Here is a 132,500-nt window from a genome sequence, read left to right as displayed (position 1 = left end):
AGGCACCGTGGAGGAATCAAACTCCATTAGCCCTGGGCCTGCACCACCTGCAGGGCTAATGTTCTGGGGATTTTACTGTATTTTCCCAAGTATTCCTTTAATATGAAAGTACTAGTAGTTCAGGAGGACTATGAATTTTAAATGGACATTTGCTGATTGGAAGAGGGCTTTATTTTAGCATGCCACTCTCATTGCGTTCTACATGGATCAAAGGGGATTGATACATTTTCAATCTGGATAATGCAGTGTAAAACAAATTACTAAAGCAAATCAACGATTAAAATAAATAACTAAACTAACAAAGATGCATGGTGATCCACGCAAACAGGGAAATGTATGAGGTAAGTGAGAAGAGTAGATAGATTTTGAGGATGTTTTTCAGAACACTTGGATTTAAAATTATTAAATTAACTGAAAATGCTCATTAACTTATTATTTATGTAATTATGTACAAGAAATGTATGTGTGGCATGTGTTTCCACACCTTTTTCATAGCACATAAAATGGTAAACAAATGCACAGCTCTTTTTGCTACAGTGTGTATACACCACTGAGTTTTCATTACAACTTCTCCCAATTAAAGTAAACATGTTTTCTGCCTTTTCTTCTCTCCATCCCTCTCATGATGCTAAATCAGCTATACAGAGTAAACTCCTCAGTATTAATTTATCCATTTGTAACTCTCAGTGTACAAATGTAACCAATTGAACCTGAAATAACATGGATGATTTCATTATATACTATAATAGGTTTAATGTGTCAAATTATCGATTGCATTTTTTGGTGTGAATCCTAAGATCATCATTTGGCAGATGTTAGTATGCATTTTTTACAGTGATCCCAGAAATAGAGTGTTGTTCCATATCGCCACAATACAGATTCTAAAGAGCAGCTTCCCATTCCTCCTTCAGGCACTGATTTACAACACAATGCAGCTGCTCTTTTGTTAACACAAAAAAGTGATGCCAGTTTAGGACAGCATATTCACCAAAAGTGCTGAGTCATGGGGTCTAAGGCACATTTTGAGATAGCCTGAAAGCCAATGGCAATGTTAAATCACCATAAAATCTATACTAGCTACTTTACGAATTGAAATGCATGCGAGATTGGAGCTTTAACCTCATATCAAGCCAAGACATAAAGTAAATGCATTGGGAAAAATCCTAATGCTGTACTATTACTTGGCACATACTGTATATGCACATACATGCCATTCTACAGATTGCTCATCTATGACATGGGTGTTAATATACAGTATATACATATATACATATTCATATTTTAAACACATTCACAATCAAATCAATAGCTGTAAAAATGTTATGGATTGGCAGATCTTCATGAAACTTTGAGGAAATTATCAGTTCGCTACAGTAAAAAAAAGTCAAAGGCCAAGGTCACAATCAAGGTCACGGTCTGACTGTTAATAAAACAGACACATTTCCCACATTTCATGAAACTTGGTGGGCATCAGCACTATCAGTAAGCTGCCCCGAAGAGACGAGTTGAGTTTTGGGTCAAAAGGGTCAAAGGTCAAGGTTACAATCGAGAGACCATAACAAGAGATGTCGGTGAGGGTCTGCATTTGTTTAATTTTTGGAATGTCACGGTCATGCCAAACGTGGTTGGGAAGTGCTGCTAGAAGACTGTCTGTCTTTCATTAACCTGACTCACTTGATTCCCAGGTGAATAGCCTCTTCTGGTACCCCACAGTGCTGGTGGATGATCACATCTCATTTCAACAATTTCATACAATTTAGATTGTCTCTTTAGTAAACTCACAATGTTTTATGGAGTTAATGTAGTGTCAAAACTATGCAAATGTGTAAATAGATTTGCTAACTCGTATATCGAATTGCAAGTGGATGGAATGCATGCTATATCCAAAAGATCAAGCTTTAACCTCCTGTCAAACCAAGTCATAAAGGAAAGAGCCACATCTAAAATTGATTGAATTGCCCTAATATCATAGGCTAACTTGTAGATCAATTTGCAGATGTGTACATTGCTTCGTCTTCTTTCTTTTTTTTATCTCATTAGAAATATAGCAGGTATATATCTAAAAGTGTATTCCAGAAAATTCTGCATTATTTAAATTGCTTCTTAAATTTACTACAAGAAAAAAAGGTAACCACTAACCAATAACATTAGCACCTCCTGTAACAAGGCACTTTGACAACGCAATGTCGGTTATCCCATTCACAGAAGTGATAGAAAAAACCTGAGTAGGTTTTCAAATTATGCCTGAAGGATTTTATTTTTCAACTAAGCACAAGTGGATATAATCCAAGTCTTCATTAAAAATTTCAGACGAGGACACACACGGTTTCTCTGTTGTGCTATTGAATATATTTGTCTATTATACTGTATGTGTATATAAGTATGGAGGCGAATACGTGCCATAATTAAAATGAAATTGCAAATTCGAAAATTCAATTGAAATAAGAGAAATGCTTTTTAATCTTCAGGAAATTAATGCATTTCTTGAGACAAAAATAAATGTAAAATGCAATAGCATTTGCATTTAATCTACAGGTGTGCTCATTCTATGACAGAATTAAAATGATGAATAAAAGATCATTTCATTTTTTTTAAATTCCCCGCTAAATAGTGGACAATATTCGCTTCCATATATAATTGCAGTACGTTGATGACTGGCGAGTCTCTACAAAGGCATGTCTGACTGGAGCCAGTCATGGCTGAATGCCTCACTACCACATTCTGACAACATAGCACTGAGCATTGAGGGATAAACCAGTAATGCACAAGCCACTGTGATGAACCATCTGGTGTTTCAATCACACCTTACAGACAGAAACAGACCAATCAGGGCATAGACAGAGAGGGAGAGATAATGTAAATGATTACAGATGGGACAAAAAGGTCATTGAAGGGCGTGTACAGGGAAAGGGGTGGGGTTGGGGGTAGGGATGTAATGGTATACCAGTATGGTGTCAAGCAACAATGGTTTTGAACCATATAAGCCTCTCCTTGCAATATCGTGCCCACTGTAGAAATTAACACTTGCGTTAAACATTTTATGTAAATGTTACAATGCTAATGCATGAGAGTTTCACTTAGCTTAGCATGAAATGTTATTTTGTCAAATATGTATGGTACAGATTGGACACAATATAACAATAATATCAAGATAACTTATACAATTGGGGTGGTTGTATTTGGTCGCTTTGTTCTTCTATTGAGTTGGACACGACCTTAGACACAATCCTGTTTCTGGTTTTACACAAATTTTGACCTGAAAGTTACAGTGCAGCTTTAAAGACATACGTACATGCCCAGGCACACTCACATTTTAGTTTAATTAAGCAATATCTTTTATTCAAAACAAAATACTTTTGATTTTTCAAAGTAACTTTGAATTAAAAGGGGGACGTATTTTTTACAGTAAAATACTGTATAATATGGTATTTTGGAAGATACCGTACCATACTGTGACATTTCAAAATGTCATATATTTAAATTTAGGGATGAAATATCAAAGGATGTAATTTACATCATCCTGCTTCCATACTATCTTCTGAGATAGTCTCTGACACCGCAGTGGTTGGATCAATTGAACTTTGACCCTAATGCTGTCCCTATTGGTTATGCATATACTGTAGATATATAGCACATTTTATTGCTTGGGTGGATGTGGGCGTACTTGGATCAGTATTGTGTCAAGTTGTACATGAATTAGTGTAATATGTGAGAAATACATACTGTTGCTATGCGAGTGAGGCCACCTTGTACCAAGAAAATCACTGAGAAGGCATTTCAATAAATGTTCTGTTCTGGAATGGTATTGACCCAAATTCTAAGTAGTTAAAGCTACATTCCGGGACTTATTTTAATGAATAAAACATCTGTATGGTAGGGTATGTCAATACAATATAAATAGCACAGTGGGAGGTGGTCTGACATTGTCAACAAAGTTATTGGAAGCAGAACCGGATTGGACTCGAGCTGTATACGCCGCCATCTTTATGGTAGTTCGGACATTGTTGCAAATACCTCTCTCCATCAGGAGAGGGAGACAGTGGAATTAAAACGTACTGTAAGGATTGCAGGTTTAATAGTGAGATATCCTCTCTAACTCACAGCAACTAGTGTGGTAGCAAAGTTTGCCCTGCAATTATTGAAGATACAGCCAACATTACATTTCCTCCATGTTGGGAACAGATTGCTGCAGTCAAATGAAGCAATCCGAAATATACTGAGATAATCAGATTACATTATTCGTTACTGATTACAATTATGTGTAGAAAATGTGTAATCTGTTACTGACTACATTTTGAATATAATCTTCCCAACCCTGGCTGTGTAAAACATATAATGTAAATGTAACATATACAAGCTGACTAATTTGTACTAATGTGAAGTAATTCCAAAAACACACATACATATATAATGCATGATTAGATGCTCAAATGAAAAATGAATGCTATTAGAGCAGATTGTTAGTATGCATGATTGTCAGTGAATGGGTGTGTTTGTCTGTGCATGTAGATTAAATTAGCTTCCATGTGTTTGACTGCCAGAGACATTTGTCCGCTTACTGTTAATACGGTTGAGCAGTAGCCATAGTGGGAGTGTACATTTTGTGTAAATTAGAGTGACAGTGTGCACCATCGCAGTAATAAGCCATCTCTGTCAGCAGTACAATGGACTAGAGTAGGACAAGAGTTTGATTCATCTCTAAGCCATTTCCACAGATACTACATGTCCAACTCACTGAAATCCAAGACAGTTATGCCAAAGAACCCTCCAGTAGATTCCAATCATTAGTTTTATTTAGAAAACAAATTGGATTATGACGATTCTTCTGCAGAATGCAGGAATTGGTACAAAAATACAGTAAATACTGAAATGGTCTGCATTGTTTTATAACGCCTTTGTGCATTACAGTCACCAACTCATTCACACAGTTAGGGGCTCAGTCAATGATACTTAGATACTACAGCCACTCTACCTCCTAGGTCAGTGACGCCCTTAATAAATAAATGTGCGTGCGTGCGTGCGTGCGTGCGTGCGTGCACAGATATAGTCACGCAGAAGCTGACTATATATATATATACACATACATATATATATATAATGTTATACAGGCTACATGCACACAGACCCATAGAGAGAGAGTTCCATCACGCTTTGATCTCGCCGCAAAGGTCTGCTATGGGCTGTAGATCCAAACATTGGAACTTTCTCATTGAGATAGACAAAGCATTTCCACATTCCATTCTTACAATGGGAGTCAACACTAGTGTCGTCACTCTCATACTAGATCACGCTGCACACATGATCTATAGCATGCCATATAGCTGTGGTTTCTATCAAATACGAGCACTACACTAGGGCCCGTAACAGACAGACAGTGATGGAGCATGAATGCACATTCACATAAAGTGACTACATAAGATCATTTGGCTTTGCAGAGTGGAGGTGGTTGTTAAAAACACTTTCAAACTGGCATCCCTTTTTTGGGCATTCTAGGTGAAAATTGACAAAAATTGTCAAATAGCCAAAGTACATAGGGCTTAAGTGGTTTAAAAGCCAAGCTCACAAGATTAAATTGTGCTGTCACTTTGATGAAAGTTCAGTGGGTATAGGCAAGTCCCAAGGTGCAAGTGAGTGAGTGAGTTCTCCCTCTCCTCGGAGAGTGATTAAGGTGCCTCCCAGAAAACAGTTTTGAATGACAAAAACAACCCACCCGCAGTAATGATATCACCTGAGACCAGCGCTGTTGATATGTCCCTCCTGATGATGCAACAGTACGCCCTTCTTCAGTGACAATGTGAAACAACATGTGAAACAAACACACACAAATACCATGTTCAATATAGCAAACTTCCAAACTCAGGTCAGAGTTGTTACTGTGGCTATGTCAATGTGAGCTATATCGCCCAATTAGGTTGATTTGCTCACATGTCCACCATGAGTTAAAGAAATGTCATAACACACACACACACACACACACACACACACACACACACACACACACACACACACACACACACACACACACACACACACACACACACACACACACACACACACACACACACACACACACACACACACACACACAGAATGCTGACAGTGTGTTCCTGGAACATGGACCTGCATCTCAACACCGCACTGCTTTTTCAAATCTCTTGGTGGCATTGCACAGTAGTACAAAACATACATGACACACAGCTCTTTACCATTACCACGGGTAATGAAGTGGAAAAATATGAACATATATTACAAACATGTATTTCAAGCATATTTTTGTTTGTTTTTCTGCCCAATTTTAGTCACTGCCAATTCAACTCTATACGTCCCTGTCAATGACTTGGTCTGGGGGGACCTCCATATATGGGCATATCAGCATGGCCATGTATGGGCATATAGCATTTACTGATGACATCAGGGATCTCCATATTTGGGCATAAAAGGGACAAGAACTGACACATACAGAGATCTCCAAATGGGCCTAAAAGGGACAAGCTTGACAGATACAGAGATTTCCATAGCCTGGGACCAGACGAATCTGCGAGTGCAAAAAAAAATTGCACTCTGGGATTTGGGTCTGGCACCGCTCCATAGAGAATCCATTTCCTGCTGCAGAAGACGTGGGGCACCAATCAGGGCCCAGCATTCGAATATGGGAGACTGTAATTGGTAGTTGGTTGTAGGTCTAACCAATTGCGTCGAGGGCCATTGTTTTGATCCCGCCCCTTGAGAAAAAAATCACACCCTGTGTGAAGGAAGCGGTGCCTTTGGGGCGGGGCTTAACTCATTTCAGTTCGTCCCTATTGGTCGTCTGAGTCCACTTACCAAATTTGTACTTGGTAGCATGCTGCAAACTGGAATAATGGATGTTTAAAGCCCAGCCAATGGGCAGACAGAGGGGGCGGGGCTTAAGTAATTACAGTTCGTCCCTATTGGTGGTTTTAGTCCATGTACAAAATCGGTTGGCACCGCTAAAAAACGTCCTCATGGAAGCACCAGACTCATATCCACGCAGTGATATAGTCGGCTACGCCAGGCTAAGATTTCCATACATGGGCATACTGTATCAGTCGGATCGGCGGTGAGACGTAGGTGTGAGGGCCGCATAGCGGCCCGAACCACTAGTATATAAAAACGGCCTTCTCGATTATTTGATAAATCAACAAACTAATCGATAGAATGATAGCTAAGAAAATAATTGATTGTTGCATCCCTAAATCATAGCAGGGTGACAAGCTTGTGTGCATGCAGCCACGCACAGCACAGCCCCTCCCCAAAACACACATACACATACAGTACAGCACACACCCTGCAGCCCTGTCATCAGTGTAATTAGGCTTCAGTGAGATGAGAGTGGGAGGGGTAGGGGTGGAATGGTTCTAAGTAATTCATTATATTGAATCAACTCAATTTGCTGGGTGGACAGAGAGGTCTATTGCTGTGCTTTCAAGCAGAGAGAGGGGGAAAGAGAGAGAGAGAGAGAGAGAGAGAGAGAGGGGGGGGAGAGAGAGAGCACTGGCAATGGTTGGAGGAAAACTATCAGCCATTGATTCTGGTAATTTATTTGCTCACGTTAAAGGGGAGACTGCAGTGGTGGTCAATCACACCTCTCACCAGTCAGCATAAGTATCGGGACAAAGTACTCTAGGGTGATATCTGGTCATACTCCTCATACAAAGATGCTGTGAATTGAGTGACTATGTAGTCACTCAATCCACATGTATGAGGAGTATGACTCTACAAGCATGACCCTTTCCTCTGAGCTCCACACAATTAAGGCAGTAATATATTTGACGTTATGGCTTATTTACTTGTTCCTTTTAAAGTGAATTAAAGGGCAAATACCCTGGTATCTTATGCTAATGTACCCTTTCGAAGCTTCTCTAAGCATTTCATAAGCCCAATAATGGAATTAAGTGCATGATGATTTCACATACACTCTTCTATGGTGATGATGATGATGATGATGATGATGGTGATGATAATGGTGATGGTGGTGATGATGATGATGTGTTGTTGCATGTGATGCCTGTATTTCAAGTCCACAAAATGAACCAATCAGACAGCATCCTGTAAAAGAAATACTATGGGATAACTTGCTTACTGGAATCTCTCACCCCCACCACATTGATCATTTGCCTGTTGCAAAAGCAAGTTGTAAAAGCTTTAGAGGAAATTATACTAAGAGAGCCAAGAGTCATGAATTCTATTCACATCCTGTACACCATCAAGTTTATTCAGAATAAAATGACATGCATCATCATCATCATTATTTCATTTATTTAGGCATTGAGGTAGAAACCAAAAACAATGACATGAGTTACAGTAAATAAACTTAATAGCATATAAACTCAACGGCATTAATGAGGTCAACTTATAGTTCTTTTGTTAAAGTATTCTAATTGAAATGAAGTATTGCCATGAATGGTTCTGATCAGCTTCTATGGTCTGTTCACAACTGATGATTGCCTTAAGACCCCATGGGTCTGTACTCTGTACTAGGTCTGCTACTTTTTTCCATCTAGACTACACAAAATCTCTTCTTCAAAAATAGCCAATCTATCTACAAGCTCACAACGTGTCGCAATGCGACGTGTTGTCAGCTTGTAGATCGGTTATTTTCGCAGAATATTCACCCCCAGAATAAGGATGCTAGGGTCCATGTGGCTTTAAGTTAAAAACTAAAAATCTACAGTGACAAACTGGTTAACCACTGCCACAATGATTTATAGTTTACCTTGGTCACTCTTCAGAAAAACAATGGTCTTCTAGATAGGGAACTCTGCGGATAATCAGATTAAGCTGCAGCCCACGTACTCTATACAATCTTGTGGGTTCAAGCCCAGCTCATGACCTATATGTCATGTTATCCTCTTTCTCCTTCCACAGATAACTGTTTACAGGGGTATGTAAGGTTATAGGGACCATTGTGTAACTGAAAAGACCCTCAATTGATTCTTGCAGTAGCCAATGTGTCCATCAACAGTCATGTGCCCTGTTTAAGTGTGTTGGTGCAAGATACTAAACCTGTATCTCTAGGGTGGGCTGGTTGAAGGAATCTTCAGTGACATAATGTGTACAAGAGATATTCAACACTGATTAGCATTTCAAGAAGACAAAGTCTGAGACCATATTGAGTCAGCAATAAATATGACACTATTCAGCATGATTTATGTTCAGAATCCATAAAACTAACCATTAGAACAGGAACCAAACTGCAATATTTCCAAGAAGTGACTAAGATTGACATTCCAATTCAGGCTAAGTGTTAGAGGTTAATTTGTTGCTGGTGTTTATTGATGTAATGTACCTGCCATGAAGAAAGATTTGTGGCCTACAATCCTCCATGGTGAGGTTTTAATGTTTTCTCTATAGTCTATCTCATGGTCAAGAGTCTATTCATGATAGATTCCCATAAAATGGAAAAAAAACGTCTTTCAGCATTTTACCAGGTGTTCTTATTTAAGCATTCATTCATTAATTCTACTAAACAAAACTCAATGATAAGATTTACCCCCCCCCCCCTCCCCATTGAAAGGCTTTGCTAGTAGGTAGAATTAATGATAATGGCCACCAGCCTCATTTTATTTCTCACTTTGAAGAGAGTATTAGCTCAAGAGATTTGTCTTTCCTCTAACATGCTGTTTCCAGAGATGGTGGACTAGAAGCTAGATGAATAGCTACTGTCTATAAAGCCTATTTATAGCATAATGATATTTCCTTGCTATCTTCTAAATGCCTATATGTGCGCCATCGCACAATGGCATTGTGCGCCAAAAATAGCAGACCTACAAGCTAATATCTGCAACGCAGTGAGCTTGTAGGTTGGCTATTTTGGGCACAGGAGACCATTGTGCATCGAAGTATGAACCGGGTTTAAGCCAGAGGTAATAAGACACTAATATCTACTTTACTCACTGTTCTCATTCCTCTGAGCTTGGAGCCACTGTCTTTCTGTCTTCCCTCTGTGGTTGGGATATGGGTTTGCTGACAGACAACTGCTGCATGAGGAGAATAGGACATCTTGTTTCACATTCCTCTGTTGTTAGTCTGTGACAGAGAGCAGATGTTTCGTGTGACAATGTGTCCCAGTGGTGTATTTATCGCAACCGTGGATCTCCCAGAGAAGTTTCAGGGTGCTGGAATAGAGCTGTCACAGCACAGGAAAGTTGAATCCTTGACAAGCGCTTCACACGCACACATCATGTTTAAATGTTGATGTTTTAGGGCTACTGACAGAGATGCAAAATGTGATGCCTTGGGATTGAGAATGAGTTGTACTCCTCCAGTTGCACGTGTGTGAACACACATATGCGCACGCACGCACGCACGCACGCACGCACACACGCACACACACACACACACACACACACACACACACACACACACACACACACACACACACACACACACACACACACACACACACACACACACACACACACACACACACACACACACTCTGCATAACAGCTGCCAATTAGATATAATTTCACATTTCTGCATGTATCTTCTAAATATTCTGGTGGTAATACAGTAGCATCGTCTTAAACCTACAGGCCAAACATTTTTACCAAAGCAGCAATTCATCTACCCATTTCTGTGCCTGTAAATTGCAGCACCAGCAACTTATTGTAGCTGTATCAGGCTGAGTGCATTGGCTGCCCCCTGGCTGGGTGTTATTGCTTCTTAATGCAGTGACAGAGTGAATACTTGTCTCCTTGAAAACCATCCAAATGTAGGGTATATGTTCATAAATATTCGCTCAGTTTGTAACCTCAGAGCAGAATTGCAGTTTGTATTATTCAGTGTCACACTTTCAGGGTTGAAAGCACACTGTTTGCAGGCTGAAAACACGATGCAACAGAGCATTTGAATGGTCACAACTGTAAGCAAATGATATCAACTTTTGTGAGCTTTGAGGCTCACATATCAAAGTTGCTGGCAAGATAGTTTACACTGCACAAGGCAAAAATCACTATTCTTTAGATTACAATGCATCATTACCTTTTAGTTTACTGATAGCTTGGGGGTTTGTTAGTGTAAATATTTGCATCTTCCCCGCTTTCTAATGGAACATCTCAACATGTTTATAAAGCCATCCTCTTTGTTTTGTGAGGAGACAGCTCTATGTAGTTATGATAAATGTATGTACAACATATCAAGCAAGAATTAAGTGGACATTGCTATGCTAGAAACCTACTTTCTTACTTCAATATAATTATAGTTAGACAGAAACCATATCAATCCCCCCAATGTGGGGATTTTTATTCCCCACATTTACATTTGCTCTCCTTTAGATGCCATGAAAATGTATTATAATAAATAATACATATAATAAAATTGTATTCACGTTCCAATTAATCCATGATCCAACACGGACATGTGGCTATATATTGCAGCCAGCAATACATCTACAGCACTAGGTGATAACAGAAAAAAAGCCTACTTCTTTATTGTATTGTGTGTAAACAGATTTGAAATGGACAGAGCACTGACAGAAAAATAAATTGCAGCGAAGACGGACTGCATTCCCCTCGCACTATATGGCCCAATCACTTGACCCAATCCTTGACCTCATACTGTAGAACAAAGTGCACAGATTGCTTTTAAATCTCACTCTCATTCTCTACATTGCCTTTTTTTTTTCCCTCTACACCAAATCTATTCACCAAAAATAGCCTACTGTAACTGTGTCCCTGAGCAAGACTCTTAACCCCTAATTGCTCACAGGTTCTCATTGGAAACAAGACCGCAAGGACTTTCATGAACGACCTGTTAAAAGGAATTATCCTTAACCTACAAGCTCACAATGCTGCAATGTGTTCTGAGTTTATAGGTCTGCTTTTTTCACTGAATGTTTTGTCCCCAGAATAGGGATGCTATAGGGTTCATGTGGTTAAAATGCTTATTTGTCAAATAATTGCAACAGTCTATGATATGGAAAAAGAGAAACAGGGATTCTTTAATGATCGGTTGTAAGTATATAATTATGTTCCAATCATGTGCTTCTCTGTGGACTCATGTGCTTGTAATAAATACATCAGTTCTATGTTTTTATCTGACTGTCATTTATTTATTACACTATTTAGTATATTTTTAATCTCCAAGAGAATGTGGGAACCAAAGTGGCAGTATGCTATTAACCAGTAGGGAATTTGATGGGGGATGCGGGGGGATCACGGCATAAAATGTAAAGGTATACAGCATGTACTCATTACCTTAAACAGATCATTATAAAAATAAAAATATAATAGGGAAAGATGTTAAGGTAACTAGATCAAATTGAAATTGTAGAATTTGCAATGTCAGGTGTGTTTAAATGTCTTACAACAATGTCCTTTGGGAGGTGTACATGTTAGTGTATTGCACCAGTAGGGTTGTACCATCCCCACTGTTGCAAAATAATACATTCCCTACTGACTATAACCCTGAGCTGTGTGAAACCTCTGGTGAATGTTGTTTTGATGAGCTTTGTTTGAGGCCATATAAAGAACACATGATGTTGCACATCTCTCTTCAGATCACTCGTCATCCACTTATCTCCTGAATTCCATTACACAGCCACACAGTGCTGCGCTGCCTTAATGTGATCAGTGAACCTAGAGCAGTGAGCAGCCTTGGCATCTGATCTCTAGTCTTCATTAGAGTATTGGTTGCCACAATGAAATATGTTCACATATTTATCCCACTGACTGGGCCACAGTAAATCCAATTCCATCTTGATCTTCTTATTCACAGATGGTTAGAATTCAGATTAATCAAAGCGAAAGTGTCGGCTTTATCTGCAGACATTCTTCTTGAGAACATTGTAGTTGTTCTGTTACAGACGCATTAGATAACTTCCAATGAAGCCTGAATTGCGCAAATATGGGAATCATATGGGATGAGTTTCTGATTGAGATTAAATAAAAGTAATGACCATAAAAAGGGGAGTAATGGCTAACAAGTAGGGAGGTCTGTCTTTCATAACAGTGACTGACCTATCTGAAGATCCCATATTCTCCCAGCTCCTTTACTATTATGATAACATCTTGTTCTGGATGTCTGACTTAGGGTAATGAAACAAAAAGCTTTATGCCAGTTCAAAGATAAATGTTTTACTTATTTTAATGAAAACTTCAAACGTATAGTATTACAAATATAAAAAGATAAAGTGAAAAAATATAATACATCAAAGCATATTTGCTTTATGGGATGTCAATATTTTGAGTTCCCAGATTGATATTGTATAAAACACATGCTCACGCACATTTCCATCCACAGCGAGTGACTACTATCTAGCATGCAGTAGCAGTTGACAAATTAAACACAGGCCCAACTTTCATTTCCTAAGGAAAGATGCTCCATAGTGGTGGACAAAACAAAGGGAAGTAAGAGGATTATCCATCACCAAGGAGATCCCGAGACTTTAGCCGATCCACACAGGGAAATCTGATCACAGAATCACACGTCAAAGTCCTTAGTGTAGGGACTCTAGTGGTGAAATCCAAAGTAAAGTCTGCAGCACATAAATACTATGTAAGGCCTGGCCAGGACAAACATTTCAACACTAATGCGTCTTCACTCCGATGATGCAGTAGCATCGAAACATGCTCCAGATTCATCTTTGAGTTTCATCTCCCAGAGCCCAAAAACGGCATGAATAGCAGTTAAGAGTAGACTACTATATCCTACACAATGTCTATAAGGTAGCTAGAATTGAGAAAAGCCCGTCTACTACATCTTGAGATGAACAAAAGTTATTCTGTGGTAATTTTTTGTGGCCTGTGGAGCCTTAAAAAAAAGGGTCCTGATCTATTGCACCTGTTCCAAAAACCTTCTAAACCATTCTGTAACTTTGGCTTACGTGAACATGGTCTTCAAAAGGTAAACACACATCAGGTATGGTATCCACTACAAGTATCATTTAAGTTTATATTATGAGTGACACAATTTTGCTATTTGGAAAGTGTCTAAGAGGTTGAAAGTTAGGGGCATCCCGATGGCTCACAGAGTGAGGGCCCTATCTTGCCTTACCCCTTATGCCTAAACCTTTTAGACATTTTTTACCATTTTGAAAAACCTTTTAAAATTGTTCAAATAACCGATCTACAAGCTTACAATGTATCAATGTAGATGGGCTATTCTCACTATTTTAAATTTTAATGTTTTTAAAAAAAAGGAAAACATTACTAAAAAGGTTTAGGCAAGGGGTAAGGTGGCAAGATAGGGCCCTTTAAGGCTATAGTGCTTCCTGTAGCCTCTCTCCTGCTTTTCTTGTCTCTGTCTGCTATCCTATTGAATGAAATAAAGCAAAGAAGAGTGAAAGTTCGCTTGTTTGTTCTCATCCACCCACAGACTGTTGTTTCATTGCTCCACATACATCATTACAGCAACTCCCCGAAGAACCCATTAGGAACCATAATCAATGCATGATCGCATACGGTAAACAAATTCTAGGTTAGATACTGAAGGAAGCATTGCAAACACAGTAAAGTCTCTTTGGAATACAGCGTTAACCTTAAATAAACACCACCAAACACCACCATGAGATATACTGTATAAAGAATTATGCAGTCATTTTCAGCATAACTTTGAAACAAATTAAGCCGACAGATGAATATTTCGCCTGTCATAATTCAACAATGTCTCACAAGCACTACACAAGGCATAAAATGAATCCCCAAGGCACAATTTGACCTACTGCTCTATGTTTGCATCAGCAAATGCAGCTTATATCGGACAATAGCCGAGTTCATGGTGCACAGGAACTCTGTAAGTCTCAGGAGTTCCTCCATGGGAACAAACTGCAGGACCTGCCTCTGACACTCAGACGATTTATTGTCTGCGTCCTCCTCTCTTGCCAATCGACCCATGCAGTCATGGAGGTCAGTGAGCCAGGGGAGGAGTTGGACAGCAACTTCAGGACAGAAGCCCACACACACTAGCACTGTCCCAACCACTCCAACCGGGGGCGGACAGCTGAATGTGACTGTGCGGAAAGACAGATGCAGACATAGGACAATTGCTGCAGTGACACGGGTGAGGGCGGAGAACACAGGCAGGAGGAGGGCATCCCCAGGGTTAAGGTTCTGCATGGAATACAGAACACAACTCAGCAGCTCTTTCTGGTATTGTGGATCGCCATCATGCAGTGTGATTCGGCTAGTCACAGAAAAGGAGGGCTCTGCAGAAATCTTTATAAATAAATCTCCCATTTGACCCCCACATGCCCCCCACACGGACCCACTTCCAAAGATCAGACACTGTCTCTTTACATTCTTATCATCAGGGCTGGATGCTGATAAATCACAGAGTCCTGCCACCTCTGCCAGGATAGAAGTGGCACAAACTACTTTGCAAGAGTCACAGGGAGGCATAAGAGTCGATAAGACTTCAGAACTTTGAGCTGTCTGCAACAGCGCTTCGTTTAGGTGGCTCAACAGACCTCCTTCGCAGAACGGAGAGTTCCTGATCGTGGTTAGGCCAGGCCCCATGATAATGTACCAGGAGTGCACGTGGCAATTTGCCAGTGGTCCTTCCAGTACACAGCCTTTCCGAATGTCCTCAGTGCAGTGTCCCTGTATCCAGGAAGCAAGGCAACCCCTCTCAATGCGTTCCCTCCAGCTCAGGGTAAGCAATTCCCTCCGCTCATTGAAGGTGCCAAGTCGCTTCCTCTGGTCCAGTGGTCGCCCTCCTGTGACACTGCAGCAGGCTGGATTTACAGTGTTACGAGACAGCCAGCGGGCTCGTGGAAGGCAACTCACCTAAAAATGGAGAAGGAGACCTGATCACTCACATCAATTAACAGAGTTATAATATCTGATACAGATCATAAATAGTGCATTCATTTTCTCACTAAAATTATATAGAATATGAATTAGGAAGGTGTGCTCAGTAGAGGCATGCCCCAAAAATAACACTTGCACTTTCTGTCGCAGTAACAATTCACTTCCCTTCCCCCTCTGTCTCTCACTTTCTCTGTCCATTTCTTTGTCTCTGTAGGGCAAATTGTAAAAAGCCGAACATACAGTAGGACTGTGATGTGGCATCTGTTGGATATATACGGTATACACAGTTTACAGTCTACAGCACTTTCCACCAGGAAAGTGGTAATTGAATACATTATGTCAGATATTCAGTGGGGAAACCTGGATGGCACAAGAATTAGAAAGTATTCAAAATAAGCCACAACTTAAGTATGCGTGTGCTCGCAAACTCGCATGCACGCATGATAGATGCAAAAGATGTTATGTTGTCACAGTTAAAAGGTATGTTGGTGTTAATCAGAAGGGGGCTTGCGGGTCTCCTTTTCTCTGTCGCTCTCCCTCCCTCTTTATCTGTGTGTGCACCAGTCTAAGCACTGAGTGGAGGAACAATGAAAGAATTATGCTGTGTAAGGGTTGGATGTTCAATCACTGTATAAGAAATGAAGATTGAGTAATGAATCACTTGGATCCCTACCTGATGGCGCTGCAGATATTCCTGTGCAGTGTGATCCCTGATGATGTCAAGCCGCTGCCTCTGCTGCACACTCATAGCTTCAAACAGCCGCAGGTTCTCGTTAATTGTTTCCACTTGCAGCCTGTGGAAATAGGAGCACACCTGCTCATGTTGCTCCAGAAACGATGCTGGGAGGTGGGCATTTGGGAAGAGCGCTTCGCGGTTAGCCAGACACGGTCCGTAGTTCCGAATCAGCTTGGAGAGCAATGGCCTCACAGCTTCTTTGCCATCATAGTGCAAGCACACAACATAGACTTCAGAGTTCCCAGCCTTGCTTGTGGCAGGCTTGAAGATGTTGACAGTGCGGAAACAACAGTTCAACAGGTAGATTAAGCAAGTGGAGGAATGCTCATACAGGGTGAACATCTTAAGTACAAAGGAGCCACCAGGGCTTAGAAGCAGTAGTGCCGCTGTAGCCTCACAGTAGAGCAGAGAGGCCACTAGAGCCTCCTGCTCATCAGGAGTCTCCTGACAGTCAAAACTCCCATCTGCCGTCACAACATCAACACTGTGCATATTACTGACAAATGTCTGCAGCTCAAGCAAATGCTTTTGGTTCATGATGTCACCAGTGTTATCTGAGCCAAAGAACCACCACGGCAGCGTGTTGGCGATGAGCCGATCATCTGCAATGGTCGTGTTGCCACCATTGCTCTCGTGGTAAGGGTTAAGAGTATTGGCGGCCCAACTCCAGTCACAGTAACGTGTGCGCTCACTAGTTTTGATGTAGTGGTTTAGAGCAGTGATGAAGGCCCCGGGAGCTTCACACAGATGCACCGTGTTCAGCTCTCCATTCCGTAGCGCCGCCTCTGGAAGGAGGTCAAAGGCGCCCAGGATCTCATAGAACTTACACCAGGCCTGAGTGCAAATCTCAGCATTGGCAGCAGAACGTACAGCAGCGATGACCTTTCCTGCACGATTGGTGGAGTTGGTATGCTGGTGCCAGATCTCGAGATTCTTGTCACTAAGCTGGTTCTTCACAGCATTAAGTGATTCTTTTAGGGCCTGCAGACAAGAGCTTTCCTGTGGCAGACATCTGAGACAATCATTTGGATCGGGGATAGACCATTCCCCAGTTGATGGTTTGGCATAGGTTTTAACCTTATTGAAAAGTTCTCCAACCTCAGACACAATTTCAGGGTCACAGGCCAGTCTATCACTAGACTGCTGCTGCCTGCCTCCTTTCCTTCTTTTTCCATGGCTTCTACTCATCTTCCCCACTGGAGAACCAACAAACAACAGGAAGAGGATAAACAGAATTAATAATAAAACATGAGTGTAAGACAGACAGAACAACATTATTAGAGTTGTGTTCTGTAATATATTGGGTCCTGACTGCATGGCCAACAAACATTGTGGGTCCAAGTGTGAAACCAGTTGATGAGACCCTCAGACCCACTGTACTGTACTATGCTTTACAGTTAATATCAACTGTCAGGCCTGCTTATGTGGGATGTGATATATTATGGTGGAGGGGCAAATTTACACTAATACTTACAGACTCTTGCAAGGCCTGGCCCCATACATTGCATTTCCCCTACATGCATGAGTGGTGGTGGATTTCCATTGAAGCTCATTGTTGTGAGTGCCTTGGGGCAAGCTCTAAAGACTACCAATAAAAATGTCCAAGCCAGTTGAGTGGTATTAACCATCTTAACCCAAGCATCCCTATTCTGGGGAGAAAAAAATGCCAAAAATAGCTACAAGATCACAATGCATCATAAGCTTGACAATGACAAATATGGTCTACATATAGGGAGGTTACAATTTCTTACACCACGGCCTCTTGCAATTATTCAAAACAACATAATATAACCAAATCCATGACAAAACAATATTCTGCAATGTTATAGCCAATCGCATCTATCTGGACATGGGTTTAAAGCAGTGGTTCTCAACCTTTTCAGGCTGTGACCCCCCCAAAAAAAATCACATTTGAACTAGTGGGGACCCCCCCACCCTGATAAGCACTTGGAATTGTAGGAATTACATTTAGTTTGACTCGGTTCCACAGATAAATATTGTGAAAATAGCCGATCTACAAGCTCACAACGCCGTTGTGAGCTTATAGATCAGTTATTTAAAAAAAATGTTGCCTCTTTCTCATATCATTTGACAATTTGGCCAATGTTTGAAATTATGTAATTATATTTGAAGTGAAAAGAAGTGAACAGGAAATATTCTACTTAGATGACAATATTGGGGGATGTAATGCACAATGCACAACATAGAAAATAGCTTATCTACAAGCTCACAATGCCGTTGTGAGCTTGTAGATAAGATATTTTCAAAATGTTTGCGAATGTTTGACCAGTTTTTATTATATAGCTTGTTGATTACTTTTGATGCAGTAATTGTCTTGTTTTCATTTAATTGGTCTTAAAAGTCCTTAAATTGTCACTTCACTGTCATCTGGGACTTATTCTGTGCAGAAAAGTACTAGTACTAATATTTGTGGTTTTACACAGTGGTGTAAAGTAAGTACATGTACTCAAGTACTGTACTTAACTACAATTTTGAGGTATTTGTACTTTACTTGAGTATTTCCAATACTTTTACTTCTACTACACTACATCTCAGAGGCAAATATTGTACTTTTACTCCACTACAATTATTTAAAACTTTAGTTACTAGTTACTTTGCAGATATAAAGTATTACATTATAAAACATACATTATATGTTTACATATATACCTAAGATATTTGAAAATAGCAGGTCTACAAGCTCACAACGTGTCTCGGTGTGACGCATTGTGAGTTTGTAGAGCTGCTATTTTCAAACATTTTAGTACTTTTACTTTAAGTACATTTTGATACCAGTACTTTTGTACTTTTACTCAAGTACATTTTTAATTCCGGACTTTTACTTATAACAGAGTATTTCTACATTGTAGTATTGATACTCTTACTTAAATAAAACATTTGAGTACTTTTCCCACAAAATTGAAGAACACCCAGTCCCTCGAGTGGCGAGTTCTCGGTCACGAGAAATGTCCATCTCCTATCGGTCCGGGGACCCCCAGGGTTACTTGAGGGGGTTCCAGGGGGTCCCCAGCTAAATGATGGATAGGAACCAAATGGACCCTTATGGGTCTGTAACTCTGAGAGCGTACAAATGGAACCAAATTTGGTTTCCATTTGGTTCCATTTGTACACTCTCAGAGTTAAGTTAACATTGATTTTACAACATGAATTGGGGTCCCAGAGATAGAAATGCCATTAAATAGGGGTCCGTAGCCCTAATGCATGTCAATGAGGGTCCTTAAAATGTATCTTTTCAAATGGGGGTCCGCGGGCTAATAAGTGTCCATTTGGAGGTCCTTGACATGAAAAAGTTTGAGAACCGTGTTCGATAGGACTCCTATCGATCCATCTTTAGCCTATTTAGCTAAGCATGCTACTGCTAGCAGCCTGATGGTCATACGGAGGAGAACCCTATTGTCTTTCCAGTATCATACTATGACATGTCGTTCAACGCGTGTCCATTACAATTACATTCATAACGTTCTGAACGTACAGCGGTTACATGTATTGATTATTTTAGCGCTATAGCGTCCTTTCGCCATACAAACTACACACCTAACTTTAAACAACTTTTAGCAACAGTTCTATGATGTGGAGGAACTAGAACTCACCGAGGGACGAGGAACCATGCTGTCATGTGAGCCATACCCGGTCTGCGCGTGCGCGTGCTCGTGGTGTGATTTTTAAAGGAACCCCCTCTTTGTTTGGGTTAGTAGCACTAGGGAGAGAGACTACATGGTTGTTAGTAGTGCTACTGCTTAGTGTTTATTATGTGCTTTTGAAATAGCCTAATGCAGCCTGTATGATCTACATCTGATAAATTGCCTAAAGCCACAAAAAAGCCACAAAACAGACTGCTCCATACATAGACGAATGAAAAGTGACACACACACACACACACACACACACACACACACACACACACACACACACACACACACACACACACACACACACACACACACACCACACACACACACACACACACACAAACAAATGTATTGTGGAAAGCCTGGTGACGCGAGGTTAGTAGTGTGTATACAGTCCTTGTCCATTTTATGCCCATATGGAGATCCCTGATGTCATCACTATATGCCCATATATGGGCATGCCCCTATTGCATTTTGTGCCCATATACGGAGCTGACTGATTTGTTTGTGCCTGATGCCATGGCGACACATCAATGTTAGACAACACACTCCATATTTGGGCATAGCGGCATTGGGAACTCCTTAGCCTATCTGGTTATGGCTGTGTCATGGTAGCATGAGCATGATGTCAGAGGTCCGCCCGCCCTCCTGTTACATGTGCCCTCTCTCTGCCGTGGCTTTCCTGTCTCTCTTCATTCTCCTATCTCCTATGTAAATAAAGTGTAAAATTCCAAACTTGATTCTAAAACAACAATAAAACGATGTATTTCAAGTTACAGGGTTTTAGTGCTTAACACACCCTAAAAAACCCTCCCAAGAACATCACCTCCCATTGCCCATGAGGAGACCAAAACTGCAACCCTCCCCACAAGCATGCCCTATACAGCCAACGCCAGACACAGCCCTATAGAAGCCATGAAGCATGCGTGCATGTAAGACATGTGAATCTGTATGACCTTGTTTTTCCTGCAGCGGCAGTATTATCATCAGGCTGTGAACGTCATTACGGAGATGAATAACCTCCATCATCAGGGTGCAGAACCATTATTGAAATGGTGACAGGAGATCTTGACCCCGTGGCTGAATTGGGCCTGGTAATTGTCACAGTGGCAGTTAGCTCAGGTGAAGGACAGGCCTCGGTCAGCTTGAATGTGTGTAGCCCCTCTGTGTGTGCGCGCATGCGTGCTGGTATTTAGATTTTTTTTTAAATCTCATGTTAAAAAAAAGATTTAGTAAATATTTTAAACCACAATCTTTTATAATTATAAACGTTTGTGGATTGTGCATTACATCCCCCCAATATTGTCATCTAAGTAGAATATTTGCTGCTCACTTCTTTTCACATTTCAAATATAATTAAACTTAATTTCACTATTTCAGATGTTTCTTAAGGCATTTCTAATAGTGAAGAGAGAGACAAGAAAGTAAAAGCAAGTGGGGATGATAGTTTCTTGGTTGGATTTGAACCCAGTGCAATACGATCATACTGTACTTTTAGCCTCCAGGAGATCTGTCCTGTTTGATATTACTGATGAGATTTTTCTTTTGTGAACCTATTATTATGATATCATAATGTGTTGAATATCATGATCCTTCACTAATGTTCAAAATGGGTTTCAGAGGCAGTTTAAAAAAATCCCCCAGGCCCTCATACTGTAGAGATTTACACACTACTGGACAGCAGCATTTACACATGCCCTTTCATAACAATCAAATTAACGTTGAGTATGTTCTTGAATGTGCCTGAAGCTAACATAGCCTTCATTCATAACCGTGATGATAGTCTTGCGTGGTCAGCGCTCCAATCTCGCTGCACTCTTAATGGAAAAAATAAGCCTGTGATCCGAGGTTATACCTACCATGATGAAGATTATCTTCAACCTGTTGTATACTCCAACAGTCGTTTATGGTATAAACTAGTTATTATCAGCAAAATCACCTCATAATTCAAACACTATTGTGTGATATACAGTATTTGTGATTATCTCTCAACAAATTGAAATTCCCAATTTGATATTCCATACATTGTTTTCCAGGGGGGAAAAGTAGCATGCTATATTGAAATTCAGTGTTTTGTCCCCTAATCTTTCTCTTGTCTCCTTACATAAACCTCCTCTTTAGTCATTTATGAGTATTTATGCTGGGTTTGCTTAGCTTGCAGTTCCCCCGGATTGCAATACAGTTCTTGGTCAAGTCTCGAGTTTGCATGTGCATTCAAACTCCACGATCGCAAAATGTATGAGCATAAGAATGACCAAACACTGCTGTGTTTACAGGGGAACATCTGAAATTATCATCAGCCTTTTTACCAAATGTAGTTTCCTGCAAAAATGCCAATGTATAATTAACCTAAGAGTGGAAGCATTGCTGTCAAAGTAACAGGTGAAAAGTTGGCTCTAGAAATGTTCTAGTAGCAAATAATTTAAGTGCACCTTTGGATCAATAGGTGCTATAATCTATGACAATCCCAACTCAGCTTTTATTGCAACATGGTCCTCCTTAATCCTTTGTGGACACTTAGCTGAATTTAAGTCATAATTCCCTTCACACTGAAAGAACTCTGTGACAACTAATGACCCATCATCTCCTCACTCAGTGGTGGACTCAGGCTGTTTGAGGGGCAGAGATGTAAAAAGAAAACAGCACCAGCTGCATTCAGTGGGGCATCAGCACGTTAAACGTTTTAATGCATTTATGGTGAAACAGTTACAGTTCCCTATACCTAATGTTCACGCTCTTTCGAAACCAATATACACATCCAGACAATTTTCTATTTCTAAAATGCTAAAGATTCTAAACACTCTCAAGATTAGTTTATTGGCTCCAAATAGGAATAACAATCCTGCCACAAAAATATTTTAAAAAGGGTACATATTACATTTAAAAATGTTTTAAAAAGGGTACATATTACTTAATAAATACATATTATTTAAAAATCAACAACAGGAAAACCAGGAGGGCATTTATCACTACTGAGGCATCCCATGAAGGCACATTGTTTCGCATGTAGGAGCATGTAGAGGCCAACACATTATATAGCATATATAGGGCATTAGTATACTGTATATCTCCACTGGCAGGGCACCCTAGAGCAGTGTTTCTCAACTGTGGGTTTTTTAAATACTGAATGGGCACCCTACCGTACCATGTTTTCTACACTGCAAGGGCACTGTAGAGGGCACTTCATGTTTTCTACATTGGAAGGGCATGCTAGAGGGCACTTCATGTTTTTTACATTGGAAGGGCACACTAGAGGGAAGTTCATGTTGTCTTGCACGCTGGGCCACCATAGAGGGCATTTATCTACAGTGCCATAGGGACATGATTATTATGACATCAGTAGAGCAATTACTTTCCTGACTCATCTGTGTTTTTAATCATTGAGCTTCAATTATATATCATTGTGGGACTTAAACAAACTTTCAATCTCCTGTAACCATCCCTAAATCTTCCTGCCCCAGGGTTTATTTGTACATTCAACAGAAAATACAGAAATTGAGCAGGAAAAGGAAGGAAGCCTAGCTTATTCAAAATCCTCTCCTTATTAGACAAATAATACAAAATAACAAATATCTAACCATATGTTTCCAGATGAAAAGTTATTTTAATTGCGTCTTAATTGCTGGAAAGGAAGATAATGACTTCAGCATCAGTGATTTCCATAACTGTGAATCTCTAAATTTGATAGAAAATTCATGTTTTGATGTACAATAAAATAAAATAAAAACTTGCAAAAAGGTGCGGATGGATTGTCTGTTGAAATTTGACTGTGAAATCATCCTAAAAACCTAATTTGTTATGTATAACATCATATATAAACAATATAGCAGTAGTTCATATGGGGGGGGGGGGGTCTCTAAGAGTTCAATGGGAAGTGAGTTTCATATCCCCTGAAAAATATCTGTCCAAGATGCTGTTGTGTAAAACATTAACCAACCTTGTCCTATACATATTCAGTGTACATTTCCATTGAGAATTCAAAGCACAGTAAATTTCAACTATTCACCTTTGTGCAACATGACTTCTTCACTGCTTCACCACAACAGGATTCAATAAAACGCTGACAACATTCTCCTCCAGTCTTTATTCCCACTGGATATGACATGTATTCATAGAAATTCTAGTATTTCTTTTATCTTTCTTAGTGTTTCCATACAATTTATATTCTTAATTTACATCATTTTCAAACTCATCTCTATAGGCTTTTTTTTAATTTTTTTTACACCTTTTGGTGGATATCCCATTTGTGCATTGTATATGAGTGAGGATGCCTTTGCAATGTTTGTAAACGGTAAAACCAAATAGTCACAAATCTTCTTCATTCGCACCACATGTACAACAATCAAGTTGTGGTTGCCATTGTTTATATATAAATGGTCTGTGAGGAGCATATCACTGCTTATCTAAATTGAACATGGCTTCATAAGAATCAAGAACGTGCGTGTGTGTACGTCCCTGCTTGCATGTGCGTGTATGTTGGGTGTATGAGAGAGATAAAGACAGTGCAAGTATGTAGGCTTCTATTTCTGTGATGTCAGCATGGCTGATATGCTGTTTGTGTAGGTCTCTCTATGCATAGAAATATCCCTCATTTTCGAGATCCATGTCATAACTCATTCTTACATTACCACACACTCACATGCATGCACACACAATTGTGCCATAACTCCTTCAAGGCTGATGTCAGTGAATGATAAAACAGTGGTACCCAGCATGCCGCAGCTGTCGCTCTGTGCAGCAATATCAAGCCAACAGATTTACAGGCTTATCATTCATAGTATTGGTTAAAGATCTGGGACATGTGGAGGTCAGTGGAAAAGCGAAGGGTAAAAAAGAGGCTGAGAAAATATGAGTGCACTGTATAATATCAGCGGGAAATGGTGACTGTGTGTGTGTGTGTGTGTGTGTGTGTGTGTGTGTGTGTGTGTGTGTGTGTATATATATATATATATATATATATATATATATATATATATATATATATATATATAGAGAGAGAGAGAGAGAGAGAGAGAGAGAGAGAGAGAGAGAGAGAGAGAGAGAGTTTGTTTATTCAGACCAATGTACCCCCTATAAGATGGTATAGCACTATCCGTTTTATAGTGCTGTCAGGCAGAAACCTTGTATCTCCATATTTCTTTTTAAGTTTTTCATAAATGAATGCCCTTCTTCCTCATATGACGTGTGTCACGTAAACGTATACAAAATAGCCAATCTACAAGTTCACAACACGTCACAATGAGACGCGTTGTTTGTAGATAAGCTATTTTATAAACATTTTGACTATAATGACATGCTCAAAATAGGGACGCCTGGATAAAAGTGGTTAAAGTCTTTCAGTGAGTTTTATAACTATTTTAAAACAATAAAGTCTGCACACTGGATCATGCTCCAAAGCTTGAAATATATTGGTTTCCACCAGTGGACGTGACGTTTCGAGCCTCACCGGATCTTCATCAGCTGATGAGTGTGCAGACTTCATTGTTTTTGGATTCTGACCTCTGCCTGGCACCTGGTATTTTAGCGAGTGCATGTGCATGCTTTGTTTTTTTTAAATAAATATTTAACCAATGTAAAGTATTAACAAGAGCTTGTGAAAAAAATAATACACTAGCTCCATTGGAACACAGGTTATTTTTTTTCTCCATTTCCTGAATATTAATGTTTTTGACATACAAAAATTCTACCCGACAGCGACAATATTCAACATAGCTATTGGCATCACCATTATAAGAACTGTGGCCTATCTTTCAATCTTGGTGTTGCAGGTGGATTTACACTACCATGTGCTTTCATGGCACAACACTGACCTCTGGCATTGCTTTTCAGCATGACACACTAGTCAAGCGTTAAAGCACACTATAAATGAACAGTAATAGAATAACTTGCTTATCTAATATATAGATAAGACAGGGAAAATAAATTACAAAAGCATAAATATATGTAGACCTATATAGGTGTATTTATACATTATTTGTGTAAATGAGATTGTATACATGTATACATGAGCAATTCAATCGCAGTTACTCTTCTCTCGTATATACAGTATTATATGGCATTTTCTTAAGGAATGAGCTTATGGTATTTGATTCTCTGCCAAGAATCTATTTAGATCAATTGTACATCACAAACATGGAAATATTAATATCAAACATATCAAACATATTATCTTTAGAACCATACCATGAGATACTTCTTTTGCCAAGAATTGCACATCCCAAAGTTTAAAAACTAGAATATAGACTAGATTTTTTACCAAAGCAAAATCCATTTGTGCAAAAAAGATGAACGTGATAAAAATCTGCTGTGAGCGGCTTTGATGTTGACAGTGGTGAAGGAATTCAGAATTTATGGACAAGGTCCATCACAGCTATAGTTGTACTTTGTCCAAAAATGAAGACCCCAACAACAATTGTTATGACACCCCACACTGTAAACAGCAATCTGGATAGGGAGATAGATGAGGGGGAGCAAGAAACAAATCAATATGGTCATCCATGCTGTTCGTAAAAAAATGATTACAAATACTTATTTAATAGAACCTGAACCGACTTCTGCACCGTAAGTAATTAATAGTGAAGAATTAACAACACAATTAGCTAGATTAGAGTAAAAAAAAGAAAAAATAAACTCAACATTTTGAAATTTTGCGCGAGTGTGTGATTTCGGCGCCCGCTCTAGCCTCAACCCAGATTTGCGGCGCTGCTTACAGTATGTGTATGTACTGTATGTGCACCCTCACCTGACTCTTGGAGACACCGGCTCTGACTGCATTAGGAATACCAAGCAGAGACCTGTAACACAAACATCATTGCCAATGTTTATTACCTTCATATAGGCTTGTGTGTCAAATGTGAACCCACAGTAACACACACACATGTGCTGTATATAGTGCATATTTCCTTTCATACCAGGGAAGATAAAGATGAAGAAGGCACTGATTCCTCCTATCACGCTGATGACCTCACCCATGTCAGGGACAAACATGGCAATGAGGAGTGTAACTGCGATCCATATCACAGTCAGAACCACTCTGCACCGGTTCTCAAACGCATGTGTGACGACGCCCTTTCTATTGCGATGCATGCGCAGCGCCAAATTCAAGATCACAGATCTATTTCATGCATACAAACACAGAAACAAATGGAAGATATCAGGTGTAGGTGTTGGGATCACAGGCAAACACATAGACATTTTCATACTGACGTGCGCGTACACACACACACACACACACACACACACACACACACACACACACACACACACACACACACACACACACACACACACACTCCTGTCTTGCAAGCGGTACTGGAGGATCCAGTCTGCAGAGCAGCTTCTACCTTCAAGCCAACTCTTGAGCTCTTTAAAAATGAAAAACACGTTATTTCAAACAAATTGATTTGGACGAATCTATATGGTGAGTATGTTGGAGGTGGTCTCCCTGCTCTTCTATTGAGACATTTTGAACCTGTGGTTGTGTAGGACAGCTACTGCTTGACAATGGTATTGCCTGAAGCCCAAAGTGCTATATCTCCCCTGCCCAAGTGAACGTTCCAATAAACCTCAAAGGTAGAAATTATGTCTCTTGTGTGGGACTGCACTGTGTTCAAATCCAGGGAAAGGAAGGCATAAATCTTACCGATTGCAGCTTTAACTGACTAAGCTCCCCATGAACTCACTCCCACACTTGCACCTTATCATCACTGCCCTGACTGCAATACTGATACTTATATTCATATAACATCTTGTTTTTATCTAGCTACTTTTACTTAATTATACATTTTCCATTTTCTTTTACATAAATCTGCATGTATGTTCAGTTCAGTTTATTTTTCAGCACTTTTGGACAACAAAACAAGACATAATCTCAAAAAAGTCCAAGGCACAGGTTGTGAAGTCCATTTGACATAATAAAGTGTCCAAGATGCCGAAAAAAGGGGACAGGGAGAAGCGTAATGCTTATCGAGCCCTACCACTGGCTCAGTTTGCATAAATTAATTAAATTGTCAGTGTTTACAGCACACAGAATACATAATTAACATGGTGTTGTGCACACATAGATACATACAGCATATCCGCCCACACATGTGACCGTCGCTCTCTCTCACGCACACTCACAACTCTCTCTCATGTGAGAGTCAAGATAGCGAAGAGCTATACGGAGCACAAGTGTCACTGTGGAATGGGCGGCGCAGGTCTAGCAGAAAGTATATGATAATAATTACAATAGAAAATATTATTAAATGTAGTATCTATATATGTGGGTCTGTCCTTTGCATATGCCAAAAAATCTGCAATATGATGTGTTCTGAACTGCTGCGCATTCTGAACATCTACACATTCCAAACAGCAGCCCTGCCCTGAACAGGTAGGCCTACTGTACAAACACTTATAACCGATTAAGACCTGAGCTGAGGCAGATTCTCAAACTTTCAAGAATTTTCAAAAATGTAAAAAAAAATAGCAGTTGTATATCTGCTATTTTTGAATAGCCAACTTGCACAAACCATGAACCATTGGCATATGCAGGGAGATTCTTAACTTTTAAGGCAAGATAAAAAAGTAATAGAAGTCCGCACACTGTGACTTTGCAAAAGCTCCCAGTCAAAGCTTTATTATAGATTAACGTTTCGACACATAGTCTTATGTGTTGAAACGTTAATCTATAATAAAGCCTTGACTGGGAGCTTTTTCAAAGTCACAGTGTGCGGACTTCTATTTTTTTTTATCTTGCCTTAAATCCACTGTTGGTCCTGCACCTGCCGTCCAGCGGATGTGCCAGCTATATTTTTTCTTTAGATTCTTAACTTTTACCAAATGTAAGCTGTTTTATTAGGGTGACTCGTGGGAGCAGTGGCAGGGTTAATTGATCGGCAGGTACAGTTGTGTAATAGCGCTCTCCTCTTTAAAGTAGCATGCTGTAGTTTGGCTGAGGGCTATACAGACACAACACCATCGAGAATGCGATAAGACAGAGAGAGCTGGCTCAACAGTGCAACGTTATGCATGGTTTTGATTTAAAACACATGGCAAGCAGGCTACACATACTGTAGCCTATATAGAATTGGTGCGCCAATATGTGTGTGTCAATAAAGTGCATAAGCATTAATTACAAAATGGTCTCATCAACTGATACATGGCCTTTCTCCTATATTTTCTCCTGAGTGAGTTGGTATATCTTAGAATTGATTGAAGCGGATTTTAACATTTCCCAAATTTCCTGCTGATTAGCATTTTTGCCACTGGCTATTGGATCTGTAGTGCTATTTGCAGTCTCAAGTCTGCACATAGTTTTATTGTGTGCGCATACCTGGGTATGCTAACTCTGAGATGTGTTGTTTTGTATAACTAGTCACTAGTTATACAAAACAACACATCTCAGAGTTAGCTAAAATCTGCTTTGTTTTATTGAGTACATACAATGCTTATTCTGTGCAGATCAGTGCTTACCTTCCCAGTAGCAAAATGATAGGATAGATGGTTACAATTGATATTCCAAACAGTAGTCTCGCAATGATCATAACCACATCATCTCCTGGATATGACATCAGAATATCTGAGGCCACAGTGCGTCCAAATGTCAAGAAGCCATACACACCTGTCCATAAAGAGAATCAGAGTCAGCTTTATTGTAACATCACAGGTTAAGAGGTATAAACAGGTATAAACATCGAAAAAAGGGCCGATGCACACCAAAGAGGTTAAAACAACACACACTTTTGTAGGACAGAAGGAAGGTCCAAAAGCAAACAATGAAAAAGGTCCTACACACTGTCACTAACTAATTTTAACACTTTACCAAAGTCCTAGACAGTGTGCGAGACCTTTTTCATTATAAACAGGAGGGTGACCATTGTTTTCATACAAGCTTCATCATTTGTAATTTTCAGGAAAGGGAAGAAGAATAGAGGAAGAAGAGCAAGGAAAGCAGAATAGAAAACAGGTCAGATAATCCAAATGCTCCTAGAAGAGTAAAGAAAAAGATACATACAGGCGGTCAGGTATTCCAGATATTCATGGCAATGGCAACGGTATAAGGCAGTTATAAAGGATCAGCATATATAGTAATAGGTGTGTACGTGATAAGGTACATTATAAAAAGTAGCATATATGTAACAGGCATGTACCTGAGGTTACAATGTAGTAGCAAATGCAGATGTTTACATAAGGTTCAGCGATAGAAACATTATATGTATACGACATAGGTGCAGAAGTGAAGAGAGTATGTGAGAGGCAGGTTTAAGCTATTGAAGCCAACCATATTGATCATTTAGGAGTCAGCTCACCAGTAAGTGTATAGATGAGTAAACAGAAGAACATGGAAATGACAGAGATGATCACCCAGTGGGACATCTTCTGATTCTCCATGCTGCTGTAGATTGCTATACAGGCCTCATGGCACTGAAACATGCACAGACACAGACAGACACACCATTATTCTGACCTCTGTAAAGGATGGCACTGTACCCTATCAGACATACCAGCAGTATGACATGTTTCAAGAAAGCTTTTTTTTTTCTTCTTCAGTATGGCATGGAAGTCTAATTGCAGCCACTTGAAGCATGTTTGAAATAGGTAATCCGACACACAATGTTTTGGTTAATCAAAATTACATTATTGTTGTTATTGTTTAATGCATTGTAAAGAAGCATGGATTGATCTGAAAACATCCAGCTGAAAATAGTCCAGGGAGAGATTTGCGAAGGTAATTCAAAGTCCATGTTTTATTAACCGTGCTGTCTGAATTATTTAGGTAACTTCAATAATATTTAAATAACTATGGATAAAATAAACATATTAAAATTGCGTGTCACAAAATCGAACAATAAAGTAATTAACAGAAAAATGGTCTGTGTTTACATTCAATATATGGCCAAAGCTGTGAAAAGACAATGACATGTAATGACAATGGTATGGTCCTTTAAGACCTGAAACCTATATGGTATTACCTGGAAGCCAAAACAGATGGTTGGTACAACACTGAACATTGAAGCCCATGAACTTATGCTGAAAATCACAGAACACAGTCATTATTTAACAAACTGTAATAATGTTATAATAATACGGCTATAACAATAATTGCTGATAGTCACACATGTATACATTCCAAACATCGGTTACTGACCCTTGGCTGTGCTCGGGGGTTATTATGGCTGTATGATTCTCCATCAAGTAATATTTGACAATGACTGACACGCAGAGATAGGAGGCAGCCAAGGTACCTAACACACTTACAAAAGAAAATAAATTAATCAAAATGTAGCACTGAATGCAACTTTAAAGAAAATAATGTGATCTGACAATAAATGACCTACCTTGTATATTTCTGTATGCCAATCTCTTTGGGGATGGACAGAGGCAGGATGAATATGATGCACATTACGAAGAGGGCAAACCGCTGGTCAGTGTACCAGTGATATGGAATTTCTCCCTCACTGGACCCAGTCACAGTCTCATACAAAGACACACACACTGAGGAGAAGAAGAACTGTGATTCTGAGATGGAAAAAATAGCCTGTGTTCCAAACTATTTATCAAATCCACATACAGACTTAATCACTTTCAACTTGGTGCCCCATATCTTTCATAAATAACTAAATTAATCACTAATTGATTTAAATAAAATCAAGTAACACAATAATATGTTACTTGATTTAAGTAACATATTACCCCAAATTTGGGGATGTTCTCAGGCTTTGTGACATTCCATCACTGAGGTTGGTTGTGGAAGTATTCTGAGGACATCAAAGAGATTAGCCTGGAATCCAGACTGATTCGCTTCATTCAGCGTTTATTTTTTTCTCAATTCGCTGAGAAAAAAAGAAAACTACGAACGGAGCGAATCAGGCTAGGCTACAAAGAGATACCACCAAGGGATTTCTCCCCACTTTGGGGATACAAGTGACTTTTTTCATCTCATCAAACCATGAGGGTTAGGGCTAGGTTAGGGTTATTTTCCACCATTTATTATTGAGGTCATTCCTAACCTCAAAACAGACAACACATGATATGTCTACAAGTTGAATTGTAATGGCGTTTCATAAAATATTTGTACATTTATATATATAAATATATTTAGTTAAATATCACAATAATATACTTTTACAAAATGTATCCACAGTGTTTTCTCATTATTTTAACAATGGAAGATGCAGTATCACATACCTTAATGCCTTCAAAATATTTGTGACCAGAGGAAGTGACATCACATTAAACCATAAACAGAGCGGGCCATTACTATTTAATTCCTTAGCTAATCAAAAAAATAAATACCACATGTCATATCTACAAACGTGCCATGTCTGTCTTTACATTGATATTGCAGATTCACTGAAATTTCACAATAACAGATTGGAATGTCCTGTGGTTGTCCACAAAGCTTACCGGAATCTCAACAATTTTGTTTCCTGGGGGATAGCACACTTTTGCCACAAGGAGTCAGTAAAGGACAACATGCACTAATAACTGCAGGTCTGACCGATCTGACTGATATGTCTGAGTCATATGGGCCTTATCTTGCGCCCAAGTCACGCTACCCACTATTTGGGTATTTCTATTAAGCATTGCGCAGGGGCCGTTCCCGTGGCCGAGTTGCTATCTTGCGACACCAAGATCGCCGGTTCTGGACAACCGAATATCTGAACGCACTCCGCACTCCCTTGAGTCCTTGCCTATGATCGTGTCGAGTTTGAAGTCGGTCGGTCCCATATATGCACATGACCATATATGGGCATAGCGGTGCTCTGGACAACCGGTTCTTCATATATGCCTATATATGGGTGTATCGGGTTTGTTTATGGTTATGTCTGACTCAGTGATGTGGCCTGGTCCTGCCTATATATGGGCGTACCGGGTTTGTTCATGGTTATCTCTGAGTCAGAGTGACGTGGCCGTGGTCCGCCCGCCACCGGATTATTTGACAAGAAACAGCCACAAAGTCTATATGTTAAGTACTAAAACAACCTATGATACAGTACATAGATATGACATGCAAAGGATTTAATATAGTTTTTTTTTTTTTTAATAATCCAATAATCTGATAAAGTGATGCACTCTATTAAATTACTTTCATACTATTGGGTATTCTGAAGATACAGTAGGACTGGTTTATTTATACATTTTGATTTGTAACCTTTATTTAACCAAGTGAGTCCCATCGAGATTGTAATCTCTTCTCTTTTTCATGTCTAGTTTGGCATCAGAGTACAACCTCTCATTCAGAAGGCAAACATTCAGATGCATCCAATGGCAGCACTCTTTGCAAAGAGAGATGGTAAAGTACACAAAAGCATTCATTTCCAACCAGAAACTTGTTTGGAAATGCATAAATGAAATGCATATGGTTCAATATGAGAACAGTGAAAGCTGTTGTTGTTGCTTTAACCACATGAAAGCATCCCTATTCTGGGCATGTTATAATAGGCGAACATTTGGAGAAACATTCAAATAAATGATCTACAATTTTAACAATGCGTCTCAATGTGGCACGTCATGTGCTTGTTCGGCTACCATTTTCGGTGAATAGATTAGAGGGGAAAAAGGAGGGGGCCCAGTACAGAACCCTGGGGGACCCCAGTCAACCAAGTATATAGGGTTTAAGAGGTTAATAATCACTCACATTTTTCCAGTTGGTCCTGCACCACCACCAAGAAGGCCACGCATATCATGAAGAGGTTGAAGCAAAAGCAGACCTCACACAGCTGACCTATGGCCCGCCCACACACCTCGCTCACTACATCTTGATAGGTGTTCTGTCTGCTGATGGACGAGGCATAGCCAAGAATTACCAAGCCACTTATCAGGAATAGAAGCGATACCTGAGGGTACAGGAGAATAGAAAAACCCATGCACAGAGAAGACAAGATGCATGGGACAAAAATTAGGTACCTTAAACCAGGGGTGTCAATTGGGTATGGCAGGCTATGGCTGCCTGGTCAAAATTGAAATTCACTTGTTAAAATACATTTATGAAATGTGTCTGTATGTATTGTGAATTAAATGATTGTAAAGTAACTTAAAAAATGCAAATCCAAACAAAGGGAAGAACATTTCACAAGGTATTACAGTACATTTCCCTCAATACTTGTATTCCCCCTATCTTGATCAAACGGTATGTCACCTGTGGGTGTCAGTGGTGAGTCAGGTAGTAATGGTGTTCTCTCATCATGACAGTTGTTTAGTCGGATATAAAAGATTACAAATGAAAAGGAAGCAGTCCTCTTTGTTTGGATGCAGTCTAGAGACTGCAAAATAGAGACTGCATTTGAAAGCTTGTCTCACGGCGTTTTTGCACACTTTACGTTACATTGTAGCCTATCGGCTATCGCCTATGAAATTAGTGTATGCTGGCCATTATATTGATGCTGTCAGCTGACCTTGCCATACCTGAACATAGCTGAACTGACACCACTGCCTTAAACACATCAATTTAAAAATTACACACTAACACACACACAACTTTTTTTGTGACCACCATTTTCTGAAATGCTGAGGCTCCAGACCCTGACCTGTGCCCTTCATTAGAACCATCCTGTGAAAAGAGGTCTCTCTTTCACACCAAGGAGAGAGAATGGCAACAGGTCTTCTACAGTAGCCTATACTGTATGTCACTCACGCTCAAGTTAGCAATCCCCCACCTCAGCTCCAGCTCAAAGTTTGAGCCTATATTGAGGCTCAAACCTAGGCTACACACACTTGACACTTGTGATGTCTTTTTAGTTGCACAATGTGAATTGGGGCTACCAATTCACATTGTTTCATGTTCATAGCTTCGGGAGCACCGACCATTAATAAAGCAACTAAAAGACAAGAAGTCTTTATGTCTGATAATTCAGTTTGCACAAACTAATTCAGTAATAAGTTAGGCACACAACAGGTCTATCTTTGAAAAGTGCACTCACCAGCAGTGGTGGAAAGTAACTAAGTACATTTACTCAAGTGCTGTACTTATAAGTACAATTTTGAGGACTTCTTACTTTACTGGAGTATTTCCAATTTTCAGTAGCCTACTTTTACTTCTACTCCACTACATCTCAGAGGCAAATATGTTACTTTTACTCCACTACAATTATTTGACAACTTTAGCTACTAGTTACTTTGCATATATACATTATTATATCATAAAACATACATTAACCACTTTAGCCCCATTTTAGCCGATCTACAAGCTAGCTCACAATGCTATTTTCAAACATTTTGGTACTTTTACTTTTGGTACTTTAAGTATATTTTAATGGCAATACTTTTGTACTTTTACTCAAGTAACATTTTGAACACAGGCCTTTTACTTGTAACATAGTATTTTTATATTGTGGTATTGCTACTTAAGTAAAATAGCTGTGTACTTCTTCCACCACTGGGTCCTATCTTTGAAAAGTTCCCTCACCAGTTCCACGCTGATGGCAGTGTTTACCCCTCCAGCCTTCTGGAAGGCCCAGGGGAAGTTGAGCAGTCCAGCGCCCAGAGCAGACTTCAGCATGATGAACACAGCGCCGAACGAGCCCAGCCGTGGAGGGTCTGCATGGGACGCAGACCTGGCCAGCGATCTGATACTTTCACGAGCAAGTTCTTCCATGTTATAGAGTCTTTGTTGTTTCTCCTGTTAGGAGGAACTGTCAACAATATGCCTGAAGACCCGCTTAATTGAAGTTATTTCACTAATTGAAAAGTTGGCAGCTGTGTTTTCTTGTCAATTGCGAGCGTTCCTTTCAGCTTGCTATAGTTGATAGCTATGCCTGTTTCTTTGGTTCATCACATCATCAGCGTGACTCTGGAAACGAAGGTGGTCATAAAAGTTGCAAATATATAGCCTTCCTTCCTACACACACAAACGACCCAACCCAACCCCACCCGCCCCCTACACAGTACACACGAGACAAACGTTTCGCGGTATTCTAATTAGACATTTGAGTGATCAAATATATCACTGCATGGTGAAATATTTGTCACTAGCATGATTCTCATTCTCTCGCTCGCTCTCTCTCTCTCTCTCTCTCTCTCTCTCTCTCTCTCTCTTTACCTAGGTTTTAGCATTAGCCTACTCATTCATTGTTTTTTTCCTTTTTATTTCATTTATTTTTTCCCTTTGTGTTTTGTCCTTTTTCCTTTCCTTAATGTTTTTAATCTTTTTGATTTGTGAAGTGCATTGGGTTGCACTTGCTTTATGAAATGTGGTATATAAATAAAGTTTGATTTGAATTGATTTGAAAGAGTGAATACAGCCTAATAATTACACCAGCTGATTAAAGGACGGCATAGTCTACTCTTATCACATGCAGGCCTCTTCAAAAACAGATGAACGGGCACAGTTCATGGAAATGTCCTTGATTTCCTTCTTAAAAGAAAAATATTGCAAAAGTACTAATATTTGAACGTATTTTTGTGTACATTATTAAATATATAATTTTCAACTTGAATGCCTATTCTATTTCCACTATTGCCCATCAAAATGCTAATGTGTTTATTCGTGGTCATAGAAAATAGCAACTCATCTCAGTACAAAACTAGAAAAAGTGCTCCTCGGAGCACAGGTCTCCGCCAGGTCAGGTAGGCTATTGTGGCCTCCTGGTGGCGCTATAATAGGCCAACGTGAAAAGGGTGCCATTTCTTCTTAGGCCTTGCACGACAATCGGACACTGACTGCATTCATGATTTGAGAAATTTTGTTAAAAACATGTTTCGCTAAATTAGACCTGTTGGTGGCGCTATAACAGGCCAATGTTAAAAGGTTGGCATTTGTTTCTCAACATAGTGTGAATGTGCGTGCAAAGTTTGAGCGCAATTGGACGGTGCGTTCATGATTTGCAGAATTTTGTTCAAAACAAGCCAATAATGCAAACTTTAGATGTCAATCTTAGCCAATCGGTATGGAATATGAAAAATCAAACACATCCGTCGTGATCACATGACTATAGAGATCATGTGTACCGATTTGCGTGAAATTTGGATAAAATTGGAAGGAGTAGTATAAAAAAATGTGTTTTACACAAGTCGGCCTCCTGGTGGCGCTATAAAAGGCAGATGTGAAAAATGCAGGTCAAAGGTTTTTCCTTGACCTATAGGGAGTGTGCATACAAAGTTTTACACAGATCGGTGCAATTATAGGTAAAAACACGAATCGGCCTGTTATAGCGCCACCATGAGGCTGATTTGAAAATTTTCAAATGTTAGTTATTCCTCGGCCTAATGGGAATGTGCGTGCAAAATTTCAAGGAAATTGCATGCTGTGTTCATGATTTGAGGCATTTTGTTCAAAACGGTGCACTCCTGCAAACTTTGGAAGGCATTTTTAGCCAATCAGGATGGAATATGAGAAATCTGAAAGACCCGTTTCGTTTAATGACTATAGAGATACTGTGTACCGATTTGTGGGATTTTTGGACAAAATCTGTAGGAGTACTGTCAAAAAATGTGTTTTGCACAAATCGGCCTCCTGGTGGCGCTATAACAGGCCCCTGTGAAAAATTTGGGGCAGAGGTTCTGCTCTGGTATCCAGGGACTGTGTGTGCACAGTTTGGCTGCGAGCAAGCCAACAGTGCCGGAGATTAGCTGTACACAGACAGATCGAATGACGGACACACGGACGGACGGACGGACAGGGGGTAAAACATACTCTCTCGCCATGCCTTTCGGCCTGGCGGAGACAATAAACTGATTTAGAAAAACAGCAAACAGCTCTCAAGCATGCACCTGATAAGCAGTGACCAAGAAGGTGCTCTTTAGCTGAGTTGCAGATATAAGATCATTTGCCAGTTCTTCAGGTATACACATTCAAGGGGTTGCAGCTCAGTGAGTGGAGCCCCAAAAGTGTCAGTGCATCTCTGCCTGAGACCAAAATAACATTTGGTTTAGTCTGAGAGTGAACCATGACAAAACAACTACAAATCTGTCAAAATTGATATGAAATTAATATTCTGAATATTTGTTCAAAGACATGCAGTTACAGAGAACTATATAACAAGTATGTATTGTATTGTGTCATATATTTAAATTGCTGTTAGGCACATTAATAAAAGCAAGCAAAAGATGTGAAGTATATGAAACTCCAAAAGGTCCACACAAAAAAGAAAACGATTCTTCTGAGGGGTACAGATAGGACTTTAGTGGCTTTTAATACGCCAATACAAAAATATATACATAATACGCCTACATGGTTTTGTACACGTAGTCTGGCTATAGAGGCTTTTGAATCTCTATATAAAGTCCCTACAATAGTTCAGCGATCAAATGCATTGTCATAATCCATGGTTTCAATGACAGCTGCATTCATCTCTCAGACTCAGTATGCTGTAAAAGATGATGTAACCACCTGCTGTTTGTTGTTTAGCTCAGAGCATTATGATGTTGAGATGATGACAGTATGCCAGGCAAATCATATTCCACTTCCTTCCTCTTTGTAATGTACTCTTCATGGATGGGTACTACATTTGTTTTGCAGCACTCTGCTATTATGTGACTTTGCAAATACATTTTTAGATTAAACTAGCCAGGGTCCTTCTGTAATGACACAACTTAGAGATAATAGAGATTATAAACATGCAGCTTCTAGAAAAATATATGGTCCACTCAACTGTGTTAATGAACCCTCTGCGACACTTAAGGCCATTGCACACAGGATGGGATTATTCGCACGGAAAAAACGCACCCTGTCTGAGCCAACCTAATAATCGCAATAATCGCATCCTGTGTGCAATGGCCTTTACTGTTTTCAAATAGACCTATAAAAGAATGTAAGTACCTTGCTTCCACTTTTTTAAGCAAATATAATAAACCAATACAAGTAACCCAAAAACAAACCAAAAAACAATAACCCTGGTAGCAAGACAGGTCATTGTCAGAAAGTAGCTTAAACAATGATATAGGATGGCAACTCAAACAACGATTCTAGAATAAAAGATAAAGCACATACTTCATGCTTCTTTAAAAGATTGGATAATCATTGGGGAGTATTTTTACATTAAATTATAAACTGATACAATGGCTTAACATGCAGACAACCTGTAATAAGCTTCCATCAAGAACTTACTGCACAGACATACTTGAAAAAGACTGCAAGGTCGAAACGTTGTATTGCTGCTGCGAATAAAAATTGTCGCATTCAAAAGAGTTGCCTCAACTCATGTTCTTCACAGACAGACGTGAACATCTTGAATGTCTCTCATATCCATCTCGTCTCCTTGTCACTTGATAATGGTCACATAGTAATAATGATATTTTAAAAGTGCATACAGAAATAAATGCTATCTTGAAAGAAATTCCACCCTTTTGTACAAGGGTTTGCATCTTCATCTCCTTCCAAAAGCAATATTTCTCTTGAAACGCATATGGTTATGATGAATTAATTAGTCAATAATTACATTGAATCTGAGGCAGTTTGTCACCAGTCTGCTTATCAAAGGGGATGACATTTGAAAGATATCAAAAATATTGACTGCTGGATTTACACAACAGTGTTTAAATTGGCAGAATAATCTAAAATGTGTTATATACATCAAACTGTCAACATTTAATGGCATCCCAGACTATTTACCCCTTACATGGGGCAGGGGCAGTTAAATAACTTTCAGCATATAGAAACAATGATATTAATATCATATTGTCCCAAAAATCAAGTTGGAACAGACACCACTTTGTTCATGTAAAAAGTACTGTTTACTCTGTTCCCGGGTTTGCCCCTATGTTCCCCACCTATTAAACAGTTATTTATGACAATGACCAACTCGAGTACTCTCTGGGAGCCTATAGTTATAAGAGCTGGTTAGATATGGAGCCAACCAAAAACTGAAGCGCATACTGGGAAAAGTAGCATGGTGAAAGTGGGCCTGAGATTGTACATGCGCCCTTTCAGTGTTTCCTGGTTGGTTTGGTCGGAGGTGGGAGGGCTTTGCGTTGCGGGCACAGTGCTCGGTGGAAGGGTAGTGCGGCTGGCACACATGTCATAAAGATTTCCAGAAAACTGTGTCTTCCTCGATTCTTGTCTCAGAGATTCCCACACAGCCGTTGCATCTCCAGGACAACCAGCGAGTGCTGCATTAGCACAGACATGGAATGCATTCCATGACCTGCAAAAAGAAAATACACATGAATACAAATTGGTGTAACTGATGTGAGAGGAGAAAATGTGAATTAGCAGTACTAGCAAATAATTTGTGAGTAGCATCAGTGTAGTGAAGAATCTACATAGCAGGTATTTGAAGGTGATGGCCATCTTATAAAGCATCTGCTACAACCAGAATAGTAAGAATGAAAAGAGAATGTTGTAACATCAACAATGGTTTCTATGTAGTGAGAGCAGAGAACACACACCTGCAGATTGCATCAATGTCTTCTGTGCTCTGGTCTTTTTGGATGTCCACTAAACTGTCCCCAAGCGTTAACAGACACTGTGCAAAGCTCTTGTATATGGATCCACATGACACAGGGATTGCAGCTGCGAGACTTACAGGAACCATACCTGTATTCAACAGCAAAAAATATAATATATCAAACCTGTTTGTAAATGAGTGGAGATACATAAGGAATGCAGATGCTTCCATACTGGTTAACACCTGATCATGTTCTGTGGCATGTATGGAAATGAGCAGGCCCAATTGACCTTGATTTTGAATCTATAAATGTGACAAAACGTGATATTTAGATTAGTTATCCTTCATATCCTCCACATGCACTTGTGTGGCGTACCCCAAGAGAACGGTGCAGGCCTGAATAATTGAACCCGACAGTGAGGGGTGTTTTTTTTATGCTGTGAGGGGTATTTTTTTAGCATGGTTTTCCCCAGAGGCCACTGCAAATTAATATACTGTACAGTTATTCTGAGTGATCACCTATGGTGGAATATTTCTATCCTGAAGTGGTCTCTTCCAGGATGACAACGTCCCCATCCACAGGGCACAAGGGATCACTGAATGGTTTGATGAGTGTAAAAATGATGTGAATCATATGCTACTGCCACCAGATCTCAACCCAATTGAACATTGATGGGAGCTTTTGCACCAACGCTAGACAGCTCTCTCCACCAGCATCATCAAAACAATTTGAGGGAATATCCTTACTCTGACTTACTCTGCGTCTCATTGGTGGGTTATGGACAGTTCAGAAACCCTCCTTCAAATGACATAATGGATGGGGATTGGGGACTTCAATCTAATAGAAACTATAGCCTTTATCTTCCTGGAAAGTTAGTGTTTGTCTGTGAGTAGCGAGATATGGTGCCATTTTATAATGAGCATTGGTGAGGATATGAAGATAGGTTGAAACATGAAAACCAAGTATAACAAAAAGAGTCCACAAGTTTTTGCATTTGATCCTGTGGAATGAATTAGCATGTGGCATAGCAAAAACGGCGAACATAACCCCTAGACTCAAAAGGGTTAATGAAAATAGCAAATTTTGATTGTTGAGCAACCGGGGCATGAAAGCAAAAGGATGGTGGAATTCCACTGTTTTGTGATATTTAAACTTCATACATCTAACATTAGTCAACAATTATCTGTGATTCATATTTAAACCTTAAATAATGTTCAAAGAGTTTAGGGCGGCCATAGCTGAATGGTTAGAGAGCTCGCCCGGTTGTCCCAGGTTCGATTCTTCGATTCCAATGTGTGGAAGTGTCCCTGAGCATGACACTTAACCCCTAACTGCTCCCCCTCCGTGCTCCTCTGTGGGCAGTGATCAGGATCAAGAATTATTATTAAGAGTTGGTAACTTGGAAGATATGTCAGTGTTGTCTTTAACTGATATTGATAGATAGAGTTAATTCATTTGTAATGCCCTTATCAATGTCTCAGTCTTGAAGCTATAACACAATTCATGACATGGCTCCACATTGTGCAGAACCCTCCTAAAGATCATGCTAGCGATGAATGAAAACTAGATCAGTTTACTCCTGTTTTAGCTTCTCTACACATTTAGATAATTTAATCTAAATCTAAAATACTTAATAATATATATTTTTAAATTAACACTCAGAATTCTGCTGTGTACACCTGCTCCTGTTAGAGTGAATGTGTGAATTTACTGATAACTTTTAAGGCTTGGAACTCCCCCCAATTCACTTGACAGGATGATAGAATACACTTCCCACCCACGAGTATGACATAAGAGAAAAATGGCCGCCGTGTGAATATGGTCATTGCCAGTCTGAGCAGCTTTGGCGGGCATAATCAGTGTCTATCTATTAAAATCATAGAGCAAAATAAGCTTAAAACACACATTTACAGTAGGATGCTATTGTGCAATTCCAAGGTTTGCTTTTACCTATTCTTTTCTAACGATATTTGTAGTAGTTTATGTATTTTTATTTTCTTTCCATGCTGTTATTTTATTCCTATATATATGTTTCTGCTTATCCTATTGTTATTATTTCATGTGGTTTTATTATCTTCAAGGAACTTCAGTAAGTCTTTGAAATACAGATAAAGTTTATTTTATGACACACACACACACACACACACACACACACACACACACACACACACACACACACACACACACACACACACACACACACACACACACACACACACACACACACACACACACACACACACACACACACACAATGATGAACAATGATTTCATTAAGGAAAGTGCAACCGTTAAACCTCACACTCCTCAATTTCAGCACATCCTACATGTTACAGAAAATACCAGTTTGATCAAACTGTACAGAAAAAGACAAAGGAATATAGTGCTAAAAAAGAGGAAAGCAATAACACACTGCATATATTATGACAGCATGTCATTGTAGTAGTTGAAGTATTTTGTTACTCATCATATGCAAAGATTGTACTACAAAATACACAGACACGAATATGTTACACTGCAAAATCCTAAGCGTTAATTCAAATCCGAGAGTTACGGGTCAGTGCATTTTGCAGTGTACTCATGAAAACAATAGTAGAAAAAGGCTTACTTACTGAGGCAAAGAGCAAGAGGCAGCAGCATCGTCATGGTGACAGGTTGGGACCTCATACTCAGTCCACTCAGCGGAGTCCTGTGGAACTGAGTTTGACCTCAGAATAATGGCTCTGATGTGATGTTCCAACTGCCGTTATAATTCCAAAGACAACACCGTTGTTAAACTGAAGTAAATCCTGCCATTGTTTGTAAATTCATCAGATTGCATCAGTACAGCCATGCACACAGGCACAGCAACCTAGCAAGATTAACAATGAAACCCAATGTGACACAGAGATCACACATCTGCTTATGCTGGGGAGGGGCACGGGGCAAGCTGTAGAAAGCTTGGGGGCATGCAGACCAACAGACCAATGACAGCCACACATCATCACTGGATTACAGCATTTTCATTTCCGGTTTCTAGCATTACAAACATTTATTTCAGTTATGACGATTGTTAAACCACTATTGACATATTGGCACTTGCTCAGCTGTTATTTCTTCCATGTTCAAATTCATCAAACCGATTAAGCTGCCTTTATTTAATATTACTATTTACTATTGCAGTGGTTTGTCAGAATGTGTCAAATATGGAATAAACAGATGTTTCAGGACTATTTGCCAGATGGATTGTATTCCAGAGGGGATGACAACTTGCCCACCTGGGAGTAGGACCTAGACATAAAACCTTTTGGGAATAGCAGCCCCCATACACAGAGATGCATGGCTATGTGAGGCGTTATATTTAGTTACCATTAAATTATACGCCTATGTGAATCAGGGACAGAATGAGTGAGAGAGGATGATTAGGAAACAAAATGATCACATGTGATGTGATGGGAATGTGGATGGAGGAAGAGAAAGATTGAGCCCAGGACACACGCCAGGCCACACCTTCTGCCAACCTTCTATCGTGTTCCCCTCTGCCAAATAAGCCCAACCTGTGAGCTATTGATATGCTGTCCCTCCTCCTCTTCTCCATCCAAATCCTGTTCTATGCCCCCTCCCCACATGGCTCACACTGCCTGCATTAGTATAAGTACTGTTTCACATCTGTACACTGACACAGGAGGAATGATAACTCATTGTTAAGCTGAAGCTTAGAACAACCATTAACTACAGAGTAATCTGCCTGTGAACCTATACTACCTGGCGTGTCTGTCTGTCTGTCTGTCTGTCTGTCTGTCTGTCTGTCTGTCTGTCTGTCTGTCTGTCTGTCTGTCTGTCTGTCTGTCTGTCTGTCTGTCTGTCTGTCTGTCTGTCTGTCTGTCTGTCTGTCTGTCTGTCTGTCTGTCTGTCTGTCTGTCTGTCTGTCTGTCTGTCTGTCTGTCTGTCTGTCTGTCTGTCTGTCTGTCTCTCTCTCTCTCTCTCTCTCTCTCTCTCTCTCTCTCTCTCTCTCTCTCTCTCTCTCTCTCTCTCTCTCTCTCTCTCTCTCTCTCTCTCTCTCTCTCTCTCTCTCTCTCTCTCTCTCTCTCTCTCTCTCTCTCTCTCTCTCTCTCTCCTTCCTAGGCTGGGGGAGATATTAGGCTTTTGGTCTTCAGGCAGAGGCTCTGAGTGTGAGCCACTCTGCTACATACAGTATATACACACAGGATACATATATACACACACGCACGCACGCACGCATGCACGCTGTAGGATGCTGTAGGACTGTCTCTGTTTACAATACTCCAGCAAAAAAAAAGCTAAAAATGTGCTGCAATCTGAAATCTATGAGTTTGTTCACAGATGTTAAGATGGATGGCCATATAGATTTTAGCCTGATCTACAACTATATGGATCAGAGTAAACACTGCAGCAGAAAAAGCATATGTCTAGGTTCTTGCATTCTTGGATGGAATGAATGAATAAATACATCAAATAATTGATGCCATGTTAGTTCATGGAATATTATAATACATGCAAAACACATACATACAATTTGGTTGAAAAATATTGTTTCTTTCATTTGATGATTTTGGGACCATGGTCAACTGTTGTAGGACCATGCTCTACAGCTGTTTTGTAGCCTATACTCATTCATACTACATAAATATTCTCAAAGGGGGTGAGAAAATGAACTGTTGAGTATGTTAGCAGAGTGTTTAACGGAACGCTCCAGATATGTTACTGTGAAGGGATAGTATTGGGAATGGGAAAGGAACGTAGTTTGATTGACAGCACTGGATTAAGGCATTATGCAACTCTGTTGGGAGTAAAACATAAATCCACGAGATTAGGATCAGTCAGGATCCTCCCTCATTGCTCTCCATCTCATTCATCTATCCAGCCCTATTTATGTGTTTTATAAAATACATTATTCCTAAACTTAATTGTTAGATGTTCAACCTAGGCATGAAAATATAGTCAACAGTAAAAATCCTCAGTGTTAATTTAACTCGGAGTGTATAAATGTAACCATATGGACCCATAAGGGACCACTGGATACGTTTGTACATGTTGTGAGGTTTCTCTCTTAAAGCCTTTATCCCAGTGCCACTTGTTTTTTATGAATGAAAAATGTATGGTTGGTATAAGACATTTTGTCTCTAACCGCTTCATGGGGAAACGGTATAAAAAGGATAGTGAGAAAAAAAAGTTTAAAATGGACATTGAGACTAACCCTAACATATCCCTAGCCTACACAGTAATTTCATTTTCTTCTGAAAGTGTAAACATTTTTACACTATCAATCATAGTTAAAGGGCAACTTTGCTGATTTTGCACCCAACCCCCATTTTAATGAAATCGAGGACATAATAAACGATGTTGGAGTGTGTTTTGTATTTGTTCTGTGTTTTGATATTTTGAACATGATTTCGGCGACAGTGACATCATAGTACAGAATGTCAGTTCTTCTTGGACAGACTGCTCAAGTCAGACTGTCAATAATCACCTTGTTAAGACAAATACCTACTCAGACTGTACCAAGTTGTCAGGGAAGAGAGTGGTGTGACTGGAGTTTTTTTTGTTGTTGTTAGTTTGGCTTTTGTTGTGAATTTCTTTAGTTCTTTATGCATTTTTTTTACCTGTATTAGGTAAATAGACATTTGCATTGTCTGCAAATATTAATGCTGTTAGATCCTGCTTACATATATTCTAAAGTTATTGTGGGAGTGTCATGGTGGTGACCTCCGCTTTCCCACCGGATCATACAAACTTGGCGACACCCACTTCTGTGACACACGCGGAACTGCTTCGGCCCTAGTCATGCCGGTAGCACTGCCCGGCTTTCCTCCGTGGTGGAAAATAGTGCTCGGCGCTTCCACTGCCTGGAGGGGGGCAATAATTTACGATTCTGTCCCTATCGGTACATAACTCGAACGGCGCTGAGTCGGCTCTAGCAAACTTCGAGCGTAGTCTGTTCTCACCAAGTGGGCCGAGTAGTCCACCTCGTTGGGGGCGACAAAAACTATGTCTAAAACTTAATCCCAAGATAAGGTAAATAAGCAGCATCGGGAGAGGGATTCAATCCCGAGACACTAAGATTGGAAGTCTAACGCTTAACATTGCACGCCACAGGGGTTTGGGAGTTATTTAATGCGGTCCGCTCATGTGAGAGGCAGTTCCGCGTGCGTCACAGAAGGGGGTGTCACCAAGTTACTACGATCCGGTGGGAAAGGGTGGTTACAGACGGGGAGTGCAGGGATCGCGCCACGATCATTGTTGTTTTGTCCTCCTGAAAAAAAAGCTGACCGCAACCGCAATCCAGCTGTTGCCGTGCGCACAAACGAGCACTAGCGCGAATATTTCACGGGAGCGCGCCCGCTCGCCTCACCGCCCTTCAACTTCTCTGCGCGTCCCAAATAATCGCCCGCCTCTCATTGAAAATGAATTACATAGCCGTGTCAGCCGCTCCCCGTCTGAAACGACCCAAAGGCTAGTCCACGTCATGGTGCCCTTCACTGTGGAGGTGCCGGTAGACAAGGTAACTTGACAACTTAGAGCAGTTCTAACAAGGTGATTGACCTTCAGCTGGAGAGGCCTGTCGGACTGGAACTACAGGAAACATGGGGTTTAGTCCAATGTAGTCCAGGAAGAACTGACATTCTGTACTATGACGTCACAGACGCCGAAATCATATTCAAAATATCAAAACACAGAAAAAACACAAAACACACTCCAACATCATGTTTATTATGTCCTCAACTTCTACTCATACTTTTATGAGTACCCCAGACTGTTTTTAAGTTGCTTGATTCAGTATTTAGATATTTGATATTCATTTTATCAGACACGCTCCCTTCCTATTCAAACTCCATTTTAACCATTCATCGAAAACCCGTCATTGGTTCTGGTGACTCATACCGTCCTTCTAATACATGAGGGGGCCATGTTTTTCTATAACTTTTTTCATAATAACTTTTTTTCATTTTCCCTAAAAATATATAAAGGATAAATGAAAAAGTAATTGAAAAAACACAGCTCCCTCATGCATTAGAAGGACAATATCAGTCACCAGAACCAAGGATGGGTGTTTTCAATGAATCTATCATGATTAAAATTGAGTTTGAAGTTACAATGGGTTTGAAAAGGAAGGGGGCGTGTCTGATAACACAAATATCAAATATCTAAATACTGAATCAAGCAACTTAAAAACTGTCTGTGGTATACTCACAAAAGCCTGAGTAGACGTTAAAATTATCCCAAACATGTTTGAAAGTGAAATATCCCTTTAAGTTAACTCTCTCCCTTAAGGGATTTTACTGTGAACCCTCAGTACAAATATAAATGTGTCACGGAATAATTGGAAGTGCCAAACATTATTCCCATTATGAATTGGGACTCATCACTGAGGGGGGAAATGTTCTATATTATGGTTGGTTATCTATGGTGGACTAAAACACTAATTTTCATCATATTGAATTATTTGAGGTATCCTGGAATTGAAGGCATTTATCTTCTTCACCAAGTAGTACTTAAACAGGCATGAAATCTTAGGTTGAATTTGTAGTTTGTTTTCCTGTACAAGTTTAAAACTGCAGAAGGTTACACACATGGCAAGCTAGTAGCAGCAGCTGAGGCTAATAAAATGTATAATGGATTTAGGTTTGCCCAGAGCCATGCGAGTGCCAAGCATAGGCAGTAGTCAACAGTATTGTCAATGCTTGCACATTGGCATACAGAAATCCAACACACCCATTATTAATTTGATTAACTGCAGCTTCTTTGCTGCACACACATTCTATCTGATGCCTGACATGTTTTTACCTTTCTGTAAAACTGTAAACCTGTAAACTGGAAAACAAAGCAGTTCCATTCCCCTTTAATGACACTCTGTGACAATATCCACCCAAATGGCAGGGACCTCATGCTATTTCTTGGGCGCCATTCTTGGACAAAATTGCAACTGTTTTTTTTTTCCTTTGATAAACTGTACATTTCAACAACATACTTGGTATCATAAACCCAAATGGATATCTTAAGAGTACATAATCAATAATTGCATCTCAAACAATAACCATTAATTAAACTGGGTCATCCCTATGTTCCCTGGATTCTATGTTACCTGGGTTCTATGTTCCCTGCTTACGTCAGGGTTATTGTAAGCGGGGAACATAGAACCCAGGAAACCTGGAACCCGGGAACATAGAAAAGCTCCCGATTAAACTGTTGTTCCACGTTATGGCTAATCTTAGGCCTGATTGTGACTATAATCAGGTTCCTCTCATCTACAGCCTATCAATATTTGTTAATGGAATAAGAATTCATCTATTCCACTGGTCAGGGGGCCACCAGGGGTCTCCTGACCCATTGAGGATGGACCCTTATGGGTCTAGAACTCTGAAAGTGTACAATTGGAACCAACATTTACACGATTTGGTTCCATGTGTACACTCCGTGTTAAATGAAAATCTCAGAGAAAAGAAAGAAGTATCAAATGGGGGTCCATGGCCTAATGCATATCAAACTGGTGGTCCTTGAAATTCAAAAGGTTGAGAAACACTGATATAATCAAGAATAGGCCTATGTATATTACATGAGATAAATAAATAATTCAGGATGAATCAGCTATATTTCAAAAACAATTTTACTTCAAGTTAATAGTCGATGTGTTTGGAACAATCATTCATCACATGTGGGGCCTAGCCATGTCAAGCCAAGTTACAATATCAGAAATTATTGTAACTTTCATTGCATCAAGCACTCAAGGACAGGGTTCAGGTGCAGTCATTCACCTTCTGGTTGCTAAAAATATTTGACTGTATACAGGCACATCAATCACATAGAGGAAAAACAGGCCTGTGTTGTGAGTTATTACTATCTGCTATAACTAGCCAGAAAACATGTTACATTAGGCCTAGTAGACGAAAAGAAGTTGCCATCTCTGCTATTGAAAATAAATTGTCGCCGCTCATAGTTGTATAGAAAATAGGACTAGCTCTGCAGTCTTCAGATTCCGTGGTGACACATTATTATCCAGTCTGAGTCTATCATCATCGGCTAATTCCCTTTGTCAGATGTTTTTCCTAACGTTAAGATTAACGGCTGTGAAAGGCCCCGCCGCCCCGGACAGCAGACGGTCCCTCTCCCGCAGCTCCTCTTGCAATTTGGCCTCGGTCACGCGAAGCTGCCGGATGGTGGCTTTCATCTCCTTCATCTTCACCTCCATCAGCGCGATGATGTCCCTCTGTTCATTGAGCTTTCGCAGCAGCTCGGCCGAAGTGGTACCGGTGGTCAGCGAGTACGAGTGCTCCAGTGGGTTGCTGATGAGGTACTCCAGGTCTGCTGCTGTCGGTGGTTCGCTGCTTTCCACGACCACCGTGTCAGTGGAGCTGGAGACCGCAGCGGAGTAACGGGTCCTGGCCGGGGAACCCGACGAAGGGGCGGGCGGGCTCTGAGTGGCGCCTACATACTCTCCGTTCTGGTCTATTTGCACGACGATCTCGGCGGTGCCCGTGGTGTTGTTGTTTCCCTCGGCGGCGGCGGCGGCGGCAGCGTCCACTGCGGCTTCCACGGTAGCCGCGGACACGACGTTAGTGATGATGATCCCACCGGTGGGAACTGGACCCGGCGCGGACACCTTCTTGCCCCTGCCCCGACCCCTCCGACTCTTCCGTTCGTTCACTCCCCGCAGCGGGAACAGGGTCGGTACCCGAATGTTATACGTTTTTCTCCCACCGACGAAATGCACGCTGCAGACCCTGTGTCCCGTGGTGGGCTGGAAGGTGCTGAAGCAGCCGCTGACCCCGGCCCGGGAGATGTTCTTCAGCCAGATCTCCCTCTGGGTGCTATCCTTAGGAAATGTGTAGAAGCGCAGCTCCCGGTCCCGATGCGAGTTGTTGTAGCAGCCAGGAACACAGCACGTGAATCCGGGCATGATTGCGTCGGTGTGGAACCTATCGGGCTCTTATTTTTGGCCAAGTTTTTGTTATTTTATTTATGTTTCGTTCTTCTCCGCGTTGTTATCAAGCTCAGCGGCCTACAAGCGGAACTACACGTCCCACAATGCTTACGACTTCCTGTTTATATTTCACTAAAATAGCTGCTCTGTTTAACGAGGCGATTGACCCAGTTTTTTTACTCACTGAATACCAGTTACTGTTATTTGGGGTTATTGTATGTTTTTATTTTACTTTGGTTTGATCCTGATTTGTCTAGTTATTCTCTAAGCTCCATGGCCTCGAATTTGAACTACATCTCCCATAATCCTGGCTGTCTGCTTAATGTGTTTTTCTTGAGAAAGCTACCGCCACCTGTTGGTCATATCCTGAAATAATGCTAGTTCCATGCGAACGCATTTAGCAGATGCTTTTATTCAGAGCGAATCACTTGCGAGGTCGCAATATAAGCAGAGTAAGCATGACATCTAGTCAATAAACAAGGTAAATAATAGTCACAGTGCATTACAATGTAATGCCTCAAAGAAAATAAACTGTAAACAGGTAAAGTCTTAACATTTGTGGTTAAAGATATAACTCACATTAGTTCACATAATTCCATATGGTGGGGGATTGAGAGGAAACAGTGCAGAGTTGCCATATTATGTGAGAGAAATAAGCAACCAGGTCTAGGAAAACAAACCCAAAAGAAGCAATTAGGCCAACGTGACGCGTTGTGAGCTTGTAGATCTGCTATTTTCAAAAACTTTTGAAATAAAATGTGGAATATTTTGAATATTTGTTAAACGTTCTAACAACACAAATGCTCCCTGGCACAAAAGATTAATGAAAATATTTTAGAACCACTGGTTTAAAAAAGAATTACAAAAAAATTGAAGCAAGCCTAAATAAGCAAGTACGCGTTAGAAGAAACCAGCCCACAAAACCGCAACTACCAATTTTTACAAGAAAAATAAGCCCAAAGTCGCTTACGCAGTGGTTATCAACCTGTGGGTCGGGACCTAGCTCTATGGTCGGGACCCCAGGGGGGGGGGGGGGGGGGGGGGGGCAGATGACAGTAAAGTGACAATTTAAGGACTTTCAATATCTGAAAAATTATAATTAAAAAGACCATTACTGCATCAAAAGTCATCAACAAACTATACTATAAAAACTGGTGAAACATTGGCCAAATTGTCAAATAATATAACAGACATTAAAAAGAAAAAATAGCCTATCTGCTATTTTCACCATATTTATCTGTGGAACCGATAAACCTCAACTCAATTCCAACTTTCCAAGTACTTGTCAGGGTGGGGGGTCCCCAGTTCAAATATGATTATTTTGGGGGGTTGCAGCCTGAAAAGGTTGAGAACCACTTTATTGTACTACTCTGTAAACTTGTTTGGTCCATTTGGCTATAGCTCAGTGGTTCTCAAACTTTTTACTTTCAAGGACCCCTCCACTCTCTAACGCAATAGTTTAGGAAAACATCACTTTATAGCAACAGACCCGATTTATCACATAGATATCAGTCTATTTGTATGTATGGAATGCATGTTATGTAGTTCTTTACATGTGATGGTACCAGGACACCTGCTCCTTAAAAACAAATCTACCACAGCCTGCAGCTTGTGTTTTATCCGAGTCTCATTGTGCTTATAAAACACAGGTTATTGAACCAGCTCCCTTTACCTGAAGTGAAATGGTTGTTAAAGAATTATTTAAGAGTTCAGCAGATTAATAAACTGTTTACTTGTGTGTGTGGTCTTTATTTTCAATTCCTCTACTGTCAGTGCATAGAAAGAAAATCGAAGTAGTTTGATAAGCGGGGAACCAACAAAAAGCAGTTCTTGATAAAAGAGGCAACAAAATTAGTACAACAGTATTTATTTGTCAAAGAAATATCTGACAGTTAAATGAACAGCATGGTTTCCGTACTTCCTCAACTTAAATGGATCACAAGTAATGCTCACAAAGTGATATCAGTTAAAACAATGCTAAAACTAAACAAGATAAATATTACAGCTTAAACAGAAATTTTCACAGGCTGAAATAGACACAATCGCTGAATAGAACAGTGGGACATTTCACCCACATTAATAAAAACAAAACAAAATAATAAATACAATAAATCTTTCAGAAGCAGACAAATGTTCTATTCGTTTGCAGTAAGCTGGCTGGTTCAAACAGTAATATTACACTGCACATTATTAAATATGTGGTATTTTATCAGTGCAAAAAAAAAAAAAGCTACCAAGAATCGGACTCTGATAACTTGGTCGGGATGTAGATAAAGTAGTAGCTAAAATATCAAACATTCTGCAGGCATGTGCATCATAAAGACACTTAAATGTAAACCTGACTCACCTTTCTGTAAAGCACTATTGGGATAGTGTGAGGTAAGTGTGTAACATTGTAGCATGTATCCTTATCTGGCTGCTTCTGTCAAAGTGCAACAAACCATCAGTCCTAAGTGACCCTCTGTATCTACTTTCCAAGGCATTTTCATAGATCTAGGAGGACAGATAAATCTAATCCTACCAGTGCTGTATGATATTACTCAGTAAAATCCTCAGAGTTGACAAGAGCACTGAGAATTTTGTGTAGTTCAATAGATATTTTGCTTTGTACAGTACATCTGTCATCCCCCAAGAACTAAAGTACGTAGGGCCATGGCTTGCAACGGTCAATATTCATTTCATGTATTCAGCAGATCTGTGAGACACAGTGAAATTGTTTAATAACACTTCCTAGTCTCATTGCTGAGTCCCTCAAGGATGCATACATCCAGACTTACTCTCACATATACTGTACATCAAATCCAGTGGTTCTGCTTAATCAAAGGGTTAAGTTCAAGAGCAGGTCTCACCTTGTGTGAGGAGGGGAAGTGTGCCTGAGAGTTATGGGGATTGGAACATATCAGTAATAGATTCCAGAGGACAGACTCATAGGGGTGAGTTAAGCTTGTTCATTAACCATCTAATATTCTATTCAAATTATTGTAAAACATATCAGCTTACTCCAATGTTTATTAACATGTGTAAACAAATCTTACAATTTCAACACTTCATATGAAAAGCTGTAAATCAATATGAGTATAGATGTCAACAGTTCTATCAGAATCTATGTTTTTGTCAGCGTATGGAATAATACTTGGGCCTTTAAAAAATAAAAGACTATACCTCAAGCCATTTTCCCTGCCTACTAGTTCATTCCTTACATAGCTTTTTCTATTTTAAATGACCCCAGGGTAGTTTATACGATTCAGTGGAATTAATGTCACATGATGTTTACTCTACCTTCTAGTACTGACCATGTTCTAATTCCCCCAAAAAAGAAAAGGTTTATTTATATAAATTCAAAACTTATCCAAATTGGCCTCAATCTTCATGCAAATATATATAAATTCAAGATAACATGTTAATAGCACCTCTTGCATTTTTTCTTTCTTTCTAAAAAACAACTATTTGAATAGATTATTCAAAAATAAAAGACCTGGATCTCTCCAGCTACATTCATCTGAATCAAAGATTTTAAGACTAATATTTTAACATATGAATGAAATTAATTTCGTATTTTGCCTTTTAGTGTAATGTACATTAGCCATTAGGTCTAAGTGTTTTAAGTGGTCCAACCACTGAAAGTCGGTTTAACTTCACTATCAACTGCTCGTCTCAGTCAATCATGAAGATTTTGGTCAAATTGTCGACATGGGGGAGTTGCTTCCAGGTATAAAATATGACTGTCCATGTAGTGAAGAAAAAACAATGGTGAATGTGGTGGGTGTTCAGTATGATATATCATTAAGATTATTATTAAATAGATGTATGTGCTGCATTTTAAGGCATCTGTGTGTGCCATAAATGTGTCATAAACAAATCTAATATTATTCTTATTTAAAGGGATGAGATGAATAAATAAAAAGTTTCTTTAATTTCTTTAATCTCTTTAATGGAGTAATCCAGCACAACTCCAACTTTTGTCAACTAATATGGAAGAAAGAATATTGTTGCAGACAGCTAAAACTACAAAAAATGAAAACAAATAACAAATATGGAAGTGCCGTATTCAGATATCCATCCAATGTTGCTTTTCGTTATGTTGCATAGGTGTGGCACCTCACTGAAAGTTGACATGTCTCCACCGTTTTAGGAGGCAAACCTAATACGGAAGTCAGACACCCCCAGTCTTTCAAAGTTACTGAGATAGTCCAAATTTGTCCTTTTCTGTTTACAGAGTTATGTTTGTGAAATAGCTGTTGTTTGTGTAATATGACTTATTTTTAAATAATCTATAACATATAGAAGTTGCAAATAACAGCATTTTTTATTCACCTTAGTTTGAGAAAAATATTCAACAAAGTTGCAATGACATTAATAAACAGAATTTAGTTGGAGTAGCTTCTTGTTGAAAATATGAAAGAATTTGAAAGAAAATACATAAACAATCTGGGGTCATATGAATAAGAAAATAAATTAAATCAGTAGATAAGGTTAACTATCAAGAGATAAGTAGTACTTTAGCTACTAGGCCTAAAGCTTTACTGGGTGTATGAGTTTATTTAATTCTTGTTTCTTTGCAGAGCTTCACACAAGTTTTGGTTAGGATCCGGTTCTTGAGTCATAATCTCAACACATTCCCATTCTCCACTACGGCTTGACCGTTTAACTGCCTCCACAACTGTCTGCACATATAGCCCATCCTCAAATGTTGGTGCTATGGCAACTGGCCCACGTGCCCAGGACCTGCGCTCCTCATGTGCCTGAAAAGAATGTCTCAGTGCCGTTACCATGGAGCCAAGCCCCCGAAGGTGAGGCAAGGGCATCTCTTGGACCTCCGGTCCAACCCACCCACTGTCCCCCAACAACAGCTCTTCACCATTACAGCCATTGCGTTGTCCATATAGTTCTGTCCCTCTGGCAACCAATCTCCCCATGGATCCAACCACCATCACTTCATGCACAAATGACCCTGGCATGTTGAAGTTTAGAGTCACAGTGCAACACACGCCACCTGAGCCAGTCCCAGACACAGACCCGGTTCCGCCCATTAACATTTGGAAGAAACAGAAATCATCACTGGTGACGCGGCGTATCCCATGGATTGACCGGTTTTGTTGTACAAAAGTCCGCAATAGGCCATGGACACGCTGGGCTCGTGCCCCAATCAGATGACTTAAAAGGTCAATGATGGCTGAGCCAACCGTGTGCAACCCACCTCCTCCCATAAGCTCTTCACAAGTCCAACCATATGATTGGTCAAGGAGACTGGGGCCATATACTCTGACGTCACACACCTGCACTTCACCCACATATCCCTCTTCCAGCAACCGCCGCATTGCAATGAAAGCTGGAAGGAAGCGCAAGGTGTTACCCATAATGCTAAGCAGTTGGGGATAGTACCGGGCAGCAGTCACCATCTTGAAAGAATCCACAGCAGTCGCAGCTTTCTCACAGACAACATTCTTACCTATGCCTGTAAAGAGATGGTGAAAGAAGGCTTAAAAAATACAGAAGCAAAATATAGAAATATTCTACGGTGCCAATGAGGGGAAAAAGTGGCATTCACAGAGAGCATGGGCATTGACAGATATGCAGTCCTCTGACTATCTTATTGAGTTCATTATTCTCTTCCATTAATAAAAGATTAAGCAGCTTGTCCACTTCTATTTGACCATATTCACATCACATGGTAGTCCTTTCGCTCTTATATGAAGTAGTATGAAACTCAGGGTGGGGAAAAAAACACCCAATCAGGCTGCCATGTGAATCTGGTGGTAAATATGCATTTTGACTATCATTATACAGAGTTTCTGAATCAGTTAAATAAGTATTTGATTGCTGCTCAGAGCTCATTATGCTTCCTGAAAAAAGACTAACACAGCTTTTATAAATGGAAAGACAAGCTCTATCTGGAAGCTGCTGTTGTTAAAAATGGGCAAGTCTCTGTGGAGACAAACTCAGGAAGTTGGAAATAAAACAGGAAACTGAGGTCAACTCTCAGGAATTCCACTAGATAAGTTAGCCTCACAGGGCTAACAATATCTAACATTGCGGCATGCTGAGCAAATGTTGCTAACAACTGAAGAATGTTTTTTGTTTGTTTTGTTTCTAAAATGGACACTAAGTGTCAGCCAAGAAAGAGAGAGGGGAATATAATACAAAGTAAACATGGCAAAGTAGGGTATCTACTTGTTGTAGCAAACAAGCTTTTCAGAATAGTTCCTTATTATATTAAGACAATAACTGAACAAAAATAGCTGGGGGCTGAAGTAGTGGCTATGGGCTGGGGAAGATAAATTGTCCACCTTGCTACTTTCAAATGATCTGGTAAAACTTAAAAATGATTATGCTATTTATTATGCTACATTCAAAAACTAACTTTGGGTGGGCAATAGAATTCCCCAACCCCCATGTATTGAAGTGTAAATCAAATACCAAGGTACAGTAAAAAAACGTTATCTTTATGAACCATTACACCCCTTTACCTAATAAAGAATCAATCACGTACAAACCATATAGTCTGTTTTTACATGAGCTTGATAAGGATCTACATTTGCTAACTGCTACACATAATTCTTAATATCTACATAAATAGTAAAATGGCTGAATTTGTTTTCTAAGGATACTTTATATCTAGTTGACATTTATTTGCAAGATTCATGCTAAGTCTGGGCCGATACATGCCATGATACAAAAACATTTACCTAATGCTTTGACAGCAATCTGCCGTGTCATTGGTGGTGGAATGTAGATGCAGACAAGGTCAACGTCTTGGTGCAGCAGAACATCATCTGATCGACTGGTGTGAAAGGGAATTCCAAGCTCTTTTGCCAGACAGCAAGCTTCCTCTTCACTCCTCCCCCAGAGTGCGTGAACTTCAAAACCTTCTGCCTGCAACAATGGCACCAACACCCGGGCTGTGCTCCCTGTGCCAAACACACCAACTCCTGGCAACATGGCAGCGGCAATCACTCTACTTCACATGTGAACCATAGCCATCCTTTCAGCCACAGATTCACCTATCTCCCCAAGGCCTCAGTCTCTGTCAAGGATTTTACCTGCAAAAGTAAACAATGGCGTGACGAACAAAGCGGAGGAACAAGTCCTAGAGCGGCCTATACCCGTTTGTCTTCTTATCAGACATCTGTGAAAGGCTACTGAGACATTGTCCTACAACATATTTAGCATGCCATTCCCAAAAAGGTTCCCCGCCCAACACAACTCAACAACATCTCTGGCTGCTCTGCGCTCTTCAAGTGTGTTCTGCCACTCACTGGCTGATATAAAACATGCATGTGTTTTGAAATGTTTTCACCTAATTACATGCATTACTACTCGTTTAACTTATGTACAGCAGATGAGCACCTTTGGGCGTGTGACTGCTACTTATGGTGTGTCAAGTCAAGTAATCTTACCAATTGACTGATAAATATTACAATTTAGATAGTATTGTATTTCAAAACCTATGTTAAAAATGCTGCTGCAAACGCTAACTGTAAATGGGGAAAGTAATAGAGAACAGGAAACAGGCTATTATTGCCTGAGCTGTGGTTAGCAGCTATTTTAAGTGTTTGTGTTGACACTCCAGCAAAAGGTCTGGGCATTTAACCCTACCATATTTCTGAGTTATTCTATCAAATTTCTGACCATTTTCAAGCATATCAGCAAACATCTAAGAATATCAGCAGGGTACTCCCAAAATGTCCCAATGTGAGCTACTGTGGATAGATTTGGCATGTCATTGTGAATGTGTCAGGTGGTGGAAAGTTTCAGCCTTCATTGCCAACTTGCCAAGTATAGGATATAATAAAATAAATTTGCTTAAGCTCGTTTTCCAGTGACAATAGCCTAGCCCTAGAATGACAGATAGTCCATACATTTCTAATACATGCAACATATGAATTATGAAAAATCATACATTCTAAAGCTATGGCAACCCAAGATATAAATGCATGCAGAAATACTGACGGAAGTACACGGACACACATGGACTGTCGAATAGGACAAACGTACTTAGTTACTGTACATTTACTCAAGTACTGTGCTTAAGTACAATGTTTAGGTACTTCTACTTTACTGGAGTACTTCCAATTTTCAGTACTTTTACTTCTACTCCACTACATCTCAGAAGCAAATATTACACTTTTACTCAACTACAATTATTTTAAAACTTTAGTTACTGGTTACTTTGTAGATTATTATTATTATTATTATTATTATTATCAATATTATTATTATTACAAAACATACACTACCCACTTCAGCCCTATATACATTTCGGCCATTTGAAAATAGCCGAGCTTGTAGATCTGCTATTTTCAAAAGATTTTCATACATTTGAAAACTTGTGAAATGGGACATTCTGCCGAGTACTGGTATTTTGATACCAATACTTTTGCACTTTTACTCAAGCACATTTTAATTACTGGACTTTAACAGAGTATTTCTACATTGCAGTATTGATACTTGCACAAGTAAAACAACGGAGTACTTTTTCCACCACTGCAAACAAGTACATTTCAGATTAGCCTTCTGATTCTGGTAACAGAATCTATGGGCCTGGGAAGGAACGGTTCACACAAATCTGACTTATATAAAATATAAAAACATGGTTTATGTTGGTGTGTTTCGTTACACCTGGCTGCAATGTATTTCCACCGGTCATCTATTTAAAGTCACTTCTGTAATCAGGAAGAATAATAGTTCTCGTTAGCTAATACAAACGTTAGCTGGCAGCTGCTACCAGAGACATATGAACAAATATTGCCCGTGCTTTATAGTCTATCAAATATTAGTTAATTAAGACCATGTGAAACCATGAGAAAAATGGTAAATTACTTCAACGTTAATTTTAGAGAACGTTATTTCAACGTTAACTAACGTTAGCTAGCGATGCTAACGTCAATTTGATAGGCAACAACAAGCGAATGCATCTCCTCCCCGTTACCTATTATGTAACATATTAAGAACATCACCAAACGTCGTCTAGCTTAAGTTGAGGTAACAGACCGTAAACCGACACATAATAGCGTGAAGTTACCTATTTTCGCAGCCCAACATCCACGACGTCGGTAGGTGGTCAGTCAGCCGGGCGCTGCCCAGTGGAACGTAACGTTGGTAACGCCAGTAGGATGCTAACCTCGCGTCACAGCACCTGTGTAAAAAAGACAGATTCTATTTACTGCTTAGTGCTCGTGTCCTGTCTAGAGCCCGCCTACTGTATCCGTTAATAAGCAAACGCACGTGTCTGCAAGCATCGTTTCCGTATCCGCTCTTGAGCCTTAGCGGATGCGAACGGTAGGAAGACCGTTCGCCTGAAATAAGAGGTTTACTCTCCCACCACCAGAGAGCGACTCTCACTTCCGCTTCCTCTGAAAGCAAAACACCAGCGAGTGAAATGAACTCTGGTCGTTAAAGATGGCGCCGCGCAAAAGGAGTTTGGTCTGGACGTATTTTAAGATGCTAGACGACAGAACGGTACAATGTCTTCTGTGCACGGTGTGTGTGGTTCATAATGGCCCTACTACAACCAACATGATGAGGCATCTGCGCGTGAAACACCCCGCTGAGATAGCTGCTGCTGACGACGGAAAGAGTCATGGATCTGAAATGACCGAGAACAACGATCAACAACAAATCCACGTTAAGATGAACAGTGGCAACAACTTCGGCTCTGGTTGGTATTAATGGTCTTTAACGCTTCTATGGTTTTAGTTTTGTTAGTAATAACACTGTTTTGTTTCAATGCAAAAGATTAATTCCAATGTAAACAAAATAGTCTTATGTCTAGACTGAGTGAATACAGTGCGACGTGCTGCTGTAGCCTTGGTCCAGAGCGTTAGTGAGTTCTCTCTAAATAACGTCCTGCCAGGCACAGGCACTCATAGACCGCAAATTCCACCGACATGCGCGGTCTCCGTCTTTAGTAAAAAATAAACACAACTATTTCGCAACTCCGAAACAAAGGGTTTTTGTGTTGTTGAAAGTCTATTCTCCACGATGGGATGCCTCTCAGCACCCCACCTTCTTTGTATAATACACTTTTGGGCAGAAAATAAGATATGTCCGCCATACGGAAATTATTTTATTTACTCCACTGCGCCCTCTACACATCTGGTCAATATCACTAACGGTCAGCTCTGGACCACGGCTAGTGGTGCTGTTGCTTGACACACACATTACTTTTTCTGTCTAATTTATTTACAAATTGGATATCAACTACTAATATAGCTCTGAAGCTTTTAATTTGATCTCTAAATGTAGAGCAGTGGTTCTCAACCTGGGGTCCTTGAGGTGGTTCCAGGGGGTCCCAAGCTAAATGAATGCTAGTTGTTAATCTTCACCATTGTTACATGCACTAATAAATACAGTTCTACAACTAGACAACGTACAGGAATGGCTATTTTGATCAGAGTTCCACCGTTGTCTACAGCAGTGTTTATCAACCTTTTTGGTGCCAAGGCACACCTGGCATAGCCAAAATATCCCAGGGCACACCTAGAATTTAGCGGCTGGCCCTGGGTGCATCTCTTCCTTGCTGGTGGAGCTCTCATCATCTTGTAGTAATAATACTGAGTGCCAAAGCATGTACCCTGTGCCCCTTTTATACAGTACCAGGTAGGACAACATATTTGCATTCCTATGGGTGATGGTCGCTACACTGAATGGCCGTATCGATTGACGGACAATCACCGCTATTGTTCTCAAGGGGCTGGGTTCACACTTTCTTCAAACGTCGCGGCACACCTCAGCAGTACTCGCGGCCCAAAATTGGGCCCTTTGCCAGGGTTGATAAACACTGGTCTACAGTAAAGAAATTCTGGAACAGATGAATAGATTACCGTACAATTTTTACTAGATTAATGGGGTCCAAGAGAGATAAAAAGATCTTATCAAAGTGGCCCATGGCCGGCCCTAGCCCAAGCCAGAAGAAACTTTGAGGGGGTGTTGCCAGATTTTGCAAAAGAAACAATACAAGCATATATATAAAGTCTGTCTCCCGGCCTGTAAACCTCTGTATTGCATACTAGTATAATTTCCTCCTGGTGATAGGTAGGTGGCACACATTTCAGCAGCCTTGAAGTCTTCAACTTAGCCAGAACTCTTCTCCACAGTAAAATGTACCAAAAAGGCATAAAATACATTTAACATTGTCATTGTTTTTGTGTTCAGTGGAGGTGGAGATGGATGACGATGAGACCGGGCCCATCACAGCAGTGGACGACGCTGATATTACTTGTGCCATCAATGGCATCTTGGAAGCTGCCAAGTTCCAAGATGGATTTTCAATGAAAACAGAAGCAAGTAAAGCTACAGCTGATGGCCCGTCATTACACACTCGCAGACGGAGCTCGGTTTGGAAGCACTACAAACGAATGGAGAATCCGACATGTTCACTTTGCCTGCTTTGCATGGAGGAGATCAAACACTACAACAGCACAAGCAACCTAAAACGGCATCTGTCAAAGAAACACCCTGGGGCCTTTGCTGGCCTCGGTGGCATAATTAACGAACAGTCCTCTAAAATGGTACAGAACCCTGTTCAAAATAAGTCATCGACCAGTGTGGTGAAAGAAAAACGCACAGGTATGAAATTAATCATCAAACACAAGGAAAGTGGATGGATCTAGTATAGATTTCAAATGCATCATCAAATTGATAACAAGAGTGCAGTCCCTGATCCACAGTTAATCAATACTTCTTTTCTTCTTACTCCCCCTCCTTACAGATGTGTTCGATGTATCAAGAGAACGCAGAGAAGAAGACATCAGTGAACTGGAGAGAGTGCGGGAGCTGATAGAAGCTGTGAGGAATGCTCAGAAGCAGGAGGCACGGGCTCTGGAGCACCAGAGAGAGTTACTTGAAATGCTGCGTGACGCAAATGCCAGGGAATTAACCGCAGAGAGGGAGAGAATTGAATCCCTGAGGAAAGCGCAGGAGAAGGAGTCCATAGCCCTGGATAGACAGAGGGAAGAACTGCAAAAAGAGAAGGAAGAACTACAGCTAAAATGGGGGCAACTAGAGCAGAATAAAGAAGCATGTACATGCCAGCTAGAAGACTGACAGTGAAAATATATATATATTCTGTATAAGGGACTATTGGCACAAAGTTTGCTATGGCACTGGTCCTTAAACATTTTTATTCACAACAGGACTCAACAATTTTGTTTAATGATGGATTTTTTCATTTGTTTAGAAACTATTGACTCAAAATGTGAAAATGTTGAACTGGCTTTCTCCTACTAAAATGTCTTTGGTAAGCAATTTGTGGATATAGGATTGTACTTGAATTGATGGCATCAATGCCTGTGGTGATGAACATTAAGTCTGTACACGGTATAGGGGCCATACATAAAGTAACACAGACTTTGACTTATACTTGCAAGCTGAACAACTGGTTCCAAAAAAGCCTATGCCACACAATGGTGTTGACGCTGTCGTGGTACATAGTATTGATTAGGCAGTCATTCCTGTTTTGTATTAGTGCATTTATACATCAGAGGCACTTGTACTCGTCTTGATTCAAGATGTTTTATTTTACAGACTTGATCTCAGCTCTCAAATGGTGTACCAGGACAGTTTGTCAATGGAAAATAAATATTACTGGTGTCATGGGAAGGTTCTTACTGTAACTGAGGGATTTTTTTCCAAGAATCCATGCATTTGGTATTGAAAACCTTAAGTCAATGCGTATACAATGCGACCACTTAAACTTTAGATTTCAGATGCTAGAACTTTTGACACACTGATGGAGTATATTATAGTATAATGTGGGTTGTATATTGAGAAGGCAGGTATGACACTTAGAACACAAAAAAAACGCTACAGCCTCAGTAGTCATTCGTAGTAGTTATAGTGGGCGTGAAATGTGTAGTCCCATGTGTCTCAATAGACCCCTTAACAGACAACGTCACACTGATAAAAACCAGTATGCGCACAATGAAACCCATTCTGTCAGGTCTCGCTAGGACGCGCCTCACTAGCCAACACACAAGAGGGGGTTGGGGTGTGCTGAAACCAGCGCACCTCAAAACAACAGGTTGGGAATTGATTGCGTGAAACAATCACCTGTGCGTCCAGTCTCAATGTTAGTAAACAAATAATTGGTCTATAGGCAGAGAGTATGAAAAATGACCGGGCCAATCAGTGACTGCGTTTCAATGGCTGTCCGTGCAACAGTGAAAAGCAGCCCCTGATTGGCCTGGTCATTTTCTGATTTCTCATACTCTCTGCCTATGGGCCGAAGTCCAGACTGATACCGTGGAGGAATGTGTGAGTGAATCCACATCATCAGTCTGGCAATGCCAGGCTATTGATGACAAGGGCTAGTGGACTACTCGAGCAGGGTAGTTAGTTAGTTTCATTTATTGTCCACGTGTGGACATTTGTCTTCGGTCTCAACAACAGTAAAAAACAAACAGTTACAACACAATTATTTTCTCATGGCAAAAAGAAAGTGCAGGACAACAGTGGCAAATACATAGCATATAGGGTACAATCATGGATGGGTACAATTGACCTAGCTCTGGTCCATATCATTAGGAGTTCTCCTTAATTCCTAACACTATGGACCAGAGCTACAATTGACCATACTTTATGAAAGGAAAGAAGGCAATGCTGTCGCACCGTTCCTTGCGGTGGCAACATAACATTTGGGTGTTCATGAAAACAACCATACATCATAACGATCAACATGACTGAATAGGGACACATACAATGTAAGTTACCATTGCTTATTCAGCATTTTCCATGTGATGCCATAACTTGCTAAATAGCATTAAAATATGTTTTGAAGTGTCAACATGTGTACCTGATTATTGCATGGTAAACGTTTTTCAGAGCTATGTGCAGAGACTGCCGACGTCTTCTCTTTTACTGTTACTTTTTGTCAGACTGCTGCTGAAGCCTCATCCTATGGATGTTTGTGTCTCCTGCCTGGCACAGATCGCTAGGAGGAGTCCATGCCCTCCAACTGCTCCCAGCCACTGACCAAAGGGGTGGGGACTTTACTGAAGAAGCAGGCTGAGAAGGAGGAAGCAAGGCTATCTTATGAGCAACATGAACAATTCTTTGGACTTTTTGCGTATGGTGTGCTGTTGTGTTAATTGAAAGAAGTCGTATTCAAAGCTATTCAGTTACTGAATTAATGTAATAGCATTGAGCAACACATTGCTTCAATCCACAAACAAAAACCTAGCCCTCCTGTCAGAGCAGTCCTTAACCAGACAACTTCCTATCTAACTGCTGCACAGAAAGATCCACTGTAATAGATTATGACATACTGTGTGAAAGAAAAGGCAAGTTTTTGATTTATTAATGTGTAAACAAAAAGGTATCGCCTTTGAACTTATAGAATTACTGCCTGAAACCAAAATCTAAAAGTAAATGTATTCACTTTACAAAATGAAAGATGAATGACCTTGTAGGGGGAGGTTTTGGGCTGACACCCTCTTGCCTGTCTCTACATGTATTGCTGACCTGACATGTTCATCCCCTTGCACAGGAGGTGGAGGCACTGGATCCTCTTCAACTGGCTACAGGAAGTCCCCAGCAGTGATGCAGACATGTACACACTGCAATGACATTTAGGGGGGGGGGGGGTTCCCAGATTGCACAGAGAGTAAACTTTGACCTTCTGTTTGGTATGGAGGAGCTGTTGGCACTTAGCCTTTATGCAAAGCCATCTGCTGGCATGGTTGCATATGACTTGTGTATCTGTGGGTACGACTAAGATGCAAGAAAGACACATGGGAATGACATAGGTTAAAACCAGGTATATTGGGGCGCCCACTGGCCTAGTGGTGCAGGCGCATACCACATAGGCTGGTAATCCAGCCTGGCGTTGCGGGTTCGACTCTCGATCCAGACGATCTTTGCTGCATGTCACCCCCCCCCCCCCCCCCCCCCCCATCTCCCCGTTTCCTGTCAGCCTACTTTCCTAGCAATAAAGGTAGAAAAAGCCCCAAAGAATATAAAAAAAACAGGTATATTAAATGAGGTAGGTTAGACATAGATAAAAAAGGTAGTTTAAAGGTTTTAGGAAAAAGTAATACCCCCTAAATCTATGTAATATCTATTAATAAACGGTTCTTAATGTCCTATCCAATGACTTGAAATATTGGCTAGAGCAGAGGTTCTCAAACTATTGGTCGGGACACACATTGACAACTGAAAAAGAAAGGGTATTATCCTCCCCATCAAGTCTGTTGTGTTTGTTTTTGAAAAGCATTTCCTTTGTTTAGTTTTATTTATTAAGGTTCTGGCAACAGATAGGCTACACGACAGTATATACTGTATGCTTCAAAAAAACGTGTACAGAAAAACCTTTCCATAGCTTTTAAACTACGTTGATGTCAAAAAATCAGCAGGAATCACAGCTTTGTAAATGCATTTTCTAAAAATATTACTATTCAATGCTACCAATGTATGCTTTCTTTTTAAATATGCTTTATTTAAACTTTGAAATTGCACTGTAAATCAAGTGTGGGGTCGCCAAAACATTTCTCACATAAAATGGTGTAAACAAGTTTGAGAACTCCTAGCGTGTTTCTGTCAAAGATAACATTATGATGATATGATAGAAGACTGAATGTATCCATTGGAAACTACATTGTGAAATAATTTACTATTTAAATACATGTACATTTTTAGCACAATTCCGGTCCCCCGGTCTACAGTGAGCTGGCCATAAACCTAAACAACACAGCTGAGACTACTGTTAAAAACTAAAATTAAAGAATAGACAGAATAGACAACCAGCAGAGCCTATAGCGTCTATCTTACGTTAGAGTGATTACATAAGACCGTGATGAGACGTAATGCAGAAATCTGTCAAATAGCTTTAGAACATGGATATGATCAAGTATCAAATTAGATAATGATATACACTACAGGTATATCATGCAATATGATAGTATATCATCATGTGATATTAAATATATTATGATATAATGTATATCATATGACAGCAGTCAGCACTCAGCTTGAACACATGTTCATGTTATGCACTGAACAGAAGCAGTTCACAGTAAAAACATGACCCGTTATTCTTGGTATCCAACCAGGAATGATGATTAGTACACAATCACACACGCTTTAAAACTAAAACATTCCCTTTTATACTAAACATTCAAGTACAGAAGAGAGAAGTGTTACAGCATCAACTCTTCAAGTCTTATTCCCTTAAGGGAGACCTGAACACCTTTTACACTGGAGCTACACATAGTTAGTTTCTCACTTTAAAATGGCTCGTCATCATTCCTCTTTAAATAAGAAACGGTCACAAGCCACCACTCAAAAACTGACAAAAAAATAATTGGTTGGTGAGAAAAATGTCCAGCTGGCAAGCGAAAGTCTAAAACTGCAGAAATATTGGAATGTTTGATTCATTAGAAACAAGACACAGAAACCAGAACATGAAATTAGTCCCGTTTAAGATCAACCCATCCAGGAAATACAGAAAACAAAAACAAAACAGAAATTAAATAATTTATCCTATTTCAAGTGGCTTGGTGCAACTGGAGCTGATCCCAGCCGTCAATAGAATGAGATTGTACAATGACATCGTCTCCATATTATAGATAGAGATAGAGATAGGCTTTGGAATGAGATGAGTGTATGTAATGTGCGTCGGGACATTGGATGCATTGGGTGTCTGACCACCAGCAGAACACATTTATTGAGCTGGATTTAACCAGGACATCTGCTACCAACAGTTCTAGTCCATACACAGAGCTGTAGTGCAGGACAAGCAAGACAGAGGGAACATAGGTTGAAGGAATACCACCTGTTTTTCACCCATATAGGTGCTCACTAATACTCACTATAGGGAATGATTGCTGTGTAGCCGGTGTGATTCAGAGGTGGTTTGTGGGTACGTGTAACACTTCCTGCCAATGACATCAGTGGGTTTTCAAACATTTTTACACATGGTGCCTAAGGGGAGTGTGTCTGTATGTATTGCATGTCCCCCAATTTTTTGTGTGTAAATACTCACATCGCGCAACTGGGAATTGACAGAAATTATATAGTGAGCTTTAGTGTGGATCCAAATACAGTATGGATATACGATTGAAGAAGATGAAGTGTTCCTCTAATGGAGAGAAGGATATGGAAAGAGAAAGCTGCAAAAAAGGGGAGGGGATGGAGGTCGGGAAAAAACGAATGGCATATCTGGCTACGAGCAGAGTACATTTGCACTGTAAGTGAACAGAGGAATGACCTCATCTGTCACAACAAATCCAGTTGCCAGTTGTCACATGTTATGGGAAGGTTCCATCTGACCAACTGTTGGTCTTTTTGGGCAGAAGTGGTAGACTCATTCCATGAAAACAGCAGATCTACAAACTTGTAGATCGGCTATTTTGGGGGGAAGAGGAAAAGGAGGTAGTCTAGTATATAGACCCATTGGGGGGACACAGGTCAATGAAGTATACATGGTTTAAGTGGTTAAAATGAATGACATTAGAGAGATTGGGCAGGGGTTAACAGACAGGCTCAGGAGATTCTTACATTTTTGTTGGTTGATGGTGAAAGTTGGCTTACTGGTTTGAATTGCAGAATGTTTCCCAGAGCTATGAGAGCCAAACTGTTGCAGACATCAGTCAGTCTCCAGACACAAGGAGATAACAGTATAGCACAGTTCGGCTTCTTTGGAATTCTCAGCTGGATACACAAATAAAATAAAAAGTAATTTGTCCTGAAACAAACCGAAACTAAAAATATCTTCATGTGTTCCTGAATTTAGCCCTGTCCAGTCTGTCTTTATGTGATTCGGACTGCTGCAGTCAGATGATGGGATGCAGAGAATTGGCTGTACGAGTCACAGGGACAAACAGGACAGTCCTGTTGTAAATCAAACAAATTGGATGCAAAAACGTCTTTGCCCTTTTCTGCCCACGAGAAAACACAGACCTGTTCTGCAGCAAGGCTGGGTTGTGGGTTGCACATAATTTGTTACAGAAATCCGTATTTTCCGATTATAGAGTTTCACTATCCTGTTCTCCACGCTGAGCCGTTTATTCAAAGCCAAAGAGTGTGACTGAACGACAAGTCCCTCCACCCCAAAATAAACGATTCTCCTGTACATACGCCATACATATTAGATGCAAGAGTGGCTACTTTTAACCTGATGCGTAATCTCCAATGTTAGCCACATTAGCTGCCCATGGCTATTTAGCATCATAAATACAACAATCAATCCATTCTCCCTCACCTCATTAGCTGCTAACATCTAGTTAGCATGATATACAGATAGACCAACCAGTTTCCCCTCTCTAGATCTGAAGCACAAGCCCTGCGGCTGAGATGTTGTCTCCTCCCCCAGCTGTCTGGTAGACCTCAGTGCACACCAACACCGGAGCCACACAGATCTGATAGTTATCCTCTTCCCAACAGCTGACAGGTCGTGCCTCCTGCAGGGGAATCCGCTGGCTGCCCTCTTGCCTGCTGATGGAGAAGGAATCATCCATTATGAGCCGGGCCTTGCTGGGGTCGATGTCGGGCGAGCCGCAGACGTGCCGGTTAGCCGTCAGCGAGGCCTTAGCCGTGGCAGACATTGTGTTCTTCCACTGAGAGCCACGGGTCACAATCATTGCCTGGAAGGCCAGCGTGTGAACGTGGAGCCGGGTCAGAGGTCGTCCCTCATTTGTGCCACTTTTGCCATCAGCATTAGCCTCCCTGTAGCGCTCGTTGACCAGGCGGTAGAGCTCCCTCATCTGGTCGAGGACAGTAGCGACGCGGGGGTTGGGGTCGGAGAGTACTGTGACATTAGTACCTTTCATCAGACTGAGGAGGTTTGGAAGTTCCTGTTCATTCATTCCTAAAGAATCAGACTGGAAGACAAAGACCACAACATCAAACATACTGAGGTCTTGAGTATCAATATAATGATCATATTAACAACAGTACTGAATAAAGATACAAAATATAGATAGATACTGACTTTTAGCCAATTACCACCCATGCTATGCTGTTCATAAATCCAGGGTTCCCACACATTTTTAACAATGAATTTTCAAAACATTTTCAAAGTATTTTACCCCATTTCCATGGATATAGTACTATCGATGCCCCTAGACCAGGGGTAACCAACCAGTCGATTACGATCTACTGGTAGATCATCAAAGCCTTGTAAGTCGATCGCGGGGTGGGCCCAGTGGCAAACGGGCAGCCATCGACAATTAACAGAATTTGTGTAGTGTAGACCAGAGCCATAAAGAGAGTTCTGACACTAGCGTCGACTCCCATTGTAAGAATGAAATGCAGAAGTGCTCTGTCTATCACAATGAGATAGTTCCAATGTTTGGAACTATAGCCCATAGGAGCCCGCTTTGCGGCGAGATCAAAGCGTGTCGTTACTCTCTCTTCTACACTCTGGTGTAGACTAGGCTAGTGCATCTAAGGCAGTGTTGCCAAGTCTGCTTATTATAAGCTACTTTGGGCTTGTTTTTCTGTAAAGTCGCTTGAATATATTGGGGGTCCTTCAAGGACCCCCAATATATTCGTCCTTGACATGAAAATGTTTGTGAACCACTGCTCTAAAACATTCAACAATAAAGTTGGACTGAACTGCCCTAGTCGCTTATTTTGGACTTCTTTTCATAGATCTGGTTGCTTGTTTCTCTCACAAAATCTGGCAACGCTGGTCAAAGGGTAGCCATGCGTCGTTGTTTTCCTGTAGCCTACATTCCGCGCACACATAATTCAACTTGCGGGTTGTGCTCAAGAAATTACGAGCGCAGTCTCGTGACATGCAAGCCTTTTCAGTGGTGGAGAACGCTCAATTTAAATCTTCAAACAGTGTTCTACAACGTTACAAAGTGCCATCGCAGCAGATCGCATTTGAGCAAAGTGGTGGAAGAAGTACTCAAGATATTTTACTTAAGTAAAAGTAGCAATACCACAATGTAGAAAATACCTTTTAGGCCTGTGTTCAAAATGTTACTTGAGTAAAAGTACAAAATTATTGGCATCAAAATATACTTAAAGTACCAGTAGTAAAGTACAAATATGTTTGAAAATAGCAGATCTACAAGCTCACAACGCGTAGCGATGAATGTTGTGAGCTTGTAGATCAGCTATTTTCAGATAGTTATAAAATAGGGCTAAAGTGGTCAGTCATAGCCACTTGGAATGGGGAAAAAAATCATAACTTTTCAAAGAATGTTAACTAATCTTCTTAAAGAAGAATCTGAAAATGTCAATGAGCACTGGCACTGACTCTGCATTTGGAGGTTTGATATACTTCATGCAGACGTTAGGTGGCTCAGTCGGGGCAACGTGCTGCAGCGTTTTCTGGATTTACTGCCAGAGATCATCATTTTTCTGAAGTTGAGGGACGAGGAGTATGAGCAGATCATTGATGTCTGACGATGCTTGGTTATTGGACTGAAATCAGAATTTGGCCGTAGATTTGTTGAGGTACAAGGCATGAGTTAAGTTGCTGCTTGTGTATCAAACCCTTTCCTCAGTATTGACATTGAACAGCTGTCAGTTAAAATGCAGGATGCGTTTGCATGAACTACAGGTGTTGAAATGGAGATTTTTGAACTACTAACTGACTACCAACTGGAGGGCAGAGCTAGAAACCTGGACTTTTGGTCAATTGTGAAGTATCCCCTGATTGTGTCGTGTGCACTTAAGCTGCATGCCTACTTGAAAATAATAAAATCCAAGTTTAGAACTCGTATGACTGACTCACATCTTAATGACTGCCTCAGACTGGCATTCACTAAGTATCAACGAGATTTCAAATGGCTTGCAGATAATGTGCAGTCATAGAAGTCTCATTAAAGGTGGGCTGATCCTGAGAGTATTGTATCTGTCACCACATCTGTGCAAATATATGGTCATGGATGTATTTTTGTCATTTGAACAGAATATCTGTAAATGTGAAAATTCTTAGAAATTGAGTACTGAGAAACTAAATATTGTGCATTGAAGAGAAGAAATCTGTAAAAGCAATTTATTTCATGTCCTTTGTGTTTTGTTTTATTTTAAAAACAAAGAAGTTTATTTGTATTTTTGTCCTAATATGTATATTTCTAATACGTTTTTCTTAATATTTAGGCATTTATTATATAACTATCATCTTTATTCTTATTACTAGTCTTTGTGTGGATGTATGCACATGCATTGAGCCTGTCAGAAATTGCAATCATGCAAGTGTTTTTTTAAAAACATATTTTAGTGGTAGATCATGGCCTACAATTGGAAATAAAATGTGCTCTTGGGCTTGAAAAGGTTGCTTACCACTGCCCTAGACAGACGCAGGCAAAGGTGTCACGTGACAGAAAGAACTAGATCTATATGCCAACAACGTATCACAGTGCACCGTGTTGTTAGCTTGTAGATCTATTATTTTAGTCACGTGACTTCCTGTACACATTAGGCCACACGTATTTCACGTAATAGTAGACATGTTTTGGGACATAACAAAATCAATAGCCAAAAACTATGTAAATTGTGTCCAAACATTTTCAAAAACATTCAGTTAATTCCAAACCTTTTCCATGCCTCAAGACATTGAATTTCAAAATATTTCCAGGAATTTCCTGACCGTGGGAACCCGGTAAATCACTTAACACTGCATATCGATTTTATGTTTGATTCATCAATAACTGTAATCACTCCAATCCTGCCTTGCCACGAGGAATATTAGTAATAAATGAATTACATACGTGTGGAATGACCAGGCTAAGGAGGTCTTCCATGAGACCTTCGTCTACAAAACTGGCCATCTCAAAATGAACCCCAGTGTGAGGAGATGAGGAAATGAGGAGATCAGCCAGACGGGAGAGGAGACGTTCACGTTCACCTGAGGAGGATAAGTTCAATGTCAATGCCTTTATTTGCCCCAAATTAGCATCTTCAATGAACATATAGGAATAATACAGAAAGGGGAGTAATGGGGGTCAGCTGTACGAAGAGTTTGTGTAATGTCAACACTAGTTGTTGTGCTGACCTGATTGGAAGGGGAAACTGTCCATCATCTGTAGCCCGCCCACCACTAGAAGGTCTGGTTGGTAGTCTTTTAATTTGTCAGCAAAGTCCTCCATGGAGGCCAGGTAGGGGTTATGGTCATCACTATGAACTATGTACCTGAATATACAATATAATACACAGAACAATAGACAGGAGTTAGGGTCATCAGTATTGACAATATACTTAACAGGTACACACAGTAATAATGTGTGGGTTGACACAGGGAATTCACAAGGTTACCAATGTCTGTGTAACAAATATCTAGCTAATTAAAAGATTCTGCTACTCAATCATTTGCTTTTGTTCACCTGTGTGAAGTTAAAGCTTTGCTGTACACAAGCCAATATTCTTTGCTCAGCGATAGTCTATCAGTCCGAGACGCTTTGTCCATTTCAATTATCATACATAAACTCCATAACTAAACCATTGGGGGGTTTAGAGAAACATATGCAGCCCTATGCAGTCGAGGCCCTATGCAGTCGAGGACGCAGGATTCCAGTTTAATTAAACCGGGCCGTGCTGTCCCCTCTCACCAGCGTTTCAGCAACACAGTAAACAACACATGTTTATTATAACTATGAGCAGACATGAGTGATGACTAGGAATTATGAAGTAAACACATTCACTTTAAATAAAGCCTCTCATTTGTAAAAAATAAAAAAAAATATATATGGCTTTGACTCAAATTCTGAACATGATGGTGGCAGACAGTTTGTACAAAATCTATTAATTTGTTACTATAGCAACAAGTAAACATACCTGTAAGTATATGTCCTACCTATTAGCTCTGCGTGAGGTGTATTGCCCCCACTTTGCTCCCATTGGATACTCCAGGATTAGGTGGATGTCAGGTTCCTCCACCACGTTTCCTGCCACTGCAGAAATGGAGGCATGAAGAGAGGGGGCGGACAGGAAACAACAACTTTTTCAATACCACTAATCGTGTTATCAGCCCGTAACGTTGTTACTGAATGCTCCCCTATTAAATGTGAAGAGTTTCTCACACTCTTTAACGGGAAAGTGTCTGATACCAGAGCTCACAGAGCCCATCTCTTGTCACACAAAATATAAGGTCAACAACTTGCTCCCTGGGTATGCCTCCTAATCATCATGTCTGTTGGTCCTAGAATCTTTAGCATTATTAATAATGTATTAATATTACAGGAAACATTCCCTCTAGTTTTAAAAATGCCTTTGTACAAAAAACTGTCTTGACCCTGTAGTTCCAGTCAACTACAGGACCATTTAAAAACTGCAGTGTTTTATCAAAGCGATTGGAACGAATTTGTACTCTAGTTCAATGTTGGATTGCCTAAATGGAAATAAGAGTCTGGCTTGCGGTTTCTACATAGCACAAAGACCACCCATTACAGTGACTAATGACCTAATTTTAATTGTTCAGCCCTCGTGTGTGTACCTGCAATGTGTCCAGACAAGACATCAGTGAAGTCAGGACTAAAGCTTCCCCCTAGCAGTACGTCACACCCTTCAGTTGCCATGCGACCAGCCATGACCGGGGCGTTGCCCCCCACCGACCATCTGTTGCCAGGTAACTCGCGGGAGGCCTCCACCAGCTCACTGAACAGGGTGTCATTTATCACAAAACGCCTGAAAGAGGAGAGAAGTAAAGGTAGGAGAGGAGAGCACAAGTTAGGAGAGAAGAAGACAGGAGAAGGAGAGGTAAGAGAAGAGACAAGAGGAGAATTCCAATTTCAGTTGTTTATCCTGTACAAGTTCACTCTCCAGCATAAAATTGGTATCCCCACCTGAAAATGTATTTCTGTTTACTAAAGAGCTGGAGAGACAGGGATACCTGTGTTACTGAACAAACACTCTATAGCAATGATTTACCATCAGACTATTGAGCTGTTTAACACCCCCTTTAAGTCCAATTAAAAACTGTGCATCTATCCATAAAAGCTTTATGTTTACATTTTCTAAAAGCTAAACAGGTGCTTTAAAATGAATAAACACGATAAATAAACAATGGCTAAGAAGATTTACATATTTCAGAAACCTTTCTGAGCAGGCCAGAAGTTTCTGTCTGTCCCTCTGTCTAATCTCTCACTCACATTCACTCCGTGCATAGTGAGCATGACAGTCAGTTGTTTTTAGGATTTACTTCCAGATAATGAACATGGCCATACAGTCAGAAACAGAATCATGAGATAAAGGAAAGAGAATGCTGTGTATTTTACTGTAGGAATGAAATGACTCACAGTGTTACAATGAAGTCCTCTCTCGTGTATGAATAAACACAGGGATTTAATCAGCCCGATTTAGTTTCATTTGCGATTGTTACAGCTGTTCAGAATCATATTGAGTTCATCTGTTGACTCATCATCATCTGAGTTACTGACTCAGGCTAAGCATTAACACCATCCTTACACTTCCTATATGGTTGGATTGTCTGGATTTGATTATTGATTGAATAATGTTGTACATAAGGGTAAGTATTCATCACAACGACCAACTCAGGCAGACCTGTTAAAGTTAATAGTGCAATCCATAATTTTCATGTCCTACCCGGGATTTTAACCTGGGTTTGAGCATGTTTGGGAGGGGAAATTATTTCCATTTCATACTATCCGACCACAGGATCTAAATGTCTCAATAGAAGAGAAGGGAGACCACCATGAACCACCGTAGTTTTATTTATATCGTATTAACAGACTCGGACATACTGATTAGTTAAAATAAAGTTTTATTCACAAAAAATAATTACGGATTGCAGCTTTAACAACGACAACTTTGTGTGGATTACTCCAGGTTGAACTGATTCCGCCCCAGGCTTTTCTGAGCCTTTATTGATAGTGACAGTGGAGATGGACATTAAACAGGGAGAGAGTAAGGGAGTGACATGCAGCAAAGGTTCGCCCGGTCGGGAATTGAACCAGGGACTTGCTGTCGGGCATTAGAGCCTATATGGTGGTACGAGCCCTAACTATTCAGCTATCAAGCGCCCCCAGGTTGAACTGATTCTAAAGACATACACAGTGGCTTACATACTCAGCGCATCAGCTAGAGTGCTGCTAGACAACTCACAGACTATCTACTGTATGCAAGGAGGTGGTGAGACAAATGCAGGTAGATCATGAACAGCTAATTCTGAAACTAACCACACACACATCCTGTGTAAAGTTTACAAAATACACAGGATGTGTAAACACACAAACTTGCCCAGAGATATATGTGCAGGTGCACACATGCACACAGCTCACTCACTCTGCAGCGGCTCCCGGCGGGAAGAAGTAAGCGAAGCTCTGGATAAGCTGCTCAGTGTTCTCTATGTAGTCGTGATGGAGTGGCTGGCCACTTGGAGTCAGACCCATTTTATTCAACAATGTCACACCATCCACTATCAGGTCTACACAACCTCCGAAACCTGCAGGAAACACAGAAACACACAGATGCTCAAACGATGCCAAACTAGCTATTACCACATCATGTACAAAACCTGGAGGGAAGAAATGGGGTTCTGAAGGAGAGAGGAGCAGAGGTACTAATACTGTAGATGTGAACACGTCATGCCAAGAAGAACCAGCCCCCGTGGAGACCAGGGGTTGATTCCTCCTCTGCATGACTTAAAACCCTCCCAGTGAGATAATGTGTTATTTGGGTAATTATCGTACATTTCCTGGTCTTAAAGGCAGCATTATCATAAAGTGATGACATTTTCTGAAAGTGAGGAACAGTGAATGCCTCAACCTGTTTGGTCATCATCACATCCATATGACTATTGATCACTTCTATCCCCCAAAGATAGTCAAATTATCAATATCAAGGAGTTCAGTCAAAAATGTTTTGATGTTTGCTTTTGTCAATAAAATATGACTGATGTCAATTGAAAACCGAACAGAGATGTAAAGCAGCTACCATCTGGTTTCTACAATGCAAATTTGACATACCCAGGATATCAAGTTGTCGTTATCAGCTTCACTAACCTCACAATCGCAGTCTTGCTAAAGCAAAAGCAACATACTGTATGATGAAGAGCAATGCATCATAAAACAAATATGAATAATTAAACATATACAGGCCAAAACCAACATAGTTGCAGCTGCCAAATGTAAGGAATGGAAAGTAACGACTGCAGGTAATAAATGCATACAGAAACTGTGTGAACACGTAAATTAACAGGCTTATAATATCATAAAGCCCACCCTACTGTATACGAAATTCCTGCTTCAGCTAAGGATTTCTTTATTTTTTTCCCCAAAATATTTTTTTCAGAATTGTATGCTTTGTTTCTTAGATTGGAGATAATAGAGACAGGCAACCAAAGGGCACAGAGAGAGGAGAGTCACGCAAGACAAGACGGAAAATTCAAATTCCAGTCTTCATTGCTCCAGGAGCATGGTCTGTGTTGCAGGGACTTCTGCAAGATATAAGGACTGTATTTCTTAATGGGCTGACTCTTTCTATTGATCGCCGCAAGTGACTGACGGGGGGCCCAGATTGGAATGGATCTTTAATCACACACCTTAGATATGGTGAAAAGGCCCTGGTATTTACCTAATTATTACTCTCCGCAGGAGAGTATTGTTTTCACTTTCTAAATATGACACACCGATTGGTCAAGCCTCACGTGACACGTGACAATACGGTGAAATACTGTATAAATACATGGCGTCAAAGTGAGGTAAGACAGGAACCATCACGAAATGGCTGCATGGCTGATACATAATTGGCAGATAGGACAGATAGGACACTTATATAGACAGGACGGATAGGACACTTACAGTACACAGACAGGACGGATAAGACACTTACACAGACAGGACGGATAGGACACTTATACAGACAGGACGGATAGGACACTTATACAGATAGAACATTCACAACATTCCCAACAGCGGAGAGTTGTGCTCCGAGGAGCACTTTTTCTAGTTATTTCTATTATCACTACAACTGCCGAACGCCATCCCATCTGACAGAGTCGTAGTATTTATGGGTAGGATATGATGCCATGCAGTCGTAAGACGACGTCACACTGGCGTTGTGTCCATATACGGGCGTAGTACTGTATCGCTGTCGTCATCTTCGTAACAGTCTGTGCACAAACTGGCTAAGCCACCTCAATTAATCACTTTCAACCTGGTGAAAACTTTCTCATTTTCCAAATAACAAGCTCACAACGCATTGCATGAGCTATTTTAAGTTTTTAAATACAATGTTGTATGGCTAAGTATAAAATAAGATTTAAATGGTAAAACAATTTAAATACTAGAAAATGTGCTCCTAGGAGCACAGGTCTCCGCCAGTACTGTTCCTGATTAATCCTGTCTTACCTCACTTCAAAAGATATAAATTATCTTTTGAAGTGATACACCTATTTATAGAACTCTATTTCATCATGCGTCTCGCTAGCCAATCAAAGCACACCCTTTCAACATATTGTCACGTGAAGCTTGACCAATGTTAGCTTGGACACACAGAAGGACGAGAACAAAAACATAGTCTCCTGGCGGAGACAATAATGACGTAACGGTGGTAATTATATGGAAGAGACAGCATGGCAGGGACTGTTGCTGGACTGGCTAAAGGTTGAGCAGATAAGGTGAAAGCTTATACAGTTGAGTCTATCATAGGGTCCAAAGGATAGTATGGAGGTATATGGTACTATGACCGATTTCATCACCAGTTGGCTGATAAACTCAGTTCCATCATGTCAGTGATAATCAGGATGGGTTTCAGTCTGAGTATTTCACCTCTCAGATCACATAACCTTTAAATCCATGACGTTTGAGATGAGATGCTGTGGTCTGTTAGTAACCCAGAAAAGAAACATAAAACGCTATGTACATGTGAAGGTCTCCGGGTTGGTTTATCTGCTGCTGAGAAGCAAAGAACTCAAAAGAAATTCATTCTCCACCACCCATGGTCCTACTAGAACTAGACTATTAGTGGCTCTTGAGGAATATAATAATGTTATTTGTAATTCAGTCAAATTCACAATGATAGACATCTGGTGAGTGGAGACTGAGAGGCTACTAAACTAACACACCTGGCACACACTAACCTATTTTCAAAGGCATTTACAGTCTTTTGTCAAAATTGTCATACATCGGAATGACAAACATGTACATTCCATTCAAGTTGTCTCGATGTTTCATTGCTGTTTACCGCCTGTATTTCTTGACTGACCCTTGTCAACAACACCGACTGAACATGATTGAATGATTCAAATCAAGATGGAGCACTTAGTCAATCTTTGACAAAAATTGTTAACTTTTAGCAAAAGATCTTGGCTGTGGCATAGCAGTGACGGCTCATCCATTATGGCCCCCCAATGGAACATTTTCTCCACTGTATGGTGTTACACCAAAAGTCTTCAAACCAAGTATGGAATGTCACAATCAGGGTCAAGAGTCCTGTGTAGCCGTAGGCCCGCCCCTTTGAGGGGCACATGGGTGCAAAACTTGTTCCATTTCATTCTTCCTGACTGCCAGAGGCAGTGCTTAACACTGGATGATATCATACAGTGTTAAGCACTGCCACTGACAGTCAGGAAGAATTCATAGAAACATAGTTACATACATAACTTACGATTTGCAGTGCACCCAGGTGATCTCATTGACTTCAATGTTAATGTCATCCTCCCCCTTCCCAGCCATTTCGATGCATTCTCAATGTGCTCCTGTGTGCTAGCCCACCACTAAATAATAATATCAGCTAATAAACTTGTTTTATGACTGGTTCTCACTGATAACTACCCCCCACACCCACCCTGGAGCTCTATGTCAAAATGTGATAAAATACATCTATGATAGTCTTGATCCGAGGCTAATTCTGATAGTAATCATTGCTATAGAGAATTTGTTCAGTAACAGGATTCTCTCCAGCTCTATTAATTTCAGGTTGGGATACCAATTGTATCCATTCAGAGACTATACACATAGTCACATACTGTATTTGTAGTCTGCACGTAGGTAAATTACATTAGAAAATGCAATATGACAATGTCAAGTTAACAAAACTGGCCCCCCTCCCCCGAAATATTTAGTAAATATTTGCCAGGAGCCACCACTGATGCATATTCGTAGTAGCCTACTAGGTAGCGAGCGTGTAGACAAGTACATTAATTACATTCAATTAAATTCATAAACGTTTGCGAACAACTTATCCTGTGCAGTCTGTATACTTGACAAATAACAAAACAGGCTGCTGTGCTGTTGATAATTCACCAGAATGTATTTAAACCATCAATGTTAGCTAACGCTAGCTCTCTTACCAATGGCCACCCTGGGTCTGGCTGCATGACTGATCCCCACTTTGCCTTCGGCCCGCAGCAGAGAGGACAGCACGGCGTCGAGCCGGTCGTCCAACACGGTGTTCTGTGGTGTTCTGAACCAGTAAGCCCACATAACTACCAACAGGGACAGAGCTGACCCATACTTCATAAACGAAAGCCCACTTCTCCCCTCCATGGTTGGTTGTTTTCTAGCTAGCTGCCGGCAGCGACACGGTGACGGTCTGCTCCACACTGACTGACTGCTCGCAGTGCTTTGCTCCCTAACCAACCGGAGTGTGTGGTGGCACTCGATTTGATACCCTGAGGGGCCCGTCCGGTGGTGGAAAGAAGTACTCAATTATTTACTTAAGTAAAAGTATCAATACTGCGATGTAGGAATTCAACATTTACTTGAGTGAAAGTACAAAGGTATTTGGTATCAAAATGTGCAAAAAGTACGAACGGTAGAAAGGAGGCTACTCATTATGCAGAATGTCCCATTTCACGTGTATAGTGTATAAAATGTTTAACAATCTATTGAAAATAGCAGCTCTACAAGCTCACAATGCCTCACTCGCAGCACACTGTGAGCTTGTAGATCGGCTATTTTCAAATGGCCGAAATGTGTATATATAGGGCTGAAGGATGTATGTTTTGTAATGTAAAAAAAGTGGGATCAAAATCTGCAAAGTAACTAGTAACTTAAGTTTTCAAAAAAATTGTAGTGGAATTAACTACAATATTTGCCTCTGAGATGTATAGAGTAGAAGTAATTGTACTGAAAATTGGAAATACTCCAGTGAAGTTAACTAATACCTAGTTAAATACTTTTGTTACTTATTTAGAAATACTTAGTTACTTAGTTACACCACTGGAACTTTTTTTCCGAGTATTCAGAGAATGTTGAACGATTTTGCAATTGCCCACCCCCCTCTTCTCCCCCCTATTTGGCAGCAGTATTTCTGCCTCTGGACCTCATTTTTAACTCTATACTGGTCATGTGGCGAACGGCGCCAGTCGGCAAAACGAGCGCGTCTTTTTTTTCCTCTACTACGAAGGGGGAGTGTTTGTTGATGCTGACAACAAGCCTTGCTGACAAGACGGAAGTGTCAGTTTAAATCACCTTGCTATCTATTTAATTTAACCCCATGCTTGCTGTGTAAAAGTTATACATTTGAATACAGACAACTAACGTCTAACTTGCACATAACACTTCTCCATTGTAAAATACAAGTTAATTCTAAACACGCTTCAATAGGCATTGATAGTTTGTTTAGCTGGAATAGCTGATACACAAAAATAGCACATTAATGGAAACCAACCATTAAGACATTACTCATTTATTTACCATTGTACACACTGTAACATAATGTGGCAATACTGTACTTTGATCAGGTCAGGCAGAGAAGCTTTAAAAACCTCAAAATTAGACTACACATTGATCCATCTCTCAAGTAGTCAAAGTAAAAAAGAAAACAACAAATTGTCAACAAATAAAAGACCACATTTTTCTGAAATAAAGGAGGGAGAAGGGTGATGAAGCTAGAAAAACTGAAAACTCTGATATACATCTGAAGAGTTCAAAATCAAATTGAATACAGCGACCTCCTTTCATACATCTACAAAACATCACATCATCCAGCAGGAGTACAGCAGCTACATCATTTATGTGGAGAGAGCTTAAAACCTAACAGTGGTTCAGTCGTCTGCAAGAATCACCTGAGAAACAAAGAATTAGACTGCACTAAGATCAGTCCAAAGATTGTTACCATTTATAGTACCAAACTTTCATTTGAGAAGTGGTGGACAGGTGGCATTTTGCACAAATTGCACATCATATTCAATAATAACCACCTTTAAAAACCTAAAAACTAAATAAAAAAAGAATCCACATGAACAGACTCTTGTGGGGTCTTTGTAAAGAACGTTGAATGTTTGAATGTTCAATGTTGAACCATCATTACTGTAACCTTATAATGGTTCTAGTGCAGGGAGGAAGGAGAATGTCGCCATCTTCTGGTCATGCCATGACACCACAGCCCCAAGCCTAAAACAGAAAAAAAGAGGTCACCAAAACATCATACTGATTTTATGTTCACACTGTCCCTCTACACTGGTAAACAAATGAGTGAAATCTTACCAAATGTGCTACTGGTTTCACACACTAGTACCATTAGACCTCTGATAGCTAAAAACAGTTATCTTCACAAGACAAGCATGGATTTAATTGGGGCCTAATGATAATGACTGTATGCTATTAAGAGCCATCTGGTCCAAACAGGCTAGTACACACAGCTTTAGGAGAGTGGGTACTGAAACATTGTGTTAAATTGGCCTTTTTTTGCTAAATGTTAAAATAAAGGTTTTGGAAAATGGTCTGAAGTGATGTAAAGTATAGAGGATCTGAACATGCTTCAACATTTGACATTTAAGGCCTAATACTTCTATAATTGCAAAAAAAACCTGTGACCAGCCAATCACATGGGCAAAAACCAGAAGACTTTAGGTCTGATAATGATGTACCGTGCATGTTCAAATCATGTATACTTCACATTACTTTCAGACCATTTTCCAAATTCTTCATTTTTTACATTTTGGAAAAAGATAGTCAATTTAACATTGAGGTGCCCACAATGTTTAGATGCCCACTCTTCCGGTTACCCTTCTTCATGCTCGTCTTGACTGATTTACAGTCATATAAATCAGTCCATTTATTCTTTCTTATAAATATCTTTATTTCGTATCACGTATCACATTTTTTCTTTTTCTCCCCTTCCCCATCCCTCCCCCACATATTGTTATTGCTGTCATATTTTCCTTTACAAAAAGAAATCAGTCCATTTCTAATCAGTTGTATGTATATATTGTTGTGTGTATATTGTTGTGTATATATATATATTATCTATTATTGTATTGTTGTATATAGTTTTCTCTTTCATTAAATATAGAACTAATATTTTGGAGTCATAGTGAATTTATTCACATTAATATATCCCAACATAATTAATATATTATAAGATACAAGCAATCACTGTGCTGTTATTTTAGTAGTGCAAGTATTAACTAGGGTCTTCCAGCCTTAACTTCTTGGATTAAAAACATCAAGTTATGATTCACTGTAGTACCACAAGTGAGAAATGCATGTTATGATATGAAGGTTTCAGCATAATAATCTACATTTATTAGAGGTGACAGACAAGTTAATTAATTTAATTTAATTTAATTTAAATGTAATATGAGACAGCTGGAATTAAATGTTTCACTTTCATTGCATCATAGTAGCCAACTTACTGTATGTCATGGACTGGCCTCACAATACTCTGACATTACATGTACCAACGATCAGAAGAGCTAATTGTTGCCATCTTGAGTTTTATTTAAGTTTTTTATTATTTATCTAGATTGTTTTAATAGATTTGGGTCCAGATACCATTGTTTTGCTCTCCTCCCACTCAACACTCTGAGGCTTTGCAAAGACTATGTCATATGTCCAAATGTTAAATGTAAGTGTGTTAACACATAATTAACTTACCAAGTATTAAGAATAAATAAGGCAAGAAAACCTTATCATGGTGTCGTTGGTCAGAACACTGTGTGTCTGTGTTCAACAACTTTCCCATCCAGTCTAGACTTTAAGTTAACTCAGCAGCCATATTGGACAGAAATAGGGCCTTTTCCTTCACAGGTGTTACCGATACAATTGAGGAGGACTCTGTCCCATTCTGGTCAAACAGAGTCAGGGTGCTGATATTGTGCATGTTGGCTCACTGGAAACACTCTGCTACATCGGTTAACTTGGTCTCAAAAGTGTGGTCCAGGGACCTCATGGTTCCTGAGGGGGTTACAAATGGCCTCTTACGGGTCCATTTGGTTCCATTTGTACACTCTCAGAGTTATGGGGGTCCTATCATGTTAGTATCATGACCAGTGCCATGGTCACTCAGTATCATGTCTGTGTCTAGCCTGGAAACCAGACGAATCTGAAATTGCAAAAATAAGAATTGCCCTCTGCCGATTTGGTCTGGCACCGCTCAGTTGGGACTGGATTTCACTCCCTCTGGCAAATATTGTAGTTTTACTCCACTACAATTATTTGAAAACTTGAGTTATACTAGTTACTTTGAAGATTTTGAATAGTATTACAAAACATACATCAACCACTTCAACCCTAAATAATACTGGCTTGTAGATCTGCTATTTTCAAAATATTTTGTATACATATTGAACTTGTGAAATGGAACATTCTGCATAATGAGTACTTTTACTTTTGGTACTTTAAGTATATTTGAATGCCAATACCTTTTTACTTTTACTCAAGTATATTTTGGATACTAGACTTTTACTCGCAACAAAGTTGCCACATTGTGGTATTGATACTTACAGTATACTTAAGTAAAAAATGTGAGTACTTCTTCCACCACTGTCTATTCTATAAAGTTGAAGTTGTCTCTCGAGGGTCTGTCTGGATAAAATGGCCATATATGGACATGCCTGACGTCACAGCACTACCATCGCAGTAATGACGTCATAGCTGACTGACATAGACTGGCCCCAAACTACTGTCCAGTACCCAGACAGACATGCATACTCACACATTAGTGTATGTTTCACATAGCCTGCTATTGTATGTTTGTACTGCATATTTTCACATAAATAGTTAGCAGGGGGCATCAGTGCTATATACGATAGCAGTAGGCCTATATGTGTGATTTCTATTTATGTTGTGAGTAATAATGACAGTGTGACAGATGTATTGTATGTCTTTGGAAACCTATTAAGCACACGTTTAGATTATTTCTCATTATGACCACCAGGCGGCAGTGTTGGTTAGGCCACTTTCTTCCACAAGCTGTCTTTGCTTGATATTTATATTCCTTCAGTCAACACAATTTCACATTCGATCTCTTTCTTTGATAAACCATCTTAACACTTCAGTTATTCGGATGTCAAAGGGAGTATATGGTAGTCAGCTGACACTGACATCAATCTAGACCTTCACACTTCTGCTTCAAAACCTCACATTAACATATTAATTTAATTTGTAACATGTAGTCTATTCCACTAGTCTACTATTTCACTCCCATGGAGGCAGTATGGTTAATAGTTGTTTTGTGTCATCAGTCAAACCTCAAGCCTGAAATAAAACCTTTCTAAATCTCAGACAGATATTTTCTACACTTGATATCGCCAATCTTCAGTTACAGAAATGAACAGCTTTGCATAGCTTATATTTCAACACTAAAGCCAAAGAGAAGAAAATAAAGAGATGAAGCTTTATATATGATTATCATATAAAATGCATTATTTATTACACAAGCTAGAACAAACTTAAACTGCTACTTAAAAACATAGGTAAAAAACTACAACTAAACTTAACAAACTTACTCTACAACTGTTATGTTATTTTAAAGAAAACATTGATGTATAAAACAAAAAAACACTTAATGTAAGAAATAAAAGCTCAAACCATAGTCAATGTACAATATAACAATATTATTTACACAAATGTTCAAACAAAAATATTTAATAATACTCAATTTGCAAAACAACACTACTATTTACAAACAAAAGATCATGAAAGCATTTTCTCTACAAGATAACATGACTATACTGTTGAAGTTTATTTAAAACAAAAGATGAAAGCATTACTGTAAAATAAAACTACTCAAAGGAAAGGGTAACTGGTTGTCTAAGACTAGGACCCATCTCGCAGTGGTGTCCGATAAGAGCTTAACTGAAATATCTAACCCTAAAAATGTAAAGGTATTGCAAAATGTCTAATTGAAATGTAGTGGAGTGAAAGTTAAGTGCTGGCAAATAAAAACTAAAACAAAAAAAATGTACTTGAGTACACTACTCAAGTAAAATAGTCCTTTGGTACTGTCCATCAATGCCAGTGTGGCTGAAAAGTCCTGAGGTTCGTAGAAACGGTAGGTAGTTGGAGATTCTGGAGGCACATTCTGGAGGCTACCTTCACCGTTGGCCGGGTCCAGGTCTCTTGGTGGCGGATCTGGCGATGCGTGATGGTCTCTGTGCATGGAGAAGAAACACAGGTGTTAGTATCAATGTCCAGCCCTTTCTCGAATGCAATACTTAAATATCTTGCTAATCAAAACCACAAGAATAAAGCATACATAGAGTAAGCATACATCGCCATAACTAAGATAGTTACTAGTTACATATTACGTATTCAAACAATATAAGTCACAAAATAAATAAATAATTATTCATTTGATAACTGCAACACAACATTTATTTCACAACATTGTATCCTTGTTTTTATTTATTTTCATTTTATCAAGGTGGAAGCTTACCAATATGTACATATTGTACATAAGACTTGTGCAGATACAAGATACAATACCCAACTATGATACTCATGGCTATCACATAATGATTTGGGGGGAGTTCAAATTAAGCTCTGTTTGGTGCTTGTATACGTCAGTAAGCTCCCTCCTTAATTAAATTAAAATATAAAAATAAAAACAAGGATAATATTTTGCTATTTAAACTTGAGTTGTAGTGAATAACAAATTGGAACATTTGGTGATTTACACATTGTTTGAATACATAATTTGTGTACAATATAACTAGTAACTATGTCACTTAAGGTGACGTTACTATATGAACGTTTTGCCAACTCACCTTCCTCCGGATCATCCTGTGGTTGGTGGGAGCATCAATGACGATGCACCTCCTTCTGCAGGAGATGTAATCTTCATCGATCTGTTGGAGAAAATGTAGTGATTTGTAACTTGAGCTGATTTGCTTCATAAATTAAACTAAATAAACTTCAGACATAGTTTTAAGTGGAGGTAAATGTACACGCATGCCACATCACTGGTCAATCGCTTTAATTCAACAGGCAACACTGTTTTTAACTATTCCACAATTACAGACAAACTCATGGATGCTTTTTTCCATGTCTCTGCTTGCCGCTTAACCACATGAACTAAATTCAGAAACAAATAGCGTGTGGGGCAACTGGGCAAGCATTCGGCAAAAATAGAAATTGTACATGCTCACAACGTGTCGTGTTGGGAACTTGTAGATTGGCTATTTTTGGCAAAGAGATTTAGTGCAGAGGGGAAAAAGGAGGGGGGGGGGGGAGTGCAGACCCCTAACTCCAGTCAACAACGTACGGTTGGTTAAATGTTTGTTGAATGTGAGCTTAGCCTTGTTTAGCTCAACTCTTGGACTTGAGATCAAAAAACAACTCCAATCAATAGTAAGAAAATGCAACCTTAAAGGGATAGTTCACACAGTACACACCCCATGAAGCCTTGAATTCATGAAGATTTTTTTGTTTTTGTCGCATTCCTAAGCTACTCATTTGATGACTGGCGGAAAGATGCTAATGTCTCGGTAGTTGACACTTTGAGTCTCCTAAATCTCCATGAATTCAAGTCTCCATGGGGTGTGTAACTATCCCTTTAATTTTCTTCAAAGATGGATGACTGGTCTAACTAGACTAAACCATGTAACTGATGTATTTATCAATTAATTAATTACTCTATTGTAGAGATCTGTAGTAAAGGTGTACTTACCAGAAGGTGGTGTCTGGCTAGTGGCCTCTTGCCTCTGCAGGCTACTCCTTGGCCGCAGTCTCCTTTGCAGTCTCCTCTTCCTTTGCAAATCCCTTCTGGCCTGGTGTTGTTGCCCGTGTTCTGAGAGCTGTGTTTCTGCCGGAGGAAGCTTTGCATGCTCCTGCAAAAAGTGTGAGATGGGAATAAGCAGAGTAAGAATCTCCCGTCAATAAACAACAAGGTCACATAAATAAGAATGCAGAGAGAACAATGTAGTGCCTCAAAGAAACTAGGATTCCAGGTAAACAATGAACCTAGCATCTGTGTATACCAAGGGTTCCCAAACCTTTCAGGCCACGACCCCCCCAAAATAATCATATTTGAACAGCCCACCCCACCCTGACAAGAACCTCTTGCCTCTTTCTTAAGTAATATTTGACAATTTGGCCAATTTCGTATTAGAAAGGTCTTAAGCGTCATTAAATAGAAACGTGCAGATACCCTGTATACACTTATACTGCATGTTGGTTTGTTAACTGTTAAGTGAGAAAACAATGTTGCACATTAAGATAATCGGGGTCCCGACCCCCAGTTTGGTAACCACTGGTCTATAAAACATGCTATAGTATCTAGATAACATTCTTAAACATTTGTGGTCAAGAAAAACAAATGTATTGAAATAAAATAACAAAACCATGAGAACAAGTGACCAAAATGTATCTACATACTTGAACCAACCAGATCCAGTTCCTTGCTTCTTCTTGGCAACGGTAACCCTCTTCCTGGTGGTGACCTGTTGGGGAGGAGAAACAGAGGAGTCGGTTTCCGTGTCTGAATCGTCGGTCAAACGCGGAAACCAACTCACCTGTGGCTGAGTGGGTGCTTCTCCCGGTGAGGCATCCTTCACTGGCACCCTCCTCAGTATCGCCCTGGGATTCTGGTCGTCGACCACGGTGCACGTCCAGTTGTATGGAGCGTCCTGTGTGAGGAAATGCATACATTGGTAACTTGAGCTAATTTCCTTCAGTAAATGTAACTGCAGGAAATTGAAGTCCATTGAATTTTGTTTTTTAAATAATAGCGTTTTTTGTCTAATGTTTCTTTCTACAGACAAACTCGTGGATGCTTTCTTCAAGTCTCTGCTTATAGACTTCCAAAAATAGGCAGTCTACAAGCTCAAACTCACTGTGAGCTTGTAAGTCGGCTATTTTTCAATGTACAGAATATAGAATAGGGTTAATGTATACATTTTGTAATAATCTAAATCTACAAAGTAGTAACTAAAATGTAATAATTGTAGTAGTAAATATTATTTGGCTGTGAAACATGGTGGAGTAGCAGTATTAAAAAATGGACATACTCAAGTAAAGTAAAAAAGATTCCACTAAAGTGTGCTCAAGTACAGTAGCCTACTTGAATAAATGTACTTAGTTACTTTCCACCACTGGTAGTAAGGATGTACTTACTTGAAGGCGCTCGGTCCGAACCCTCTTCAGAACCACCCTGGTGTTCTGGGGGTTGTTGGGGTCCTGGATCAGGACAGAAGTCCAGGTGAAGCTGGCAGCTGCAGCATTCTGTGGGAGAAAATGTAGACATTTGTAAATTAAGCTAATTTCCTTCATACATTGAAGTGCAAGAAATAAAAGGCCATTGCATATATCGTCTCTGTCGGGTGGAAACCTCTAAAACTGATACTTGTTTTGAGGTTTAGAATTCAAAAGTATCAAAAATAGCAGATCGACAAGCTCGATTGCAGATCTGCTATTTTAGATACTTCGGTGTAACACTGCAGTATGATCAAGTAGGGTATTCATTTACAAAAAAACACAAAAAATTAAAATATGGAGATGAGGTTTCTGCCCAACAGCAACTATATATATTTTTTTAAACAATTGATTTGAAAAATTGATAAATGAAACTTAGCCAGGAGCCACTGCTCCTTAACGTGGAAAAGGTTCAGGCATCTCGTACGGACGCTTCCTCTCTCCCTAGGGTGCTCCTATGGGAACGTCCCACTGGGAGGAGGCCGAGAACCAGATATCCCCACGCTGGCCTTGGAACGCCTTAGGAAACCCCAGGATGAAGTGGCTAATGTTGCTAGTAGGGGAAGGAAAGTCTGGAACTCTCTGCTGCTGGAGCTGTTGCCCCCTCAACCAGACTCCAGATAAGTGGTTGAAGATGTATGGATGGAAGATAATACAGTTATTCATTTCATATTTACACAGTAAAATCCTCAGTGTTCATTTGTCCGTTTGTAACTCTGAGAGTGAATGATTATACTGTTTATGGTCCCCAGCACAATATAGTATCAAAATCAGTTTAACCACTTTAACCCTATATACATTACATCAGCTTATTAAAATAGCCAATGTACAAGCTCACAATGTGTCACGGTGCAACGCGTGGTGAGCATGTAGATCAGATTTAAAAATATATACACAACACAAATCTTGTATGGGGAATTGAGGATCCCTCCTTGTCACAAAATATTTTCATATGGGGGGTCCGTAGCCAAAGACATTTATTTGGGGGTCGTTGACAAAAAGAAAGTTTGAGAAGCACTGATTTAAACAGTTAACATCCTCAGTGTTAAATGGCCGTTTGTAAGTAACTCTGAGTCAGCGAATGTAACCGTTAACATTTGGGTACATAATATTTGAACCACTATTTGGCTAAATGTGTACAATATCAGAGTTAAATTAACACCGAGTAATATAGGCCTATGTAACGAACAGCAACTCGTTTGAAAGATGCAGGACAATATAAAACGACTCCCATTATTACAATTATTAATGTCACAGGCACAGCGACTCGAAAAAAAAGTGCAAAGCAAATTAATCCTATAGATAGTCCAGTGGTTCTCAAAGTGGGGTGCGGGGACACCCAGGGCCAGGGGTCCTTGAGGGAGTTCCAGGGGGTCCCCAACTAAATGATAGATAGTAACCAAATGAACCCTTATGGTTCTGTAACTCAGACAGTGTACAAATTGAACCAAATGGACGCTAACGGGTCTATTTGGTTCCATTTGTACACTCTCAGAGTTAAATTAACATTGATTTTACAATATAAATTGGAGTCCCAGAGATATAAATGTCATTACATGGGGTCCGTCCGTAGGACCGTAGCCTAATGATGCATTTCAAACTGGGGGTCCTTGGAATTAAAACGGTTGAGAATCACTGCTAGAGCCGTCTCTTATGGGGCTCCCTGGCACATCTTTTCAAATGGGGGTCCGCAGGCTAATAAGTGTCAATTTGGGGGTCCTTCCTTGACATGAAAAAGTTTGAGAACCACTGCTAGCCAACATACGACATCGAACGAAAACATGCTAACTAGGCTAACTAATGCTAACTAACGTTGAATTAGCCTTTACCAGATAGGGACTCTAAACAAACAGTCTTAAACGACGTGCTCTAAAGAACATTATAACACATTCACAGCCTCCATATTGTATTAATAAAGATGTTAACATACCGTCTCCATGGTCTCAAGTAACGTCGTTGGTGTTGAAGTGAAGAAGTTAGAAGTTAGAAGTTAGTAGTCAGTCAACTGTCTGCTTGTGTCAGAAGGTCTCTCTCAACAAACGTCCAGCTCTCAGAGAAGATGTGACAGACTGGAGGATGGACGTTGGAGCATCACGAGATCATCTCAAACACCTGCTGTCATACGTCACAGTCACAGCTGAAGACCCGCTGTGATTGGCCAGTCAAAACGGTAACCGCCCTCTCACGTGCCGCGAGAACAGACGAGAGAAGATCTACAAACTCACTTTTTTAATCATAAAGTTGCCAAAAACTCATTTCAATTTAGTATTCTTATAATCTTAATTTAATATAATATAAATTCTTGTTTGTATTTTTTTTTTTTTTTTAAACCTCTAAAATGCCACGGTTTTCCCGTGTGCGGGAAAATAGCTGATGTACAAGCTCATGACATGACGCTGACGCTGCGCTTTGTGAGCTTGTAGATTGGCTATTTTCCCCACACGCTACACTCGCCTTCAAATGACGCAATGTGCATCCTTCAACAACCAATGAGCGGCGTGCATTCCGCGGGCGGCCGGCCAATAGGAGGAGGCGCGGGCGTTTGTCAACGTTAATATGGGAATCACCGGCGGTAAATCTTCAGTCGGTGTTTACTGTCACAACGGAGAGCATTCGACTCGCTACTGCTGTAGTTTAGTTAAGACTAACGGTTAACTGTCTGTTTGACTCGCTACTGCAGTAGTTACTAACTTTTTACTTCGGTGAATTGTTGTTATCACTTGTTATCACACATTATTACATTATCATCACAACATGGAAAACGCTGTTTTCGTCGTGTCCAAGGGGGAACCCAGCGATGCGGTGAGTAAACTGATTTTTTTTTTAAACTAGAGTTAGCTTGTTGTAAGTAACGTTCTCCCGGGCCGTTAGCATGGCAGGTTTAACAGATATTAAAGCTGACAAGGCGTCGGTTCGGCGAGCGACGACAGCGAGGCTCCATCCATCCTGTTCGTGCCCGGTTTAACGTCAACAAGATGGAGCTTCGCTGTCGTCGCTCGCCGAACCGACGCTTTGCCAGCTTTAATATCTGTTCTGGTCGGCAAGCGAGTCTTTTTGGTGTCGTTTGTGGTTTTGCTTGTGCATTTTTTTAACCTGAAAACGTTGTGAATCCTTTAAACCTTAAGTGCATTTTTCACGTTGCTTTTTAGCTAACGAGTTTGTAACGGTTTCTGTTTTTGAATGTCACTGAACAGTTATGAAAAACAACTACAGTTAAGCTTGTTCTCCCGTTAGGCTAAACGTTAGCCATGGTTCACATGACGCTTGTATGACAGTCATGTTTCAGGGCTAGCTAAACGTTAACGTTATGGTGTTGGTGCACCCGCTCGCCGAACTTATCTTCCAAGCTTATAACCGACGCTTTGTCAGCTTGAAGATCTGTTCTCTGCTGGTCGACAAGCGATGTGCATTGAGTTTCAGTCTTTTGTTTTGTGGTGTTTCTGGCTTATTTAATGTTATTTGGTTGTGTCTGTGCTGTTTTGGTTGCTGTTTGGTGATGTTTGCTGGTTCAACGGCTTTAAAACGTTGGTTGTTGAGAGAATTTTGAATGTTGTGAACGTTGGTGAAGTGTTTTGAACCTTCTAAACGTAAAGTATAGTTTGATCGTTGCTTTTTAACTAAATTCAGAATTGAACGGTTTTATCGTATCTTCGGTGAGTTCAGCGTTATGGTGAGTAAAATGTGAAAAATAACTAGAGTTAAGCCTGTTATTCTCCCGTTAGGCTAAACGTTGACGTTATGGTGTTGGTGTCGCTCGCAGAACTGATCTTCCAAGCTTATAACGGACGCTTTGTCAGCTTGAATGTCTGTTTTGGTTGCTGTTTGCTGGTTCAACGGCTTTTACACGTTGGTTGTTGAGTGACTTTTGAATGTTGTGAACGTTGGTGAAGTGTGTTTCTTTTTAACTAAACACGTTGTTTTTAATGTCTGTTCTGGTCGGCAAGCGACATGAATTGAGATCGAGTCTTTTTCTCTTTTGGGTGTTCATTTGATCCAGTTTTGGTTGTGCATTTGTTTTTGATGAATCTTTTAAACCTCAAGTGCATTTTTAACATCGCTTTTTGTAACGTTTTTTGTTTCTGTTTTTGAATGTTACAGTTTCAACAGTGGATGAACGTGCAGAACCCAGCTGCATACATGGGGAAGAGGAAGACCAACGGTGCTCCAAAGAGAGCTGCTCTTGGAGACCTTTCCAACTTTGCCAACAAGGCTTCTAACACCAAGGTAATATTTAAACTCCTGATTCTCAACCTTTACAATTTCACAGTCCCCAATTTGATACTTTTTTTCCAGATCCCTACACTGAAATCCTTTTGTTAATTTAAACTGACTGTTTAAATTTAGACAATGACGTTGTTTACATTTAATTTGTATACCTCTAATGTAAGGTTCCCTTTGTACACTCTCAGTTCAAGACAGTACAACAGGACAAGGCCCTGGATGCTGTCTACACAAGAATCCTACAGAGGATCCCTGATGTACCATTGGTGAACGTGGACCACATCAGAAATGTGGACCTCTGCAGAGGCCTCCCGAGAGTCGCAGACAAGGTCAGGGAGAGAACGGTGGCTGGGCACTGTGGCAGACACCTGAAACTGATGGCCAACAAACTGACACAAGGCACAGCTAGGAGGGTAGAGAGGCGCACCACCTATGTAGACACACTGCAGCGTGGCAGCAGAGCTAACAACACTGCAGAGCTCCTGATGGGGGATAGGAAGTTGTGGAGAGCATCCATCCTGGAATCCCGAGTAAGTTTTTGCTAGTCTGCACAGTAGCATTGCATATCATCGTTGTTGGGTGGAAACCATATTTCAACTTTTTATGTTTTTATATAAATGAATACCCTACGTTGTCGTGTCATTCAAAAGTAGCTACTCGACTAGTCACGACACGTTGTGAGCATGTAGATTTGCTATTTTTGAAGATAGTCAAATCCATTTAGCCCTGAGGAAGATTTTCTTTTTTTAAACAGCCTCTAAATGCTAACCTTCTGAAAAAACTCAATTCTTTATAGTTTTTTTTTTTTTTTTTTATAAAAAAAAAAACTAAAACTAAAATAATGTTGCTATATACATAGCAACATCTGAAATGACAGATGCTTCCCCAGATTGAAAGGCATAACAGTGTATAGGCTTTCCAAGTCTAAATAGGTTAAGTGCGTGTGGGGTTTTATACATTTTGAACCAATGACCAGTATTAACAAGAGCTTGTGACTAAATAATAACTACATTGCATTGGAATTGGTTCTTTTTTCCATTTCCTCAAAAGTAACAGTTATGGACATTCATGGTTTCCACCCGACAGTGACGATGTACACTCATACACTCAGAGTTACTGAGTTACATTTGGACCCCTGGTGGTCTCTGGACCCGATATTCAGAACCATTGATTTAAACTATGTACAAGAAACAAATTACCTACAGTTTGACTTCAAAGAAGAATGTGTTTTGAATGTATTTGTATTCTTTTCTCCTTCTCAGAGGACTGGAGTTGCCAGAGTTCAGGCACCTCCTCAAGTGTCTCCCTCCACTGGTCCAGAACAAGCTGCAGATGTTTCCATGAAGGAGGCCTTCCCTGACCCGCTCCTCACAGTAGAGGACATTGATGCAGGAGACTCACAGATGTCCCTCCTATGTTCTGAATATGTCAAAGACATATATGCACATCTAATGGATCTAGAGGTATGTGATGCCAGAGGCATGTTTTATTTACTACATGATGTGACTAGGGTTGTCATACAATCATCACTTTACTTGACGATTAATTGTCATACAAATAATTGTGAATAACGATTTAATTATGTTTTTCCATTGAACATTGGAACATAAAAATGTAATTTCTATTTGGCTTTTAGGCCATGTAAACAAAAAATGCACTGGGCAGATTTGACAAATAACTTAAATATGCAAAGAAATGACTGACAAGTACCTCTACCAATGATTAAAAGAAATAATGTGCTATGGCCATAATAGGCCACATTTCGTAATTTTATACTGAAAATGTGTAAAATAAATGTAAAACAATACCCAATCTACAAGCTTACAACGCGGTGCGACGCATTGTGAGCTTGTAGACCTATTTACACTATTTTTGAACATTTTTTAACATGAAAGATATTATGGCGATAATGCAAAATAATTGCGATTATGTAATAATTGTGACAGGCCTAGATGTGACCTGGTGTCATGCAGCAATGTAATGAAGTCTTTTGTCTTTACAGGTAAAGCAGGCTGTGCGACCTGGGTTCTTGAAGGGCTACGACATAACGGCACAGATGCGAGCTAAGCTAATCGACTGGCTGATCCAGGTTCATTTAAGTTTGTATCTGCGGCAGGAGACACTCTATCTCACAGTTGCCATCTTGGATCGTTTTCTGCAAGTAAGGGCAACTTACAAATGAGTTTGCCATTTGATCTGCTCTTGTCTTTCTTTCTTTTCTTTTCCTTTCCTTTTTCTAATGAGCTGTTGTGATGTATTACAGGTTCGGTCAGTTTCACCAAAGAAGCTCCAGCTTGTTGGTGTCACTGCCATGCTGGTGGCCTCAAAGTACGAGGAGTTGAGACAAGTAGGTGCCCCAGGGATCCAGGACTTTGCCGACATCACAGACAACGCCTTCACAACCACTCAGATTAAACAGATGGAGCGTGTAATGCTGAGGTACCTCAACTATGAGCTGGGGTTTCCGCTGCCCTTGCACTTCCTCAGGAGAGCATCCAAGGCTGCAAACGTGAGTCACTGTTCACATGGTTCACTAACTAACATACAAGGTGTAGTGATCAGACTTGACTCTCTGCACCAAGGCTTTGTCCAGACTGCAGGCAAAATCTGATATTTAGGACTGACTGTCAACACTGTTATTTGCAAGTGGTTAGTTTGGATTTGTGTATAAAATAGCAGATCTACATGGCACAATTTGACATGTAAGCTTGTGGATCGTCTATTTCCCACGAGCTCCAAGGTCGTTCGCAGTGTCAGTGTTCAGACTGAAACACACATTTAGAAAACAGATTTGAATGACATTTCAATCCACCTAGGAATGTGGTTCAACTCTGATTAGATTTCCATGAGGTTTTATGCTGTTCAGACTTGATGAAACAACTCTGATTTCCAATCTGGTTTGGACAATTATCAGATTTGGGCTGACGGTGTGAACATAGTCTAAAAATGAACATAGGTGGTGACTGGTCAAATGGTGGTTAAAATAAAGCATGTAGAAGGGTATTTTGAATTGTATATGCAAGCAGGCTTTTAATAGTGTTGTTTGTTTGTTCTAGTGTACTGTGGAGAGACACATGCTGGCCATGTATCTCATGGAGTTGACACTCCTCGACTACGACATGGTTCACTACCGGCCCTCTGAGATTGCTGCTGCTTCACTGTGCCTCTCTCAGCTGCTGCAGGGTGGCCTGCCATGGGTGAGTTCTATAGAACCAATGTATATGTTGGCTTATTAGTACAAATGGCTAGCTTTACATTTTGTCTTTGATTCTAGTTTTTGTTCCCCCTCCAGAGAAGTATTGCACCTCATATGATGATCCTAATGATTGTTTTTCATGTGTTGCAGACTCCTACAGAGCGGCATTACACCAGGTATGACGAGGCTCACCTGAAGCCAATAATGCAGCACCTGGCAAAGAATGTTGTTCTTTGCGACGAGGGGGAAACAAAGTTCCAGGTGAGTGGGCAAACAAAAGTATTCAGAAGTTGATGGAGTAAGATGTGGATGTTTGAATAGATGAATACTAATGCTAAGTTATTTAGAAGTTATTTAGACAGATGCTAGGTTCATGTGTTTATCTGGCATCCTATAGTTTCAATGTACAGATTATTTACGTTTTGATATTATATTATTCAGACTGATGCTAGGTTCTTAGTTTTCCTATGATCCTAGATTACTGAGACACTACACTGTCTCTCTGCATGTGATGTGTTGTACAGTATGTGTTTACCTTGGCTTAGTGTTTGCATAGATGAATAGTGAATACTAATATAAATGTTCCCTCTCCACTAGGGTTAGGGTTAGTATAATGTAGTATAATATAATGGAGTGAGATAGGGATGTTTACATATATTAAAACTAATGCTAGTTTTCCCTCTCCACTAGGCCGTCAAGACTAAGTTTGCTGAGAGCAAGCTGCTGAACGTCACTCTGCTTTCTGAGCTGCAGTCCTGTATTGTGAAGAGCCTGGCTGCTCCCCTGCTGTAACAGTGTTAACACGGCTAGCACACGCCTCAATCATGAGGCTCAGCCCAGCCAGCATGGATAAGCTTTATGAACTAATGGTGATGGCCTTCAAGTATCAGATCTTCCTTTGTCCAAGGCCCAAAGACTTGCTGCTCATTTCTTACAACCACATAGACATCATCAGGGAGTTTGTTAAAGACACTCCCATGGTTTTGAACCAAGTGGACGAGACCCATCGGAAGATCATTGAGGTGTACACACCTTTACCTGAAGCTGAATTCCAACTTCTAAGGCAAACACTGCTCATATTCTTTCAAGACATGCATGTTCGCGTGTCACATTTCCTCAGGCATAAAATACAGAATCCCAATGGACGCTTTGCCCTGTCAACTTCAGGTCCAGTGCCCCATAGGATGGAAGTCCCAGGACTAATCAGGACGTTTGATAGTAAGGGGAAAGAAGTGAAGCGAAGCCTGTTCCCCACAGGAGGCAGCTACACAAGCCCCATCAGAGCGGGTTCTTTTGAACTACATGGCAACAGAGTTATTGGACTTGGAACAAACATGTACTCTGCGACATATCTGGAAGAGACACACACATCTAAGACTAAGAGCCCTTCCAACAAGACAAATGACACCCCTAACCTGCTGGCCAAAGAAGAGCTCAACTTTTTGGCACGTTTGATGGGAGGCATGAATGCTGGAAATGTGCAAAGTGCTGAGACAGGCTTTCGTATAAACCTGTTTCCTACTGGAGAGGAAGTGGGAGCGTTGAATGGACGTGATGAGCCCCTATATGAAGTCATAAATATCCAAGCCATGCAGGATGAGCAGGCCACCACTGAGCTGGCTCGAATTGCTGGAGAGTTTTCAGACCAGGGAGTGCTGCAAGAGGAGGTCACTACCAGCAACAAAGGAGATGACCTGTTGGCCATGATGGACAACATGGAACCCTGATTCTAGTGTTTGTTTGTCTGGTTTCTTTTTCTCATGATCATGGTCGTTCATGTCCACTGTGAAGAGGATGAGTCTGACTGGGACTGTCAGACACACTCCATGTTCATTTCCACTGTACAGAGAGATTGATCCCACAGTCTTCTATCTCAGATAACATATTAAAATATTTCACAATGAAAAAAAAAAAAAAATGTGTCAGAAGACCCATGCTTATATATTCCATAAGTAATGCTGTTGTTGTTTTTACTTATCTTTATTTTTATTCCCCCATTGTTTTGTTTTTTGTTTTGTTGACTATTTATCAAGTTATGACAGACTACGACTTGGGTCAATTCTATCACTCTGAGTTATATATATATATATATATATATATAAATCGATAACAGTTTTGATAATAACTGTTAGGAATCAATAATCCCTAACAGTTTTGTTTTTGAGAGTGTGTGTGTGTGCATATATATTACTGTTATAGTGTGTGTGTGTGTGTGTGTGTGTGTGTGTGTGTGTGTGTGTGTGTGTGTGTGTAAATATTTATGTGTAAATGTTTGTACAGTATAGATCCATGTAAATATTTATATAATAAAATGATCCGTTTGAACCATGAGAATTGTTGGTTCTAATCTCTTTTCAGTAGTGTGGTAATGGTTATGTTGAAAATTAAAAGAAAGTTGTGGCACTAGGTATAATTCACACGCCCATGAAACCACCCGGTTTACTAATGTACTTTTTTCATTTGTATAAGAAATTAATTGAATAGACAAGTGGTTCCTCTTGGTGTGCCTTGGGATTGTTTGACACACACATTATTTCAAATATACAGTATAATATACAACTATATATTTTTTTATAATTATTTTGTGCGCACCCATTTCCCAATACAGAGGCAAATTATATACCCACAAAGAATATTTTAACCACTTTCAACCTGGCCTCCTTATAAAGGCATTTCTTTATATGCTCTATATAAGCTATATGATATTTTTTCCCAGACAAAAGATCTACAATTTCATATTGTGCCATACTGAGCTTGTAGATCGGCTATTTTTGCTATGATTACAGGTGTGCCTTGAGATTTTGACTTGTCTGTTGGTGTTGTGTTGGGCACAAAAAGTGTGAAAAGCTTTGGAATAGACAGCAGTGGGGAACCAAATTTGTGGTAAACTGTCTATACCACTGTACTGTATAGTAGTAGGCTAACACTGGTTCTCAACGTTGGGTTCTGAGCCCACCAGGGTTCCAATAAATGAACCCTTACTAAAGTGCATGAATGGAATGTATAGATTGGGGTCCCAGAGATGACAAACTGTATCAATGGGGGTCTGCGGCCAAATGCATATAAAACTGGAGGTCCTTGAAATGAAAAAGGTTGAGAATCAGTGGTGGTTGAACTCACACTCCTCCAAGGATGGATGCAGCTCTGTTGAGCATGTAGCAGCACTAAATTAAAACTGACAGAAACCTTGAAAGACCAAATATTGGCATAGATATACTTTCAGGATTTCAAGGGCCTTAATAGAATATCTGCCATAATCTGCAAGAAATCCCATTGGTTTTAGTGCAAAGTTTGAAGGCAAGACACCAGACTGCTCCTCAGGGGAATTTAGGTGTCTTAATGACCACATTCAGTGTACAGTTCCTTTATCTCTTCACCAAAACCACTCCTAAATAACAAACAGTACAGAAGTCAGTGCTACTGTACATGTTGATGTTAGTTACAAAGCTTAATATTTGTATCTAATTCCTGTTCTTCAAATCTCACTGAATGATCGGAAAGAGTGTTTTCTTTTGAATAATACAAAAATACATTGAAAAACACAATTTTCAAATCAAGTTGTTAGAAAGATGACATCATGATCATCAGTAGATCATGCCTCTATATTTGTACATATCTCCTAAATATTCCTTCAACAAATCCTGAACATAAATCATCAGTTTTGACACTTGCTTTTCACTGCAAATTTTGACCAGTACAACGATGACTCCTCTATTCAGATGCTTCATCTTGTGTGGGTCTAAAAGTAAAAGACGCAAATTCCATCACAAAGGGGTCACTAAATGTTACTGCTGCAATGGCGCCCTGGTACAACTTCTACTGCAAATACAGAGTACATAAATGGCCTCAATATTATTTAGATTCATTAAGTGACATGTTGAGAAAAAACACAGAATCCAACCGTGTGCACAAAGGAGATTAAATGTCTAAAAAAGCATGCTGAAGGTGCTTCTAGGATCAGGAGGAATGCAGGCTTAAAAAGAACAGATCCGAGCACACATGTTGGCATTTTAACTCCATATCCTCTCCTCCACTTTTTTGAGTGCTCGGATCTCCTCTTTGACATGTTAAGTTATTGTTTGTAAAAGTTCACACCATCAGACAAACTCACTTAAGCCAAAGATGGTTGAGGAAAGCAAGGTTCAGAGTCATATCAGCGATCTGGTTTTGAACAAACAGCCTCCAAAGCAACACTTGCAGACTAAAAATAATTGTCACTGATAAATCGATCAACTCTTGATAACCTTGGGAAGTTTTCTACCTAATGTATGTGATTACAAAATGCAGATTGTAGGAGCATTTGACTCTTGAGCCCTGTTCCAGGTCCAGGACATGGAATCTTTGCCCATGTTGTTCTGCAAACAGCTTCAATCTCCACTGGAACCTGAAGGACATCTCTTAGTTGTGATGATTGTAGACTTATGAATAAATTGTAGAAAAGTGAGTCTTGCCTTCCTGTGCATCTCTCTAGTGTCTCTTACCCTCCCTCTCAGGCAATTTGCTAAATCAAATGTGTGCATGTGTTTGTATTTAGGTGCCAAAATATAAGAGTGTGTCAAAGATGATGTGATAAGATGTGTCAAATGTATAAAATAATACAAATGCCAAAATGAACACCTGAGTTGCCATTAGATTTTTTTTAATTATTCAGTGAAACAATGAGGACTATGAAAGTAAAGAATTCAACAATATTATATGAGCCTCCACAAAGGTAGATTCAATAGTTTTATAAAAATCAAAGATAACTGAAATCAATTATGTACAGGCTACATTTATGTATTTACATAAATACCTATCTTCTATACTAAAGGGTTTGTTACTAACTATTTACAATGTACAGCATATTGTTATTCTTATTAAGAATATAATTATGTCAACCTTAAAACTATTTACAATTTACAGCATGGAGTTCATATTATATATTCATATTAACATGGTATGGTATTTGTGTGTGTGTGTGTGGGGGGGGGGGGGGGGGGCTGAGCTGCACAGATGTGGAGTAAAGGATCTGTGGGGAGAGGAGAGATTGAGAGGAGAGGAAGAGGGGAGAAAAGAGGAAAAAATAAATCATTAAACCTTCTTCACCACTTCAGAAACATATCATCACTATCACCATTGTGTTTTCTGTTATGATTACCATCATTATCATCATCATCTGAATGTTTAAAGCCTCCTGACACTCTTCTTGCTCTGAGCGCTTCCTGGAAGGAGTCTGTCCTTTTTGCTTCAACCGGCGATCTGCTGTCGCACTCTCTGGACGGGTGGAGTTCACACAGGCAGTCTGTGCAGAACAGGAAGCTGCAGTCAGCTCTGCTGCACATGCCCTCCTTCTTTTACAGAGTGACACCTTGCTGGATGCTGGCATCGCGGACACGACACTCCATCAGACGTGATGGAGCAGGGTTTTGGCTACCTGGTTCAAAGGCAAAGACATTGAATACCTTTTAAAAACACGAGAAGATAATAACAGCTTAGCTATAATGACAACTGTTTCAAGCATGAACATTTGGGAATTTCCCTGTAGAGTGTGTGTGTGTGTGTGTGTGTGTGTGTGTGTGTGTGTGTGTGTGTGTGTGTGTGTGTGTGTGTGTGTGTGTGTGTATATATATATATATATATATATATATTTATATATTTATATATATATATATATATTTATATATATATATATATAGTTTGTTTTTGGATTGATCAAACTATGTAGGCTGCACAGACCCAGCATCTACAGTGTATATAGATGTCTGTTAAGCTGCTTCTTTGACAATCAATCTGAGCTTTAACACTCAATAACTCGTATGGTAATAACTTACAAGAGGCTAGCTTAAAGTCACATATTGAAAAGAATACTTAACATGCTTCCTGCATGTCTCTCATTGGGCATGAATTATAAAAATACAAATCAGTCTAGTTGAACAAAGCCAGAATAGCTGATACACAAAAATAGCACATTGGAAACCAACCATTAAGACATTACTCATTTATTTACCATTGTACACACTGTAACATAATGTGGCAATACTGTACTTTGATCAGGTCAGGCAGAGAAGCTTTAAAAACCTCAAAATTAGACTACAAATTGATCCATCTCTCAAGTAGTCAAAGTAAAAAAGAAAACAACAAATTGTCAACAAATAAAAGACCACATTTTTCTGAAATAAAGGAGGGAGAAGGGTGATGAAGCTAGAAAAACTGAAAACTCTGATATACATCTGAAGAGTTCAAAATCAAATTGAATACAGCGACCTCCTTTCATACATCTACAAAACATCACATCATCCAGCAGGAGTACAGCAGCTACATCATTTATGTGGAGAGCTTAAAACCTAACAGTGGTTCAGTCGTCTGCAAGAATCACCTGAGAAACAAAGAATTAGACTGCACTAAGATCAGTCCAAAGATTGTTACCATTTATAGTACCAAACTTTCATTTGAGAAGTGGTGGACAGGTGGCATTTTGCACAAATTGCACATCATATTCAATAATAACCACCTTTAAAAACCTAAAAACTAAATAAAAAAAGAATCCACATGAACAGACTCTTGTGGGGTCTTTGTAAAGAACGTTGAATGTTTGAATGTTCAATGTTGAACCATCATTACTGTAACCTTATAATGGTTCTAGTGCAGGGAGGAAGGAGAATGTCGCCATCTTCTGGTCATGTCATGACACCACAGCCCCAAGCCTAAAACAGAAAAAAAGAGGTCACCAAACATCATACTGATTTTATGTTCACACTGTCCCTCTACACTGGTAAACAAATGAGTGAAATCTTACCAAATGTGCTACTGGTTTCACACACTAGTACCATTAGACCTCTGCTAGCTAAAAACAGTTATCTTCACAAGACAAGCATGGATTTAATTGGGGCCTAATGATAATGACTGTATGCTATTAAGAGCCATCTGGTCCAAACAGGCTAGTACACACAGCTTTAGGTACACCAGAGTTTCTTTGATAATGTTTCCATGGTATTCTTTTCTTACATTTTACTTTGGAATTCCAGCCACAACCTCAGACTCAATGCCACAGTGATCGGACCCACGCAAGATCTTAAAGAACCCTGAGGAAGAGAGGATTATTTCATTAATGTCAAGTACACATGGATGATACAATGCTAATGTGTGTGTTTTTGAGTAAATAAATGTGCCTGTAATATATTTAGTATAGATGTTTGTGTGTACACTTGTTGTAATTCTATCTTTGTGTGAAGTAAAATGTAGGTAAAATGACTAGAATTTGGGTGAGGTTAAGGTAAAGGTTATTTGTGCATTTCGTAGTGATAGTTAAGGTTAGGGTTACAGATTGGGGAATGAATGTAAATGGTAAATGGTGCATTTATATAGCGCTGTTTATCCAAAGCGCTTTACATTGATTGTGCCATTCACCCATTCACACACACATTCATACACCGATGGCGGAGGAATCCATGCAAGGCACCAACCTGCTCATCGGGAGCAATTAGGGGTTCAGCGCCTTGCTCAAGGACACTTCCGACACTAACTCTGGGGGAGCGCCCCAGCCCGGAATCGAACTGGGAACCTTGCGGTTTCCAGTTCACTCTACCTGGCCACTCTACCCCTGAGCCACTGCCGCCCCACGAATGTACAAGATACAAGAATATTGTGTGTGTCCTCACCGTTGTCACCCCAGTCAGTGTTCCATGAGTTGGCACACAGCCAGTAGGGGGTGCCGTCTTCCTCTCCCCAGCCCAGGATCTTAATGGCGTGACCTCCCAAAGCAGAGCCATGCACATGTTGATACACACCTAGACACAAGAAAACACACAACATGACGCAAGAAGACACAGCATTACACAAGAAAACACACAGCGTGACACAAGAAGAAAGTCCATTTGGCCTTGTTTAAAATGGTTATCCAGTGGGAGAGAGTTTTTGTGAGTTTTTCCTTTGGCCAGGGGTGCTCTGAAGCGGTTGCCTGAAAGGAGTGGTGAAGGGGGTGTGAAGGGTCCTTAGTGATGGAGTCTGTCTTTGTTTTTACTGCATGACTGTAAAGGTCTAAGGGTTGAGTTGTTTTGGTTGCAGCCTCCTAAAGGAGAAACGTGCACTGTTGGGCCTTTTTGTAGACCCCGTCCACTTAGTTGTGTGGTTGATCTCACTGCCCAGTTCTTGACCTGGTCCACCACCGGAATACCCTCTTTTCACGGTTTCGCCCAGGTCATTTATTTTGATAAAAAAAAAGAAAATAGTAAAAAAAAAAATAATCTCATTTCCTCTCCGGCATTGGCTGTGTAGAACATGGGGCTGAGTAGGTGCCATAACTGGATAAGTACAGGGATTATATGTGCTTCTCGCAAATTTCTATTTTATTTGCTCTCACATCATATCCGACTCTGCCGGTTGATATAGTCATCAAGTCGGAACTTCAGACACAATAAAAGTAGCGTAAGTGTCTGAAGAGGTTCTCTGGTGTTTATGTGAGCTTGCATAGTGTGTAGTTCTCACCAGACTTGTACTGCGGGAAGTCTTCATAGACAGTAAAGGCACCTTCCACTGGGCCGTTCTTGTAGATCTCACTCCTGATCTGACGTTCTTCTGACAGAACTCTGTAAGACGTTTTACCTACAGCACACATACACCAGTGTTAGTCTTCTATACTGTGTACTGTACACAGCTATACACAACAGATCACAGAGTTAGGCTGTTTTGGAGAGACAACATATTGTGTATGTACTGTATGTAGAGACACAATATGTACAATTGTATGTACTCTATGCTGCGCACACATAGATTCTGTACAGGTCGGTGTGTGTTCAACTTTCACAGCAAGTTGCTGTTGACTGGAGGGTTTGTACCATACTGTAGCACCCTATGGAATAAGGTACATAAGAATGGATTGCATTAGTTAACAGGAAAGTGCACAGAATGTCTGTGGGAGAATTTGTTAACATTTTAAAATGGTTTGTCTGTCAGAACAAGACAATTGATAATCTAGATGTGCACACAATTAAAGAATACAGTACAAACATTACAGTGTGTGTGTGTGTGTGTGTGTGTGTGTGTGTGTGTGTGTGTGTGTGTGTGTGTGTGTGTGTGTGTGTGTGTGTGTGTGTGTGTGTGTGTGTGTGTGTGTGTGTCTTCAATTCCATACCGAAGTGCTTGTCCCCTTGGTAATCAGGTGTGTATCCAGCATCACATTGGCTGACACACTCAGGGGTGTCACCTTCTTCTCCAGTACAGGGAGGTCTGGTTCCATTAACATGATGCTCACAGGGAGCTATGGTGTAGGGCCTGCAACCTGGAGAAACACCAGGAACATACACTGTGCTTTACTACTGTGTGTGTGTGTGTGTGTGTGTGTGTGTGTGTGTGTGTGTGTGTGTGTGTGTGTGTGTGTGTGTGTGTGTGTGTGTGTGTGTGTGTGTGTGTGTGTGTGTGTGTGTGTGTGTGTGTGTGTAATAAATACATACATGTAAAGTCATGCATCACATTTAAAAATTCAAGCAATACATTTCAAGGTCATGCAGTACTTCCAGCAGTTCCTAAAACAAGGCTTCTGAACTCCCAACTATGACCCCAATATTCTCCCAATATTTCTGCATTCTCGTGCACAGAAACAGCTGATTAGCCTGGACAAATTCAGGCATCCTAGAGGGGACACACACTTACCAACATGGGAGTCGAAGAGCCCGCCAGACACCAGTCCATCGGTGGTCCAGAAATCCCAGGCACTGGCAGGATAACCACCATTACACCTACAAACAGAAATGGTAACTGTAACCATCAAGACAACTACAAGAGGATGATAACACTGACTTAAACTCCCAACTCTTAGCTTTGCAGTAGGGCGATATGATTGTTCATTATTAATTATTATGCAGTATATCATCGCTGTTGGGCAGAACCTTTTAAGTCCAAAATGTACTTTTCTGGAAATGGAATGGATCCAGTGTAGTTATTATGTAGTCACAAGCTCTTGTTAACACATCGCGTGCCAGTCGCGTAGATCTACGCGAACCGATTTAAAGCCGCAGTGTGCCAGTCGCGTAGATCTACGCGACTCGCATGTTAAATCGAAAAAGTGCACTTTCCGGAATTTTTTTCGACCCATTTCCGGTTCCGGGGCCGACCGGAAACGGAATAAAACTGGTTCCGTTTTTTTCGCTCGCATCCGTTTCCTGTCTAGGCATCAGCTTAGAATCGATTTATCTCCCTTGTGGTTTTCCTCACCGCATCGTCCTGTCTAACGTTCTCGCCTGTAACTTCAAAATGGCGGCACGGATCGGCTCGCAGTTTTTTGTTTTTGTTTTTCACGGATCCCGTGTTTGTGTCGAACCAAATGAACGCGGATTTTAAACGGATTTAGCGGGGGCTATGACAACATGAAAAAAACAAAAAAACAACAAAAAGAGCTTGGCACTGGTAGGTACATTATGAGATTAACCTCTGGCGTTCAATGTGTTAATAGAAGCTTACAAGCTTACAATGCATTGCAATGTGAAGTTGTTGATATGAAAATGTCTTTGCCGAAAACTCTACAAGCTCACAGCGCAAGCTTGTAGATCTGCTATTTTCGGTGAATGTTCGCCACAGAATGGGAACGCTAGGGTTCAAGTCACTCTGTGTATGTCATTTCTGTACTACTGTATCCCTTCTACAGTACTTCTGTTGCACACGGTGGCAATCAATAGGGCTCGTCACACCAAGCTGCTCTACAGAAATGCCCCAGAAAAATGTCTGTGACAATTCAATTCACACAAAAAACAACATAAAAAGTAACTTAAAATATAGAGATACAAGGGTTCGCCAGATTGTCAGTTCACCGGTAACAAGTTCACTGCTAACATGTTTTCTGATGGTGGGGACAGTTAGACCTTGAAAGATGGTAAACGCAGTACACACACATAAAACGCAAGAGGAGATCTGAGCACTCAAAAATTGTGTTGGACAGGAAGTTAAAACAAATGTTATCGATAAAGATGCCTAAAGTAATACACACAGACTTACCCCATACCACAGTCGCTGCAGCAGGTAAGCAGGTCCTGTGAGGAGATCTCCACACTGACCTTGCTGTTGCTATGGATACACACACGGTCTGATATGGCTTCTGCAGCACCGAACGCCTGTAAGCACACCAACCATCACACCAACAGTAAGACAAAGCCATCAGGCAGTGATCAAACAAGCTTCAAATGACCCATTCGGATACCATGAGTTCAATTACAGCATGTTTCATAGTTCACCTCATCTCTGTATTCATGATGAGATAACAGTGTGTCTGTTGCTATGTTTGTTTCTCACCCAGCAGGAGCCACATGAACCCTGATCCCTGATCTCTTTCAGAGTCGGACAGTTGGGCCACTGTTCTCTGGAGTCAAAGTTCTTAGGCAGCTTCATGTCTCCATCATATTGAACCCTAAACACAAGTAGTAAAATGCAGATCATGCATTTCAGATGACATGGGATTATATACAGAACTTATTAAATGTCTCTGTGATCCAGGAGGACCTGCATGGAGTGCGTTAAGTCTGGATCGCATGCAACAGAACACAGCATTCATTTTCCTATCATCATCTCTATGCACAAGTGGAACCACCAGTCACTCAGCTGTGATTGACCCACACCCACACAAACCAAACACACCTACAGACACACACCACACACACAGACTACACACCACTACAACCCCATAGACACACAAACATGCACTACACACCATGCTAAACATGCATACCTACAGACACACGCTACATAAAATTACAGTACTACACTTACAGACACACTCAGACCCTGTATACAAATGATGCAAGACTCACAGGATGGGTAGCTTTGGTCCATTGAGCAGCGCTCCACAGAGTTTCTTCACATAGCCGTAGTCCACGTGACGGAAGTTGTGGCCGGCCTACAGAGAACATACGCAAACTGATGTTAGAAATGTCTAGTAACAGCAGATTAATCTAAATGTATTTGCCAGAAGATGCACACCAATCCGTACGTGTAAAGTGAATTGTCAAAGATCCACAAACATCTTCCAAGCAAGCTATTTCTGGTCTTCTCTTAACATTAATGTTTGGACCGTACCCAATAACAAACAAATGGGTTATTTGAGTCCATATGCACTAGGGCTTGGCGATACGACTTGAAATCAATATTACGATTTAAAACTTTTTCCTCGATGAATTAACCATTTTTTAAATATATCTCTCTGTGTGTGTGTGTCTCTGTGTGTGTGTGTGTGTGTCTGTGTGTGGATTCAGTTCACCTTCCAGGTAGTGTTGACTTTATTAATGTAGTTGACCATCTCATCAGACAGTGGCTGGAGGTGTGGTCTGGCCAGGCTGATCGACAAGCTGCCAGCCAACAACAAGAGGGCTGCACGCCACATTATGCCTAAGAGAGAAAGAGATATTGTTTTATTTACCACGCACTTAAGTTAAAGCTGTGAGGTTTGGTAATTAATTCCATACAACTTTAAAAACAGTAAAGACTCAAAATACAATTCATCAGGGATTAACCTTTAATAACATACATAGCATAAATACATAACATACAATTATTACCCCAAAGAAGATAAATTACAAGAACGAGAGTTCTGCACATTTATAATCCAAGAAAAAACAACACTCTTGTGTGACACTATCACATAATAACAGGTTCTCTAATCACACATAACCCAGTTGTGTCATGTGATAAGAAAGAAATTGGCGGTGGTAACAAGAGACACACATACACTTCAGTCAACAAGTCATGCTATTCAGAGTCTCTCTCTGGTTTACACAACAGAACTAAGAGGCCACTGTGATAACAGGTGAACAGGTTGCTACACATGCTACCATTCATGTGCCTGCTTGTGCAGACTCACTCAAATGACTTTAAACAAATTCCTTAAACCGAAATCATGATGTAAATCAAATCATACTGAACACGAATATTAAAATAATAAAAAAAGGTACAATAGCTAAAATTAACATTTGGTTTTCCTAAGAAACAAGTCAAATTTTGTAGTTAATTCTTGCTTAACTTTCCCCTCTCTGGTAGTGGGGCCACAGATGGACAAAAAGTACAGTGTAAGTACAGGGAAAGTACAGTGAAACTGTCACAAATGTGAATGTATGCATTTGGATGAAATAATCCACAATGCTGTTTGTATACAGCGGCAGACGTTACTAGAACTACATTTATGTACTAATGTCGGTGTTGGTGGCACTGCAGGCGAGCCCTTATCAATACCAGAGCCAGGCTTAGCCTACAATCATCCAGGCTTATCAACTCAAGTCCTCATGGAGCCTATAAAATGGCAGCATTGGGTGTAGACCTGATAAAGGGGTCACATGTGCAGCCAGACCAAACAAATATATCCCTGTGTACACACTGTATTCGTATGCGAGAAACGGTATTCTCATCCCAATAACGTAAAAACAGAATGTCACATTTCTCCTCCTTTTGTTTAAAGATACTGTAGCGATGTTGTTGCAAAGGGGCTTGTAAGAAGGAGAAGAACAATGCCTTGTATTTCAACAAAACACATTTCTTTTCCTTTCATTCATTACCTTTATTTATTGATCGAGATTACAGGCATTTAAAACAAGCAAAAGAACAAATATGAATCACAGAACAACAAACAAAATCAAAACAAATATCAACAATTACCTATTGAGCTTAATTGCATAAGTCCCATGGTAAGTTAACATCAAGTAACACTGAGCTCAGAGAGAAGCTGATAAACAGCTAAAAGACACGCACATGTTGAGCTTAATTTCTTTCAGATAAAGACCTCTGTAGGACAGGATGTTAAGCTGGTACTCTTGCTGGTTAGTTGAGTGACACTCCTGTTGGGACATGTCATGTCCTTGTTTCAACTACTGTAATGTCTGTACTCAGTACTCACAGACAGTAGGTTTGAGTTCAAATTCAAAACAAACTAAATAACATTAACAATAACATATTAAATGTCATTAGCAAATACCCTATAATGATGAACTCAAGACATTAGCAGCATATAATTGCATCACACAAAACTGGACAAGCGGAAATATTAATTTTCCCATTTCATTAACAGCACAAGCGTAAAGTGATACTTTTTGCTAGTAGATCTCACTTTGTATCAGTGCACATTCACTGCACAATAATTCTGTAATAATTATGAAGAGAAAAACAAATAGAAGATCATACTGCAGCAGAACATAAGGTCTTCACGGCAACAGAAAATGTAGACATTAGATAATAAATAGATTTGCGAAAAGTTCCTAGCACAAGAGGTGTGTCCCAGCCAATCACAGCCCCGTCCCCTCGGGCTATGAGATCCAAATGTATTTAATACTGAATCTCTGTCTGTAAGAGCCATTTGAGCCTTATCTATGATTGTTTGTTAGTTGATAATGTCACCGCAGGGCTTGGTCAAGGCCAAGTTGCCTAGGTATTTAGACAGGTCTGTAATCAGCCGCAGGTGTTGCCAGTGGCAGAGGCAAACAGCTTTTGACTGTGTTCAGAGAAGTTGGTGGTCTGTATCCTGTGCGTTTACGTTTATTTAAGTCTGTATTCAGTGTAAAAGTGATTGGCACTAAAGCTACAGATAATAAAGCATTTATTTATGAATTCCATGGACGTTTGGACCTTCAGTATTTGAGCACACGTCAGAACTTCCTCGGCAACCAGTTTAGTGCCAGAAGTAGAGGACTTTTGACACTACACTTAACAGTAGCACCTAAGTAAAGGACTTGGGTCGGGTGTTACACTGTCCTTATTAATATGAGATATACTGTATGAATTAACCTAAGGAGTTAAGACCGATGACAGCTACTCTTAACTGGAAGTGCCCCTTTGTCATTGGAACTCATTTAACAATAACATCTTCTGTATCCAATCCAACAATGATTATGATTCATCATTCTATGGACAAAGTTAATGTCAGTGAGTGGAAACGAAACAAGTGAAACAATCGCGTTATTTCCAATCTGTGGGTGCAATCAGCATGTTGACTGAACTCTGCAGCCTGGGGGGTGGAAGTAAGAGGAAGAGAGAGGAGGGAAGGACTCCCCCACAGGCACAGAACAGGGAAGTGAGACATGGGTCTCAACATCTCCAGCGCCTTGTGTCTGTGGTGTCCATGATATAAAGTAATATACAATTGGTGATGCTATTGTATAGGCTTGAAAATGCAGTTTGTCACGTTCCAGGAAACTGACATCTGTCTGTGGTGCTTAAGTTGCCTTCATCAGAGAGCTGCAAGTTACCACAATGATCCTATATTGTACTGCCTGTGCCACAGTCATACCTGTATTTATGAGTCATGTACGCCTACATGGTGCTTCTTTCTGAGCAGTGTCCTCTCCTGTCACAGTTCTACTACTACAGAATTGAGTCTGAATTCAAGTCCTCTAGCGTAAAGCTATTATAAAACATTTCAAAGGATGAAATTGGCAACACCAAGGAATATGTCACAGGAAACTACACAGCCGGTCATTATAACAAAGAATCAAGAATAGTTTTCTATTTGCACCATTTCGTAGGCCTCTCTTGTAGTAAAATCAACAGGACTGTCTCTATGATTATGATACTGTTGCATGAGCCAGTTAGTGGCTCACCAATGAATAGTGAGGAACAGAGGGGACATTACAACTGATTAATATCTTCTGATGTTCATCATGCCAAGGAAATCTAGATCTATTTCTCTATCAAGAAATGGGGTCGAGTTACCTAACCTAAGGTTTCATGGCTACTGTAACTATAAGCACTTTTCACTTTCTATTTTTAAAACGTGTGGCTCTGAAATTGTATCACATTGTAGCAAGGGTGTTGTGTAGCATGTGTAGGATCGGTTTAAATGGAGCCATGTCATTCCAAAGACAAGGTAATTATGCGACAACAAGACAGTGGTGTAAATAACCAAGTACATGTACTACATATTTATACTTAAGTATTTCTAATTTTCAATACTTGTTCTACTCCACCACATTTCAGAGGCAAATTGCACTTACTCCACTACAATTATTTGAAAACTTTAGTTACTTAAGTTACTTTGTAGATTTTGATTATTACAAAAGATACACTATATAGCCCATCTAATCTCGCATTGTGAGATTGTAGATCGGCTGTTTTTTACTTAAGTAAAATATTTGAGTACTTTTCCCACCACAACGTTGTCAGAATGTTAAATCAAAGCTACCCTTCATTGTGTGTGATTCCTTTAAATCATAGCAGCCGGTAAGCACAGATTTCGTCATTGTGTTTACGACTATCATGTATAGTGCAGAAATAGGCCTGACTGTCTGGCCCAGACAGCAGGTTTCAAACTGCTACAATCAACTATTCAATGACCTTTGGTGAAAAGCACAACATCATTTATATTTGAGTAAGTTCTTACAAGTATAAGTATTGTCTTTATAATTATTAAGTGCGAAGTCATATAAATCGATCGGAGCACATTATAACACACTACACACCAGGAAAAGTGATAAATCATATCAACGTTACCTGTAGCTTTTTCTTTTTGATCAGTGGTTGTTGGTTTGAAGTTGACGTTCGATTCCCCTCCTGTTGTTCAGTGAGTGTGACAGAAATCACACAACATTCACTGGGTTTATTCCCTGCAACCATGTGACCTGCAGAACCCACACACCATGTGACCTGGTCACATGCGATGACGACACACACATGAATCAGCACGAACAATTGTTTTCACTTCCTAATACTTTATATCACTTGATTAAATAATAGTCTATTAAGCATTTTTCCTCTGAAATAGATCACCGCCATTCACCTGATCACAGTGGTGTAAAATAACTTAGTACATTTACTCAAGTACTGTACTACTTAAGTATCATTTTGAGATATTTTCTTTACCTTACTGGAGTATTTCCAGTTTTTAGTACTTTATACTTCTACTCCACTATATGATCTCAGAGGCAAATATTGTACTTTTAATCCACTACAATTATTTGAAAACTTTATTTACCAATTACTTTGTACATTTTGATTATTAGTACAAAAGATACATTAACCACTTCAGCCCTATATATATATTTCGGCCATTTGAAAATAGCCGATTGTGAGTTTGTGACCTTGTAGATCTGCTAATTTTTAAAAGATGAAAGGGACATTCTGCATGATATGAGTACCTTCTTCTTTTGGTACTTTAAGTTCATTTTGACGCCAGTACTTTTGTACTTTTACACAAGTACATTTTGAATTCCGGACTTGTTACTTGTAACATTTCTACATTGAAGTATTGATACTTTTACTTAAGTAAAACATTTGAGTACTTCTTCCACCATTGGAATGAACTGATGTGATATACTGGCTGGGAGAGTCTATCAGCTGCTGTGGTGCTGCGTGAACACTAGGTGGGGGTAAATTTCATTTAGCTTATAGCAGGGGTCTTCAAACTTTTCAGGCCAAGGACCCCCTAGCTGAGACAGAGATGAAGCAGGGACCCCCTCTATATTGTATAAAATGGTGTTTCAGATACACTTCTTCTGCTTTTTTCCCCCTCTACACCTATAACTCTTTGCCAAAAATAGCCGATCTACAAGCTCACAACGCCTCGCAGCTGCTATTTTCTCAGCAGATCTACAAGCTCTCCTCAGAAAAGGGATGCTAGGGTGTGGTTCATGTAAAAAAAAAAAAACTATCACACAAACATTTGGCGGACCCCATGTAGTAACTCTGAGGACCCCCTAGGGGTCCCGGACCCCCTGTTGAAGACCCCTGGCTTATAGAGTTTGATTGATTTGGCTGCATTTGATTTACAGTAATTGAACTGTAAACTCTGCTATCATTCATCTATCATCATATACATGTATATTAATCTGTCACTCAGTCAAGAATCCATCAAAGTCACCTTTGTCTTATTTTTATCGTAGAGTTTTTGTGTCCTGAAAGTAATGACTTGTAAATTGTAATTAGTTATTGAGGTAAAAAATGTCTATCATGTCTCCCTCTCAAAAGCCCCAAACTATTGATCAATTAATAAAACAAATCAACAAAATGTATGACTACACACATCGACATGACAGTAGCCTAATATTGTTATGTGTCATGTCATGTGATACACATAACAACTGCTGGATCAGAAACATTTAACTTAAAAACACTCTGCTCTTCAACTTAACTGATATATTTTCTTTCAAAACGGAGACGCAAATAAAACTTCATAAAGGGGAACAATTTACTTTAATATAGTTATCATGTGCGTGCATGTGTGTGACTGTGTGTGTGCATGCCCGCGTGTCACTGCAAAAAGTGTCATTAGCCATTTTCTCTTCCTCTAATTGTCATCTGACTGACAGAATGATTAGACATTCTGAAAACCAGTTAACTAATGACAAATTCTCAATGAACCCTACAGGTTGACTAACATGGTTTACAGTATACATGTATATAACCAGACAAGTTAACTAACAACACATTCTCATTGAACTGGACTGGTTGACTAACCTGGTTTGTGATGTAAAAAAGGGGGATATGAGCTATACATCCCCCCACTTTGATATTTATTTTGACATTTAAGGTTGAGTTAAGAGATTTATCAATTATGTTGAAGATTAAATAGTAATATAGAGCTATCGAATGTATTAGACAGGTTATGAGTCAGCGTCTTTGTGTTGTACTGTCATTTGTGATGAGTCTGTTGTATGAATGTTATGATGCTGATTGGGACCCCTGGAAGAGTAGCTGCTGTAACAGTACAGTAAGCTAATGGGGATCTGATAAATAAATCAAATCAAAATATCACGTTAATGAAGTTGACGGGTCAGCTAACCTGGTTTAACAGATAGATAGGTATAGGCTAGCAATAGCAATACATTAATATTGAACAGTTGACTAAGAACACACTTCTTAGTTGCAAGAGGAACATGTTTCTCTCACGCACGCACACACGCACGCACGCACGCACGCACGCACGCACGCACGCACACACACACACACTCATGAAACCATGCTCTTATACTTTTGTCTACTTTGCAGTTCCTCTGTAACAGCTAGAGTGTGTCCCTTGCTTAAAGGCACACATGTAAGCAATGGCCTCGGTCCACTGACCGGCACTTTGCCCTCAGCCAAGCTTGAATCACAACCTCCACTCTAGTCTGCAGTACCATGACCAGTAGACATACTGTACATTCAGAATGTCTTATTCAAATAGTAGTCTCACAGTGAGTTTACATACCGAGGGTTAGCTATAAAGTCACACCGCAAGACACACTGAATAATTGCTTAGGGGGGAGCAGTTAGGGGTTAAGTGTCTTGCTCTTGGACACTTTAACACATGGACCGAGCTTGGGAGGTGAACCGGTGACCTTTTGATTACCAGACAGCCTCTCTACCCATCAAGCTACAGCCGCCAAAAACAGCTCCACAGATGACGCCGTCGCCATCATACACTGTCTCTACCCTCTCCCATTTGGATATGAGGAACTCCTATACTATGTTTATAGATTACAGCTCAGTGTTCAACACCATAGTGCCCTCCAGACTCTAGGCCAAGCTCAGAAACCTAGGAACTAACCCCAGCCTGTGCAGCTGGATCCCGGACTTTCTGTCAGAGTGATGCCAGGAGGTAAGGATGGGCTCCAATCAAGGGGCCAGCCTGACATATTTACAATGAGGCCGATATGGAAGAGAGACAGTTCATATGAATGGCATGTAGGTGGCCTGCAGGTGTCAGAATATTCTCTCATTGTAAGCGGATGGGTTTTTGACGAACTTTAGACTAGATTTTCTTACCTTCATAAAAATTGTCATAAATACTATATGAGTTTAAAGTCTCCTTTCAATCATCATGATATGCGTTTTGCTAAATTATGGTCCCATTTATTCTAAAATTGACGATAAAATAGGCTATACTCCAGGAGGGGCGGAATGATTTGATTGACAACCTACACAACCAATAGCATTAATTCCCCGCCCCCGCTCTTGACTGACAAGCTACCCAACCAATAGCATTCTTTGGGGATTGTTTTCCGGTTCCCTGGTCACATCTGGTTGACCCGCCCCCGCTTTCCGCTTTGGTCACATGTCTGGTCTCAAGCAATAGCGTTTGATCGCCGACGTGCTCGATTGTATATATTAAAGATGGCGGATTGCACACAGCCAAACAATAGGCTTCATTTTCGGTCTGTATAAAGCAGAGGTGTGGCTTTGTCCATCTCTTTTATACAGTCTATGGCTCCAATACGTATTGTATGCCCCCCGATCCTCAACACAGGAGGAGCCCTACAGGGCTGCATTCTGAGCCCCCTTCTCTACTCCCTGCACTTGACAATGACTGCATGGCTTCAAAGCTCCAATGTGGTCAAGTTCACTGACAGGCCTGATGATGATGATGTTGATGATGATGATGATGATGATGATGATGATGATACAGCCTAGAAGAGAGAGGTAGAGAACTTGACACACGGTGCCAGGAGAACAATGTCAAGAACAAAGAACCAATTGACCTGGACCAATCTGTGTATGATTTTGCATGAACACTCCCAGTAGGCCTAGGAAGACCCCCGCCCCTCTGGAATTGTAGCTTGTACAATCAAAATTGTATTTTAACTGCAACTATACAAATAGAACATGCCCATTTCCACCTACATAGATTTTCTGGAACTTTGCACTTTCTTCTAAACAAACTTTTTGCTACTAATTCCACAGATTTTGTTCAAAACTCACACCAATTGGTACACATTATGTCTGACAAGTCATCATGTGATGTATCATTCAAATGTTTAATAATCCATTCCGATTGGTTATAATTTCCTTCTGATCCAATACCAAAAATGGCAAATATCATGATCTACCCCAAATTTGAATTGAACATTGCTAGGCCTCTGAACAGCTTTCGCTTCCCCTCCACTACACCCCTGATTGTGATTGTTTGTTGCAGAAACATGACCCCCCCCACACACACACACACACACACAAAATTAGGTACAAATTATATTGTGAGTGACAATGACCGTCAAACAGGGTTTTGATATTCCATAATATTGAACGCAATATCCAGTCAACCCAATTTGATGTTGAGGGGCCTCTATAGAGCTCACCCCCCAAAATCGCTTTGTGTTTCGCGCTTTTGGTTTAACCGTATGTCGTAGAAATGATTATTAATGATGAATGATTATGTACTTCTGATATGCAAAAATAGGAATTTCAAATACTTGAGACACACTGCCTGGAAGTGAAACAAACTATGCTGCTTTTTGTTGTTCTTCTGTTGTTGTACACCAAAACAACTCCAAACTGGTAGATGAATATATTTATTAAAACATAACCCAGGTCTCTATTTGTGAGATCATGTGTTTATTGAACTCAGTCTTTATTAAGATGAGATGTACAGTATGAATTAACATGAGGCAGTCCAATGACTAAACAATCAATTAGCAATCAAACCCATTCTATCAATGAAAATAAAAAAACGTAATAATAAACCAGGGAAATACTGCCACTGTGTGTTCAGACTGTCCACTAGCTGTATCCAGACTGCCCACCAAGAATGTCCAGAGATCTCATAACAGCACCAAGTGAAAAGATAACACAATAAGTACAAAATGTAAGCAAAGTAGAAATACAAGCCATCAAATTGCAGACAGTTACACACACATTGTCATTTCTACAAGACTAAGCGTTTGGTATTACGTTCTAAAGCGTGTTGCTATGTTTTGTAACATAGTGCACTAAGGTACATTTCATATTAGTGTTGCATAGACATACATTCTAGCTTGTGCGTTAGAGTAATGCAATGTGTCTGTGAAGTTGCATACTTTCTTTTTCTTTTGCAATAAATATATATTTTTCTGGCTAGATGGCGGTATGGAAGAGGAACATGCAGTGTGTCAATCCAAACATGGACAATATTTGGAGGCGTTTTAAGCAAGCAGATTAACCGACCTTTATAACCAAGAGTGTTTTTTAAATTCTTAAACTCCATTTTGATGTCTGTCTTTGTATTATTTCATTCCTCATCACAGAGATAGAACTTTGAATAGCTGTAGAAATAATGTATATTTTTGTTATACAACAAATGAATGTATGTTAAACAAATGATGATTACAAAACAGAAGAGATGAAAATATTATTTTCTTTTGTGTTGACAATTGTTAAAATAACTACATCTATGGTAAAAAAAAATAAAAAAAATCACATATTAAAAGGAACCCATAACATTCTGTAATACTGAGCAGATAACATCATCCATCCTCCAAACACCATTAACCCTTATAGCTCCAGTCTCTTCCCATACGCCTTCCCCTTAAAATCTATAAACTGTTATATAGTTTACAAATGTATGGATATTTTCACACTACAGGAGAAAGTATATGTGTCATTAGAAGTCCCAGAGAAAAAGGTCCATAAAGACCACAGGGTGCTGTAGGAAGAGAGATCCAAGGAACGTTAATGTCAGCTATATCACAGATACATAATCTATGTATTTCACTATATTCACTTGTCTTTCACAGTTTTTTAGTTATCCTAAACCAACGATCCAGTGAGTACCAGTATTCAGGCCACTTTGCTTTAGCTTATAGCTAATGCTACCCATTGGTATGATCATTTTCATAACATGTTATCTGTAATGTGTTCTGGTTCATTTAAAAGGATTGGGTTTATTAAAGGGTTCTGACAGATGAGCTTAAACTTGTGAACAGTAGAAGAGCTACTACTGTAGTTTATAATACTATTTTTAGTATACTGTAGCTTATAATAATCGATTACATTAGTACCACTGAAGTTCATACAATGACCTTCTCTCATTAAACAGAAAAAAAGAGATGTTATGAATCATATGATGACATTTACATCCATTCTGACAGGAATACAGCGCTACATACAGTACCTGTCAGAAATCTTACATCCTAACTCTTTTCTTATATCTCATCACAACATCAAGCTGATAGCAAGTCTTATTTTAAGAAAACAGCCTGTGATTTTTGCACAAAGCTAAACCATGGAGACACAACATAGTGCCTACTGGAAAAACAATCAGGTTTTTTTATTCCTCCAAAGCTGCCTCTTTTTTTGTTTTGATATAGCGTGTCATCAACAAAATTCACAACAAACTTTTACATAAACTAAAATACGTGTATATGTGCAGAAGTCACTAAACGAAGTGTAAAACTGTAAACAGAATGTAAACAAAATTTAAAATTAATAGATTACATATCATAAATCACTTCAATTTTCCCTTTTCACTGTATATTGCTTGCATACCCTTTGATTACATATCATGGATTATACAGCAATATTAACATCCTTTGGTGGAGACAGGAAGTTCATCCGTACAGTTTCTGTTCTAAAGTGCAATCTGTTATAAACAGAAATTAAAGCCTAAAAAGACTTCCCCATGAATGTTTTGCTGGCCAGTTAGATTAGATCAAGATAAATATTTTCTCATAGCACATGAAAAAGTATCCACTTAATGTTTTGTTTGTATGACCATAAAGTGTACAAACCTGTCTCTCTGAATAATTGACAGATTTTCTGACTGACTGAAGCCCAATTTATATTCTATTTATAATTATTTATTGTTTGCAAAGAAATTACATTTTCTTGACTTTCTGACAGACTAGCTCTCTGACTTACTGACAGATTTACTGACAGATTTACTGACTGACTGACTGACTGACTGACTGACTGACTGACTGACTGACTGACTGACTGACTTGACTGCCAGATTGACTTGATTGATTGATTGATTGATTGATTGATTGATTGACTGACTGACTAACTGACTCACTGATTCACTGACCGATTCACTGATTGAAATAAAAAATGTTATCACATTTTAAAAACATGAAATTAAAATGATTAACATTTTGCAAGCAAATAAAAGTGTTTCTGAGTCAGGCATAATTTCTAATGGTGCCATAGCAGATTGGGGCAGTTATTTTACCACATGGCCAGGGGGTTACAGAAAGTTGTAGCAGAAACGTAATCCCTCACAGAGTATATATATATTTTTCCCCCAGATGTTTTCAACAATTTAAAAATGCTTATTTTACCCAGGTGAACATATCAGGGGGAAAACGTATAGCGTGTTTTCTCATTGATTTGACTTAACAGAGCTGTAAAGGACCTCAATTCCCCAGCTAGCAGACCCACAGTTGATGCATAATTTAACCCAGTGAGTATAAAAATGGACCCAAATAGACCCGTTCATTTGGGTCAGTTTCGTTTTTTACATTCTTAGGGTTAAATTAACATTGAGGATTTTACTGTGTGTCATCTGGATCCATAATCCATGGCCTGGACTAAAAACAACTGACCCATCCTGTACTTCTCATCCTCTTTAAACTGCCCTCTCCCTGTAGTCCACAAGTTGAACCATTTGTTTGCGGGCGTGGGAAATGACTGGAGTGAGAGGTGCGACAGGGGTACCAGCGGCAGAGGTACCAGGGGTAACACCAGGGGTTGTACCAGGAGTTGTACCAGGAGTTGTACCAGGAGTTGTACCAGGAGTGGCTCCAGGAGTGGTTCCTGGGGTAGCGGGGATGATAACAACAGGGGTCAGACCTGGAACCTCAATCGCAGCACGAGACTCAGGTCGAGGGGTTGAAGTGGCGAAGCGAGCCTCCCTGATCCGATAGGGACTTCTGTTGGTGGAGAAGGGTGACAGCTCGGAACCCCAGCCCAGATAGCTTCCACTGGACGGAGACGGGGCCTCTGCGCTGAAGTACAGCGTGGTGTTGGACTCGCCGGGGTTCCTTTCCGGAGACGTCAGCAGGAGAGGGGACCGTCGGTCAGGGGACCAGCCAGGAGTCTTGATGTCCAGCGAGCAGACAGAGGATGAAGCCTCTGTCAGACTGGCTCCGAAACTGTCGATGTGAGGAAGACTAAGGCTATCTGCTTGGTGAGGAGTTGAGGGTGTGGGTGAGCCATATGCAGCGCTCTGGAACTCATCATCTCCTGACAAACAAATGAGATTGAATGGATGTAACAACTGTAACACTGTATGTGCAGCACACCATACTGACCCAATACTAACAAATGAACCCATGGCACAACGGTGTGGAAAAGGTGAACAATGTAAAATGTTTGTACTAGGAAATTCTCACCTTGTCAAATCAAACATTTTATCATAATACTGGTGCTTCCAATGTTTTTGAGTTTTAGTGGGCCAATTATATGCATCAGTGACCTTTGTTAGCTTGACTGCGCGCCTGCGGTGCCTGATAACACCCAATGAATGGTCTGATAAATCGTGCACGTGCGTGTGTGCGACTGTGCGCTTTAGTGCTTGTCAAACAACATCCAACCTCTTTCAGAAGGTGCAGCGCTGGAATCTTCAGCCTCCTCAAAAATGACTTCCTGAACTGGGAAGACCTCTGGAGGTGTTTTCATTCGTTGGATCTGAGTGGGTGGGGCCTGTCTCACCGGTCTCATTATCACTGTGGATGGAGCTGGCTTTGGGGGTGGGGCTTCCTCTATCACCTGTGAAAGAAAAGACAGACAGCATAGGTTTTCCAGTGAGTTACAGTATACTGTGCTAATAATAATAGTCATGACTACATAGGCTTGAGACCCATCTTCTATCCTCTGGTTCTATTTCCTCCATAAATACAGAACAAAAGAATGCGTTTTAATTGTCTTGCCAGGTATAAGTAAATGTTCATTAACACAATTAACCACTTGAACCCTAGCATACCTATTCTGGGAGCATTCGCTATAAGCATGTCACATTGCGATACGTTGTGAGCTTGTAGATCGGCTATTTTCGTCGAAGAGATTTGGTGTAAAGGGGGAAAAAGCGGACCACGTACAGAGCTGACCCCGCTCAAGTATAGGTTTTAGTGGTTAAAGTTATACCTGAGGAGTCACTATAGGAACAGGTTGAGGCACAGGTTGAGGAACAGGCTGAGGTGCTGCTTGTGGAACCTGAGGAACCTGAAAAATCACAAACAGAATCACTTTTAATACACCCAGCACAGCAATGCAGGTTTTAGTTAGATTTGGATGAAACTTCACACATAGCACACAATGTTTTGATGAATTGAGTACACAGGACTCCAACAAACAAGCCACAGCACTTTCTTGGGTATAATCCTTGTATTGAACTGTACTTTCCTGTGCTTTTTTCAATCAATCAATCAATAGACCTGATCATGCAGTGCGAGAATCAATAATGGAATTGCAACTACATCGAACTTCGATCGACATTTGAAGAAGGTGCACAAAGTCGACAAAGATATCAGTGACCTAAGCTATTGCTACAAAAAAACTATAGACTGTGAGCCAGGACCCCAAATTTGGGCCATGGGTACCATCTAGGGGGAATAATTCTCATAGTGATTTTTGGGAAGGTATACACCCCTAGTGCTAGAAAATATGTGATAATATTGCAGCGGTGGTAGCTTTCTGTGTATCAATCTATTCATAAATCCATGCCAAAACACACATTTCAAATTTAGCCTGTACCTGTACATAATGGGAAAGGAATCAATATTGGTTGACTAAATTACTTATTTATTTGCAAAAATGAATAGATTGTTTATAAATAATTGATATAAATAAATAATGCACTGTCTGGGCACAGAGGAGACTGAAGTGCCAGTCAGCCCACCGCGGCTGGAGCTCAATGAACGGAGCCCAGCACACAGACAGACACAGAATAATGACACTAGCCATAATCATAAAGCTAATAAGTAAGCTTAAACCAACTGCTTCACAAGAACACTGTTGTGTAACCAAGAGATTCGAAAGGGAATCTATATTTTATAAACACAGATTAATAAGTAAAAAGAAAAAAGTTGTGGTGCAATATTTCTGGGTTTAATGCGGACACCGGTCCGTCGCTTCTCCCACAGACCGGAGGAAAATGTTCTGTCTCTGAAGTGGGAGGAGCAATGGGGGACTGTGATTGGCTGGATGGTAGTGCTGTAACTTCACAGTATTTTCAAAGTTAAACTTTTCTAATGTTTGAAGCCACGCTTTTTGCTGTACCACTTCATGGCACTCGTCTCGTGAAATGCTTGCCTAGTGCCTACATAGACATTACATTGAAACTTGAAGCTAGTCTTTTGCTTCACGCTTTTATGTCTGAACGGGGAGTACCTCAAGCACATTGTTATTGTTTAAGGATTCATAAACATTAAACATCTGACCTGAGGAGGATGAGGAGCATCAGGGGAGTGAATGATATCTTCATCCAGACCCATCAGTCCAGCCAGACCTCCCTCCCCATAGGAAGAACAGATCTTGGACACATCTCCAGTCTTGAGAGCTAAACGAATCAGCAGCCAGTGATGGTGCTTCCAGCCCTCCCATTGGTGGGGGAGGTCCATCAAGGTCCCGCCTCCTGACATTAAAACAATGGAGAAATCATCATCAACATCATCATCATCATCATAAATAATGTGATAAATGGGTAATAAATACAATAGACAAACAGAAAGACAGACAGACAGACAGACAGACAGACAGACAGACAGACAGACAGACAGACAGACAGACAGACACACAGACAATAATAATAATGAATGTGTAATAAATAATTAAGACAGACAGACATACAGACAGTCACAGACAATGTCCAGCCTCTCCTGACAGCAATCATCATCATATAATAATAAATAGGGTAATAGGGTAATACGATCTGTACAGACCACACAGTGTTGCATGGCGATGGAAGCTAGGTGTTGTCTTCTCATCCAAGGACAAAATAGACCCTCGCTCCATGCAGGCTCCACTGACTCCTCTGTGACGAAGACTCTGGAAGATCTCAAAGGACTTTGGATGAAGGAACCGGTAGTACAACACCAACGCTATGAGACCTAGAGAACAGAGAGCAATGGAGAACAGGTAACAGAACGGAGGAGAACGGGAAACAGAGGATAACAGGAAATACAGAACAAGTTACAGAGAACAGAGAAGTACATCAAACTTGAAATCTGCGGCAATCCAGAATTTCTGAATATTGTGTCGCCCCCTCTGGTGATGAGAGGTAACTGCGAATATGTTGGAACTACAGCAAAAATCCTGGTTAACATTTTTCTGTATTAGAGTATGGCGATATGACAGTGTTCAGTGTTCATGTGTTTTTTGTGATAGTTTATTTGTGAATGTGTGTTTCTGATTGTGTATCTCACCAATCAGGAAGCTGCAGAACACAGCTGCTGGGATGCCCACCGTATCCCATGATGCCATGGTGAACAACCAGGAAGAGGCAAACAGGAGAAGCATATTCTCTAAGAACATGGCCTGGAGAGAGAGAGACTCAGATGTTTATTTCATATCATCTTCATCTTAAAGCTCCTTGAGGAAATGGGGAAAGAGTACGAGAATGTGGCGTTAGGCTGAACGTAAATGGCATGCAACCAAGTTCTACAGTAGGTTGTTTATGAAATCTATATGAACCCACTTAATAGCTACAACAAAGAAATACGATTTACACAACAACCTTACATCTCTCAAATGATAAATGATGATCAAAACAATGCTCAGTTTCTATTCCCTACAACTGACAAATTGGTAAATTCAGATCAAGTAATAGCAATTTCCAACCTTCCTTTCATCAGCAAAATAGTTGAAAGTTTATTTACAAACAACTGCATAGCTACCTATCATTCCACAATATAGATTCTATAGACAACATTTAAGGTAACTTGTCATCAGATGAGCCATCTAGTGGCGTTTCCATGCATCTGGCTAGCTCGCCAGTACTTTCTAATCCTGCATCCATTCCTTCTTTAGTATGTCCAGTAAGTCACTGTGGGACATCCATGATTTTTTTTCCACTTTTTTTTTTTTTGTGCTTCCCACCACCAGGGGGGCTGCAGCCCCCATAGCCCCCCCCCCTTCCCACGCCACTGCACCTACCAGGTAGAATCCGAACATGCGGTATCTGGATGGTCCTTCCTTCACATTGAGGAAGAAGAAGATGTGAATGGCTCCCAGCACCAGGTTGAAGATTCTCCAACGACTTGTTGACTTTATGATGTCAGTCTGTTGAGAAACCATCCAGAACGTTGCACCTAGCCAGTGGACACCTACACACAGACACACACACACACACACACACACACGCAGACACAGACACAGACACAGACACACACACACACACACACACACACACACACACACACACACACACACACACACACACACACACACACACACACACACACAGTACAGACACACACATACGGTTTACGATACAAAACTAAACATGAGGAATAAATTATTAAATAATAAAAAAAACACCCAAACTCTAAACCTGCACGCACGCACGCACACACGCACGCACGCACGCACACACACACACACACACGCGCGCGCTGTGCAGAACCCATGTCCGGAGAAGAACTTCCAGGAACAGCTGATCTTTTGATAAAATTAAATCAATTTATTCTTCTGGAACAGATTGAACTATCCAGTATAACTCAGTCAGTCAGTCAGCTTTAGGGGGGAAAAAACTGCTACTGTTATAATCACCTCCCGATTTACCACTACTACAGTACCTTCAGTGTACAAGCAATGTACACAGTACTATTACCTTCCGTGTACATAATACAAATATGCAAACTCTACAGTACTTTTACCATCTGTGTACATACTGTAATACAAACATGCAATGTGTAATGTATAGACTATTGTCTTCTATGTAGTATGTATATAATATGCTTTATGTAATGTATACTATTGCTTTCTGTGTACATAATACAATTACAAACACGCAAAGAGTAATGTATCTGTTACCTTCAGTGTACATAATACACAGAAGGTAACAGGGCTGTTATTGTTTTTTATTTATAAGTATGGCTATTCATATCTATAGACTCTGTATTGCATTTGAGTAAAATACTGTGTAAATACTGGTTAATATATATTTTTTATATCGTCATTACTCAATGCATCAACCTCACTAAGCCAGATTCCTCTTAACCACTTAAACGCCAGCATCCGTATTTTGGGGGAAAACTTCTACAAGCTTCAAGCTTGTAGAGCGGCTATTTTCTACAAAGATATTTAATGTAGAAAACGTTGTCACTAGTATAGAGCCCTGGGGGACTCAACCAAGTATAGGGTTTAAGTGGATAATGTGCAAACACCCGGATAAAAGACTCACCGATCACTCCCAGGATCCACTGTTTGAAGATTCGTGTGAAGAGCATCAGAACAGCGAAACGAGCCCCCAGCATCCCAACCTGAGACAGACAGACATGATGGGAACAGGAAGAACAAACATGGACAATTTTTGTTGAGCCTTATGAAAGTATTTTAGATTGATTTTAGCTACAATATAGAACATACAGTACTGTATTTTCGCAATATAGAGTACAGAAATCCTGACATCACTCCTGCTACCCCTGGGTCACAGAGTATTTTTACGGGGCCAGAGCTCTGCTCTGGAACCGTGTTGTTATTGGCAGTATTCTGTCACTTCTGCCACTTTTCGCAGTTCTGGCTGAACCGTGCTGTCGCTTTTTACGAAACTCGGCCATATAGGTAGATGGTCATGAAAAACGATCAAGAAATAATTCTCACAATCTTTCGTCCAAAGGTGGCGCTATAGCACTCAATTGAAAATGCCAACTTTGAACAGGTACAACTCATGCCCTGTTAGACCTACAGCCATGAAACTTGGATACACATATGCGTCTCCTCATGCTGAACAACTTTCACACTCTGACTTTTGACCTCTGACCTTTAGATCTCCCACCATTTTGAATTATATGAAAAACAGTCATTGGCTCCTAACTTCTGCATTTTTTCACTTATGGAAAATCCGTTGGAAATTTTTGTAGGCAGTGGTCCAAAGTTCAAGTGCTAAACGTTTCGTGCAGATTGCTCAAAAATCCCAGGAGGAGATAGATTTTAACTATTACAGTTTTATGAAAATTATTCATCTGTGCCTAAAACATACATGCAGACTCACATTTCTTTGAAACTTTGCAGAAATGTACAGGGTCATTCCAAATATCACTGAAACCAATCTTACTCCAATTGGCCAAAAGGGGGCGCTATAGCAATTTTTTGAAAAGGCAGACTTTAAACAGCCATAAGTCATGCCTCGTTTGGCCGAAAGTCGTGAAACTTGCTTACACATGTGCCTTGACTCATGAGGAACACACGTATCGATTTGACCATTAAGCTCCGCCTTTAGATTTTCCGCAATTTTGAGCAGTTTGAAAAATACTTGTTTTTGCCAGTTCTGGCTTAACCGTGCATACGCTTTTTACGAAACTCGGCCATATGGTAGATGCTCATGAAAAACTACCAAGAAATAATTCTCACACTCATTCGTCAAAGGGTGGCGCTATAGCACTCAATTGAAAGTGCCAACTTTGAACAGGTACAACTCATGCCCTGTTTGACCTACAACCATGAAACTTCGATACACACATGCGTCTCTTCATGCCCGACAACTTTCGTGGTCTGACTTTTGACCTCTGACCTTTAGATCGCCCACCATTTTGAATTATATGAAAAACAGTCATTGGCTCCTAACTTCTGCATTTTTTCACTTATGGAAAATCCGTTGGAATTTTTTGTAGGCAGAGGTCCAAAGTTCAAGTGTTAAACGTTTTGTGCAGATTGCTCAAAAATCCCAGGAGGAGATAGATTTTAACTATTACAGTTTTATGAAAATGATTCATCTGTGCCTAAAACATACATGCAGACTCACATTTCTTTGAAACTTTGCAGAAATGTACAGGGTAATTCCAAATATCACTGAAACCAATCTTACTCCAATTGGCCAAAAGGGGGCGCTATAGCAATTTTTTGAAAAGGCAGACTTTAAACAGGCATAAGTCATGCCTCGTTTGGCCGAAAGTCGTGAAACTTGCTTACACATGTGCCTTGACTCATGAGGAACACACGTATCAGTTTGACCATTAAGCTCCGCCCTTAGATTTTCCGCAATTTTGAGCAGTTTGAAAAACACTTAAACCCAGGATTTTCAGCTATTTGCGTGAAACTGTATCATCTGTGTGATCTCCTTTTTCACAGTTACTTGTCTGTTGGGCCAATGGCGTCTCCCTTAAATGAATGCCTCACAATCTCAAGGTCGCCAGTTCAAGCCTCACTTGATGCAGACTTAATTTAAGTTGAATTGCAAACAACATGACTGTATCAATGAATACATGTGCAAATGGTAAAGATAACCTGAAATGCTTATTTGAGAGTACGTTTTTTCAACGTATGACATACTTCATTCTGAAAATAGCTGATCTACAATCTCACAACTTTTCATGGTTTGTGAGCTTGTAGATCGGCTACTTTCACTAGTTTTGGTTCTGAGGAGATGTACAATTTCTTCATTGGTAAATGGTTTGTGAACGAGTGATCTTGGTGTTAGTGAAACAGGGGCTTGGTTCATGAAAGAAGGCAAGAGTTTATGATCTTCAACAGACAATATCAGCCTGGACAAAGCTATAGCACTATAGGTAGTGTTGCAGCCTATTAGTCTGAAGGTTGAGAGTTCGAATCCTGTTAATGGCAGTAGGTTGAGATGTCCAATCAAACCATTATGTTTCCATCTCTCTCTCTCATCAATCTATTGTTTCCATGTCACTCTCTCTCTCTTCAATCTATTCCGTTTCCATGTCTCTCTCTCTCTCTCTATTCACTGGCCCCGTATTATCGCTGCTTGCAGCTATATTTTTCTATTGGAATTCCCATATGAAAATCTTAGATTGTACAAGAAACAAAAATAAACAAATCATCCCGGCGATATCGTCAGGTATGTGAGGTCTGTGTTTGGAGATTTCTTTATTCTTACTCTTTGGATAAATAGGTACTTTTTCACCGTCAGCTGATGATGCTTCATGTCCATTTAAGTAAAATCTCCTGGCTGATTAGTTTATTTCTGGAACACAGTTCTTATATGACGCGATCTTAGATTTCCCTATGGGAATTCTAATAGAAAAAATACTCTGTGACCCAGGGCGATAGCGGCCTCTAGCGAGTGATGTCAGACTTTGATGCTCTAGGAGTAGACTATATCCTAACGCACGCACGCACGCACGCACACACGCACACATACACACACACATGGAAGTGTACCCACCCTCCACACCAGTCTACATAATATGGCTGCAGGAGTCAAGGAGAGGTGTCCTGGTCTGATGAGGTGACAGGCTCTGGCATAAAGGACCAGCGCCCAGGCCAGAGATATGACACAGACCACAAAACACACCGACACTACAGCAGGCAGACAGACAGACAGACAGACAGACAGACAGACAGACAGACAGACAGACAGACAGACAGACAGAGGGAGGGAAGGACAGAGAGAGAGGGAGAGAAATAGACCAAGAAAGATTGATTAGTGGAACAAGTGAAAGTAAAGTTAGATCTCAATTTATAGAACTTAATTCAATTCTCTTCAATGGAAATTGGACAGCATACTAATAATCAAGGAAGATACTTTCATATAACATTCCCCTGGGATGAATTACAGTAACATCTGATAACCTGTTTTCCATTCTGTTGAGTTTCCATCTTACTGTCCTGAGTTGGTCGGTCTTGCACCCGACACTCTGATTGGTTTTATTGTTGCTGTTAACGCCCAAAACTAATTATTTTCAAAATCTTTTCATTCAAATTTTCAGTGGCAGAAATCTCAGGGGTAGGCATATATAATGACATCTCAGATCTCAAATCCCATTTCAATCTGAGGTCTACTATTTGCATATAAAAATGTACAAAGACAAATAATAAAAAAAAAAAAAGACTATGCTACTGAACACCCCACGCCCCACCAAGACAAAAGAAAATATTTCTTCTCCCCTTCACATTACCAAATTAGTAATTAAGCCAATTCCCAGTTCCCCTGCTTCTCCAGGAGTGATCCATCCCTGCTAACCCCCACAGTAGGTCATTGTGAGGGTGAAGACAGCCACGAGTCTCCTCCGATACCCGAGCCGCCAAGCTAACCATCTTCTTTTCACCTGCCAGTGAAGAATTCAGGGCCCTTAACGCCGGGCACAGACACATAGCGCCCCCACATAGCGTCCAGTAGATAATACCATTGCGTTGGACACACCCCCAAGGCGCAAGACCATACGCCAAGGCGCAAAGTTTCGCCTTTAAAATAGGGCCCATATACATCTATCTCTACTAACTAGTAGAGCATTACATTCTGTGTCTACCTGGAGATTTGAGTCCAATATCAGTGCAGATGAGGACGTATGTCTGCAGCAGCGTCTGTGGCAGAGTGACCACCAGGGCTTCAAACAGACGTAACACCGACACATCGGCCTGCTGCATGATCTCACCGTAAAGGTCCTCATCTGGCAAACGCATGCACTCAAACAGCCTGGAGAGAGAGAGATACATTTGAAAAATGTGCTGCTATTTGTCCCAAAGGATTTATCATATACCATGGCAATGCAATAAGTTGAAATATTCCAAGCTAACCTTTCCCATGTGTAACTATTTCTGACAGCAAATGCACAGTTCTTATGGTTTTATAAGCTTGTTTTTTTCCTAAATTGCATTGTCATACAGGTGTGTTTACACAGTTCTTCGTTCCCTTTTAAATGTACATGCATAATTTTTTTATTATTATTATTATTTTATTCATTTTTGTTATCCCTTTTTATTCCAATTTAGTCGTTATGCCAATTGAATTCTCCCCACACACATTTCTGTGTAGTCACTGCTGTTATATTCTACTGACTCGCTTGCCAGTGAGGAGCTCCCACCAGGAGGACGTAGAGCCTTCGTCATACTCCTCCTGCCCAACACTCCCTGCTGACAGGTGCCGCCCCAGCCCGTAGGATTACGTGCAGTGACAATTATCACGCTCATTGCCGGGCTTCCCTCCCCTGAACACGGGCCATTATTTTGTTCTGATTGTTTTGTTATACTTATGCTTTTTGGGCGGTGCAACCGCCCCTATATGTGAGGTTTGGACCCCCACCCATTGCACCCCCCCAACCCTGCGCTGTGATTGGCCACCATTGTACCCCCCTAACCCTGCCACCATTGTACACTGGTTGACTCTATTCAGGACTGTGATTGGCTAGTGAAACACATGACACATGTGCAGTCCTATAAATAGGACTGTGCACTTAAAAAAACACACATTTATGTTTTTTTTAAGTGAATTACCCACTGTGATGACCACTGTGATCACACCGCCCACTTCACACTGGGTGTGATTTTTCAATGTAAACGTATGTTTTCTCATGCCTATAAAACCCCATTGAATGTAATTGAATTAAGAGAGACAGAGAGACAGACAGACAGACACACACACAGAAGGGGAGACGGGGGATAATTATCAACACACAGCCTGATCGCCAGAGAATTAGTATACATTGCACGGATTTGTGCACGTCATTCCGTGCATAGTCGCCTAGAAACCCCCAAATTCCGTGCATATGTACGGGGAGTCCCACGGTGGGCGTAACCAGTCGCAACCCGGAAAAAACAGTAAGTAGAGCAGTCCCCACAACAAAATTTACGATTCTGTGCCTATCGGTACGTAACTCAAACGCCGCTGAGTAGGCTCAAGGGAATGTCGCTATGTTCAGGACGGCAACTCGCGCGCTTTAGCGCGCTCGGTGGTCCTTCACAAAGCGACAATTCCCTTGAGACTGCGCGGCTCCGAAATGGTTTAGTCACAATGGGGGAGATGCGAGGCGGCTATGCACGGAATTTGTGGTTTTCCAGTAGTCTATGCACGGATTTTGAGAAACGCTGAAAAACGTTCAATGAGAACGTTTCCTCTGGCGATCGGGTTGCAACACAATAGAGTAATGAAGTCTGACATCAAAAGCCGACCCTTATGCCTCTTGCACGCGCGCACACACACACACACACACACACACACACACACACACACACACACACACACACACACACACACACACACACACACACACACACACACACAGCTTCTACCTTTTGAAAATGCCCAGGTGCAAAAAGTGCGTCCAGGTGAGAGACTTCATGCGGATTCGTCCATCTGACAGATACCACAGATAGCTGAGCCACTGAGGAAACCAGCCTGAGAAAAAACAAACAATTAAATATCTTAAAGAATCATTTGTATTTTTATTAGAAATACATTATTATTCTATTATCTGTATATTTAATTCCTGTTGTTCTACTATCTGTAATACGCTATATATTTTTATCTGGATTTGTAAAGTGTCCTCGGGTGACCTGAAAGTTGATTATGAATTAAATGTATTACTAATAGTTATTATTATTATTTACTGTATTTACTGAATAATGATAATAATAATTATTATTAGCCTATTATTGTTAGTCTCTGTCTGTCTGTCTGTCTGTCTGTCTGTCTATGCATGCGTGCATTTATCGATCATCAATCAATAAATAGATTGATCAGAAACATCTTTATAATGATATCTACCTGGTAGTAGCAGTACAGCAGTGAGGGCAGCTAAGTAAGCATAGCAGTAGTCGTGTCCCATCCAAAGGTAGTACACAAAACAGTAGATTACTGGGGAAGAGAGAGCACACACACACACACACACACACACACACACACACACACACACACACACACACACACA

General features: G+C 40.1%; 10 protein-coding genes across 13 annotated transcripts; 2 read left to right on the top strand and 8 right to left on the bottom strand.

The window, feature by feature from the left end:
- Positions 1-13,089: 13,089 nt before the first annotated feature.
- Positions 13,090-20,224, bottom strand: cmtr2 (cap methyltransferase 2). 3 transcript variants are annotated; one of them, XM_084067100.1, is made up of 3 exons: positions 20,118-20,224; positions 16,444-17,702; positions 13,090-15,746 (listed from the first exon to the last, which is right to left on the bottom strand). In XM_084067100.1, exons 2-3 carry the CDS (start codon positions 17,692-17,694, stop codon positions 14,688-14,690), a joined length of 2,310 nt encoding a protein of 769 aa, XP_083923226.1. In that variant the 5' UTR covers positions 17,695-17,702; positions 20,118-20,224; the 3' UTR covers positions 13,090-14,687. The 3 variants fall into 3 exon arrangements, with proteins under 3 accessions (XP_083923226.1, XP_083923227.1, XP_083923225.1); XM_084067101.1 differs by lacking the exon at positions 20,118-20,224 and adding an exon at positions 20,062-20,088; XM_084067099.1 differs by lacking the exon at positions 20,118-20,224 and adding an exon at positions 17,981-18,286.
- A 6,273-nt stretch (positions 20,225-26,497) lies between these two features.
- LOC311047677 (putative sodium-coupled neutral amino acid transporter 8) lies at positions 26,498-35,733 on the bottom strand (the record flags this gene model as incomplete). The annotated part of the gene is made up of 10 exons (XM_084060476.1): positions 26,498-26,600; positions 26,899-26,950; positions 27,068-27,270; positions 29,610-29,757; positions 30,446-30,560; positions 31,109-31,166; positions 31,285-31,389; positions 31,475-31,631; positions 33,778-33,976; positions 35,545-35,733. The coding sequence occupies 10 exons, from the start codon at positions 35,731-35,733 to the stop codon at positions 26,498-26,500; spliced, it is 1,329 nt and encodes a 442-aa protein (XP_083916602.1).
- A 2,906-nt stretch (positions 35,734-38,639) lies between these two features.
- On the bottom strand, positions 38,640-43,130 carry LOC311043680 (neuritin-like protein; the record flags this gene model as incomplete). Its single annotated transcript, XM_084055016.1, has 4 exons — positions 38,640-38,654; positions 39,952-40,219; positions 40,464-40,611; positions 43,076-43,130. 4 exons carry the CDS (start codon positions 43,128-43,130, stop codon positions 38,640-38,642), a joined length of 486 nt encoding a protein of 161 aa, XP_083911142.1.
- Positions 43,131-47,571: 4,441 nt separating this feature from the next.
- thap11 (THAP domain containing 11) lies at positions 47,572-50,617 on the bottom strand. Its single transcript, XM_084067521.1, has one exon. The coding sequence runs from the start codon at positions 50,356-50,358 to the stop codon at positions 49,495-49,497; it is 864 nt and encodes a 287-aa protein (XP_083923647.1). The 5' UTR covers positions 50,359-50,617; the 3' UTR covers positions 47,572-49,494.
- Positions 50,618-52,233: 1,616 nt separating this feature from the next.
- Positions 52,234-59,524, bottom strand: gfod2 (glucose-fructose oxidoreductase domain containing 2). The gene is made up of 3 exons (XM_084059760.1): positions 59,405-59,524; positions 57,069-57,422; positions 52,234-55,837 (listed from the first exon to the last, which is right to left on the bottom strand). The coding sequence occupies exons 2-3, from the start codon at positions 57,319-57,321 to the stop codon at positions 54,924-54,926; spliced, it is 1,167 nt and encodes a 388-aa protein (XP_083915886.1). The 5' UTR covers positions 57,322-57,422; positions 59,405-59,524; the 3' UTR covers positions 52,234-54,923.
- A 244-nt stretch (positions 59,525-59,768) lies between these two features.
- Positions 59,769-64,143, top strand: LOC311044855 (uncharacterized protein). Of its 2 annotated transcripts, XR_014600745.1 has the most exons (4): positions 59,769-60,040; positions 61,537-61,950; positions 62,093-63,721; positions 63,856-64,142. XR_014600745.1 is itself a non-coding variant. In XM_084056670.1 (3 exons), the coding sequence occupies exons 1-3, from the start codon at positions 59,782-59,784 to the stop codon at positions 62,425-62,427; spliced, it is 1,008 nt and encodes a 335-aa protein (XP_083912796.1). In that variant the 5' UTR covers positions 59,769-59,781; the 3' UTR covers positions 62,428-64,143. The 2 variants fall into 2 exon arrangements, 1 of the variants encoding a protein (XP_083912796.1); XM_084056670.1 differs by having other exon boundaries at positions 62,093-64,143.
- A 2,000-nt stretch (positions 64,144-66,143) lies between these two features.
- On the bottom strand, positions 66,144-79,824 carry adpgk2 (ADP-dependent glucokinase 2). Its single transcript, XM_084062169.1, has 7 exons — positions 79,583-79,824; positions 75,574-75,733; positions 73,766-73,956; positions 73,127-73,223; positions 72,329-72,465; positions 72,045-72,181; positions 66,144-69,197 (listed from the first exon to the last, which is right to left on the bottom strand). The coding sequence occupies exons 1-7, from the start codon at positions 79,776-79,778 to the stop codon at positions 68,640-68,642; spliced, it is 1,476 nt and encodes a 491-aa protein (XP_083918295.1). The 5' UTR covers positions 79,779-79,824; the 3' UTR covers positions 66,144-68,639.
- An 11,582-nt stretch (positions 79,825-91,406) lies between these two features.
- Positions 91,407-97,796, top strand: LOC311043672 (uncharacterized protein; the record flags this gene model as incomplete). Its single annotated transcript, XM_084055002.1, has 10 exons — positions 91,407-91,454; positions 92,751-92,876; positions 93,062-93,403; positions 94,136-94,336; positions 94,876-95,034; positions 95,137-95,382; positions 95,930-96,070; positions 96,220-96,330; positions 96,760-96,826; positions 96,865-97,796. The coding sequence occupies 10 exons, from the start codon at positions 91,407-91,409 to the stop codon at positions 97,794-97,796; spliced, it is 2,373 nt and encodes a 790-aa protein (XP_083911128.1).
- Positions 97,797-102,030: 4,234 nt separating this feature from the next.
- On the bottom strand, positions 102,031-112,639 carry ctsba (cathepsin Ba). The gene is made up of 11 exons (XM_084067365.1): positions 112,501-112,639; positions 108,290-108,417; positions 107,844-107,929; positions 107,329-107,443; positions 107,035-107,150; positions 105,697-105,782; positions 105,179-105,325; positions 104,533-104,649; positions 103,707-103,835; positions 103,054-103,130; positions 102,031-102,752 (listed from the first exon to the last, which is right to left on the bottom strand). Exons 2-10 carry the CDS (start codon positions 108,410-108,412, stop codon positions 103,057-103,059), a joined length of 993 nt encoding a protein of 330 aa, XP_083923491.1. The 5' UTR covers positions 108,413-108,417; positions 112,501-112,639; the 3' UTR covers positions 102,031-102,752; positions 103,054-103,056.
- Positions 112,640-119,876: 7,237 nt separating this feature from the next.
- LOC311052586 (XK-related protein 5-like) lies at positions 119,877-132,418 on the bottom strand. The gene is made up of 12 exons (XM_084067602.1): positions 132,338-132,418; positions 131,863-131,968; positions 130,104-130,270; positions 129,020-129,153; positions 126,074-126,152; positions 124,825-124,994; positions 124,095-124,206; positions 123,612-123,779; positions 123,111-123,304; positions 121,816-121,893; positions 121,266-121,440; positions 119,877-120,915 (listed from the first exon to the last, which is right to left on the bottom strand). Exons 1-12 carry the CDS (start codon positions 132,396-132,398, stop codon positions 120,299-120,301), a joined length of 2,061 nt encoding a protein of 686 aa, XP_083923728.1. The 5' UTR covers positions 132,399-132,418; the 3' UTR covers positions 119,877-120,298.
- Positions 132,419-132,500: the final 82 nt, after the last annotated feature.

Source organism: Gymnoscopelus microlampas, assembly GCF_963454915.1.
Source record: "Gymnoscopelus microlampas genome assembly, chromosome: 1".
Classification (NCBI taxonomy): Eukaryota; Metazoa; Chordata; class Actinopteri; order Myctophiformes; family Myctophidae; genus Gymnoscopelus; species Gymnoscopelus microlampas.
Note: the sequence above shows the minus strand (reverse complement) of the source record. Positions and strands in the feature narration are given on the sequence as shown.

Bases quoted from the DNA above. Each gene is read 5' to 3' on its own strand.
- LOC311052586 (XM_084067602.1), bottom strand. From the start codon at position 132,398: ATGGGACACGACTACTGCTATGCTTACTTAGCTGCCCTCACTGCTGTA. The intron at 121,441-121,815 runs GTATAACTTTAA...TTTCTTTCACAG, and splicing joins TTCCTATAGTGACTCCTCAG to GTGATAGAGGAAGCCCCACC. The intron at 120,916-121,265 runs GTTGGATGTTGT...TTTGTTTGTCAG, and splicing joins CGCTGCACCTTCTGAAAGAG to GAGATGATGAGTTCCAGAGC.
- ctsba (XM_084067365.1), bottom strand. From the start codon at position 108,412: ATGTGGCGTGCAGCCCTCTTGTTGTTGGCTGGCAGCTTGTCGATCAGC. The intron at 105,783-107,034 runs GTAAGTCTGTGT...TTCTGTTTGTAG, and splicing joins TGCAGCGACTGTGGTATGGG to GTGTAATGGTGGTTATCCTG. The intron at 103,836-104,532 runs GTGAGAACTACA...TCTTGTGTCTAG, and splicing joins CTTCCCGCAGTACAAGTCTG to GTGTGTATCAACATGTGCAT.
- cmtr2 (XM_084067099.1), bottom strand. From the start codon at position 18,134: ATGGTTAATACCACTCAACTGGCTTGGACATTTTTATTGGTAGTCTTT. The intron at 17,703-17,980 runs GTAAGTATTAGT...TTGGTTCTCCAG, and splicing joins GCCAGGCCTTGCAAGAGTCT to TGGGGAAGATGAGTAGAAGC. The intron at 15,747-16,443 runs GTAGGGATCCAA...CTCCATTTTTAG, and splicing joins AATATCTGCAGCGCCATCAG to GTGAGTTGCCTTCCACGAGC.
- adpgk2 (XM_084062169.1), bottom strand. From the start codon at position 79,778: ATGGAGGGGAGAAGTGGGCTTTCGTTTATGAAGTATGGGTCAGCTCTG. The intron at 75,734-79,582 runs GTAAGAGAGCTA...TGTTTCCTGCAG, and splicing joins CAGACCCAGGGTGGCCATTG to GTTTCGGAGGTTGTGTAGAC. The intron at 72,466-73,126 runs GTAGGACATATA...TTGTATATTCAG, and splicing joins ACCTCACGCAGAGCTAATAG to GTACATAGTTCATAGTGATG.
- LOC311044855 (XM_084056670.1), top strand. From the start codon at position 59,782: ATGGCGCCGCGCAAAAGGAGTTTGGTCTGGACGTATTTTAAGATGCTA. The intron at 60,041-61,536 runs GTTGGTATTAAT...TTTTGTGTTCAG, and splicing joins TGGCAACAACTTCGGCTCTG to TGGAGGTGGAGATGGATGAC. The intron at 61,951-62,092 runs GTATGAAATTAA...CCCTCCTTACAG, and splicing joins GGTGAAAGAAAAACGCACAG to ATGTGTTCGATGTATCAAGA.
- gfod2 (XM_084059760.1), bottom strand. From the start codon at position 57,321: ATGTTGCCAGGAGTTGGTGTGTTTGGCACAGGGAGCACAGCCCGGGTG. The intron at 55,838-57,068 runs GTAAATGTTTTT...ATCTCTTTACAG, and splicing joins GATTGCTGTCAAAGCATTAG to GCATAGGTAAGAATGTTGTC.
- thap11 (XM_084067521.1), bottom strand. From the start codon at position 50,358: ATGCCCGGATTCACGTGCTGTGTTCCTGGCTGCTACAACAACTCGCAT.